Source organism: Metopolophium dirhodum, chromosome 1, assembly GCF_019925205.1.
Source record: "Metopolophium dirhodum isolate CAU chromosome 1, ASM1992520v1, whole genome shotgun sequence".
NCBI classification, from domain to species: Eukaryota; Metazoa; Arthropoda; class Insecta; order Hemiptera; family Aphididae; genus Metopolophium; species Metopolophium dirhodum.
Genome location: NC_083560.1, coordinates 23,103,619 through 23,247,797, shown reverse-complemented (window position 1 = coordinate 23,247,797; position 144,179 = coordinate 23,103,619). Strand labels below are relative to the sequence as shown.

The window sequence follows — 144,179 nt, the reverse complement described above, 5'->3', positions numbered from 1 at the left end:
CTGACCAGCCATCGGAATGTATTATAGACCCAGCAATAACCTCTCTTTGTATGATTTCGTGTAAAGTCGTTTTGTCCCTTTTTTGGACAACAAAATACCTTCCTTCTTTATTGTCACACAAGCCGAATACCCATGTCCATTAAGCCGTTTTCCGTAGTTTCTTGCTCCGTGTTCTAAAGGATTAACATTTTCCGAGTCGTCGTCGTCGTCGACGTTAAGATTTTCGGCTGGTAAATCTGCAAGTCGAAGTCGACCTTTATTATTTTTCCTCGATCCTCTTAATAAGCATTCGTCAACTTGGATCACTATTCCGAGTCCTCCCAACTTAGAACGATTTTCGAACATTCTGACAGGTACATCACGGCACAAGTTCATCCAGTCACACACTGTATTATGTGATCTACCAGTTAAACTTATAATTGTAGTCTGTTTAATATTTTGACACCAATAATAGACCAGTTCAAGTTGTGCACCGATGCTCAATCCACTATTGTTTCGGCCATTTTTGTCAATGTACGTCCAAAAACTATTATTTTTTCTATGTAATATATAGGTAATTAATGAACAATATTATACCTGAAATATTAAATAACACCTATGTTTCTTACCTTATGCTTTGAGTGGTTTGACACCATTTCCTTTTACACCTCAACAATTTTCTTTCATTGCCGCGCTCTTTTTTTATGTAATATTTAATTTCACTATCACATTTATTGCATAATATATTTTCTAGATTTACTAATAGATTTTTCGCAATTAAAAAATTAGTAACAGTTTCTTCATTTTGTATGATTTTGTAAAATTCTATTGCTAACATTTTGAACGTAACGTGATGAAAGTATAAAACCGTGTATGAACTCAAGTATTGTCACCCAACGACTAATATTACCTATACGATCAAAAAATATGATATGATGTAGAAAAAGAGAGTTCTAATCTTTATTACCATTCAACAATAAAGATATAAATTTTATAGTAGAGCGCATACAACAATCGTCCGATAATCGCAGGTAGACCGCAATCTGGGGTAGAGCGCATACAGGAAGATAGCCTTATTAAAATGTTAGCTTGAAAAAACGAATAATGATCAATATTTTGGATTTATTTTTTAGATCATTCATGCCCTTAACTTTTAGGCATTAATTTGGAAGCAGGCCAAGAAAATAACAACTAACCATCAAACACATACACTAATTATATTATTGCCACAAATATTACGTTAAAAAAAAATAATCTAATATTTATTTACAAGTGTGGATTTTAAAACATAAGTCACTATTGCATAAATGCCACATTTTTCCATTTAATGAGTCAACAAATTAGACCTATAATACATATAACACTTATTAACATGTTAATCTATTACCCAAGTTCAATATGTTTGCACCTTAAATTAAGTTCTTAGAGTAATCAACCACTTACCCTAACTACTCCATGTAAATACATTAAAAATATGTTTTACAACTTCTAAATTATTTTCTAGATAACCCATTAATACAATAAATAATATTTATATTTCATCAACACTTGTCGCGGAGAAATATTGTTTAATTCTAGTTAGTTTAGTTTTAAAAAGTTTGGTTCAGAATCATTTTGTTTTTGTAATCACTGTTAGTAATATCATTATTTTTTTAATATTGTAATTAATAAAGTGAACACAAAATTGTACACGGTATTTAAATGTTATTTTCAAAAAATTAACTTGCATAACATGGTATTGCAATGTGGATATTATTATACATAAATGCAAATAAATAGTTTGATATTATTTATTTTATTATGGAATAGTTTTAAATGTTTTTATATTTTTAGACTTAAAACTATTGATCAATTTGAGTCGTGTTCAATTCATGTGGGAGACACATATTGGTATACAATTAAATATACCGATAATTTGATGACAATGAAACAGTGGCGATCTAAATGTGCAGAAGCTTTTAATATTGGAACATGTTCAATACACAGTAAAACTAATAAAAAAAAGCACCACAACAAGCTTTTAGGTACCAATCAACCATCAAAGAGTTCACATCCTATTGAGTTGGATCCTATAAATAAAGATGACTTATTATTAAGTATGTATACACGGTTTATTAAATGTATGTAATGACAATGTTTATTTTTTATTTTAATGACAGTTTTTAGTTTACATTTGATAAGATATTTAAGGTTTTTCTTAAGGGGCAAAAATTCAAGCAATTTCTGGTTATATGGAACGGCAGCTGTACATACAAATAATATCAAACCATTGGTGGTCAGACAAAGGAGGGAGGGGAGTACAAATATTAACAAAATAAACAAAAGTCACGAAGATGTTCAAATATTTTGAGTTAATAATACATTTTTACAAGATTGGATATTCACTCGATTTCTCATGTAGCGATTTTGTTATTTTTGTTCAAAAACGAATAACTGTAAATACATGAAAATTTCACTGAATGTTATATTCAGATTATATATTTTTTGACTCTTTTTGAGATGTTTATGACCATTGTCAGTCTTCCATTTTTTTAGTTTTTTTTTTGTGAATACAATATTATTTGCTGCGTAAAAAAGCGTGAAAATTTAATTCAGAAATAAAATTTTAATTCCTGGGTTTTGAACAACTCTTAAAACTGTCAAGTGGTTGAAAATATTATTTTCTTGTTAACATTTCTATTTTTTCAGTTTAAAAATGTTAGAATGCTTAAATGTTGGTGTGTTTAAAATTTAGATGGTATTAAAAAAAATACTAATTAGTTTCTGGGTTGTATTTTATGTAATGCGATTAATAGTATACTGCTATAATGGATCTTTAAATATAATATGTATTTTGTAATAGGTATACAATGGGGTTTGGAACCTAAAAAATACATAACTATTGAAAAATTCTTAAATATTATTAAATAGTCTTTGTATTTGAAAGTATGGTATTTTAAGAACACATAAAATAAACAATCATTGTTTGAATAAATGGTAAAAATAAGGTGTACATGTTCAAAAAAACATTTCTGTGTAATCTATTATACAAATTTATTATATACTATAATATATATACTAAACTATTTTATAAACTTGAAATAAATTGTTAATATTTTCTTTAGGCAATAGTTGTGTACAAACATTAAAATCGAACAGAGTAAAGAGGAACCGTATGAGGAAATCATTGATTAAAAAAAGTAAACAATTCAATATACCTAAAGTAAAAACCAAACCAAATTCCAAAGTTGTAGTCGAGATTTGCTACACAAAATCTATGGTAGATGTTACATGGCAGGTATGTATTTGAATACATTTTTATACTCTAAAATCTAAATAAGAATATACCAACGACTTGGAGATTCCCAACCATAATTAATACCAGATCATTAGTGACTTATCACAAAAGCATAGAATATAATGTAAAAAGTGGGATTCTGCGTGGAGCACAACATACGGAAAACAAACTGCAGAACATTACTAAAGGCCATAAAGGAGGAATTAGGATCATTTAAAATGCTTAGTTTATTTAATATTTATATAATATAATATTCAGTATCTTTTAGTTTATATCAAAGCTATTTGTTTTATAGGATGGTACTAAAGAAACTGGAGTTTCTTCCACTGATCTCTACCCAGTAAAAACTCTTGGTGACCTTGAGTTTTTTCCTGGCAATTTTGTTACCGAAAAAAGTCCTGCAACTGACATTTATGGTGTTGTAGAATCTGTGGACCATGCAGAACGCACTGCTCATGTACAATGGTTTAAAGTTTATCCTGAATATCCATCATTGTATGAATTAACTGTGTTAATATTTCTTAAAACCATTACTGAATCTAATATAACTGATTTTTAGGCCATATCCTATTAAAAAGACTTATTTTAGTGTATATGACTTAAGGCATCATCCGAATGTCCAATTTAAATCTGGTTATCTCGTTATACATATTAATCCTGATACAAACCCAGATTTAAACACCTTAACTGCTGGACAAGTATTAAGTGCAGGGCCTGATGGCAAGGTAAGTTTTTATACAATTCATTAAATAATAATATATCTGTGTAAATTGTCAACATTATAATTTGTTTTAATTGTTTAGATCTTAGTGATGTGGGTTAATGGTGAAAAAACCATATGTTGGCCACAAGAATTATATGTTGTCAAAGTAAATGGTGGTGGCTTTATTTTTGAAGATTTAGAATATGGCTTATCTGAAGATTTGATGTCTATGACCAGTCCTGGACCATCCAAGTAAGTTTAACTTATATTTAGCTAAGTTATAATGACCTAATAAGCATTACAATCTAATTGCATTAAAAAATTTAAACACAGAATTTCACTGTAAGTGTCTTATTCAAAATATATATTGTTAATGCTATACTTTTCCAAGTAATTTTTTTTTATTATTATTTATTTAAGCCTCGGCATCTAGAGCCATTGGATATAACAGATTTATAATGGTTACATTATATCTTTAGTTGAATTACATAAATATTAATATACAAGTTATAAATTATATGCTACAGGAGCTTGATTAACTTAGAATTGATTAAAATTGAGATGGTGTTTTGTATGTTGTCTGGCTGTAGGGTATCTCCTGCTTCCCGTTTTTCTGTCTCAAATTGGAGGCATTCTGTTATGATGTGCTTATTTGTGAGATGTGTGCCGCAGCTGGTACAAATAGGGGTCCCCCCGTCTTCCCTCTTCATCAGATGTTGATGGGTGAACGATGTATGTCCGATTCGCATTGTATTGATTGCAGTATCTATTTTTCTTAAGATGTTCGGTGGCGAGGGTGATGCTAGGATGGTGTGTTTAATTTCGTTAAGTTTTGAAGAACCTAGTATCTACGCCCGAAGCCATATGTTGTTTGTGATTATTTTTTATAAATATTTAGCGTCGTGTAGAGTAAAGCCATTACGTTTAATAGCGTCCGAGGATGTTATTGCTTGGCGAGCTTTTTCATTAGCTCTCTCGTTTCCCGTGATTTGACTGTGACTGGGAATCCATATCAAGATGATGGAGTATTCGGAATTTGTGAGGTTATGCAGTTGGTTCTGAATTCTTCTGGCGATCTCATTAGGAGTGAAGGATTTTTGGATACTCCTTAAGGAACTTAACGAGTCGCTTAGTATAGCTGCTTTGAGTATGTGTCTTGTTTTTATGAGGTCTAGGCCAGTCTAGGGCGTATGAAATTGCCGTTGCCTCTGCTGAGTATATTGAGCAAAAATTCGGGAGTCTCAGCTTGGACATGTGGTCTTTGAGTACTATCGCAGCTCCAACTCCATTTTCCATTTTGGAGCCGTCAGTGTATATTTCAGTGTAGTCGCGGAGATTGGAAGTGACTGAATGTAGGTACTGGTTAAAGATTATGGGTAGGGTTTCATTCTTAGCAAGTTTGCTAAGTTCACTGTTGACGTAGTTGTTGAATAACCAATGGGCCATCTGTGAAATTTCATTTTTAATAACAACTAGATGCGGTAAAGGCATGTCTTCTAGGGTGTCTGCGATTATTTCGTTACCTTGAGATTATTTTGGGTGCGTCTAATAGCAAGTAACATGTTGCTGTGTACCCTCCTGATATCGAGTGGCCCAACTCCAGCGTGTTGAGGACACTGGGAAACGGGCCGGAGCGATAGGATCCGGAGACCAGTCTTAGGCCCCTGTTGTGTACGATATCTATCATTTTGAGTGAAGATGCCTAAACGTTTATGAACAGAAAAGAATTGTATTTTAGCTTAGATAAGATGAGTGCTTTGTATATTTGTAATAGGGTGGAATGTTGTACACGAGAATATGGTATCAAACTAAATGGCGAAGGCATCAGTTTTCAAGATGTAGAATATGACATATACACAGATTGGATGTCTTTAACCGGTCCTGGATCATCTAAGTAAGTTAAACTTATATTTTGCTAAGTTATAATGACCTAAATAACCATGAAAACATTACAATCTTATTGCATAAAATAATTTAAACACAGAATTTAATTTAAGTGTCTTATTCAAAATATATATTCTTAATGCTATATTTTTCCAAGTAATTGTTTTAATATTTTATTTGTATATGTTATATAGTAAAAGCAGTGAACAACTACACGATGAGCAGGAATATGCAAGACTATTAGGCCAATTACTAGAGCAATCTGTTACGACTATAAAATTATTTCTAGATGCTGTTAAACAAAATTGTGACATGGATAAAGTGCTTAAATTAAAAAAAGCTTTAGAACAATATAGGTAATTTGTCGATTAAATTAAAATGATTTTGAGTTTATTTTAAGTATAAAAATGGTATACTGATACATAGGTTAGGATTTAACCTTAGTTCGTTGTGGCCAACTTCAGAATGTAAAGAAAAAGAAAAAGAAATAGAAACATGTTATAAGGATCTCATGGATAATATCTCAAAATTAATAAACAAAATAATCTCAAGAATAGGTATTATATTTTATTGTTTTTAATTTTATAGATCATATTATGATATTATAGTCCATGCCAAACGGACTGGCAGTAATGACTCTGCCCCCATCCGACATTAGCAATCAAAAGGGTATATATTCAGTGTAACTTTCACACACAAAAACTGCATTCTTATGGGTGTGTATAGCGCGCCAAATAAATTTGTAATACCAGCTGTAGAACACCTCGCGTTGGATGGTGTCACCAACTGCTAGTTTGTTTAGCGTGGACTCTATATAGATGCAGCCATAATTATAAGAACATAACTAGATTAATAGCACTATTACTGTACATGTGTGCACAAGTAATTTTGTCATAGAGTTAATTTATTTCAAAGTTATTAATAGATAGTTTCCGTATTGTATATACCTAACTGTTCTGTAATGATAAATCAGATGGTTAAAAGTTGCATATTTACATAACATGATCAATAATGTCTCCGTTCTTGATAATGATCTATGTTAAGTTTATTTTATAATCAAATGTATATTTTTACAGATATTAAAGACAAAGAAGAAAGAGAATTAGTTGAAGAAGGAGAACTGCCATATGAGATTTTCATTAAAGTAAATAATTGAAATAGCATTTAAGTTCATACTATTTAGTATATTATATTGCATTGATTTAAGCCGAGTTTAGTGAAAAATCACTAAACATTTAATAGTCCATGAATAGTCTAGCTATTCTTAAACACGATTTAGTGGTCTATAGTTGGTCCATTGAATTTCATTAAAGCATTAAATTAAACAATTTTCAAGCAACCCAGCACTAATTACTTATTTATTTATAGGACAGTGAAACTAAATTAAAACAGTTTGTGTCAGATTTCATAATGAAAGTTTATCTTGTTCTCAAAGAATCATATTGTTCTAAGTATGGAATAATAACAGATTGTGATACAAAAGATGAAAGCGATGACCTTAGACCAGAAATAATGGATGTTACTGAGCCAGCATCTGTACTTCCAGTAATTAAACCACATCCTGCTGAATGTCGATTTATTACATTGGATACAGAGCCAGTATACGAAGTAACCAAACCAGAATATAACCAAAGTATAACCAAACCTGAAGAAGCTGGAGGTTTGTACAGACTATAAATCCCTACATTTTTATGTACTACATATAAATTAAAATTAAAAATTAAAATCTTAAAACATTTTTTTATTTTTCATAAAAAATTGCTAATGTTGTGAATCTAAGAGGAAAATCACTTCTAAATTTACATTACGCCATAATTTGTATGTTCAATTTTATAAATCGATTCGTTGTTGGATACATAAAAACAATTATAAGTTTAAGAGGATGTCACACCCGCATGTGTTGTCTCCGTTTTACAAATGTACAACATAGCAAAAACTGCTTTGCGCTGGACAACTTTTCTCACTCCATATTTGTTGTAGAACTACCAGATTTTCACAACACGTAGAGAAGAACTTTATGTGTGCAACAGCGTGCTTTTTTTTTTAATAGTACTATCCAATCATTTTTATAGGCAAATGAAATGAAAACCAAATTTTTAGAAGCAAATAACTTTTATTGTATTTATGTTATCTACAATATGGACATGCTCAGAAATTTTGTAGCCACTACTACAAACAAGGAATGATAAGAGTTGTCCCGCGCAAAACGGTTTTTGCTATGTTGTACATTTGTTAGACGGACACAACACTTGCGGGTGTGACATGTGAGATCGAATATTTCTATGGCTAATATTTGATTTATAATATTATTAATAATTTCTTAATCTGGTAGTTTGAACTATTTTTTTCCAAATAAATTGAATATAAATTTAAGTATGGAATAATAACAGATTGTGATACAAAAGATGAAAGCGATGACCTTAGACCAGAAATAATGGATGTTACTGAGCCAGCATCTGTACTTCCAGTAATTAAACCACATCCTGCTGAATGTCGATTTATTACATTGGATACAGAGCCAGTATACGAAGTAACCAAACCAGAATATAATCAAAGTATAACCAAACCTGAAGAAGCTGGAGGTTTGTACAGACTATAAATCCCTACATTTTTATGTACTACATATAAATTAAAATTAAAAATTAAAATCTTAAAACATTTTTTTATTTTTCATAAAAAATTGCTAATGTTGTGAATCTAAGAGGAAAATCACTTCTAAATTTACATTACGCCATAATTTGTATGTTCAATTTTATAAATCGATTCGTTGTTGGATACATAAAAACAATTATAAGTTTAAGAGGATGTCACACCCGCATGTGTTGTCTCCGTTTTACAAATGTACAACATAGCAAAAACTGCTTTGCGCTGGACAACTTTTCTCACTCCATATTTGTTGTAGAACTACCAGATTTTCACAACACGTAGAGAAGAACTTTATGTGTGCAACAGCGTGCTTTTTTTTTTAATAGTACTATCCAATCATTTTTATAGGCAAATGAAATGAAAACCAAATTTTTAGAAGCAAATAACTTTTATTGTATTTATGTTATTTACAATATGGACATGCTCAGAAATTTTGGAGCCACTACTACAAACACAGAATGATAAAAGTTGTCCCGCGCAAAACGGTTTTTGCTATGTTGTACATTTGTTAGACGGACACAACACTTGCGGGTGTGACATGTGAGATCGAATATTTCTATGGCTAATATTTGATTTATAATATTATTAATAATTTCTTAATCTGATAGTTTGAACTATTTTTTTCCAAATAAATTGAATATAAATTTAACTGCTGAATTATATGAAACTATATTCATGGTATGAATAGTTTATAATAGTATAAATATTTTGAACATTTCATTGTGTATAGAAAATTATAAAAAATATAAGCAATAGCGGTAAGTTTTAGTCCCTACAGTTAATATTTTTTTAAGTAGAATAAAATAGTATAGCAGAAACAGTTAATGCGTGTTTGACGTCTTATTAAGCATATATCACACAGCCATGTATTATACCTGCGCGTTTCAGTTTATATGCACCACCCCAATGATGTTGCGTTTCCCATTTAGTGGTGCTTATTAACTTATTTACAATATTTACCAAAAGTTATGAATTTCAAACTCACACATATGATGCGCGTCTATGTGAAAAGGACCGTACGCATTTTATGAAAGTTTTTATATTGAAATCTGAAGTCAAAAAAATGAAATGGTTTTTAATTTTATCTATTTTATTTTACAGTTTTTGATGTGGTAGAAACACTTATGGATAATTCACACAAATACATCAATGACACAGATAATTTAAATCTATCATTACCAAAAGTTATTGCCAAAGACATCCAAATACTTCAAAAAAGTTTACCGGCAGGAATTTGGGTGAAAACTTTTGAAAATCGTGTGGTAATTAATAATATACTAGTTTTATGAATATAAAATTAAATTAGTTTATTAATTTAGCAATATTAATATATTATTATTATTTGAATAATAGTTAGAAGAAGTTGACAAAATAATAAATATTTCTCTATTTGTACCTTAATTATTTATTATTTTAGGATTTGTTTTCAATTATGATTAGAGGACCAGAAAAAACGCCATATGCTGGTGGTTTGTTTCTATTTGATGTCAAAATTCCACCCACATATCCAAACCAACCTCCACTCTGTCATTATTATAGTTATTGTGTAGACCGGTTGAATCCAAATCTATACGAAGATGGAAAAGTATGCCTTAGTCTTTTGGGTACTTGGTCTGGTCAAGGTGTTGAATTATGGTCACCTAATAATTCAAATTTATTACAGCTTCTATTATCAATACAAGGTGGTGAAAATTTATTTTTATACTTACTCTAATATTAATATTTTATAATTATTGTTTCAGGACTGATATTGGTGAGTGAACCATATTATAATGAACCTGGATTTGATTCCCAGCGAGGTCAAAAGCTTGCAAAAGAAAACTCTCGTGTTTACAACGAAATGGCTCTGATCAAAGTAGTGCAGTCAATGACAAATATGTTAAACATGAATTTGTAAGTTAAAACAAAACAGAGTTGTTAAGCCTTTGACTACTGCATTAAAATATGACTATAACTGGCTGTACTGCATTAAATTAATTTTATTGGAAATAGTTTTTTTGATTGGAGATTTCCATTCTATTTTCTGTAAATAATTAGAAATTGATTACTCAATTACAGAATTTCAGTGATATTAGTGCTGTCGTGTATACGCACAGCAATTGTCAAAGGGTTAAATATTTTTTTTTAAATTAATATTTAGTTAATGTAGAGGTTATATTAAAGTTAAAAAAAAATATTGGTTAATTTATAGCTAATTTTTCAGGGTTATTCAAGTTGTGTAATATGAACTAATTTTATTAGATTTATGCATGCTTTTAAAGTATATACCTGGGGTCATTAAATGGCAGCCCGCACACAATTTTTATCCAGCCCGTAGATGAGAAAATAAGTAAAAACCGTTAATACACGTTCGAGTGTTGTAATTTATCACAACATCTGCAATTTTGATAGTCCACAAACAATTTCCAGATTCCTTATGTGGCCCTACAAAAATATCATTTGGTAACATTCAGAAATTTCAATTATAATTTTTCGCAGCGTTCTCAGAATTTTTTTAACAAGGTGATAAAAAAAATTGATAACAAATATTCTTAATTTTAAGCAATATTATTTTGACTGTCCCATATTTAAAAAACTGTCATTTATAAAAATAGATTTATCAATTTCCTTGACATTAAACACAAATGCCAACACAATTTTGACCTATAAAGACGTTTCTACAAATTTTTTTAAACTAGGAAAATTAAAAAGTGTATATATGTAAATTATATTATATAGGTCATTTATATAAGTCAATTTACTCCATATTACACGAAATGTTCTCTTACGAGCCAAAATAGATGCTGATTTGTTGAACAATAATTTAAATAATATATATGTATTGGGAGATATTGAATGAACCTAATATTATAACATAAAGGCTGCTTTAGGAAATTTATAATTCCTTCAGTTTTGCGTGCAATATTCTTAGTTTAGCAATAACAGTGTGAAAGTCTGAGACAATGTTGAATATAATGTGTTTTTCAAATGGTTGACACTTAGAAAAAAAATAATAAATTAAAAATGATTTACCAATTACCATTTACCACTATAAAAGAAGTGCATGGGTTTCAAACACTCCAATATTAAATTTACTTGTTACTTAAAATTTTAAAAAAGCCCTTCCATTTTGAGAATACCCATTATTTCTACAACATTATAATAAAGATTATTAATTTTAATATTTTTTATTTTTTCATGTAGAGGCGTTAAAACTGCAGGGTATTTTGAAGAAGAAATACTGGAACACTTAAAAACACATGGTCCAAAGTATGTTTTTTGTACATTTTAACTACGTAATAGAATATTTCAATTGCAGTATGACATATTTATCAATATTTTTAGGTTAATCAGTACAATTGAAAATTGGATTAAAATGTCTGAAAAAGAATTAACTGAAGGTAATTACTATTAATTCAACAATTATTAGTTCATTATATATTATAATTGATACAGTTTACACCAAATAATAGTATTTATTATTTAGTACATATCAGTTATAATACTATTATTTTTTTTGTCATATTTAATTTTTAGATGAAAAACTTGTTCCTGGATATCCATTATTACCACTTTCCAAGGGTTTTTGCTTATCAATCATCAAAGCACTAAAAGATTACAAAGAAGTATTGATTTCCATGAATATAATATTCAAATAATCATAAATAACTTTTAACTGTCTTATCCTGTTCAAAGGAAAACATATGCAAACATACGTTTTTCATATATAAGTCATTGTTTCTTTAAACCATTTTTAAATTTATTTATTCTTTATGTTCAACTTATCTAGCTTTTAACGTATTAAGTATAATTAATTAAGTTATATTATCTGATTTTTACCAACTACTTGTGTGAATGGAAAAATTAATATACATTTGTAAACTATGAATAAATTACAAAACAAAATTAATTGAAAATGTAACTCAAATTATAGCAAATTCACAATAAATATTAAATCAATTTCTGCATTTTTTCTGTTTTTTTCTGGTAATTTATCTTCAATCTCACTATCAACATTTGCATGAACTATTATTTTGTTTGTATTAATTTCTTCATTCAATTTAAACAAATTAAATAAGGTCTGGTCAATCAGCTGAACCGAAATCTAAAATCTTAAACACCAATTATAGGTAATCTAAACAATTTTTCACACTCAACCGTTATGATATTACAAAATATTTATAATTTATATTTATACCTACTGATTTTATTATAAATAAATAATAACAACAAATTAAAGTAAATAGTAAATAGTAAAATAGTTTAATACATTAATAATATTATGATAGTCATTTAAAATAAAATAATACACAAATCACAATAAAATAATAATAAGTAACCTATTTTTCAACAATAATATAAAGAAATTAAATTTCATCTTACACGGATAATGATCATCAGATGAATGGACAATCAAAACACCACTTGTACTGGTTAGTAAGGATTTCTTTATTATATTAACGTTTTAAATGGCGATAATATTATATGTATTAAACTATTTTCATTTAAATTCTATATTATTGGTAAAAAATAATGTGTTATTATTTTTATTATGAATTGTGTATTATTAAATTTTAAATTTTAAATGGCGATCATATTATTTTATAAATTAAACTATTTTACTTTTAATTGTACTAATAAATAATACTCTTATGTTTAACAAAATTAGGAAATTATTACAAAGAAAGTAATTGCAAAAAGGGTCAATATAGGCAATTTTATATACGGTTCTACACAACGCTTCCCTGCAACCATCCATTGGTGTTTAGGGGGTTTATTATATGACTAATAGAATCTAAGGAACATTTCATAGGCAACTTCTTATGTATTCGGCCGTCGACTATGTCGTTATGTTGCTTATAAATAATCATTGGTATGAGAATAGGCGTAACTAGACCAATCTTTTTTGACAAATCGTAAAGAATTTCCAGACCGCCAAAACTTTAACACAATATAATATATATTATATCCGATCAAAAACATATATGTAAAATGAGAGCCAAGTCCAGTATTATAATATGTTCCTTGGTTGTGAACTTCAACGACAAAAGAAATGAGATCTAAATTGGTGCCAATTTCTATAATGGCCATCCTAAAATGTATTAAAACTAAATACAAACTTACAAATGTCAATTAGTATTATTAGTTAGGTACAGGACTGCGAAGTGCGAAGTAAAGCAACGTATATCAGGGGCTCTACATAGGCAACCTCCATTGAAACTTAGGGCAACGAGTTTTAACCATATGGACAGTTCTTAAGAGAAAGTGCTTAAGTCATTTTTGGGCATTTTCAGTTTATGTGAAATTTCAAGCCGTGCTGAATGGTACCACTTTAGATGCAATGTGAGATTTGGTTTACGAGATAAAATAGAATGCGTATGGTAATTAATCATTATAGAGAATTTTTTTATTGGAAAATGCATAAGTCACTAACTATAACTTATTTTAATGACAAAGGGCATAAGTCTTATGAAATTATATGTAATAGGTCTTAAGTCATGATGCGAAAGGGCTTAAGTCAAACAGGTATAATATGCAATAGGTTATAAGTCATTATAATTTGAAGAAAATAAATAAATACTAAAATATATTTTATAGTAAAATAATTAAACACTTATATATAATATTATATATATATATATATATATCCAGCGCGACAGTAGTGGCGCGAAGCTAAGTAAAAAAAGCGAAGCGGTCACTACCGTAGTATATTACACGAGCCAGAGTTTGCCCATTGAATGTGTGTACATTTGCCCGTTTTCTTTAGCCAGGGCTACAGACCTAATGAATGAACGGATTGGTCTGTTTGTGGTATCAATAGATCGGGCATGATTTGTAGATTATAACTTTGTCATTTTCGAAAAAAATTGGTTGAATAATAACGAATATATTAACAAAAAAGTCGAGTATTTTTTAAGCAAAATTATTATTGTGCTCGACCGTTTTTAGTTATTACGTTTCACGCAGCAGCGCACGTATGCAACTGGGCAGCGGTTGCGACTTGCGGTTCCCGCCGTTGCTCGCGTCTTCGCTTATCGTATTCGTTATTTCTTATATCGACATTCATGTTTGATGTTTCTGGTGACGTTCGGTGTATATAGATGTGTTTATTCGCCGCCGCCGCGCAAACCACATTTTATTAGTTGTCTCGTTTGTTACAGTGTTGTAGTAGGCCGTACTATATTATTTATTCATATTATAATTTGTGATTCTTTATTTCTAAAATGGTTTCTAAGACATACAAATAGAAGTTACGAAAAAGGAGAAATTATTTTTAAAAAAAAACCACTAGTGTGGCTGTGAGCCCAGTGTCTATGGATGAACGTTTAATAAAAAATTCGATCACCAAAACCACAAAAAAAATTTCTATGAAATCAAAAAAAATATTTCCATTTTATGGAAGCGTAGAAAAGTGGACTAATAAACGTATGCATAAATTAAATATGCCACTGTATAAGTCTAGAATTGTTATTGATAGGATTTTGAAATGGGTTTTTAAATTCAGAAAGCAAAACGTTGTTATTTATCAAAAGACAAAACAAATAAATAAACTAAAAAAAGTAATAAATAAGAACATTAACTATACAGCTAGTATTCCAGATATTAATGATGAACTAAACTACAATTTTCTTAAATTTTATCTTAGGGCAATCTTATCATTCCAAGACTCCAAGTATACAGAACCATTTTACTCAGATACAGTTTACAAGCCATAGAGTTCTATGAATAAAATTAAACTTGAAATAAATGAAAATGGTAAAATAATGAATTTATTTCAGCCATTTAACATAGAACTTCCAGTACTATCTTGGTATTGTAATGAGATGTTATGTAACTTAAATTATACATATGCTATTCCAAGAGTTATTAAAATAGTTAAGCATCTATTAAGTACACCAATAACTGATTTTCCCAACATAATTAAAAATATTGACTTATGTACTAGCCAGGCACGACAGAGCTATAAACTTAGGCACACTTTGTCTTGTTACATTGATTTCAAACTGTTCTTCAATTTTATTATTTTTAAATAGTTTAGGACCTCATTATCCAAGTATAAGGAAAATTGTTTCATGTATATACAAAATGCAAAGTGCACAAAAAAATATTTTAAAAATTAATAATGCTATTTATAGTTTAAACATAAATATTTTAACTGAAATGGAAAAAAAATCAAAGAAAATGTTATTATTTAGGTACTTTTGAATTTAGTAGTGAAGATGAGATACTTGAAACGTATTCTCAGTCATTCGATTGTTATAATAAAAGAATATTAGATTTACCTATAAATATTTGTATATCATTTCACAAAATGTGTTACTGTCTGTATGTAACATGTCTTAATAAAATTAAAAAAATTCCTATTAATGACTATTGGAATAATCTTGTTGAATATGTTCAAGTAAATAATTTGCCAAATGAATATGTGTGTAACTACTGTTTGAAAATATTTCGAACAAATTGTTTACCTCCGACTTGTATACTTAATAGTTAACATTCTCGAGATACACCCCATGTACTTTCTAATTTAAATGACTATGAAACAATTTTAATACAACGAGCTAAAGTGTTTCAAGTTGTTATGAAAATGGCTCCTGTATCTGGTAGAAAACAGCCTAAAAACTCAATGATAGAGAAATCTGTAGGAAGGGCTTTTCACTTACCTTTACTTATCGAAGAAACACTTAAAAAGTTGAAAGTATATTAAATAAAAAACATAATAATAAAATAAATGAATAAAAACATAAAACATTACATATTAGATGCCAGTACATAAAAATATGTTATAAAAAACTACTGATATCCCAACAAAAACACTTTGTCGAACTCCGTGTAAAAAATAGCTAAATAAAAAAAAACTAGTCATCTATAAGACTTCAGCATTATAAAGATGTGATATCATTAATAAATGCTGAGTTAACTTAAATTTAATAAAACTAGTAATTTATAAGACTTAAACATTATAAAGATGTGATATCAAGAATAAATGCTAAGTAAATTAAATTTTAAATTAATTGATTCTATCTCAATCATTTATTTACTTTGCTAGAATTTATATATTTCGACAAATAAACATGTCTGTTCATAACTGGACTATTTAACGAATTTCCATGACAAATGTTACTAAATTTGTTTTAGAAAAAAGTCTTAGTTATTAATTTATAAAGAAAATAAATTCTAGCAAAGTAAATAAATGATTGAGATAGAATTAATTAATTTAAAACTTGAAAAAAAATTATATAACTGAGCATTTATTCAAATACTTTTTAAAATTATTCTTTACAACACTGGACTTGTTTGTAATTTTAAATACAAATAATAATTACCATCATATTTTGTTGTTTTGCTTTTTACAAATCCATAACCTAATATATTAATTTGTTTAAAAAAAAGCTCAAAATTATTTGTCTCTCCAATTGTTTTTGCATTGCAGATCTCTGCATTAATTAGTGTTGATTTAAAATTATTAAAAAAGTCACTTTCACTCATGATGAATATAAGGCAATGGTTAAATAGGTTACTCTAAAAGGTTCACTCATATAAGTAAACCATACTAAAGTGAATTGAAGAAAGATTTTCAATTTATGAGGAGAATATAAAAAAAACCAGTCTTGCAATAATTCTTTATTTATATTTTTGTATTCGGATATTTTTCATATTTCTATGGAAGTAGAATACTATACTGTAATAAAGTACCTACTATATTTAACAGTTTTATATATTATGTCATGTCATAAATTCTTTGATCTTGTCTTAATAGCATCAATGACCACAATAGACCTAATTGCACCTACGATCTACATTGTATAAAGTTAAATATCCAATTAATTGGGTTTCAGCCATTAAAAATCAAAATACGAATTGCCGTGCATATTTTAGATAACAGATTTTTGCTTGATAACAACAAACTGATAACGACTGCATAATGATAACATTATTTATAACGACCCGTCTTCCGGCCCGCTTGTCAGTGTATACTCTATAGTAATTATCAATCTGGTTTATTATCCATATCTGTTTCAGATGCGGAGTATTTGTCTTCTCAGTTTTAACTATTATTATTCTTCTAAGTTCTAACTCTTATTATTCTTATTTATACTTTTCGCTGTCGTCGTCCATTGTAATTTACGGAATTAGTGAATTGCCCCTCAGGCCTTTCTATGTATACAAATACACAAACATATTTTTTTCATCGAAATTGATACAACTACACGCATTATAGCTGTATAAACTGTACATCGATGTTGTAATAAAAAATGTAAACAATTAAACTCTACAGCAGTAAGTACTACCTATTTGTGCTGTCCTCAAAGGTCACACCGCACACTAGGTGAGCCGTGTGTCGCCATTGCAATCTGATTTGTTGGGCAAAGTACAATATTTTTTTACATCGAGAGTCGAAATTCAAGAAAACGCTGTGCCACTTTGCAAGTAAGTTTACACACACACAGTAATTGTATTTTATTGTTAAGAGAACGTTACACCGACATTGGTTGTCTTCGTCTTACAAGTGCGTTACATACTAAATTGTACTATCAGCAAAACATGTATAACTCCGTTAGATTAAAAATTAATAATATGTTGATCTCTTAAAAAATGTAATTGTAAGATTATTATCAAGTCAAATTACATTTTTATGAGGGTTTGAAGTTCATATTTTTACAACATTGGATATTCAATTGATTTTCAGGATGCCGATTTCTCTTATATAGCGATTTTTTTATTTTGTTGTAATTCAAAAACGAATAATTGTAGATACCTACATGACAATTTAATTGAATGTTTATATTTTCGTTTTCTATTCACCACAAATTTTTCAAAATATTTCGACTCATTTTCAGCTATTAACAAAAATTTTTTAATTTAATTTTTTTTTTTTTTTTCTAAAAATGTCAATAAAATTTTATTTGCTGGGCCAAAAAACTTGAACATTTAATACAAGGCTCCTGATATACTATTACAAGAACAGTTGAAAAATATTAAAAATACATATGCACAATTTTTTTTATAAGCATTTAAAGTTCGAATTTTGACAAAATTTATCAAATTTAAACTTATAAATTATATTGTAGTTAAAAATGTATAATATGTTCAACTTTTATAGCTAAGGATTGAACATTTAAAACAAGGTTTCACGTAAATCGGTCATATACCCACTGTAATATTTATTAAAGTTTTAATCAATAATTAAATTTAAAAGTAAAAAAAAAATAATATATTTTATTAATGTTCAAACTACAGTTGGTATAAGTTTTTAATTGTTAATTAATCACTATAAAACATTTTTTGAACCAATTTCAATTATTTATTATAAGTTTAAAAACAAAGGTTGCTTAACATTTGTGAACCAATGGTTGTTTCAACGTTTAAATAAATAATGTAATCAATATTGTATTGATATTTTCTAATAGTTAATTAAAATTAAACGGACACCATCAATAAAACACCTCGAACACGAGGAAAAGCCTGTATGGCCTTTCGTTTTTAGAATAAAACTTTTTGCGGGAACATCACAACAAATGCAATTCACAACAACATACTTTTTACCATAAGGTGTAGATATACCTATGTGTGACAATTCTTTTAACTCATTTACTAAATCGCTCAAATATAAGTTACTATCCGGGGGCTTGTTCAATCCCCAGTAAAGTCCAATTAAAAAAACATATGTAGATGATGATACATTTTCAATACTACCGAGAATTGGACAAAATGTGCTCCCTGAACTTTTGCTGATAGGTAAACCGTCAATTCCTATATTGATATATATTGAGTCTTCGCGGATATTTAAAAAGTTAATTATTTTCTTTAGTTTCATTTTATTTTCATTAGAAATACCAAAATGATAATACTCTCCGGGTGTAACTGATTTAATATCCATAGAATGATTATTTATACTGGTTTTTAAAACTAAAAAGCATCAATTGAAAATTTATTGAAACATTTGTGAGATTTCAGACTTTTTAATAATGCAGATAAGGAAACATTTGTAATATTATTGCCGACTGCCCACTGTGCTAAAACTTTTAATATTGATTCAGCATCATTATTACATAAATTAAAACCAGAATTCTGTACATCATATAAAAGTTCATCGGTAGGACCATCAATATCACTATCAGATGGACTATCCAGTAATTCATTTTCATCAGAATTGTTTGTATTATATAAATCATCAGTATCACTACAATAACTAGGTTTAAGTATAATTGACTGTGCAGTATATTCATTTTCATGTGATGTATTATTTATGTGAGATGAGGTAGATGCTATAGGTATAACTTCTGAAAGTTGTATTAAACGTTCTCAGGAATTTTCTCTAAGAAAATCAACTACATCAACCTCTTCAATAAATCATCTACGTTTTGTAGACTTACTAAAATGTTGTCTATGAGCCATATTTAAAACAATTTATTCAATATTAACTTGATTTTTTTGAATACAATAATAAATGTAGATGTACACCTATATAAAATGTTAATTATATATAGGTAAAGATAAGAATATATTATATTAAAATCATTGATCTAATAGACTATTATTGCTTGAAAATAAATTAATGAATAATAATGATTTATAAAAGAGGTAGGTAGTGTTTATAGATAGATATCATAATTCATAACCATATAGGTACTTACCTTTACTTACCTGTGTACATCGTAGTAACTAAATACCACAACTACATATTTTTTTATACTTATCTATGCCGTTTACGTATGATTTTTGAATTTTACAGTTGGTATAAAGACTGATTTTTCATACAAGTAACCGCGTGTCTTTACACTACTCAGTATAGCAATTATAACTTGTAACACGTTACCTACACGAATACCTGTCAAAGTTATACAGAAAACGAGAAACTCATGACGAAAACCGGTTTTTTGAAAACTTACGAGCACAACAATGGAGAACACTAGTATACGACGGTTTGGGCGCATTTACAATGGTTACACGCGTATAATATAGTCTAATGCGTATGCTATGGTTGTATGGCCCTCTCACAGCTCTGAGAGTAATAAGTCTTTGTGTAACTTGAACGCGCGAACGATAAGGAATAATAGTACCTAAATAACCAGACTGACGACTGAAATACTGCAACAGTATGTAAGAGACTATAGCCAGGGACTATAGATCTATAATAGGAATTATGTGTTATTATGCCTTATGCGTGTATTTTGTTATGGTTATTAGTGTTGGTGTTTATCATTATAACTGCCAGGGAAACCCATACATTGCAGTCATCAACTCTGCACGCAAACGTCCATTAATATCTGCTTATCCACATTCACAATATTCCATATTGTTACACAGTAAAATGTTATATTATATCGTGCTCAGTACGCGGTATTATAGCTGTGTACCTATATCTATACTATCTATACTAATATTATAAAGAGGAAAGATTTGGATGTTTGTAAGAAATAAACTCAAAAACGACTGGACTGATTTCAAAAATTCTTTTGCCATCAGAATGCTACAATTACATTATCCCTGAGTAACATAGACTATAATTTTAAAAGAGTAAATTAGAGGTCCAACCCAGGGAAGTGCTCTAACAGTGATTTTGAGATTTACGATAGAAATATTTGTTTGCAAATGGTTGCTATTGGTTTTAATAATAATAATAATTATCAAATTAGACCTCTGTTGGCACAGTGGCTATTTTAGTATAAAATCTATGATTATCTAATCGTGCACCGTGTAGAAAAACACGATAGGTATGTAATATACAACTTACAATATAATTAAATTGGAAAACACTAAAGACATATTATAGTAGGTAGGTATCTATCAACTATCATATTATATCAGACATGTCTAGAAATTAATAAACTATAATTATTATAGCAGGTATATTATTTAAATTTTATTAATCTTTTTACTATAATAATTATTATTCTATAAATTATTTATATAGCTATGGAAACAGCGGACTCTTTGGATAAATATATATTTAGATTATAAGAATCTTCCATACATAAATACATTATGTAATATATTATGTATTTATAATATATATATTTAAATTTAATTTTCAATGAGCACAAAATTAAAATTAAACGATTAATGTAAAGATAAAGTTAATGTTTGATTTTCAAACTTTAATAATTATTAATCCTAGTAAGTTAAATAAATGTTAAAAATTAAGACTTATACAATCTAAAATTTGTATTAACATTTTAATATTTTTCTTTAAAATTGAATAATTCTTATTTAATATTTCAATTATAACATAAAAAAAGCTCCGCTTGGAATCTAAAATTAAATAACTATTTAATGTTGGCTAAATTTTTAATTTTTAATTCCAACCAAAGTTAAACATAAATACAATCATTATGATTGACATATGCTTTGTGGGATATAAATTACTCTATTCACAATAATATAATCAAATATTAAGTTAGTAAGTAATAACAAAAGCTGAATGTCTTCGCTCAGAATTGTTTTTCTTATATAATAATATTATATCATTGAATTCAAATTTAATACAATCCATTACAGTGACCCACTTGTAACCTACTGTATAACAGTGTGACACTCACTTGCCTTTACCTTTTTTAAATCTATAATTATTTATAGTAACAATTTTCTTTTTCTTTTTGCTGTTATACCCAATACGATCTTTGGTAAATTAGATATTTCCCACATCTATGTCATAGTATTTTAATTAACCCTTTGAGGAGCAGCCTTAGTATACGTAAATACAATTCAGGGAGCAGCTTAAAAATGAAAAATTGGTAAAAAAATTATGAGCGAAGTCGTATATGCTTGTCCTATTTTTAATGCATTGATAAATGAAAATAAAATCTATGCTCTTTACAGTATATTTAAAAAACGTAAATATTCGTCCATGCTTCTCGAAGGGTTAAAATGAAAAATTAATTTTGGTTATTATACAACACTTAAGTGTAAATTAGTAGTAAATTGTTTATTAATTTTTTTTTAATTTGTTATTACCTTATTTTTCATCATAAATCTATATTATTAAATATTATTAAATGTTTACTCTATTAATTTGAAATCATAAAAACACCAAAAAATTAATTTTTTAGAATAAGCAAATTAGTATAATAACATTTCTTGATGTTAAAATTATTCAAGCCATAATATTATATTAATATTACAAGCTAAGAAATCATAAGAGTAATAATACTCAATATTTTATCAAAACGTGGGGATAAGTAAAAACAAAATAATATCACTGAACTTGTTTGTAATCAAACACAAATCATTATAAGACCACTTATTTATAGTTTATATTTATGGTCAAATAAAATAAGTCCTACAACTGAAATATTTTAACTTCACTCATATAATATGTTAAGACTTAATATAACATAATATAAGAAGTTTATACATTTTGGAAGACAAATCTAATTTATGGTAAGTTTGGACACATGATAAGTGTGTATTAAATTAACTTAAGAAGTACAAAAAGTGAACAAACAAATTAATCATTTTGTTGGATTTCGTCATTGGCAAAGTATTAAATTATATAATATAGGTATTTCAAGCAATTAATTTTAATACATACATTTTTTTAAAACTTATAATACCTCTATTCAATTAGGTACTTAAATTAACAGTATAAGTTATGTTACTTTTATTTTCTAGTTAAAAGTTAATAAAATAAGAAAAGTAACTTTTAACTTTAAACTTAACTTAAATTTTCTATATTAACTTAACGTAGTGAGTTAAAAAAGAAGTTAACAAGCCTAGCCTTGCTTATAAGCGTGTGTATTTAATTTATGTTGTATTAAGATAGTCTACAAAATTATAAACTTAGTTTTAATCAATGCCTACATTTTTGTTCAGATGAATGAGGTACCCACCTAATTTGGGTTAAATTATAAAATTTATTTTAATTTAATCAACATGTTTTTGTTATTTGTCCTAAAATAGTGAGCATCCCTTGCGTGTACTGAACTAGCTACTTGAAATATTATATTTTTCATAATTATTAATAAAGGCTACTACAATATTATGACTTACATTAAAATGTATCCAAGAAGACAAAATTAAAATACCAAATAATGTTTAAATATAATTTTAATGATTTTTTTTTTGTTTACAGATAAATTCCCTTCTTTAAGTAATTTAAATATTTTTTAAAAACGAAAAAAAGGTTCAATAATAAAAAATGGAAAATAAGCTTATTAGTAATACAACTGAGTCCAGCCCAAAAGAGATATTAAATAATTGTTCTCAGACAAATGTATCCCATGCAAAAACAAATACTGATTCTACTGAAAAAACTTTTAATTTTTTTGTAAATAAATTCAAAACAAAAAATGATTCACTGTCACTTGATGAATCAAGAGATTCAGAAGATTCTGCCAGCATATCTTGTAAGTCTATTGATAATAATAATAAAAAACAACAGCAAGATGAAATGTGTGAGGCCTCTACATCTTATGAAAAATATGTCAATGTTTCTGAATCTAATTCGGAGGTAACTACCCTAATCTATTTCATTTTATTTAAATATATAACATTATTTTTTAATTAATTCTATTTGTTATACAAACCTATATCACAATTTGAACACTATACTATAGACTGATTTTTTTTTACATAGGAACTTACAGATGCAAAATTAGTTGATGGTAAGTGTAATTTATAAATTATAACATTTTTCTATTCTTTTACAAGCATTTTAGTCTCTTAGAATCTTCTATAAAAATTCTCTACCCATCTCTGTATTAGGAGTCCTCCAATTTTTCCGATTCATCAATAACTCTTAATATCCTGCCTTATGTCAGCCACACTTGTCTGACACGCTCCAGCCATTTGGCATTTAAGAAAACATTATTTGTTGTCTCAATCACATGCATAATAAAAAATTTGCATTTAATATTTCTCATTTTGTTATATACAACCTAACCTTATCTTTTATTTAATTTGTTAATACTGACATAACGCCTGATAGCGACGATACATAATTTTTTTCTGTTGTGTATGGGTTGAGTCCGAAGTACCAGCCAACTGTGGGAAAAAAACATCTTGAGTGATTTAGCAGGATGATTTTATTGTATTCACTGTACTGCTTGCGGTTTTTATTTTTATGAGCGGAGCATCCTTTCTAATTTGCGACAATTGCTTCACCACAGTTTGCACATTTTACCTTTGATTTCTTTTAAGGATATTTAGCGAAATGTGCTATCATTAATTTTCACACATTTTGGTATATTGAAACGGGGTTTGAGTGTGACCAAAACTTTGGCAATTTTAGCATCACAGCACTTATTTGCTTTTTGTGACGACACAAATTTTTAAGATCATAAATGTGTTGTTTGTTTGTGGATCCTGGTCCACAAAGAATAGTGATAGCCTCACATAGTCCCATTACTAGCCTTATTGTTAGGGTTGACTTTTTTTAATTTGTATGTTCATAATGTCATGTATAATGATGTTGGATAATTCTTTTATTGTGTAATCGACGTATTACCACCCATAACTTTTCTAATTAAAGTTTATTTTTGTGATACTAGGACTTTTTGTCCTTTTAATACTTTAATAATTCTTCTAAATAGATGTTTTTTCACCTGTTAGCATCTCAATTTTGCCATTAGGCCAAAGTTTTCATTTGTTTGTTTCCTATTCCCGGCAGCTTCTTCGAGTTTTAGATAAATCTTTACACCACAATATACTGTGAATGGTTTGTAGATTTTCATAGAAACTTCTTTTGTCACTTTTATTGTTTTTTTTTTAGGATTCAAAATTTCTTTAGAGCTCCCCCTGTTCAGTATGCAACATTTAACTCATATAATAGAACGCCAAAATATTTTAAGTGGTATAGACAAATATTTTTTGTCATAAAATAACTAAAATTGTTATTTGTTGTTTGAATATTTGGGATAATATAAATACAACAAAAACTGAGCTTTGAATTTTCAATATCTCGAATATATCTAAGATCTTGGTGAATTACAAATTAGATCCAAATTAGTACCAGAACATCTTGAAGACCTGAATATTTAAAACTAAATAATTTTTTTTAGTCAAAATAGTATTGATAACAAAAAAATATATGTCTTCGTAAAATGTCTATAAGTCTTCCTTGCTTCGCACAGAAATTAAAATGCTAGTAAATACTATATTATAATAAAGATTATTATTTGTATTTATATTATTTTTTATGCCAGTTTATACATGAGTATTTTTATTTTTATCTAGGTAAAATTGTAAGTATGCATACAAGTTCTCCGTCTACTGCATTGCCAATAATGTGAGTACTTTTAAATTTAATTGTTGACTTATAATTAATGTGTTGGAAGTTACAGATTAAAATTGCAAAATAACAACTATGATTGTGATAATCTGTTGATTCCTAAAATAGTATGTTTTTTTGATATTTTCAGGAAAATATTATCACGAAAATCAGGACCACATACTTGCCTTGAATGCTGTTTTAGGTGTAAAAACGCTTTTCGTTTACTTGATACTCCTTTACATATATGTCGAATACGAAGTATTGAAAAGCAAAATGAAATTTTAAAAAGTAAGCTTTTAGAGTCTTTTAAATTAAGTATACATAATAATATGTACCATCATATTTTTCAATTTTTTCTCCAAAATCAGTATTCCTCAACACATACATTGTCTGTTGTCTGTTTACTTTCATTTTGTACTATAGAGTTTTCTTAATAGTTATGATACAATTATATTATATATTCATCGTAATTACAGACAATAACTGTTCGTAGGTGTAATTAATGGATGGTGGTGGGGAGGTGCTATTGGTTATTTTCATAATATTTTCTATTAATAGTATAAATGTTTGTTGACAAATAGACAGATGCAATTCCAAACATGCTAAAGAAACATTAAATGCATTTCCATAACTCAATATTTAACTATATGTTTCATATAACTAATTATATCACTTATTAAGTTCAAAATTTCATCTGTTATTATATTTTAGTTTATTAGTGTATGCATATTTAAGTATTTTTAAGTCCTTAATCATTAAAATTTTAAATGATTAATGCCGGTTTGCATGAAAAATGTGGTAATTTAATGATTCAAAAAAAATGTAATGCCTCTAAACATGTTCAAGGAACCATTAACTCACTATATTTGTTAAATGTTTTCTGATTGTTCATGCAACCCACAGATATAGAAAAATACTAGATGGTCGACTGCTATAGTCCATACGCATAAAATGTCTCCAACAAAATAGCCGCCAATCGTTATCTAAGAGGTGACTGTTTATCACGGTCTTAGAAGATAAGGTCGGGACACTTCCCTATTTAACAACGTTAATCAATCCGGTCGCTTAGAGAGGACATTTGAGTTAAGTTTTTTGCCGCTATTATATTAGGCAGATAAAACAGAACTTTATTAAGGTAATATATACAATTTAAAAATGTCATAATAATTATTATTTAACATCAATTTATTTATTTATTTATTTATTTATTTATTTATTTATTTATTTATTTATTTATTTGTTAACTCAAGTTTAGACGTTTAAGTTACCTAATTAATAATTGATAACCAATTTTAATTTTTTCGATTCACTTTGCCACCTTGCGTCTGTGCCACTAGGTTACCTGGTTACTGCTATTGCCTATCGATGCCCGATGGTAAGTTGGTAAATAGTACAGAACACAGAAAGTTGGAACGGAAGCGCTATCAAAATATCAGATTAAATAAGTCTAAAATGTCCTCCTATTGTAGACATAATTATAATCAAAAAGTCCCGACGTTATCTTCTAAGACCATGATGTTTACAAATTAAACTGACACGGTAGGTGATAAAATACTATTTTGTATATATCATGATTAAATATATATATATGTATTCATTTTTCAAAATGTCAATATTAGAAAACCAATTATTTGGTAAATTAACAGAAGATATGTTATGAAATATTTCTTGGAATACTGATTTGTTATCATTAATGAGTTCAATCTGGAGAAAAATTTAGTACATACCTTATTTTATTTTAAAATTATCTTTTATTAAATTTAAATTTGGCTCGTTTTATATTATTTTTACTATGCTTGAACCTGACCTACCTTTTGTCTCTTTGGCAATGTATTGGCAAATCACTATCATATGGATCATCCTATATTATATAAACAATACACCAAACATGCTAAATTATATAATACAACATAGGTACTAATATTAGTTATTACATTACAAAGTAACAAACCTCTACTTTATCACTTTCCATTATTTTTTAAAGGATGTAGAAATGGTAATGCCCCTTTTTTTAGTTGCCATCGCTTTAAGCAAACCTAAGAATAAGACAGTAATATTAACGATATCAATGTTTTATTGTTTTATTTTTAAAATAAACTTTGATTATATTATAGGCCAAATATATTCTATATGACTATATTGATATTTTAATAGGTATTTAAATTGGATAGTCATTATAGTACCTCTGCTGGGAGGCCTCTACAGTCTGTTTAATCTGTTTTTTTTTTTTTATTTATTTTAACCTATAATTACTTTTTTTTTGTAACATAGAATAAAAATTTATGAACCAAAAAAAAAAAAATTTAAATTAGACATAATAGCTTACTGTAAATGGGTTTGTTCCTTCACCTGACGTCCATGTATTATTGAAGTCTTCTTTATAAAAATGATTTGAACAAACCCGATTTGATTTTTTAAATAATACGCCTAAAGTTACTTTCCATTTTTTTTTCTTCTTTGTCTTTAGGTATTCCAAATGTTAATTTTGAAATTTCATGTGGTCTTTTTATACAACAAGTCATTTTGTTGTTTATAGACTTATAGTGTCTTAAAGTAGACAAGTACTACTGTGTTAATCAAAATTAACGATATATCTTTAATTGTGGTTTTAAATTTTTATTGTATAAAAGTAAATAGTAATTATAGTACTAAGGTATTTAGGTACTTTAATTATAGTAGATACTTAGTTTTCATAATTTATAAATTTATGTGGTTTAAATAAGTTGAGAAGACCACTAGATAGTGCTATAGTACATTTTCAATCGCGCTTTTCAAGTCGTGTTATACACTCTCGATGTGTAACCAGTATATCTTTAATCGTGATGATGACTAAATTTTCAATATTATATAATATTTTAATGACCAAATTTGTACTGTGTCTGATTAAGAATGTGTCTGACTCTTCCCCTAAAATAGTTTGGATACATAAATTAGTGGAAAATATATTAAAATTATACATTTATAATTTTAAATATTTGATAATTGAATGATTTTAGTTGAGCCCTCATTATGTGCTGATTCATGCCTTTGTGATTTTTGCTGGATAGCCCTGGAAAATACTTACAAATACAATAAATCTATGAATAAAAAAGAAGAATCATATTCAGAAAAGAAGTATAGATTGTTAGAACGTTACGTGAAAAAAAATGTACCAAAAAAAAAAAATCAGGCAAGGATATGTTCAATACATTTATGCTCTCGACCTTATTGTCATAAAATGTCTGTAAATGAGTTTGAAAATATTGAAGAATTATTTTTAACATTTGAGTCTTATCCTGTAAGTAAATAATATTAATGTTTTGTACAATAAATTAAAAAGACTAATAATTATTTATTTTTATTTTAGTTAGTTTTTGTAGAATCTATAAAACAAACTACAGACTTCTTGAAATTTCCCTTTTGTCTTTGTAAAATTCATCATGCTTTGGTAAATTTAATTAAAACATTTTACTAACTACTTAATAAATATTATTCTTGGACGTATAATTGTTTTTTCATTAGATCATGGTAATGTCAAACTGTCAAATCTGTGGTGACAAACTCAATGCACCATTTAACACTGATGACTGGTTGATGTACAAAATGTGGAATTGTGTATTGATTGAAAATAAACTTCCTTTATTACTGAAACCAGGTATGTTCATATGTGCAACATGTAAAGGGCACATTTCTAAAACAAATCCTGGTTTCCAAAATATTGACTTGACATTTTTACGGGGATATATCTTTATGACGTAAGACTTACTTTATTGAAATGTATTAATTTTTATTATTATATTAATCTAAATTCAATTTCAGCTCTACAACTCGTTTAGAATTATATGGAGAATCACAGAATAACTTGTTCAATATATGTCAAGGATCAACAGATTTGGCATCTCCCATTGTTGTTCCTAAGATTAAAGGAGAAAAAAAATGTGTTCGTTCAACAAAAGTTAAGTTTACTGATCCTTTAATAACTTCAATTTATAATTTTGAAAATGATACAGAATCAATAACAAGCATTGCGTCATCAAATGCAGCTGAACAAGATCTATGTACAACTGAATTACAACCAGAAGATGAAGGACTTGAATTTTTACCAGTAGAACTATCTAATGCGATTGTTAATCCTGTTTCAATAAAGAGAACACAAAGCAATGTTATATGCAGTACAGTTTCTAATAAAGATGTGAAGAAACAAAGACTGAATGAAAAACACAGTTCCAATAAAAATAATTCTACGGATGATAATACTACCAAATCCTACAAAAATAAAAATATTGCTCATCCAAAATAAAGTAAATACACCAAGTACTTTAAATATTCTTTAAATAGACTTCCAATTTAAAAATAAATATGACCCAAATCCTGATATATTAGATTATCATTATTTTCTTTCTTTTTTAATGTTGACAGCTATGTTCAAAAAGCTAAATAAGTGGTCACTGTAATGTATGTGTTAAATTGAAATTGAATGATAACGTGTCAGTAACGTGGCTGTATTACTAGGTATTTAAATAATTTAAATAATTTAATGATAGTATTGCTATAGAAGTAATTTATTTTACTTTTGTCATTATTTCTGCTTGGAAAAATAATATTTTTTATTTTTATGAGCGTCTGAAATTTATATTTTTACAACATTTGATATTTACTCGATTTCTCATGTAACAATTTTCTTATTTTATTGTAATTAAAAAACGAATGACTGTAGATACTTGAAAATTTCACTGAATGTTTATATTAGCATTTTCTATACACCATTAAATGTTGAAAATATTTTGACTCTTTTTGAGCTGTTTACGGACATTGTCAGTTATCAATTTTTTTAGTTTTTTTTTCTATAAATATCAATACATTTTTATTTGTTGGTTAAAAAAGCGTGAAAATTTAATATAAGGCTCCTGATATATCGTTCTAATAGCAGTTGAAAAATATTAAAAAAAAATTAGCACAATTTTTTTTTATAAGCATTTAAAGTTCAAATTTTGACAACATTTATCAAATTTATAATTTATTAATTATTTTGTGGTTAAAAATGTATAAAATGTTTAACTTTTATGGCTAAGGATTGAAAATTTAAAACAAGGCTCCACGTAAATAGGTTATATATAAATTACTTTATTCACAATAATATCATCAAATATACTTGGTAATATCATAGGCTGACTGACCGTTTTCGCTCAGAATCGTTTTTCTTATACAATGATATTATATCATTGAATTCAAATTTTACACCATCCATTACAGTGACCCACTTGTAACCTACTGTACAGCAGAGCGACATCCACTTATCCACCTTTTTAATGGTCATTCTGTTTGGATGCATATTGGAAACATATTAGAAAAACACAATTCTTCAAACATTTATAAACTGTTACTTTAAAAATATAAATCGTGGATCTATTAAATGCAACTAAAGACATGGGAGCATTATTCTTACAGCTAGAAGAAGTGTACAGACTAATTTTAGGTATTCCAATTTCAAATGCTACAGCTGAAAGGAGTTTTTCTACAATGAGGAGAATTAAAACAAACAACAGATCAATCATGGAAATCGTTTACATAACCTAGCTCTACTATCAATTGAAAGAGAACAAAGTGAAGAGTTAATACAAAATCCAGACGAAATTTCAAATGAATTTGTACGTGATAAGTTAAGGAGATTAATTTTTACACGTAACTGTATTTCAATATTTATTTATTTTTTTACTTTTATTAGTACTGGGACTATTTATTGAAATATTTATAACTAAATGAAAATTATTCTTAATTAAATCATAATTTTACTGTATTATCTTTTGTGGTTAAATTTACGAGCCCGCCAAAAAAATATTCCTGAATCCGCGTCTGATAGTGGGTAGTCAAGTGTTGTATATTGACGAAAAGCTGAGAAAATTCTCTAGAAATTGGGGTCCACTAATTTCCGAGAGTTTTGACGATGCCATACCGACCGACCGAATGTGCTCCACTATAACTTTTATAATATGTTATAATTATGTATAAATGTATAACGTTATATATTATTATACAAAATATATTATATTTATAATAAATATAAAATACTATTATTATATCATATTTAATATATTATTATACAACGCCATTTATGTGGCGTTTACTTGGTATTAAGTCTTATACGAGTTTTGAATTACTTTTGGGCCTTGCATAGGCAACCTATTGTACACATTGTTATCAAAGACTACTGGCAAAGATAATTATTAAGCTCTACACTGGTGTAATATCTAAGTCTTCTAAGATCGTGTCCATGAAAACTAGAGATAATGAGTACAAACTCTGCTGGCCGCCTGCACAAAAATTGGTTCTATAAAACATCGCACACTAATTTCTTAACCAGTCTACGTGGCGGTAAATTTCGAGGCTGGCTCGCTGTATATTAACCCGTATTAGATAGAGACATACTCGACTTTATTACCTTTAAAAAATTATAATTAAAAAATAAAAATCATATTTAAATTATAATTACACCATTATAATTACACCATCGTATTCAGCGCAAATGTATCTTTAAGAATAAATTACAAAACTAATATTAATGTTCTATATTCACGCAATAAATGTATATATAAATAGTGAAAATAGGTAAACTCTTACGTTTACATAACTATTACTATTATTTACTAAAAAATAAAAATCATATTTAAATTATAATTACACCATCGTATTCAGCGAAAATTTATCTTTAAAAATGTTTTAAATTATGTAAAAAATGTACATACAAATAGAAAAAAAATAAAAATAGGTAAACTGTTACGTTTACATAATTATTTTACATAATTATTATTATTATTATTATTTACATAATTATTATTATTATTTACAGTTTAGATACTTTCCTGTTTTTTTTTGTTTTTTCCTTACTAGTCATAGTACCTTTATAATTGGCTCTTTTTACAATAAAACACATGCACATTATTAAAAAAAATCGGACAATGGCTTTAGAAAATTCTTCTTTATGATCTACTCAACTGACCAATTGGATTGAATCACCTGGTTCAATCATTGACGTAATAGTATCCAAATTAAGTTCTTCATTTTTCAATGTTTCTAGTGTCGATTTTTCTAAAGTAGAAATTAAACTAAATAGATTATTAGATGAATGTATTAAGTGGCCCTTTGATCGCATGTCTATAAGTTTGTCTCTAGATGAAGAGGAACAATCGTTTCTTAAGCTAGAAAGACATTTAAGTTCATATTTAGTGAATCGGTTTGTCTTTCTAGCTATATAACCAGCTAAATATGATAATAATCAATACTTTAATAATATTGAAGTACTAGTTTACCTATAAACATGGTCGTGCATTAATGCTATAACGTCAAGAAGTTCTTCAAATTGACCTTTGTCTATAATTGAATCTAACTCTCCTTCTAGTCTATCTTTTAGATTCTGAGCAGAGCGAGGAAACTAGTGGTTTTACTATGGTGTTTATTATTATTTTTTTTTATCTCGTATACAAAATTTCTACCAGAAGGAGTGCGCTTCGATTTCAACATAAAATAGTACCTTATCTTTTAGAAAATTATATGGTACTTTAGAGAGGTCATTTTTCGATTTTCTCAATAATTATTTAATGCCACGAGAAAACCCACCGATAAATTACGAAAAACCGCTAAAAATGTGATTTTAATTTCTCATACTTTGGTTATCACCATAGAAACGAATAAAAAATAATAATATTATAATATTAATTCAACTTACTGGATATAATAAATAATAGCGATATAAAATATCCAGACTGACAAACCATCTCCGCTCAGAATCATTTTTCTTATACAATGATAGTATCAGTGGTAGATACAGGGCTCAATTTTGGAGGAGGCATGTGTGTGTGTGGGAGGTGAGGGGGGGCAAAAGTACAAAAAGTTCCGAAATCGGCTACAAAATGGGCTAAACACAGTGTAAGACAAAGGAAAACTACAGTGATTGGGGGAAGGGGTAAATGCCCTCTTTGCCACCCCCTTGGATCTACCACCGGTTATTATATTATCATCGAATTCAAGTTTAATACAATCCATTTTATATTGACCCACTTGTAACCTACTGTACAACAGAACGACATCCACTTAACCACTTTTTGTTACATTCACATTTGATAAATCTTGAATATTTATTAATGTTTCAATCATTTCTCCTCCAGTTACATTACTATTTTTTGTTGGTTTAATTAGTGAGTATGTGCTGATGACTCAAAATATTTGAATAGACAAGACAGAACCCGGATGATCATTTGAACCACAAGCCTTCTCATCATACCAAACAATCTCTAAAAACACAAAATAAACTGTACAGTAGACAGCATTTAAACTTTTAAGAAGAAAAGAATAAAATATTAAATTATTAGGTACATCAAGAACATCTTGGTTCAAGCCAGAAGTCATAAGATATGTGTACCCACATTCATTGACCAAAAACTAATAATTCCAATGACGCTTTCAAAGAAACTTTAAGTCCCTAACATGTATTATCAGTAATAAATTCATAATTTAAACTTTTGGCTCTAGTTTCCCAATCAAGATCTCGTCAAGTAGATATAGAAATCCATAATGCTCTAAAATATTGAAAAATATTGATTTTTCCCAATTATTTAATAGAAGATCACAATTAATACAATATATCTAATTATTTTACCTTTTCTTCTATTGAAATTATTTTTAGTACTTGTCTGGGAGTGCGAGAGTACATTGCTTCGATTAATGTGTTTACTTGATTTATTAAAACTATGCTATTATTATAGTTTTTTAGATTTACATTTGTTGCACTATATTATAGTTCCATATCTATAGCTGTATCATTAATGAAAACCTAAAGAATATTTAGATTGAAATACTATTGTACTTATAAATACTTTTTATTGCTATTGTGTAATCTAAACTTACTACGCGAAATATACGACCAACATTCATTTTTTGATAAAATGTTGGATGTATGTCTTCGTGTTGTAATTTTGACACTTTTAGTGAATAATCTTCATCAAATAACGCTTCCAAATGTTTGATTTTAATACTTCCTTCTGGCGTCTAATATTATATAAGATTATTTATATTATTTATTAGTCTATACCTACTTAATATCAAATAGTCTTATTTATAAATTATTATCAATGATTTATCAGATGATATCTTTCTAAGATTAATGTTCCCATAATAAAATAATAAGAACTAACATTTTACAAATTATAATGGAACTTTACATTTAAAATAAAGATTATAAAATATATAGATTGGTAGGTACCTACAACTTAAGTAAAACACAATTTGTAGTTATCTCTTTTATCTTCAGGTTTCATGTGGAAAGATTTTTCTTTTAGAGAAGCAAAAGTGCTAGACTGAAATCCTTCAAAGTGTACCTTCTTCCATTAGCTTTAGAAACTTTTGATGCATCTAAACATGCTGTTACATTTTCTGGTTGATTATTTGGTAATAGTTTTTTTTTATTGCTTCCATTATTGGTTCAAGATTTTTAGTTGCGCATTCTTTTTTCAAATTTCATTTGGTTTACCTGAAAAAGTACACAAAAAATCATAAGACACAAACATTTAATAAGTCAACCTAATCTAGCCTAACCAGGGGCATTTTCGATTCATTTGTATCTATTTTTATCTAAAACTTCATTTAATTTAATTTAAAAACACAAAGAACATAACACTTAAAAATATCGAAAACTTTAAGTGCTTAAAGTTACTTTAAGCTTAAAATAACGTTAAACTTTTTATCAATATTTTCTCAATTTGGTGTACTCAATCGGTATCGTAATTATGAATCCACCACTAGAAAATAATATGCACCAGTATAAATGTAACATTTCTTGTCTTTATATATAATTAAAATACTTAATTTAAAAATTAAATTTATAACGTAAGTACAGAATATTTATATTGTTTTTGTAATTTATTCTTAAAGATAAATTTGCGCTGAATAAAATGGTGTAATTATAATTTAAATATGATTTTTATTTTTTAATTATAATTTTTTAAAGGTAATAAAGTCGAGTATGTCCCTATCTAATACGGCCGGTTAATATACCTACAGCGAGCCAGCCTCGAAATTAACCACCACGCAGACTGGTTGAGAAATTAGTGTGCGATGTTTTATAGAACCAATTTTTGTACAGGCCGCCAGCAAAGATTGTCCTCATTAACTCTAGTCTTCATGATCGTGTCATACAAAAATGTAAGCAAACAGCCTGAAAATATTATCAGTTCAGGACTTAATTTACGTTCTCTTTGGTCGCATTATCAATTTAATCTATCCTCCGCCTGGTGGCAATATCAACAAGTATGAAGCTACTGTCGGAAAAAAAAACGAATATCTTATTTCGACTTTATCTGTACGGACTACTGAAACAAAATGTCGATCTTCGAAAACTAGTTGTGTTCCTCTTTTCTATTTTATTATTGTCCTGCCTTAAACAATTTATTGAATCATGACGTCTCAGGAAACCGTTCAGTTTCTCATTGACATGGGTTTCCAGAAAGAAAAAGCGTACGTTTCTACACATGTTAAACTCTCAAAAGTTGTATTTATCTGATTGAAAACGTTTCTAATTTTTTTGTTACAGTGAAAAGAGTATTTCAATGACAGGAAATCAAGGTGTTGAAGCTGCAATGGAGTGGTAAGAATTAGGAATTTGTGTAGAATGTACCGGCAGTATAATAAAATATTAAACACGCGATTGTTTTTCTAATAAATTGCTATTCGGCAGCATTCCTGCTTAGATTAATAACAGATTTCCATAAATATTGTATTCTTAATTATTATTGTTTTTTCTATAATTAATAGATTAAAATACTGTCTAATAATTTTAAAAGACTTCTTTTATACACATTATAGTAACATATATATAATTTATCTAAAAGGTTATTGGCACACAATGATGATACAATGGAACCGTCAACTGCTCAAGAAGGATCTACTGCAAATACTAATTCAGAAACTAATACCTCATCTGCAACAGTAGCTAAATCATATAAATGTGAAGAGTAAGATAATTTATTTAATTAATTAAAATTTTTTCAGATTTATAGTTTTAAACATAATTTGAGATACATCTTAGTTCGTAGTTTGTAATTTATAATGTTAAATCAATTAGGTCCCAGTAGTGAATCTAAATCGTTTTACTAGAGGGATATTACCATTTTTATAGACATATTCATATTATACATGTTGTATTGTGTACAGAATTTGATCTCCTGGTGGGAGGGTGATATGACCCCCTAAATACGCCACTGGTTCCTAATGTATTTCAATTATTTTTATTAAAAGGTGATTTGTGATTACAACCAATATTGAAAATTATGTTTCTAGCTGTAACAAATTATTTGGTGATACTACTGCACTTGAATATCATGCCATGAAATCAGGTCATAGTAATTTAACAGAATCAACAGAAGAAATTAAACCTTTAACTGAAGATGAAAAAAAAGAACAAAAGAAAAAATTGGAAGAACGTTTAAAGGAAAAGCGTAAGGAACACGAAGCTAAAGAAAAAGGAGAAGAACTAGAAAGAAAAAAAATTAGAATTCACTCTGAAAAAGAGAAGGCTGCTGCTAAAAAAAAGTAAAATGATATGTGTAATAAAAATTTTGTTCTATTCATTAAAAATTATTTTATTTGTTTAGGCTTGAAGATGTCGACATAAAAACAATCATGAATGAAAGAAAACGTGAAAAACAAGAAGATAAAGTTGCTCATGATAAAGTAATAGCTCAAATAGAAGCAGATAAATTAGCTAGGAAAAAAATGTATGGTCAAACTTCTGCAGAAGAACAACCAAAACAAGTTTTACCAGTAGCTCCTCAAAAACAAACAAAGAAGTATACAGAAACAAAATTACAGGTTAACATGCTTAATACACATATTGAATTTTACATTTTATTTATCACTTATTACATTCAATTAACAATCCAATTCAGGGCTTGGAACCGAAATAAAAAATACCGGTATTTTAACCAAAACCTATTGAAAATATCATTTCAATATAATCGGTTCTAGTTTTATTTAATTATTTAATATATTTAGGTAGGTAATACATATTAAATAATAATAGTTGATTCATAAAATTTGGTTGTAAATGTATACTGATCGGTCATCTTGTTTTTTAAATACAGAATATATTTGTTCATAAAGTTATTTTAATTTTTTATTACAATGAATTTTACATAAAAAATAAACTATACATTTTGTCTTCTAAACCACCAAAAATACTATATTTTAATGTCTTGTCTAGATTAAAATTTAAAAGTAAAATTAATTATACTACAGTAGGTATCGTATTATATTATATATCATTGTCTCATATTAAATTAGACCGAAAATTATCAAAAATGAATTCAAATTTTAAAACTTAAAAGTTGAAATAAGATAGAGTAAGTTAGTCTAAGGATCTAAGGGCTGTATAAATCGGAATCTATTGAGCAATGATCATTCATTTCTATATCCTTTTCAATAGAAAACTATTTATCTTGTACAAATTACCTGTATCTTAACAAAAATTTACAAGAACCTATAATTTAAGATAATATTTTGAGGCAGAGTTCCGTTTTCAAGTGGTGAGTAAGTTAATATGTGATAGAAACAACTATAAAGTTGGTCACTTGGTCACATGTAGATCATACAAAATTCTAGGCTATTATTTAAATAAAACCACTTTTTATAGAGACCATTGAGTGTTTGTTTGTATCAAATTATACGATACACTGGCTTCCACTTCTTACAACATGAGTCAACCCTATTTTTTAAAACAACATTATAGTAAACTTACCAAGTCCTTTAACCCAATTAGGCTACTATAATTTGATTTTATAATTTAAGATAATATATGTATGAAGTTTATACTTGGTTTTTTTTACTTTTTGAAAAAAAAATATACCTCTAAATACCCGTATTTACCGATACCAGAACAGAAACCTTAATTCTGTAATTTGAAGAACCGGAACCTAATTTTTTTGAAGAACTGAAAAAATCTTAAAAGTTCCAAGCCCTGCAATCCATTAGTTGTTCTATAATAAAAAATATTGATTAGTATATAATAAATTATGTTTTTGAGCTTTACATTGAGTAACAAATCACGTCATATTCATTAAATTGATTTAATTTCTATTAAACATCAATATTATTACTGGGACTCATTATTAATATGCTTGTTGACTGGAAAGACCAGTAATTTTCATACCATCACTGAATAAATAGGTATGATCGTAACTTGTGATATGCATACCACACTTGCCACGTCTATCGAATAGTTATCCGCTTCTAGAATATCTTATTGAAATTGTCGACAAAGAAATACAGAGAACTTAGAGCTATGGTTTTGTGTGTAGAATAGTGGAGAGATGCGCAAGCCAGGCAAAACCTGGTTTTTTGTAATAATACCTATTTATTCCGTCATGGGCAATACCATATACAGACTTTCTTACAACCGCCCTTAATTATACAAAGTAATATCTTACATAATTATATTATTAATTGGGTTTTTATTATACTTTATCTAATTATTACAGGTTTAATTTTAATTAATATTTATTTGTGTTTAGATTCGTCTTACAAATGGTCAAACAATTGTTCAAACATTTAATGTTAAAGAAACTATGGCTGCTGTAAGAGTTTATATTGAACTAAACCGTTCTGATGGTGAAGCTCCCTTCTCTCTCATTACAAGCTTTCCAAGAAAAGTTTTTACTAGTGATGATTATGAAAAACCACTTGATCAATTAGGTAATATCAAAATTAAATCATATTTTATCATTCCAAATCTCAATTCTTATGATATAACAACTTTTAAATTAAATTATGCTTTCAATAAAATTATAATTAAAAATTTTTTTATTATTATTATTATTGTTTTTTGTTGTTGTTGTAAGATAGGTACGATAGGGAAGAAACGATTAAGAAAAAAAATCAGCTAAAATACACTTTACTACCCTCACTAAACCAAAAAAATAAATATTGTTCTTTATAAGTAACTTTTGGTGCAGAAAACGATTTTGAAGTCGCTTGGACTTAGTTTCATAATTTTCCTCGACCGAAGCTACTAAGTTTAATAACCAACTACTTGTTATATTTTAACTGCAAGGTTATGTATCTCGCATGGGTACAAATATGAAAATTCATAACAATTTAACTCTGAAACTAATTTTAAGCTATAAATTCTGATCGCACCATTGTCCTTAACTCGTTATTTTAAGTTCCAAAAAAAAAAATATTGAGGTGGTAAAGTATATTTGATTCTAAAACTAGAAAATAAAAATTATTTTCATGCATACAAATTTGTTAACTAATTTTTCATTGTTTATCTTTTTTAGGTTTGGTACCAAGTGCTGTTTTAATATTGACTAAGCCACAACAATAAAATGAAAATTGATGAAAAAGTAAATAGATTGTTTATTATATGCGCATTTACAGTTTACACTACAAAAATTAATTTGTACGCATTGTCAATCTATATATTTATCAATATATCTTTATCTATATACTTTGGGCATTTTTATCTATTATCTTTATCTAGATAATATTTTAGGTATCTTTTCCCAACATAGCCCCAGGATCACTATCCAGGTTCGTAACTGTCATCTGCAGTTGTAGTACTTGTCTAATCAAATTTATCGTCTGTACTTTTCTAATCATATTTGAAATATCAAAAAACAAATATATATAATAATATAATGTATTTATATATTTTGTAGTAATATTGCATCGTTATAGTGGTTTTAATTATGGTCGTCGGAAAAAATCACAGCACACCACGTTAGTCAATTGAATATCATTAATGAACAATTTAAATAAGAGCGGTTATATACGAGTGACACATGAAGTCACAAAAACTTCCTGAAAAAATGTCTTTATATTGCTTTCTATTTGATATGAAATAATCATCATCACCAAATATCTATCTTACCAACCTATCAAAATTTGCATTTTGAGTAAGGATATTTATTTTTCAATTACCCTTATTAATTTCAAATCGTTATATTTTCATAAAACACCGTGTGATTCAACGATCCCGATCTTGCGCTTGCCTAGCACTCGTTGCCTCATGCCAGGGCCGTCCCAAGGTTTTTCGGGGCCAGGGGCCAATTAATTTGGGGGCCCTTCGACCATAATAATAAGATATGATAAACAAAATACTCACTGAGAATAACAAAATGTTTATAAACGTTTTTTTTCCAAACCTTAACCAATCAAGCTCAATTAAATTCATGTACCTACTGCATTACATACTTACATAATAGAATTGAATATTATTCATATTATTTATATCAATATTATTCAATACATTATTAGCAATGTATTACCATGTATACAAAAAACTACAATTTATTCCTAGATGGTTATAAATATTCAAGGAAAATATTAACTTGGATGTTTATAGGATTAAATAAATAGATAAGGTAGATTAAGAAAATTAAAAAAAATGTACGTATATTATTTTATTATTTTAAATAAAATATTAAAATGTATATCAGAAAACCTTTTTCCTAGCTTTTTTTTCAGCAAAGCTGTCTATAACATCATCATAATCTAGAGTCTTTGCCAACTTGTGTTCGATGGAGAGAAGTATTAAATGGTTTAAGCGGTTTTCTTCTGTAGTTGAACGTAAATAACTTTTTATTAATTTCAGTTTACTGAAAGATCTTTCTCCCGTTGATACAGACGTGGGAATGGTAGAAAGTATTTGAAGACAAATACATATTTGAGGTAGTATATTTTGAAGTCCTTTCTTATATATTTGATTAAGAATAGAAATCGATGCAATTTCGCTATCATTAAAAATAATTGTTGATACTTTGTGTATTTTTAAATAAATTTGTAGTTCCTCTTTTAATACATTAGCACACACGTCATTAGGATATACACTTGAAATTATATCAGCTTGAGCTTTGAAATATTCAGCACTTGGTTCTTCTGTATCTGGTGGACTGATTATTGAAGAAAATGTGTTTGTTATTTTCTCCATACTTGCTTGAATACCATAAATATCTGATAAAAGCCTATCTAATGCGGTTACAAACACTTCAACTTTAAATTTGATATTAATATCATGGGAAGGCTGTTCATCTGAAATATCATCGTGAAAATGTTTTTTTCTTCGAACTCTAAAAGTTATTCTAAATTCTGTTGTTAAATTCAAAGTGGAAGCTACTGATTTAGACTCCAGTAATAAATCATTCCAAGAGTCTTTTATCTGTTGAATTTCTGTAGCTAATTGTTGAAAATGCATCGAACTTTCATCTATGGAGGATTTTTTGCTCTGAATAATTTTATTACGATCATCAATACACTGAAGAACCTTGTACCAGATAGTTGTTAACAATATAAATTGAAAGGAATGTAACCATGAAATTAGACCAACTGCTTCTGCATGATTATCTGCAGGTAGATTAATTTCATTTTTAACACGAACAAGTGAATTTAGAATACCGGAATAATTTTTAGATAATGGATGAACAGCATCAATTCTGGCACTCCATCTAGTAGCTGATATTGAATGTAGTGAAAGACCAGCAGTTTCTTGAAGTATCTTCCATCTTGATGGACTACAAGAAAAAAAGTTGTATAGCTTTTGAATGTTTCCAAAAAATGATTTTACTTCTAGGCTGGTTTCCATTGCATGTACTCCACATAGATTTAAAGAGTGAGCACTACATGGTGAGAACAAAGCTTGAGGATACTTCTCTATTATTTTACTTTTCACGCCGTTGTATTTGCCAGACATATTTGCTGCATTATCATAACCTTGACCCCTGCATAGTGCTAAATCTAAATTGCATTCAACTAAAATTTCTTCTATTTTGTTTGCAATATCAGCTCCTGTTTTTTTTTCATAGCCAACCATTGTTAGAAATCGTTCTTGTATATCCCAAGTTCCAGCATTTTCAAAAACATATCTTATAACGAATACCAATTGTTCCTTGTGTGACACGTCTGGAGTACCGTCTACAATAATTGAATAATATTGACATATTTTTATTTCTTCAATAATTTTTTGTTGAACTTTTTTGGCACACATTTCCAAAAACTCATTTTGACTTCGTGGAGATAGATAATGAGCAGACATTTTTTTACCACTGTCTTTATATTCCTTAATAGTGTCCAAATAATTTTTCATTGTTTCGCTGTAATGACTAACTAATTTTGCAGTTGAAATAAAAAGCCCACAGTCATCATGATCGATCGTTGAGTGTATGCCTCTAAATGGCAAATTATTTTCTGCTAAAAACAATGTAATATCTACTAATACCCGAAGGAGTTTTCTCCATTTTTTTTTCTCTGTGTTAATAGAAACTTGCAAATCTTTGTCGATCCCTTTCCTACCATTTATTGCTTCTACCAAGTCCTTCCATAATAAATATCTTTCTATGTGTTTTGTATTCCCTTCGTGGTTATCGATCTTTTCATAAAGTTTTCTCCAATTATTTCCAATACCATTTCTACATAAACCCGACGGCTCAAATTCATCATCTCTTAAAAAAAGACAACACGGAAAGCAAAATAAAGCATTTTTTAGTGTACTCCATACAAGCCAGTCGCGTTTTAGTTTTTCTTTATTTGGTAAGGTTTTTTGTAAAAGTGAGATGGGAAAAGAGCGATTCTCATGTTTATTATGGGGAAACTTTGATGGCATAGTAGGTGGACCAACTGCAGCTAAATAGTCGCGATCTGACGAACTAAGTTTTTTCCAAGTTGCTGGATCGTTACTTAATTTAAACATTTCGTCAGATTGTTTGTTAGAATTGGCTTCAATAATGCCTTTGAAACAAAATATATTACTGTCAATAACATTTTTATCTAATTCCTTCACACTTTCATTCTCGTTCATTTGTACACATTCAACTACCTCATTATTTTGTGTGTTAATAACGTTTTCATTGATTTATTTTGGATATGGAACAACTGTATCATCAATTTTATTTTTTTTGTGACTCTCCTACTTGAATATTTAGGGCTTTTTCATTTTCTAATACTTCGGGGTCATCAATATCACATTGTTGCTCATTTATATCATTTTGAGCCAAGTTCCTACTTGACGTACACCAACCTAAATCATGTAAATTACGTTTTCCTTTTTCTTCTTTAAGTTTTTTTTCATTTTTTGCCTTCCTCTTCGCAGCACCCAATAAATACACACGCTTCATTATTATTTTTATTATTAACAACTCTAAAGTCATAAAAAATAAGTAGTGTAAGTAAATTATATTAATTTAATTAATTGTTTTAAATAAATTATTAGAAATTAAATTAAGTAATCGAGTATGGTAAATGGAAAAAAGTCTCCCGTTTAAATAATATTATAGGATATATTTTATTCAATTTTAAATTAGTTTACGAGAGGTAAACCACAAATATAAATGAATACATTTTTATATTTTTTAAACAATATTATTATAATATATATTATATTCAATTTTTAATTAATTTACGAGGGGTAAACCACTATGATAATCATAGAATACAATTGTATAGACATGTAAACAATAAATAAAGAAAAAAATTGGAATGTCCGTAAACAACTCAAAAGAAGTCAAAATATGTTGAAGAGTTTATGGTGTGTAGAAAAGCCAGGGGCGGACTGGACGACCGGGATACCGGGTAATTTCCCATTGGGCCGCTGCTCGTATAAAATATAATATATTTATTAATATTATTATTGTGAAATTATAAATTAAATTATTATATAATATATAATATTTTAATTAAATTATAAATAATAATCAGAAAAATAAAATTGTCAAAGCATAGATAATTTAGTAACAAATTCAAATCTGCTTTCGAAATTAATATCAGAACGTATTAGGCGTATAGTGATTGAAGTCGTGAACTATGCTTTCGACCAAAAATGAATCACGCTCCAGCCCCCTTAAAATCAAATTGATTGTAGTTTAAATTATATACACAACAATTACTTGTGATATACTCTAACTAACAAATTTACACTAGTTATTCTATTTTGTTAAATAATTAAAATATTTAAAAATGTAAAAGGTAAATTGTGTTTACAAAAAAAAGTATATATTATATAAAGGGCCGTTAGTATACTGAGGTCTGAAGGCCTCTAAAATTATGATTATCCCGGGCTGTTTTTTCTCCCTGTCCGCCACTGGAAAATGCTATAAAATATTTAGATAACAAGTAAAAAAAAAATTTTAAAACATTTATAAACCCAGACTACTCATTAACTAGTGTAGGTACTGTGAGTACCATCTAGTTTAAACAAATTGAGGAATTCGTTTTCCTACAATACCTATTATCTACAACATTAGTATGTGAGGTGGAATTGTGAAAATATCCACCAGTGTGATTATCAAAAATTGTACAACATTTAGTACATTTAAGACACTTTTTATACTTGAATTAAATATTTATTGACATGGACAATCTGTTAACTGGGTGACGTGGAAGCATTTTTATTCCCAAAAGCACATATTATTGTATAAAATAAGTTTCACATCCACAAGTTTATTGTTACCTATTGTGCAAATTTTGCCTATACAATACGCCGGAGTGCCGGACATCACATCATTATGTTTGCGCGAAGTATGCAGTACAATTTTTTTATATTATAATTATCATCAGTAATTACGACTATTTTCTGCGTACCTAATCAATAACATAGATGGGTTACCACTATGGGGAATATTACTAGGGCAGTGGACTTGTAGCATTTGCATGTTTGTTTTGCTAAGTCATAAAAATAGAGAGTACGAAACAAATACGTTTCATTCTTTTACAAATGTAATTTTTAAATTTTATTTTGCATATAAATGCATATTTTGAGTCTTTTAGATTCTGAGCGGAGCGATGAATGTATTGATTATACAATGATGTGTGGTTTTTTATTTTATTTTTATTTGAATTTTTTATTTTTATGTCTGTCGTCACCTTTTAGGACAGTAAAAATACTTAGATTTTCTTCAACAGTATCTTTTCTGATAGAAAAGTAAATCTAGTTGGTACTTTGGGAGAGTCAAAAGTAAAAATTTCCCAGTAGTTTTCAAAAGCGCCGTGACAAAAAAAGATAAATTAAGGAAAAACGAAAATTTTCATGCAAAATCTGTTTTTGAAAAAATCGATTTTGGTTTTTGGTGTAACTCTCAAAGCTCCTAGTATATTGTTTCAAAAGCAGATGAAAAAAATTAAAAATCCATAGGCACAATTTTTTTTTATAGGCATTTAAAGTCAAATATTGACAAAAGTTATCTGTGTACACGATTAGTAGTCGAAATAATGCTTCGATTTTCAACTTCAGTATCTTGTTCGATGAGAAAGAAAAAATGTCTACAAGAAAGTCAAATTAAATTTTTATGAGCGTTTGAAATTCATATTATTATAACACTCGATTTCTCGTGTAACGATTTTCTTATTTTATTGTAATTAAAAAACGAATGACTGTAGATACTTGAAAATTTCACTGAATATTTATATTATTAGATTTTTCTATAAACCATACAATTTTGAAAATAATTTGACCCTTTTTGAGCTGTTAACGGACATGGTCAGTTTTCAATTTTTTTAGTTTTTTTTTCTATAAATATCAATACATTTTTATTTGTTGGTTAAAAAAGCGTGAAAATTTAATATAAGGCTCCTGATATATCGTTCTAATAGCAGTTGAAAAATATTAAAAATACATTGCCACAATTTTTTTTTATAAACATTTAAAGTTCAAATTTTGACAAAAATTATAACATTTAAAATATAATAATTATTTTGTAGTTAAAAATTTATAAAATGTTCAACTTTTATAGTTAAGGATTGAAAATTTAAAACAAGGTTCCACGTAAACAGGTTATATAATATAAATTACTTTATTCACAATAATATCATCAAATATACTTGGTAAAATCATAGGCTGACTGACCGTTTTCGCTAAGAATCATTTTTCTTATACAATGATATTATGTCAATGAATTCAAATTTAACACCATCCATTACAGTGTCCCACTTGTAACCTACTGTACAGCAGAGCGAAATCCACTAATCCACCTTTTTTGTATCTGTCATCACTGTGGAGCAGTAAAACTGCTCTGTTTTTCTTCAACAGTATCTTGTTCGATAGGAAAGTGAATCTAGTTGGTGCATTCGGAAAGTATTAATTATATATAATTTGCACATTTTTTTGTTGGACTTGCAATTACTTGCTAATTATAAGGAATCGATTGATATCAATTTCGAACTTGTGGGTGAAAAAAGATGGGCAACGTGAAGTTGGCCCACCTTTCTTATTTTTGTCCAGTACTTAAAAATAGTGACTTGCAAATTTTAAAACCTTACTTGTTAATTCTTGCTAATTATTTGCTAAATGTTGATATAGGTCAGATTGGTTTGACAGAAATTGGGTGGGCCATCTTCACGACCATCTTCAATTTGCATTTAAACTAATAGTTGTTTTAATCCTATTCGAATAAAAGCCCGCAATCCGTATGGTGCGCACACGGTTCACTGTGGTGGTGATGTCGTATGGTGTACGTCACCATAGATCGTTAACTATTGTCTATCGATTAATACAATGTATTACATTAAATTGTATTATTGGCTTATCGCCTTCGGTGATCCTCAAGCGCTTGTAGGAAAAATGTGTCAATTATTATATGACAAACATTTTTTAAATTTTTATTCTAACATTTTGACCGTTGTTTAAAATACATTTTTGGTGTGGTAAAAATGATTTAAGTTAAATAAGTCTCAAAAACTAAAAAATTGCGTATAAAAGTGTAAAATATACCCTAAAACAAAAAAAACTCAAAATATGCATTTATATGCAAAATTAAATTTCAAAACTAGCTTTGTGAAAGCATAAAACGTATTTGTTTCGTACTCTGCTATTTTTGCGACTTAGCAAAACAAATCCGCAAATGCTACAAGTCCTCTGCCCCTATATAAGTATATTATTATGATATTTTATGCGGCTTGGCACGAATTGCGTTCAAAATAAAAACATCGATAAGTGATATACGAATTGCGTCCGGCCTTATCCAAAGTATAAGTAAACGATAACCGTACAATTTGAAAATTATACTGGTGATATAATAGTTTATAATTATATTTTTTCCAGTTATACAGAAGGCAGGAAGTCACAATTACGCTTTATGTATGTATTTATTATAAAATCGGAAAATTGCTGTACTTTTCACCCTCGGGCAAAATTGATACAATATCGTCAGTAAACCAATCCTCTTGATCTGGTTTCAAAAATGGGAGACCAAAAAAATACTTTAAGAAAATACTTATTTCACAATTTTTTTTTGTATTCTTATATTCACTTAAACGAAGCGTTTGAATTTTCCTCCACCAACTTTAGCCTAAATGAAAGCGACAGTATTTCATTTGAGGTGATGGCCACACGATTAACAATAATGACTAATTAGAGAATTGCTTTTTCAAAGTCAGCAAATATTATTTCTGGTGAAAAAACTATATTATTTTTTATAAATTCATATTTTAGGTGTGTAAATGATTTTTTAAAAGTCTGTATATCTTTACTAGGGAGTAAACAAAATACCAGTGGTATATCATTTTTTTTTTTTTTAATCCATTGAGTGAAAAAAACTATAAAAACAAGTTCCGTTTTAAAAGTTCCGTCAGCAAATATTGATATATTGAATCAAATTACAGTACCTACTACACCTAAAAATTTTTAATTAATAATAGTTAAAAAAAATTACTTTGTTATTTTTATATTCATTCACTAATATAAAATATTCATCATGGTTAATTTGTATATACATATTTTTGTTTCAATAAAATATTATATAATTTGTGTAAATTGTTTGGCAGTTTTGGATTTTTAGATGACCTGCAGGCGTGATGTATATAATTACGGATTAAGGTTTAATCACCAAGTTGTCATTGTTGGAATTTTTTTTGATAAAGCTCTATAAATAAGATTGGATGGTTTATTGTAAAGTTCTTCTATAGCCTTTCGCTTCAAATTATTCAATATTTTATAGTAAACATTTGAAACCATCTATATCAAATAAATTTTTATTTTTTTAACTTAAAATCACTTATGCCATTTTATGTTAATACAATTGTTTAATGAAATTATAAAAGAACACACAAATGTTTACGCCAATAATATGATCCAAACTAAACTAAAGTAATTATCTGATTTAAAGTTAACTTAACATATTGAAATGGATATGGTCAATGTATTCACCAATATAGGTACTCCAAGTTTAGTAGTATGTTTTACTAAGCACACACTAATATATTTAAATTTATTGATGTTTTGAAAAATGAACAAAAAGAAACATATACCTATTAAACAAAGTAGTATTCATATAATTAAAAACAGATAGATGGTATGTGAAAAAGAAGATTTATGACAAAAATATGAACACACAAAAATATGAAAATGGCCGACTAACCTGGTCTTGATTATATTAATAAGGTATCGTTCAAGTTGTCACCAGTCATTTAATTTTTAATTTTTCTACCTATTTACATTTTTTTTTATAAACTTTCTTACATATTTAATAAATTTGACTTATTGGATAATAACCACAAAAATCATTATTTTTAACCTAGCTAATTTGGTATTGACAGTCCTAATTCTGTATAAAATGGAAAGGAAAATAATGTCTTTACGTTGGGACACAATTCGTGTGGTGGTTAAATGTCATAGGGATGCATGTGGAAAAGTGATTTCTGGTTGCAATTCGTGTGCACCGTTTTATACGCACAATAGTATTTTCATATACTATCATGTAATGTTTTCTGGTTAAAAATAAGTCAACCTACTGTACTGTATTACTAATAGGTAGTAAAATAAATTATTTTAATAGCAACACTATCATGAAATATTTAATATAGGTACTTATAATATATATATTATGCTCTGTCTTAGTCGGCCAACCGATTTTACCTTCATATTTTCGGTGTTTTTATCTTTTAAATTTAAATTTTTTTTTATTTGGATGTTTGACCATATATGTCTAATGTCTATATTATAAATTTGACATCTGCGTGTTCAACAAATCATTTGCAAAATTACCCTTATCAGTTTAATTTTTTTCATACGTTTAACCAGTGCTTTCCATTTCCGCACAAAATGCATAACCCGATACCGTACACAAAAATAGTAAAATACCGCACGGATTTATAAAAATATGTAGCCTAATTCCGCACATAAATATAGTAAAATATCGCAATAAAAAATTAATGAAAAACGGATTTTTTACGAAAAACCAGTTTTTGACAAAATCAGTTTAGTTTATTTAGTCTAAAATTATTGTCGACAAAAATTGTTCACTCGGTCACAAATTTCTATTTATATCAAAAATTCGAAAATTGATTTCAAGATGCTTCATAATTCATAAGTTTAATACCTAAAAAAAAAAAGGTGTGTAAGTGGATATCGCTCTGCTATACATTAGGTTACAAGTGGGTCATTGTAATGCAGTGTTTCCCAACCGGTGGTCCGTGGGCCAGTCATAGGTGGTCCATGGTACCTTTCTTCGTTTTCTATTAAAAATTATTTTTTTTTTTTTTTAAACAGCGAAAAATATTTTATTTCACCGTAATATACGGTTATCTTATCGTTGTTTCTGCCGACGACCGATAATTATTTTCCACTTTTATAAGTGTGTAGGTATTAGAGTAAGTGTTATTTTTTTGAAACCTAGTCGGACTTAGTCAAGAATATGTCAAGAAAGAGGAAATATGATGATAGTTATATTAAATATGGATTCACTGAAATTGAAGTAAATCGAGAAATAAGACCTCAATGTGTGATATGTACTATTGTGCTTAGTAACGATGCTTTGAAACCAGCAAAGCTACAGCGGCATTTGCATACGATGCATCCTACGCTCAAAGACCGACCACCCGAATTTTTTGAAAGAAAATGTAAAAGCTTAAAGAAAATGAAACTAGGACCAAGTGGGGTGAATGTCGCATTATTACAGCAAGTGCTAACTGCATCATTTGAAATCTCCCAACTAATCAGTAAGTCAAAAAAAGCACACAGTATCGGCGAAACATTAATTAAGCCTAGCTTGCTAATAGCTGCGAACATTTTCGGTGAAGATGCCAAGAAAAAGATTCAAAATATGCCACTGTCCAATAATACAATAAAGGCACGAATTGGAAAAATGTCATGCGATATCGAAGAGCAACTACTAGGTAAAATTAAAAGTTCCCTTTACTTCGCTCTTCAATGTGATGAAACTACTGACATTGAGCAATGTTGCCAGTTATTAGTTTTTGTGCGGTTTTTAGACTTTGGGGATAAGACCATAAAAGAAGAGTTATTGCTGTCAAGTGTACTTGAGACAACGTCAAAAGGGATTGATGTAATGCAAATCAAAAAAAATAATTTGAAACCCTTTTTGTGCAAAAGTTGAAGAAGCCCCATAATATCTTCAAGAAGCTTTTATCGAACTGCAAAATGACTTTGACTGCAAAAATATGTTTGATTCTGGTAAGAACCTTGAGGAATTTTGGTGCAGAAGGGCAACATTACATATTCAACTACGGGAAATTGCCTTACGTTATTTACTAGTATTTTCAACTACGTATTTATGTGAACAAGGATTTTCCAGTCTACTTGTGATCAAAAATAAACAGAGGAATCGCTTGGACGTAAGTGACGACATGCGTTTAGCCATTAGCAACATTCATCCGAGAATTGAAAAACTTGTCAAAGAAATGCAGCCACAAAAATCACACTAAGTAAATTATTAGTAAAGTTTATTAATTATATATAATAGTACAGACATTTAGTGACATATAGTAGTGACATTTTTCGATAAATTTTGTGTATTCTTGTTAATGAGCAAAAAAAAAAAAGGTCTTAGTTTGCGTAAAATTGAGGTGGTCCGCGACCTATAAAATATTGTTGAAGTGGTCCGTGGTGGTAAAAAGGCTGGGAAACACTGCTGTAATGGATAATTGTCCTCCACCGATCCTGCAGACCTCTCGTTAGATCTCTTTTTTATTTTTAAACTAGAAGTTAATTGTACAGAATTACTTTTAAACTTAGGCTTCCTTGGTCCCTAATCGGAGGGACGTGACCACGTCATCCAAAGGCGTGAAGGAGCCGCCCTCGCGATAGATGTAAGGTGTGAGGTGTAAAAACCCCAGAGGGAATGGTCTTATACTCCCCGTCACACAGTGGTAAGTAATGCTGTAATGGATGGTGTTAAATTTGAATTCAATGATATAAAATCATTGTATAAGAAAAACGATTCTGATCGAAAACGGTTAGTCAGCCTATGATCTTACTTAGTATATTTGATGATATTATTATTGTGAATAAAGTAATTTAAATATTTACGGGGAACCTAGTTTTAAATTTTCAATCCATAACTATAAAAGTAGAATAATTTATAAATTTTTATATATAAAATAATTATTAAATTTTAAATTTGATAAATTTTGATGAAATTCGAACTTTAAATGCTTAAAAAAGAAAATTGTGTCTATGCATTTTTAATATTTTTCAACTGATATTGTAACAATATATCAGGAGCTTTGCATTAAATTTTCACGCTTTTTTACCCGAAAATAACATTTTATTGATATTTATAGAAAAAAAAAATAAAAAAATTGAAAGCTGACAATGTCCATAAACAGCTCAAAAAGAGGCTAATTATTTTCAAAAATGTATCGTGTATAAAAAATGATAATATAAACATTCAGTGAAATTTTCAAGTATCTACAGTCATACGTTTTTTAATTAAAACAAAATAAGAAAATCGTTACATGAGAAATCGAGTGAATATTAAATTTTGTAAAAATATGAATTTCAAACGCTCATAAAAATTTAATTTGACTTACTTGTAGACATTTTTTTTTTTTGATGAAAGTAGACAATCCTGTGGATAATATTGTATTATATTTTTAAATCTTAGATTTATAAAGAAAAATTTTTATGAATTCTCTACTCAAAATAATTTTCTAATTTTCGTGATTTAACCGTATTTTGTCAACATTTGAACTTTTAATGCTTATAAATTAAAACTGTGACTAAGGATACTTAGTATTTTTTCAAATGTCATTGTAAAAATATCGTAAGAGCCTTGTATTAAATTTTCAAGTTTATTTACCCAACAAATTATACTGTTAAATGTTCAACCTTTTTTGCACAACAAATAAAGTTTTATTGACATCCATAGAAAAAAAAGGTGGGTAAGTGGTTGTCGCTCTGCTGTACAGTAGGTTACAAGTGGACTGTATTGGACGGTGTTAAATTTGAATTCAATGATATAATATCATTGTATGATAAAAACTATTCTGAGCGAAAACCGTCAGAAAGCCTATGATATTACTAAGTATATTTGATGATATTATTGTGAATAAAATAAATTATATATTATAACCTATTTACATGGAACCTTGTTTAAATTTTCAATCCTTAGCTCTAAAAGTTGAACATTTTATATATTTTTAACTAAATTTTAAATTTGATTTATTTTGTTTAAATTTGAAATTTAAATGCTTATAAAAGAAAATTGTGCCTCTGCAATTTTTAATATTCTTAAACTGATATTGTAACAATATATCAGGAGCTTTGCATTAAATTTTCAAGCTTTTTTACCCGACAAATAAAGTTTTATTGATATTTATAGAAAAAAATACTAAAAAATTGAAAACTGACAATGTCCGTAAACAGCTCAAAAAGAGTCTACTTATTTGGAAATTGTGATGGAATATATAAAATGCTAATATAAACTTTCAGAGAACTTATCAAGTATACATAGTCATTTGTTTTTTAATTACAACAAAATAAGAAAATCATTACATGAGGGATCGAGTGAATATCAAATATTGTAAAAATATAAATTTATCTAACCATTGTATAAGAAAAACGATTCTAAGCGAAAACGGTCAGTCAGCCTATGATATTACCAAGTATATTTGATGATATTATTGTGAATAAAGTAATTTATATATAACCTACTTACGTGGAGCCTAAGAGCCTTGTGTTCAATTTAAAATCTTGAGCTATAAAAGTTGAACATTTTATAAATTTTTAACTACAAAATAATTATTAAATTATAAATTTGATAAATGTTGTCAAAATTTGATCTTTAAATGCTTATAAAAAAAAAATTGTGCCTATGTATTTTAAATATTTTTCAACTGATATTGTATTAATATATCAGGAGCCTTGTATTAAATTTTTACACTTTTTGGCCCAACAGATAAAACTTTATTGATATTTATTGAATAAAAAACTAAAAAAATTGAAAACTGAAAATGTCCGTAAACAGCTCAAAAAGATTCAAAATATTTTCAAAATTGTATGGTGTATAGAAAATGCTAATATAAACATTCAGTGAAATTTTCAAGTATCTAAATTCGTTCGTTTTTGAATTACAAAAAAATAAGGAAATCGCCACATGAGAAATCGAGTGAATATCGATTTGAGAAATTTCAAACGCTCATAAAAATTTAATTTGACTTTCTTATAGAGATTTTTTTTTTTTTGATAAAGGTGAAAAACTTATGAGGAATCTTATATTACATTTTAAAACCTTAGATTTGAATAGAAAAATTTTTACGAATTTTTAACTCAAAATAATTTGCTAATTTTCATGATTTTTCCATATTTTGTCAATTTATGAACTTTGAATGCTTAAAAAAAAAACTGTGACTAAGGATTTTTAATATTTTTCATCTGCCTTTGAAACAATATACTAGGAGCCTTCTATTAAATTTTCAAGCTTTTTAGCCAACAAATAAAATTTTATTAATATCTTTAGAAAAAAAACTAAAAAAAAATGGAAAATGAAAATGTCCCTAAACAGTTCAAAATAAATCAAAATATTTTGAAAATGTTATAGTGTATAGAAAATGCAAATATAAACAACCAGTGAACATTTCAAGTATCTACGGTCATTTGTTTTAAAGTTACACCAAAAACCAAATTCAATTTTGTGAAAAATCAATTTTATGTAAAATACCCGTTTTTCCTTAATTTTTCTTTTGTTTATCTTGTCTTTTGTGAAAACTATTGGGAACTTTTTACTTTTGACCCCCCAAAGTACCAACTAGATCCACTTTCCTATCAGAAAAGGTACTGTTGAAGAAAATCGAAACATTTTTACTGCTATAAAAGGTGTCCTCAGACACAAAAATTAAAAAAATTAAAAAAAAAAAAAAAAAAAAACACACATCATTGTAAAATCAATATATTCATCGCTCCGCTCGGAATATAAAATACTAATTATAATTGTTGTGGTGCATAGAAAAGATAAACATTCAATCAAAATTTCATATACCTACGGCAATTTGTATAAAAGTTGCACCAAAAATCAATTTTGATTTCCTCAAAAACAGATTTTGCGAAAGAATTCCCGTTTTTCCTTAATTTTTCTTTTGTTTTTTACGGTGATTTTGAAAAATACTGAGAAATTTTACTTTTAGTCCCTTAAGTACTAACTAGATTCACTTATCAGGAAAGATACAGTTGAAGAAAATATAAGCATTTTTTCTGTCCTAAAAAGTGTGATAGACACAAAAATGAAAAAATAAAAAAAAAACATCATTGTAAAGTCAATACATTCATCGTTCCACTCAGAATCTAAAAGCTTTACCGGAAAATTAAGTAAATTTGTAATTATAAATTTAAGTAATAGACATAGATATTCAACACTTAACTAACAAATTCTTATAGAACGATTTTTAGATTCTGAGTGGAACGATGAATGTATTGATTTTATAATGATGTGTGTGTTGTTTTTTTATTTTTTGTGTTGGTCATCAACTTTTAGTACAGTAAAAATTTTTAGAAAAGTGAATATGGTTTGAGGGGGTCAAAAGTAAAAATTTCCCAGTAGTTTTTAAAAAAGCTGTAAAAAACAAAAGAAAAATTAAGCAAAAACGGGAATTTTTACGCAAAATCTGTTTTTGAGAAAATCGATTTTGGTATTTGATGTAACTCTTAAACAAATGACCGTACATGAAATTTTTACTGAATGTTTATATTAGCATATTCTATATCCCATAATATTTTCCAAATATTTTGACTTATTTTGAGATGTTTACGGACATTTTCAGTTTCCATTTTTAAAATTTTTTGTTTTATAAATATCAATAAAATTTTATTTGTTGGTTGAGAAAGCTTGAAAATATAATAGAAGGCTCCTAGTATATTTTTTCAAAGCAGATGGAAAAAATTTAAAATCCATGGTCACAATTTTTTTATAAGCATTTAAAGTTCAAATGTTTACAAAATGTAATATGAGATTACCCAAAAGTTTTTCTACCTTTATCAAAAAAAAATATCCTAGAAGAAAATCAAATCAAATTTTTATAAGGGTTTGAAATTTATATTTTTACAATATTTGATATTCACTCGATCCCTCATGTAATGATTTTCTTATTTTGTTGTAATTAAAAAACAAATGACTATGTATACTTGATAAGTTCTCTGAAAGTTTATATTAGCATTTTATATATTCCATCACAATTTCCAAATAAGTAGACTCTTTTTGAGCTGTTTACGGACATTGTCAGTTTTCAATTTTTTAGTATTTTTTTCTATAAATATCAATAAAACTTTATTTGTCGGGTAAAAAAGCTTGAAAATTTAATGCAAAGCTCCTGATATATTGTTACAATATCAGTTTAAGAATATTAAAAATTGCAGAGGCACAATTTTCTTTTATAAGCATTTAAATTTCAAGTTTAAACAAAATAAATCAAATTTAAAATTTAGTTAAAAATATATAAAATGTTCAACTTTTAGAGCTAAGGATTGAAAATTTAAACAAGGTTCCATGTAAATAGGTTATAATATATAATTTATTTTATTCACAATAATATCATCAAATATACTTAGTAATATCATAGGCTTTCTAACCGTTTTTGCTCAGAATTGTTTTTCGTATACATTGATATTATATCATTGAATTCAAATTTAACACCATCCATTACAGTGACCCACTTGTAACCTTCTGTACAGCAAAGCGACACCCACTTGCCCACCTTTCCTATTTTGTTGTTATTCAAAAATAGTAATAGGTACTTAACATTTTCTATACATGATAATTGATAAAACTTTTAAAGTATATTAAAACATTTTCAATTTTTAGTTTTTTAGTTTTTATAAATGTCGATACAAGTGTTTTTTGGGTTAAAATGCTTGAAATGTAGTGTAGGTAATACAAAAAGTTGTTAGTGGAAATTAAAAAAAAAAGTCAAATGTAAATCCACAGTAATTTTGTATAAATGTCTGAGATTAGAATTTTATCATAATTCGTCTATAGACATTACACACAATGGTATTTTCAAATGCAATTTTTCGGTAAATATTAATTCATAATATACTGTATATCTATTTGTGTCATTATGGTTACTAACGCAATGCAAAATGTATCATAGGCAGGGTTGCACAGTATCAAAGATACAATTGTATCTTGTATCTTGTATCGTGATACATAATTTTCAAGTATCAAGTATCATGTATCATAATATATTTTATTTATCTTTTTGTCCCAAAAGATACAAGATACTATTATTATAAACATTTGTACTGAATAATAGTATTAAGAAAATTGAATTTGATTTGCAAGACACTCAAAACTAAAAAAAGGTGGATAAGTGGATGTCGCTCTGCTGTACGGTAGGTTACAAGTGGGTCACTGTAATGGATGGTGTTAAATTTGAATTCAATGATATAATATCATTGTATAAGAAAAACGATTCTGAGCGAAAACGGTCAGTCAGCCTATGATTTTACCAAGTATATTTGATGATATTATTGTGAATAAAGTAATTTATATATAACCTATTTACGTGGAGCCTTGTTTTAAATTTTCAATCCTTAGCCATAAAAGTTAAAAATTTATAAATTTATAAATTTTTAACTACAAAATAATTAATAAATTATAAATTTGATAAATGTTGTCAAAATTTGAACTTTAAATGCTTATAAAAAAAAATTTATACTGTACTTGTAACTACCGACGTCGTTCGGTAACGAAATACAAACATGAAGTAAATGATTCTACGACAATTGCCTTGTTTACAAAGCAAAAATTCAAATATATTAAATAGAGCTATACCTTTAGAAATAGTTTATTGAAGAATGATGTGCAACGTCAATTTCTTGCAATGTTTCGACAGTTTCGAGAATAATTGATTTTTATCTTATACGGGTATTTTATAAAGTGGTATAATATAGGTACCTACCTGGTACATACAATACAAGAAAAAGTATAGGTACACGCGGCGTCGGGTTTTTTGAGCGTTCGACAGCGTCCATTAACTAATTTTAAACTTTATTTTCATATAAATATTTTGTTCATGGGGAAAAATCATTTCCACGAAAGCCTACATAAATCGGGGTCAGAAAGTATGTAAGAATTATTAGTTTTTTTTCATTGGGAGAGGTTCTGGTTAGGTTCCAGTTCCCCTGGACCCCCCCGTAAATACGCCACTATGTGTGCATGTAGGTCGTGTAAATGTGTGCTTAGTAAGTAACTACTCATGTAAATGTGAATTTTTGTGAAACACTGAAACATAGTTTCGTATTTCCAATAATACCTTTACTTGAGTGAAATTTCAAATAACTTAATTTAGAGAAAAAAACAATAATTTGAATTAGTTTAGTGGAGTATAAAGTATTTATTCGTATCTATTTTCTCTTAGGTATTGTTTTTATTGAGTAATTTAAAATGTATTAAAGTATTTATAAAGCTATTTGCGCGTTTATAAATGTAGGTAGGTAAAGAAAAATAACATTAAAAAAATGAAGCATAATACATGTTTTAAGGAGCAAAGGTCCTCATAAAATCGTTTTTACCATAGCCCGGTTTTGACCATAGCCCGGGCCCTTGATGTCCCTTAATGTCCCAGTTCGTCACTGGTATTATATAAAATAGGTATATTTTTAATAATAATAAAACTTAAACAGTTATACCGATACATAGATCCAAATAAATTTGAATGATTTCAAGAATGCGTAAAAGTAGTCGAGACTCAATATGGACGAGGATATTACTGTGTGTCCGTGTGCAGCTATTCCAGTAATAACATTCAACAATATTAACTATAAAAAGTTATCCTTAATGATATCTACGATAGGTATTGGTGTATCGCATTATTCTGAGTTTATGAAAATACTTAGATAATCTTAGATACGACGCCACAGTGTATGAAACGTAAATTTTGGTACACGGCAAAAACTCTACATTTTAATTTTAACTTTTTTCTTGTTTTTTAATTACGATGTTTAATTATGCATCACAAGGAACCTTAATAAAAAGTTCTAAGCTCATATATACAAGTTAACGTGACTTACAGGGTTTTCCGTATAATATATTGTTTTTATAGTAAAATCGTTTTTTTATTGAAATATTTACATTTTTTCTTGGACATTTTTCTTACAAGAATATTTTTATTCTTTACTTTTACTACAATTAATTTGAAGTTTAAATACTTTAAAATAATTAACAAATATAGATACAATTTTTTTATTTTTTTCACGCACCTAAAAGAAAAGTTTCAATTTTTTTTATGTTTTTTTCACTTTGACAGACTGTTTTTAAAAATTACTCAATATTACCATATATTCAATGCGTAAAGAAAGTTCCCAGCTATTCAAAAATATAATTTTGGTTTGCATCTGGATATGAATATAGTTTAGAGAAATTAGTTACCTACTTCAAACAAAACTTGGTTATCATATTATAGTAATTTATTAATTTACAGCAGAATTCAGTTTATTTCTTAGTCCCTATTATAATTCTATATTTGAAAATTATTGGTTTATATTATAATCTTTGGAGGGCTGAGGTAATACCAATAGAGCACGCATTTATCAATTGCCAGTAGTAGTGAATTATTAATTTATTTTTAAAAAATGTTTACAAAATATAACATTATATTATTATAGTGCTCAGTAGTTAGTAGACAGTTGGTTGTAATTTTGTCGCACTACAAATTACATATTTACTATTTACATCATCATCACTAAGGCTAGAGGGACAAGATGACTTGTAGCATTTGCATATTTGTTTTGCACAGTCACAAAAATAGCAGAATACAAAACAAATACGTTTCATGCTTTAACAAAGTTAATTTTGAAATTTTATTTTGCATATAAATGCATATTTTGGGTCTTTTTTTATTTTTAGGGTATATTTTACACTTGTTACGCAATTTTATACTTTTTGTGACATATTTAACTTAAATCAATTTTTTCCTCACCGACATTTTTATTTGAAACAATACAGTCAAAATGTTTGGTAAAAATTAAAAAAAATGTTTGTCGTATAATATTATTGACTGTCCGTGGGTACACGTTTTTCCTGCAAGTGCTTGAGGATTGCCGATAAGCCAATAATATAATTTGCTGTAATTAATTATATTAATAGATGGATAATTGTTAACGATTTAACGTCGTATACCTATGGCATCACCACTACAGTGGAGCCGTGTGCGCACCATACGGTTGGCGGGCTTTTCTTCGATTAGTATAAAAAAAATGGACAAACAATTTTAAATGTATATTTTAAGTGCATAAGTGCTTGCATATTTAGTGCTTTTTTAGAGCTACAAGTCTGCTGCGGCTCTGCCCTATACTTATAAATGCTATATTATTACCTATGTGATGTTTAATATAATTATAAAAGTATAGAGTAATATATTATAATACATAAAAATATTATTACTTTTTATTTACAATTTACTATATTTCTTATAACCAAAATAGGCACAGTCGTAGAGTGATGAATTTATATGGGGGGAGGGAGCTATACCCTATAATAATGATTCGGGTACACAAGTGATTATATGAACGTATAAAATATTATATTTTTACACAGTGGGACTAAACAGAATTAAGGGGGGGGGGGGGGCTGCTTATTGTTCTTTAGGGCCGGTTAAAAATGTGTGCTGCACCCGATACAAAATCCTACTCACGCCTATGATGAAATTATAGTATGAACATAATATTTTACTATACAAATTTTGAAGAGAAAAGCTTTATCGTGTATCATATTTTATTTAAATATTTAGCTATAATAGGTACTTGTGATATTTTACATTTTGAATTTTAATAATTTATTGTGTTTAGTAATATTAAAATAATTATTAAAATTATAACATTTCCTTTTACACAGGCACAGATTATCTTCTCTTCTACAATATTGATAGTATGTATTTTACTATCAAACCACTCAATAATCCATATTATTGCAAATAAAAAAAAATAATTTTCATAGTCCTTTATAATATGTATTATATGTATTTATCTGTATTATTATATTATTGTTATATCTATTAAATTTAAACTTAATCTGTTAGGAGTAGTAGTGTTCACACAGATCCTCCTCTGCTGTCGGTTCAAACAGAAAAAAAAAAAAAACTTAATCTGTTAATTTAAAATTGCCGTTTGGCGTTTATATATTATAAATAAAAATAAATAAATATGTACCTACAAATGATATCTGAGGTACCCTTTAATATTTCTTAAATTTTCATAATCAATAAATTGGTTATTTTTTGATTTTTAAAAATTATTTTTTTTTTTGGCAACCTATGTATTAAAACGATTTAAGAACGTTAATGCAAAAATGAACTACCGGAAATCGTTAGTTATAGAGTTATAGCATATACAAAAGTTCATGATTATCGGTGTTTTACGCATTTGTACAACGCAATATTTTACCGCACGTTTGGAACTTTACTGTTTTACTGAATGGCCTTTTTTCAATTTTTTTTTGTTTTAATTACTATGAAGTCAGAATTTGGCGATCAGGCTTATCTTAAAGTCATAGTTAATTAAAATTGTTGGTATTTTCATATAGGTATACCCGGCCACCCTCGCTCGGACAATTGAAATCGAAAACATCACTCGACTTGTTATGTAAAACCACCTTGGTTGGGCGTGAGAATTATTTTTGAATTTTATTTTTAAAAACCTTGGTATCAAAATAAAAAAAAATTTTAAATTCTTTATAAGCGCGGTAAACGATAAGCGTTGTGCGTGTGCGTAAAACACCGAAAATCGTGAACTTCCTAAGGCTATACCGTAAAAACTAATGATTCCCGGCAATTTATTTTTGCTCCATCGTTCATAACAGGTTGTAATGCAAATTCGGTTTCCGAAAACTAAATTTCAAACATTAGATTGGGCGCTAAACTTGATTTATACCGCTGAATTGAACAAACATTTTATTTGAAACAAAATGTCAAACCAACCCGGCAACCCCTCCCCCCACCACCATCCACAATTTCTGAACACGCCTCTGAGTACACATTACACAGCTGCGGATCAAAAGTGGGCGCTGACTAAACAGACCATCCCCACACCACCACTTCGGCAAACCCTCATCGACAAGGTAACCACCCTCGCCGCCGCTGTACGTATCGTCACGACCCAGTATTTCATTACTATTATTGTTGTTGTTATTGTTATTAGCGTGATTACTATCGCGGTCGGTGTCCCTGTCCCTGTTGTTGTTGTTGTTGTCGATGTGGTTGCTGCCGTTGTTCCGCAATAGTACCCCCGAAAAGATATTAGGTTAATAGGGGCTCATGCCCAGGATGTCATTATTGTGGACTGGTGGGTTCGATCGTTGTTAGCGCCACTCTCACCGCCGAGAAACCTCATCACCTCCGACTACACCCCTGGTACCCGGATTCGAGTAAACCTGCTGAATGCTGACCCGTCTGACCCCGGCAAATATTGTTTACAGTTTACCTACGCCATTAAATATAATAAAACAATTAAATTAAATAACATTACATTTTAATATTATAATATTACTATCATAATATAATTTACCAATACCATTTTTGTACAGAGCCTTTTCTTACCGTCTACTCAAACCGAACAATGCCGAAACGCACCATATGGCGATACCACATATTATTATTACTATTATTATTATTATTATTATTATTATTATTATTATTAATTATCGTGACGGCGTATGGCTATTTTAGCAGCGTTTTTAAATTTCAACATATAAAAAAATGCTATTAGCTTAATTTCTTTCTCAAGTCAAATATAAAATTTCATAATCATAAGTTTATTTTTAACTTGTTTATAACTATATCTACGTCTTATTCGTTTTTCCCGTTATTTTTAATGAAATTAATTATTTTTTTTTATGAGGAAAATACAATGTTTTAGATTCTGAGCGAAGCGATGAATGTATTGATTTTACATTAATGTGTGTTTTTTTTTTTATTTTTTTTTTAATTTTTAATTTTTTCATTTTTGTGTCTGTCATCACCTCTTAGGACAGTAAAAGTGCTTGGATTTTCTTCAAAAGTAACTTTTCTGATAGGAAAGTGAATCTAGTTGGTACTTTGGGGGATCAAAAGTAAAAATTTCCCATTAGTTTTCAAAAGCGATGTGAAAAACAAAAGAAAAATTAAAGAAAAAAGGGAATTTTTACGCAAAATCTGTTTTCAAGAAAATCGATTTTGGTTTTTGGTGTAACTCTAAAACAAATGACCGTAGGAACATGAAATTTTGACTGAATGATTATATTAGCATTTTCTATACACCATACAATTTTCCAAATAATTTGACTCTTTTTGAGCTGTTTACGGACATTGTCAGTTTTCAATTTTTTTAGTTTTTTTTTCTATAAATATCAATAAAATGTTATCTGTTGAGTAAAAAAGCTTAAAAATTTAATAGAAGGCTCCTAGGTTATTGTTTTAAAGGCAGATGAAAAAAATTAAAAATCCTTAGTCACAGTTTTTATTTATAAGCATTTAAAGTTCAAATTTTGACAAAATACGGAAAAATCACGAAAATTAGCAAATTATTTTGAGTTGAGAATTCATAAAAAATTTTTCTTTTTAAATCTAAGATTTTAAAATGTAATATAAGATTCCTCATAAGTTTGTCTATTTTTATCAAAAACAAAATGTCTACAAGAAACTTAAATTAAATTTTTATGAGTGTCTGAAATTTATATTTTTACAACAATTGATATTCACTTGATTTCTCATGTAACAATTTTCTTAAAAACGTAATTGAAAAACAAATGACTGTAGTTATTTGAAAATTTCACTGAATGTTTATATTAGCATTTTCTATACACCATAAAATTATGAAAATATTTTGACTCTTTTTAAGCGGTTTACGGACATTGTCAGTTTTCAATTTTTTTAGTTTTTTTTTCTTTAAATATCAATTAATTTTTATTTGTTGTGTAAAAAAGCGTGAAAATTTAATATAAGGCTCCTGATATATTGTTCTAATAGCAGTTGAAAAATATTAAAAATACATATGCACGATTTTTTTTTATAAGCATTTAAAGTTCAAATGTTGACAACATTTATCAAATTTATAATTTATTAATTATTTTGTAGTTAAAAATGTATAAAATGTTTAACTTTTACGGCTAATGATTGAAAATTTAAAACAAGGCTCCACGTAAATAGGTTATATATAAATTACTTTATTCACAATAATATCATCAAAATAATACTTGATAATATCATAGGCTGACTGACCGTTTTCGCTTAGAATCGTTTTTCTTATACAATGATATTTTATCATTGAATTCAAATTTAACACCATCCATTACAGTGACCCACTTGTAACCTACTGTACAGCAGAGCAACATCCACTTATCCACCTTTTATTAAATTTTTTTTTGTTTTATTATTTTATTTGTTTTTATTTACGTCCACAGAGAGTTGTGTATAGAAATTATTTCTGTAAGGTTGATCGCAACAAAACATGCATTTAGTTATTCCTTATTTTTATTGTCGATAATCATTATTTAATTATTTAAAAATATTCAGGTATTTATATATAAGCATATAGATGGATACATTTTAATTGTATATTTAGATATTATATTATATTCATAAACATATTGTCTTAATACAATTAAAAATAAGTTCTCGATTTAAATAATACTACTCTATTGTATTGTTTCTCAATGGCCTATGTCACCAAGGGAAATTTAAAAAAAAAAAAAAAAAATTATGTTCAAGTTTGTGTTTCATGTGTTGTAATGTAAATACATGTATTGTTGCAATAAACTTTACATAAATCATTTCTGTACGCAAAAATTCCTTATGGACGCATAAAATAATAACATTTTAAAAATCCTGGAAACATTCTTTATTTTATGTACACAAAAGAATTTGGGTAAAATGGATTAATTTCCAATGGCACGCTAAAAACAAAATAATCTTAAACGTTTAAATATTTTTGAATAATTTTACATGGTTAAAAAAAAAAATTATAATACAAATATTATTATCCTCCTAATATCATTAATTGTAATATAATAATAATAAAACAAAAATTCAAAAAACCTTGTATTTCCCTCATAAAAAAAATAGTTTCATTAAAAATAACGGAAAAAAAACATCATAAGATTTACAATTTCCCCATTTTATATAGTTATAAGCATGCTAAAAATTAATGTATGATTATGAACTTTATTATATTTGACTTAGCTAATAGAGTAAGTCGAGTAAGTCGAAGGTACTTTTGCAAAATCAAAATTTTCATTCTTATTTTTCAGATTTAAGAAGACTGATTGTATTAATTAATAGTACTGTAATTTTGTTTTAAAAACGTTTGATTTCGACCTTATTTTTTATCTGAACACCTAAAACTGGAAATAATTTATTAGGTAGGTAGGTGATTGGTATAAATACTAGGTATATGGATGGAAATATAAATCCATGGATGTTGCAACGATTTAAATAATAATAACCTAATCCTGCATTATATTCAGAGAAAGCTGAATTATATGTCATACTTTTATACCTGTAGTTAGGTAGGTAACTAAGATAAATATATTTTAGACGAAAGATCACAATACTAATCAATTACTACTATTGTAGTATTGTAACAATATAATATGAGGAGCCTTGTATTAAATTGTTACGCTTGTTTACCCAACAAATACAATTTGAAATTGTAAACTAACAATGTCCGTAAACAGTTCTCAAAATGTTTTTACAATTTTATGGTGTATAGAAAATAAAAATATAAACATTCAGTAAAATTGTCATGTATTTACAGTTGTTCGTTTTTGAATAACAAAACTGCTACCTGAGAAATCGAGTGAATATCTTATATTGTACAAATATGAACTTCAAACGCTCATACAAATTTAATTGGTTTGCTTGTAGACATTTTTTTTTTTTTTGATAAAGCTAGACAAACTTATGAATAATCTTATATAACATTTTCAACACTTAGATTTAAAACGAAACATTTTTATGAATTCTCAACTCAATATAATTTCCTAATTTTCGCGATTTTTCCGTATTTTGTCAAGATTTGAACTTTAAATGCTTATAAATAAAAACTGTGACTAAGGATTTTTAATATTTTTAAAATGTCATTGTAACAATATATTAGGGGCATTATATTACATTTTAAACTTTTTTACCCAACAAATAAAGTTTTATTGACATTCATAGAAAAAACTAATAAAATTGGATACTGAAAATGTCCGCAAACTACTAAAAACAAGCCAAAATATTTTGAAAATTGTATCGTGTCTAGAAAATACTAATACAATTTTCAGTGAAACTTTCATGTATCTACGGTTATTTGTTTTAGAGTTAAGCCAAAAACCAAAATTGTTTTACCTTAATTTTTTTAGATTCTGAGGGAATCGATGCATGTATTGGTTTCACAATGATGTGTTTTTATTCAACTTCGGTATCTTGTTCGATGGGAAAATTAATAAGATTACACTACTAGATCACAATATTATTGTTGGTGCATTAAGGGGAGGTCAAAATTTAAAATTCCCAGTAATTTTCAAAAGCGCCTAACTAGAAAAACAAAAAAGAATTAAGGACAATCGGGAATTTTTACGCAAAATCGATTTTTGACAAGGTCAATTTTGGTTTTTGGTATACCTAACTCTGAAACAAATAACCGTAGATATATGATCAAAACATTTTGATTTGTTTTGACTTGTTGACGGACATTTTCAGTTTCAATTTTTTTTAGTTTTTATTCCTATGAATGTCAATAAAATTTAATTGTTTGGTTAAAAAATCTTGAAAATGCAAGGCTCCTAATATAAATTATTATTTTTACGATGAAATTTGAAAAATATTAAAAATCCATATTTACAATTTTTTTTTATAAGCATTTAAAGTTCAAATATTGACAAAATACGTAAAAATGACGATAATGTGCAAATTATTTTGAGCTAGTAATTCATAAAAATTTACATTTTAAATCTAAGATTTGATAATCTAATATAAAATCCTTATATTTGTCTACCGTTTTCAAAAAAAAAAAAATGTTTACAAGAAAGTAAAATTAAATTTTTATGAGCGTTTGAAGTTGTTATTTTTTCATTATTACGTATTCACTCGATTTCTCATGTAGCGGTATTCTTATTTTGTTGCAATTCAATAACGAATAACTGTGGATACATGAAGATTTCATTGAATGTTTATATTTTCATTTTCTATACACTATAAAAATATGTTGACTCTTTTTGAGCTGTTTACTTACTAGATAAACATTTTTCGGAGGTAAAATAATTTTTGGTCTTATCAATTTTTTTATCAACTATTATTATGGAGGTACATAGTTATCAATTGCATTCGCTTCTTCATAATATAATCAATTTAATACATCAACAACTTATAAAATAATAGTTTAGTTATAATTATTTTGTAATAATTATTCGTCAATGAAACCTTGAAATTTTGTTTCCATTCGCGCATCAGTTTCTATTCAACCACATTTACGGTATGTTATATTATCATGACATTTGATATTATAAGTTATAATATTTTGAACTGTGAACTAAAATTATGTTATACAATTTATAGACATTCTAACTATTAAATCTAATATAAAGCCGTTATTATAACTATTTATAGCGTTCTCAACATTTTTTTTTTTCATTTTAAATGTTTGAGTTAACTTTGTTGAGATATATTATTTAGTTTTACATAAGGTAGGCCTTAACACTGTCAGAGTTTCCTTATAGGTACTCATTACAGGTAAGAAAATAAAACTAGTGAAGCTTACATTATACTTTTTTATTACCTTTTTATATAACTGGTATTCTGGTGTAGCTTATAATCACCCATATACAGGTACATAGGAGCAATAATGAGGGGAAGAGGTGCTTGGTAAACCACCAATTGTGAAATAGGCACAACCATAATATATTTTATGTCTTTTACGGTTAACCCTTTTAGTGTAAATTTGTTATATTATTACGCACTTAATATAAGAGAGATACGACACTTATTATCGTAATTATTTACATTTTGATATATCCTCATTTAGGTTAGACCGAAAATATAATTTAAATATATGCATTTACTAACAAACAATTACTACATACGATGCGTGGGGTTATCTCGCAACTAGTAATAGGTTCACCTAATATAATATCTTGCTTATTTTGAATATTTACACAAAAATATTGTGTCCTTTTTTTATCAACCTAACAATAATATTAACTGTGTTTTGTGGATGCTACACAATAGACCTACTAAGAAATGGACCCATAGGTTTGACGATCTGAACACTGAGTAAGAGAGACAAACTATAACTTAGCCTGAATGTGTAATGCATAGGTAAAATTACCATAGAGCAATTTCACTTTAATATATTCTGTCTGTACATACTACTGAATTGTTTATGTTATTCCTAAAAGTGAAGAACTGAGTAATTTGTGGCTCAGCGCTATTAGGAAAGTCGATATTGACTTTAAAAACTCAAAGTATTCAAAAGTGTATTTTACATTATGGGTAAAACGACTATACTTTGAGCCTAGTAAACAACACTAAGGTTCTGAAAAAAAGCTGTGCCTAGTATTTTTACATTCACAAGTAATAAATTTGTAGTAGTGTTTAGGTATTTCAATTAAAATTGATTATTGTTTATATAATATTTATATTATCAATGTAGTTGAGTACATTGCTGGATTTATGGTAAGGAAGGTCGAAAGAATAATTGTATGTGATACTTGCTTAGATATTTTGGAACAAAATCATAGTAATTTAGGATCATTAATAGCTATTAAGAATAAAGGTGGTGTCTTAAACAACCGTCTGCTGATTTAGTTAAATTATGCAAAATTACTGAAAAAATATTCAAACATTATGAATCAGATATATCTAAAATACCAAGTTTAATCAATTATTTAATACTTAAAGCTACATCCGTCATAGACTTCAATACTATTTTTATATATCTATTTGATCATATTTTAAATCAAGCCCCAATCATTTGTTACAATTAATAAATTTAATTTTTAAAACATATTTCACGATTTGTATACATCATTACGCAATACTCAAGTCAACCAAAAGAAAGAATTAGATCTTATTTAACAAAAACAATACATTTTAAAAACCAATTAAATAGTATTTTAATCATAACATAATATAACGATGACTACCTATATTTTAACTATTTATCAGTCTGAATACATAAATGGAAATACCTACTCGATTTATTCATTATTTTTTTTTAATATTTCAATTGTATGTAACTATATTTTAATAGCGATACTAGTCATAATATATGGTTAGTCATACTACTTATTATATTATTTATCTATTTCTATTGTTTATAATGAGAAACATGGAATTGTAAATTGTAATTTATTTTAATCATTGTATAATAATATCATGCATTGAATTAATTTATTACTTCTTACTGCACTTTTAACTTGTTATTAAATTATGACTTTTATTTTATAGAACAACAGATATTTTTTTTGATAATATTTACTGTCGTAAAACCTTGAATCGAGTGATAAAAGTAGTGGAAACAATAAATACTTAACTAAAAACAAAAAAAAAAAATGACTATGCATATTTTATACAAATATTTTAAAATAGTAAAAAATTTAAAGTTTGTTATTATTTTGAATTATAATACCTATATCACGATTAGAAAATTCCCTTGGAAAAAATAATTAAACTTTTTCTTCCATATTCATGGTAAGTTATAGTCTATCTTTCTTTTCGATGGTCAAACTGGTTTTCTTTCTCAATGCGCAGTCCATTTCTTAATAGGTCTATGTGCAGATGTGCTACACCCATATTGATGTCTCCGTCATTCAAGTACGTATAAGTTTAGTTTCTTTAGTTTATGAATTAGAGTGAATCAACCTGTTATGAAACTTAATGGTAAGAACATTATCTGTGTTTGTATGTTGGTTTTTTTACGAAAATTCAATTTTTAGCGATTTTTACGAGTATAAAATACAGCAAAAATGCTCATAACTCGCTTACAAATATAACATATCAACGTACGAACACAGATAATGTTTTTGTTATAAGTTTCAGTTAGTTTAGTAAGTTTGGAAGTGTTCATGTGTTATCGTCGGCATAAGTCACAAAGCACAAGTCTCCATTTTTTTCGATTTCGGGATTAAAAATAAAAAAAAACGCATCGTATAATAAACTCGTAACTAAAATTGTATCATTTTGTCCTCCATGAAACAGATAGTTAGAAATTGTCGTACCTATCTCCGATGTAATGATTTTAAGAATAGTAATATCATTGTATTAATAAATGATGGAGATATGCCCTTTATGACTTACGCCGACGTTATAATATCATTGTGACATTGTTGTCATTTTAATTTTAAAAAATGTGTAAATTTTATACATATACCTTTTTTAGTAAGAAATAGTCGCTGTCTGAAAATAAATAACATTCAAATAATAAATAATTCAAACAATTATTATAATTATTTAGTTTAGCAAAAAAAAAAATAATTAATCAATAAATGAATGTTTGTGTGTAGATTAGACCTCTAGGAAGAAGATAAGCTAATTTAAAAATGGTTAAATTTGGTTTTTTTTATTTATCGGGTTTTAGTACGGTTAGGTTAGGTTAGAATTTTGTATTAATTGATTATATTAATTCACCATAGGTGGAATACGACTAACTTGGTATAACTTTGATACTTTAGAGTTAAATCATACACTTGCGTACAAACATCACGAGATCCGCGATCTACCGCAGGTATCTGTTAATATAGTGCTGCGAATCAGAATTTTTATTCCGAGAAACGGAAAAGTTAAGATAAATTTTGAACACCATACACCGAATATTAAATAACGAATTGAACAAAGTTTGAGTCGTATAGAGTTGGTATATTTAACGGATAACGAAGTTCACGGGATCAGCTATTATATTATAATATTTTTCAGAAATTACATTTTAGTAAAACTATTGCTAAAATATTATAACGATTAATATAATGTTAATGGTCCCATAAGAATATTATATATTTTATTATATTGTTTGTTCTTTGTACACACCATTGTTGTTTCGTTAAAATACTAATCACTTGTAAAAAAAACCTTTATCGCTAGATAATATTGTCCATGAGTCAACACTGCCACCACCACGGACATCATGACCTAGCAATTTTCAGTTTGGTTCAGTCCATCTTTGAAATCAATTAGGACACGTCTAAGAAATCAGCTTCCTATCGTCTTTTATATTTTGTAAGTACACACATTTAAAATAATTTAAATTGCTTGTAAAAAATTAACTTAGATTCTGAATTATATAACATAGGTATAATATTATTTTAAGCATATTTACTTGTGGTACTTATTAATATACTTAACTATTTTTCAAATTATGTTGCTTCAGAACGTTTTATCTCATTTTTGCAAAATATATTATTTTACCGTTATTACATTTTACATCTGCGCGTAGTTAGTGCGTGTAGGTAATCAATAGATATAGTATTGTCGTAGATTCCTTACATTAATTACATTACCGTGTAAAACGACGTTGTCTTGAATTTTTCGTTATCCCAAACTCAAATTTGAAATACCATTACGACTCGAAATCTCGAACATTTTCTGTACCTCTCGAGTTTCAACATAATGAGAGTTCACTTGCATATTACGTACATGTTTATAATAATTTAAAAAATAAAAAATGTATAGCTGTAATAGCGCAGGTACCTAATTTTTTTTGCAGTGTAATTTAAAAGAATCATCTTGAAATTGGCATTACATTTTTCTAATCTGTAGATTTATTAATTGCCAATAGACAACTATTAGGATTTTTCCAATTTAATAAAATTTTACTTTATTAATTGATATTATCAAAATTGGCACAAGTTGCAATAACATATTTAGATATGCTACAAGTAAAATTAAATTTATTCCTGGCACCTAAAATCTAGTTTTTGGTCTAATTCCACGATAACCATCCAAACACTTTTTTAATTATTAATGCATACTTATACTACATATATTAATGAAGTATGTATTAGGTATGTAGTTATGTAGTAGGTACTCCATATTTACTTTATGTAACTTATGTTATTTTTACAGAATAATTAACCTACTTTTTATTTTACAATTATTTAATTTGTCGATAATCTTATAATCTTAACTTAACATTGTAGTGGAATTGTTATCGAGGGTGAAGTATTGGTATCAATTATCAATCGTTGATAATGGACATTCTTAATAACGAACCTATTGGGCGGCCTTCCACACCAGATCCACAATGTTCAATTTGTTTGAATGAATTAACCAATAAATGTTATACCAATGCATGTGTGCATTTATTTTGTTTTGATTGTTTACAATGGTGGTCAAATACGTGCTTACAACGATGTTCACGAGTAAGTTTAGTTAAGCCTTAATAATTAGTTGTTAAAATTATATATATATATTGTATAAAAATGTCTTGAATTGACTTGAAATTGACTATTTTATACGGTTTTCGAATACATACTATTTTATTCTCATTATAAATATGAAAGTTAGATAAATTTTATTTATTATGATAATTTACTTTAATTATTACTACCATAATATTGAATGTACATTGAATGTTTTCTCAGTAATTTAAAATTAATTTCCAATAATAGTTTAAAAAGTTAGGAGACTGAACTTAAATTGAACATCAGAAAAATGTCATATATGTATTCTGAAGTTTTTGTTTAGTACAATCGAAAAATTCTAACTTATTCATTAATTAGTTTAATTAATGCAGATAATATCATAATTGATTCAATTAATTAAGAACTTGTTGAAAAGTTCCATACTTATAACATGTTTTAATCACATCAATCATACAATCATATTTTTGTATATTTATTATTTAGTCAGAACCAACTTGTCCATTATGTAAGCAAACTTTCAGATACATTTATCATTCATTTGATGATCTAGGCGCCTTTGAAACATATACTGTTCCTATACAACCGAGGTAAGAAACACATTATTTTATAACATTGATATATGATTTTTAAATTTAAATTATAACAATATTTGTTTTTCTAGTCCAAGCCTAGCAAATGAACAGGAATTTAGGCGAATATCATATATAAACAGGTAAGGTACTAGTACTTATTAATTATTAGATAAAGACTATTTAACATATCTTTACTATAATTTTATATTAAATTTTAGATGTAAAGTATCAACAATTAATCTTATTTATTTAACATTCATTTAAAAATATATCAATGTACTTATTATAAGAATACCAATACTCTTTCAGAATAAGAGTCCCCACACCAGGTGTTAGACGATAACACACGTCGAGTTTGCACATGAACCCCACATACCCACATACCTCCCCACCACATCGTTTATGCATTCGCGAACTGGTGTAATTTTATTCTGAATAGAGTATAGAATCAAATTATATTGTATATATATATCTATTAAATGAAAATGTAATCAATGAATTGACAAATATCAATTTTTCTTGACTATTGGGAACAAAAAATCATTTTATTATTGTTATTACCTAGTTATTATTTATAGTTTTCTTAAAATGGATTTATCACACCTGAATATCTCTAAAGTAACCGCTATATTACAACATAGTAAAATAGAAAATAACACACAATGCAATGCTATATTATATAAAAATACTTATAATATTATATTTGTCAAAAAGTTGTATTAGACAAGCAAGAATATTACATTTACAAATAACTGTGTACAAGTACATGTCAGGTGAAATTTGGATTATATTATAATAGGTATCATAATATTTTTATTGTATATTGAAAGTTTGAGACAAAGTATGTGAAATATTATTTCTAATGTGGTATTTTAAAACAATATTATATATTTAGCATTTTTGATGGTAGCTTGAAAAACAATCCCCAGGAAAAAAATCCCTGGTAGCATTATACCAGGGATCGACTAAATATAAATGATGTATAAGAATTGTTTTATAAATAATATATTAGAAATAAAATTAATATTGTACCAATATTATGTTAAAAATTGTTATTTTATAAAAAATGTATGCCCCAATACCGATACTCATAATAATAATAATTGTATATAAATTAATGTATAAAAAAATAATAACAATAATTGTCTTTTGCCCTATATTATATATATATATATATATAAAGTGCATACCATGATACCGAAGTTTATAATAATAACTGTATATAAATTAAAATGTAAATAATATAATACGTGATGGTAGTATATATTTTGTGATTATATTACGTAGTCAGCCATGATACCAAGGATTATAAATGTATAATAATAATAATAATAAAATAATAACAATAATTAAATATAAATTATTCATAAGAATTATTTTAAAAATTATATAATAGATATAAAATTAATATTATATATTATTTTATATAAAATTGTCTTTTACCTTATATTATATATATATAAAAAAATGCATGCATGTACTATTATGTGATTATATTACCGAGTCAGCCACAAACTTATAATAATCATAATAATTAAATATAAATTTAAATGTAAAGTGATTATAATATCACTTAATCATTACAGCGTTTTCTGATGTTAGGAGCGAGTGTTTTTAGGAAGTCTTCAATATTTATTTCATAATTTTGGATTCTTGTACATAGTTCTTTCATTCTTCTTTCTATATCTTGAGTCAATCCTAGTTTTTTATTTTGTTGAATGGCTCACCTACATCATTTAAAGCCAACTTTTCAAGATCTGCAGCTACTTCATTTTTAATTTTTTATTATTATTGGTCAGTTGAAATTACATCTTGATCGAGTTTCTTTTGAGTATACTGTTAAAAATGCTGAAAAACACCATTGTGGCATACATTTTACATACACATATGTATATGTAGTAATATTGTATTTTTAGGATATTAGAAAATTTTTATAAAATGTCAATTCTTAACATAATATACAAAATTTATTTTATTTCTAATATATAATTTATAAAATAATATTATTCTTATAAATTACTTATATTTAATCAATCCCAACTGGGGATTTTTTCCGTAATTCTTTTTGATAATACTAGTGTAATTCACAAATGATTCCATGTCTGTTGAACGAGAGGTAGAATGCACTGAAAAAATATTGCTGATATATGTTTCAGCAATATTTTAAAATTATTTGCTCAAATACATTACCTATCTTAAATTGCCCAAACGCCAACAGCCCCCATACTAATTTATATAGTTGAATGTTGTATTGTATATTAAAATATTTATTTCTAGAAGTATCCTACTATATTTAAAAAGAACCAAATTATTAATGAAATTTTTTGTTTTGTCTAGAATGATTGTGCAAAGTATTTTAAGTATGGAACATGAAAACCGCACAAGAATGAGAGCCTTATGGAGGAGAACTGTGGACGAAAATTATCATCAATTAAATCATCACCCATCAAACTATGCATTCAGAAATCCCATTTTATCAATCAATGGTATTTATTATAATTTTGTAAAGTGAACAGCACTCCTATGTTTGACTCCGTCCTACAAATCTACATCATAGCAAAATGAACGTTTTCAATAATCCATTTTAATCTATTTTTTTTAAAAATTAGAATCAACTGACATATTATAAAATTTAAAAGTAAGATTATTGTCTAGTCTCTAGGGTATATCGGATGCTTTTAATGATATTTAATTTTAAAGCCAATTATAATAATTTTAAAATCTTCAAAAAAATGATAGTTTTTAAAAGCTCAAAACTTGCTTTTTAATTAAAATGTCAATAAAGCCTCTGAGCTTTATATTTTAAATTGAGTCAATTTGACTCTAAATTTAAAAATAAAATAGTAAAATAGATTAATGTGAACGTAAAATTTGATATTTTGATATATTGTTTATTTGTAAGGTGGATACAAAACACACATTTGTGGCATCCTCTTAGCTTATACATTATTTTAATATATCCCTTAACTTTCAGGTCAAAGTGTAAGAATACAAGTGTATATTGATAATGTGTGGGCTGTACCATTACCTAATACAGATGGCCGTTTTAGACATGGTACCACAGCTTTCTATCGGTAAAATTAAAAAAAATTAATTTTCTATTTTAATTTAAAATTTTAATATTAATTAATATTATATAATTTTTTTATCTTTGTTTTATATGTCTTATTATTGTTATTATTATTTCATATTCTTCAGATGTTATTTAAAGTAAAATAAGTAGGCACAAGTAGTATATACAAAATAGTTCATAAGGACTAAGTTAAGTGACTTATAGTACTGTCATTTGATGTTGGGTTTTTGCCCCTGTATAATTTTAATAGTCACCTAGTAGGCTGGTTGTTGGTGAAAAATCTTAATTTTTTTATAATTTTAAAGAAATATAATTATATTGTGTAGATACTATGAAATCATTTTCACAATAAAAACTAATATTAATAGTTTTTAGGTGGAATATACAGGGTGTATCTTACGTAATTGTACGCGGGTGTTTTTAACAACTATGGATCAATGACATAGAATTATGTTAAAATGAAAAAATACGTTTCTTTATTTTTAACAGGAAATTTTTTTTATAACAATTTCAAAATTCTGAAACACAGGTGTACAAATAGCAAAATCAACTTAATTTTTTCAAATGGTAACTACTATATTTTTTAATGGATTCTGGTAAAGCTTTTTTTTTTGAAATTGTTGATAGTCAAATCATCAATTTTGGTTCACTAGTTTATTAACTATGGTCCTCTAAAGTTTAGTAAAATATGCATTAATCCTTTTAATTTATTGAAATAATTAATATAGGTTTAATTTACAAAAGTAAAATAATTTTTTTTATAACTAACTTTTATAACTTGAAATTTGAACCATAAGTTCCCTCTATTGGTAAGTATCGCGTGCAAAGTATGAATTTAGTTGAAATTCTTTAAGAATTATTTAATAATCATGATTTAAAATAAACTATTTGCAAGATATTTAGACAAATAGTCAATCACAGTATAGGTTTGTATCTAACTATAAGGCATACTTTCAATCTGAGTTAATTACTGATTTCCAATATTATTATGACAAGAATCAAATACCATTAGGTATTACCTTAGTCCTTAGCCACCAAATAAAGAATCCAAATTAATGCTATTGTAAGAAAAGTATGATAGGAATTTATAATAGGAAAAGTACGAAATAAAATGTAAATGTCCAAAACTAAAAAATAAGAAGGGTTATGAATTTCAACTCCTAAATTCATACTTTGCATGCAATACCTACCAATATAGGGAACCTTTATGATTCAAATTTCAAGTTTATCCCACTACAAGAAGAGCACCACAAAACATTGCACTTTTTTCATTACACAATTTTTTTTAACCCTCATACATACCAAAGACATTATTGTCAACAATAAAATACCGTTTACAAATTTAACATTATTACTTTAGCCACCTAATAAAGAATCCAAATTTATGATATTGTAAGAAAAGTAACTGTGAAGTAATTAATTACGATTACATATAATAACAAATTAAAATAATAATACTGATTTTGATGATTGTATGTTAAAATAAAAATAATGAACTATGTTTGCCAACAATTTTGTTTGGTTTTTTTTTTTTTTAAGAGTGTTATTAGATTACTGATTATACTACATGAGTGTTTAAAAAGGTAGTTATAAGAAAAAATTATTTAGCTCTTGTAAATTAAACCTATATCAATTATTTCAATTAAAAGGATTAATGCATATTTTACTAAACTTTAGAGGACCATAGTTAATAAACTTGATCAAAATTGATGATTTGACCATCAAAATGTTCAGAAAAAAAAGCTTTACCAGAATCCATTAAAATTATAGTAGTTACCATTTGAAAAATAAAGTTGATTTTGCTATTGGTACACCTGCGTGTTTAAAAATTTTGAAATTGTTATAAAAAAATTGCCTGTTAAAAATAATGAAACACGTATTTTTTCATTTTAACAAAATTCTATGTCATTGATCCATAATCGTTAAAAAGCCTCGCGTACAATGACATAAGATACACCCTGTAAAGATACGTAGACAAGTATATAAATGGTGTGTGTGTTTGTTGTGTAATTAGGAGCATATTGTAGATTTTTTTCAAGTGTAAGCTATCGTTTGTTCTTCTTCTGTTGAAAGGAAATAATCGGATATTATATAAGTTCACATTTACAAAAATATACAATCACAAAAATATTTAAATCTCCTATTATTGTTTCTAAACTCACTTTATTTCAATCCAATTCTAGTATTTATTAACTGAAAATATAATTTTTAAAACAAACCAACCACATGTATCCATGATTTCTAAAAAATCTCTTATAGTATTTAATATTTTAAATTTTTTCAGCTGTATTTAGCGGTTGGGTTTTGTATTTGTATTATAAAATACGTGTAGTATAAAGTAACTTATAGTCAGTAATAGTTACTATATATATTTAGCTCCTCATATTATTTTCGTATTTTATTATATAAGATTATTTGTATTTATGATAGTACATGTACATTTATGTAAGATGGGAATTGTTTTAAGGAAAAAATATAAGTAGAAATAAGCATGTTAGCAGTTTTTCAGTTATATTTAATGTTCAACTTTTTGCCTCAATTTTTATAAAAAAAGTTTAATTCAAAAAATTAGTTTTAATATTTTTATAATTTATGATTGTATTAATGCATATTTTATTCTTTCAGAATTAATCCAACACAAATGCAAAGATTGCGTACATTCATTACACGAGATATTGTGGCTATAAGGGAATCTGTAAGATTAGAGGGTCAGCCCATGCCTTTCCCTGACAACTCTGATTTTAATGCGACAAATTTGATAATGCAATCACTTACAATTTGTGAAATAAGACAGTTACATTTACTTCACAACTTAAGGCAATTTTTGAGTGTGCATGCAGTACATTTTTGCCATGAACTATATAATTTTGCTCATAGTTCATTTGAAATTAGTGACTATGATAACAATGTTCAATATAGTCATCCGCCGCATGATAGTGAATTGACTGTAAAATAAACAAAATATTATAAATTATGAGTTATTGTTAATATAAATGTATGTATATTTGTAGACTTTATTTTATCAAGTACAACTACCACCAATCCATATTGTACTGGATTCAAATAATGAAGAACTTCAAAGACCAAATATAATAGATGATAATTCTAGCACCAATAACTCTGATGTTGAAGTTCTAAGTGACTCCTTCAGTTCTACCGATCCACATAATTCGGCCTCTATTAACCAACCATCTACATCTACTGGAATTCGAGATTCATTAGATAGACCAAACACAAACAATAGGTAAGACAATTATTGTTTCAACTATTGTTTATATTATATTTTATATACAAATAAAGCTGTAAAATTTTAGTATAAAAATTGTATTTTTTTATTTAATTGAATTGATTTAATTTATTTGAGGAGACAAATAATATTTTCACTAACTATAAATGATTCTTCTAGTTTTCAAACCGTAAATGATGGTTTATCTCAAGTGTCATATTCATCTCAAGTAAAAAGAGGCAGGCCCAATAGAGAGTCATCATCAGATGATGAAGAATCAATAATTGCTACTCAAGGTTCCCAAACTGCTAATTTAAAAACTCGAGATGTTAATAACAAAAAGAAAAAGAAAGACCAATGATTCATGGTCTGAAATCAGTAATCAAAGTACCAACCGAAATCGTTTATATCCAGGATCATCTTCATCTTCGGAAGAAACAGATATAAGACCTATTAACAGTTGTATTCTACCGATAAAGTAACTAGTATTAATTTATCAAAAGAAAGAATGTAAAATATATATTACGTTATCACAGCAGAAATTAAAATTGTCAATCTAAGTAAACAGGAATAGACAATTTATGTATATGATTTTATTTTATTTTTTCTAATTAAATAATTTATCTTTAAATATGTATATTTGATGCCTTAACATAAAAACAAATGTATGATAATCTAATGAGTATATATATATATAAAATATATTTAATCAAGTATTTCTTAAGATAATAAAACTATTTTTTTTTGGAAAAAATGGTATTTTTTGGTTTTTCTATTCAAATATATTTTATTCTTATTTGCTTTTTAAACCTTTTAAGAATAATACAAAAAATAATCAGTATAAAACCATATTCATTTTATACAAGCATTAGAATTTAAATTTTGTAAATACAAAGCTTGAAAGAATCGTTTTTCATTGTATGCAATAGTTTATTATTTTATGCTAATTTAATAAAATTGGTGCATAACAATGACTATACATGCTCAACACCTACTATATAGCAGAGCGCCTATCCCTGCTTTTTGTGATTTGTGTTGATAAATTGATCAGCCAAGTCAAGAACCTTGAAAATGTATTAGATACAAGGCTATTCATACACTTTTCTTATAAGAAATATGAGTATTTATTATTCGGCCAAATTTGGGCCATATCTACATTAGGGCTATTCGTCAATAGGTACATCTAATCTCGTCGCCGCCGGCCTTGGGCCACTTGTAATGCCCCTCTAAAGTCGGCCAATTGCATTTCCAATTTTCAGTTGATATTTTTAGGAAATCTCAAGACAATTTTTATTATTTAAGTTTTCCCTTGAAGTAACGTTAGGTCGTCGTAAATCATAATGGTCCATTTGAGTCGACGGACATATACTATGACTATCAGACTATTTATCTAGGTATGGTCAATATACATAATATTATAATATTATAATTTATAATATACATAAATAGTTAATACACAGAAACCAGAAATATTCATTAGTTATCCCATTGGGATAAAATATAAAATCGATGAATGAAGATTTAGCTATATGTACAACCATTAATCATTACCGTTGAACCATGAAAATTTATTTAATTTCATGAAAAATTCATGAAATATTTCAAGAAAATAAATTTCATGAAATTTTAAAACCCTACTTATACAAATTCATAAAAAATTTGTTTTAAATAAAAGTTATGACCTCAGTTGATTGAGGTACTCTAGGCGCTACTGTAGACACACTTATGGATGAGGGTTCTCTTCATTTTTATATTATTATATTTATTTGATATTGTTTTCCTCAAAAAACAATTTCTAAACATTGTAATAGGTGTACAGACTTCTCAATGGTTTTTGAGATTCAAAGGATATTAATAATCGTAGAAACTTGAAATAATACACTTTTAGAACATTTGGTTTTATTTTAAGTTAAGTATTTATAAACATTAAGACATTAGGAAATGGTAAAGATAACATGAGAAGTTATTCCTAATAATCAATAATAAAATAGGTAATAAACGGAACATTTGTAAGGCTCATTAAAACTATATGATCGTGATTGGAAAGGTACCTATGTAACAAATAGCCGTGGAACAAGTATTAAAAGTAGGAATATGACAGCATACCTTTAGAAGTATTTTAGGACAATTTATTTTGTTGTTTAATAATTTATGAATTATTGATGTAGCATTGCAGCATTTTACGCAGTCTTGTAAAGTAATTGAGTAAAAGTATTCAAATACTTTTTAAGTACTCAAATTAGTATTCTAAATCCATTTGAAAAAAGTACTTGGGCACAGTATTTGAATACTTTTTGAAAGTATATGTATTTAAAATCAAATTCAATTTTTAAATACTTTTTTCGTCTTATTTTATTTACAGGGACGTCAAATTTAAATAAAATAATAAAAATTTGAAATCGTACATTTTTTTAAGGACTGTTGAACACAAATTATTATATTTTGTTATGTTGAACATTTGTAAGGTTTGCAACGACAACACAAGCGAGTGTGTGTCCTATAAATAATATTATAATTTATAACAAAACATTTGTAGATTCGTGAGTAAAGATTACTTTATTTTATCTATCCATTCTATTTAAGATTTTTCCAATTTTTGGTTTTTGGTGCAACTCTAAAACAAACGACCGTAGGTACATGACATTTTGACTGAATATTTATATTAATATTTTCTATACACCATAACATTTTCCAAATATTTTGACTTATTTTGAGCTGTTTACGGACATTTTCAGTTTCCATTTTTTTAGTTCTTTTTCTATAAATATCAATAACATATTATTTGTATGGTAAAAAAGGTTGAAAATTTAATACAAGGCTCCTACTATATTTTTACAATGACATTTGAAAAATATTAAAAATCCTTAGTCACAGTTTTTATTTATAAGCATTTAAAGTTCAAATATTGACAAAATACGGAAAAATCACGAAAATCAGCAAATTATTTTGAGTTGAGAATTCATAAAAATTTTATTTTTAAATCTAAGATTTGAAAATGTAATACAAGATTATCCATAAGGTTGTCTACCTTTATCAAAAAAAAAATGTCTACAAGAAAGTCAAATTAAATTTTTATGAGCGTTTGAAATTCATATTTTTACAACATTTGATATTCACTCGATTTCTCGTGTAACGATTTTCTTATTTTGTTGTAATTAAAAAACGTATGACTGTAGATACTTGAAAATTTCACTGAATGTTTATATTAGCATTTTCTATACACGATAACATTTTGAAAATAATTTGACACTTTTTGAGCTGTTTACGGATATTGTCTGTTTATTTCTATAAATATCATTGAAATTTTATTTGTTGGGTAGAAAAGCGTGAAAATTTAATACAAGGCTCCTGATATATTGTTACAATAGCAGTTGAAAAATATTGAAAATATATAGGCACAATTTTTTTTTATAAGCATTTAAAGTTCAAATTTTGACAAAATTTATCAAATTCAAAATTTAATTATTATTTTGTAGCTAAAAATTTATAAAATGTTTAACTTTTATAGCTAAGGATTGAACATTTAAAATAAGGTTCCACGTAAATAGGTAAATATATAAATTACTTTATTCAGAATAATATCATAAAATATACCTGGTAATATTATAGGCTGACTGACCGTTTGCGCTCAGAATCGTTTTTATTATACAATGATATCATTATATCACTGAATTCAAATTTAACACCATCCATTACAGTGACCCACTTGTAACCTACTGTACAGCAGAGCGACATCAACTTACCCACCTTTTTCGTATTGATTTTACAATGATCAATGATGTGTTTTTTTTTCTGCCCGTCATCAACATTTAGGATATCAAAATATCTCCTTTATGTCCAGTCACGGTAAAGGCATTGCGCTCTACTGAGATGTGTGATCAGTCGCAAGAAGGCGAACGGTGAAAGTACGCCAACGCCGGAGCACGGTGTACCAAACAGCTATCTCTACGGCTATATAAAGTATTTGACTGTTTGGCTCTAACTTGTTACTACATGGTTCAATTACTATGTATATATACAATCAAACTGTGTTTTATTCAATGTGAGGCGCTCGTAGTAGCCGACGTCAAATCAGCCGTACGGCAGATTCTAGATTAGCTAGATTAGTGTTACAGTTTCACTTATTAGATGATTGTCTTATACTACTCCTATGATATAACTATAATACATTACTCCACCGTGCACGAAGTGGTCGTTTACCGGCCGCGCACCGTAGTAGTCTTAACGTTCAGCTAACCACAAATCCACCTCACACAATTTTTTTTTTTTATTTTCGGCATATTTTTATTTATTATGTTTAGATTTTGTAGCTAAATGTTTATGAAATGTTCAATTTGTATTGCTTAAGATTGAACATTTAAAACAAAGGCAACGCAATCATATTCCATAACCAAAAGATCTGACAAATATAAAATGTTAAAATGTAATTACTTCACTGGTAACAAAGCGAAGAAAATATTATGGGAGTTAAAGGATCCAATATTCTTAAACATGATTGAATGAACCTACTTAAAATATTGTAAAAATCTGGTAGTACCCGAGTCCTTTCAATTATTTTAACACCCCCCCCCCCCAACCCTCGAAAAAAAAAATCCCGGCTATGTCACAGGAACATAGTGAACAATATTTAAGATCTAATTTTAAGATTTAATGAATTATGATTTATAATCTATAAGACTTGTACTTACTTTTATGGTATGTAGGAACCTACATGTAATACAATATGTCTTTTTTTCGATAAAACTTTTATAGATTATATTGATTAAGACAAAAACCGTTGCGATAATACGCAATTTATATACTAAATAGCTGTGTATATCGTATAATATGTTAGATAAATTTGCACAAAGTTCAATTTATATGTTCTTTGTTCATGTAATATCCTACTTAAACTTATTTTGTTACAAGTGAACTGCAAATTACAGTAAGTTATAGTGTGAAGGTACTTACTAATGAAATAAAACATATTTTATATCGATTTACCCGAACCCATGAAGAGGGAACACAAGCTTTCATGATAACACAACCTTGTTAAATTAATTTTTCAAATAATTTTGATATATTCAATCAGCAACAATTTCCCTTACATTTTATACAGACTTAGAACCTTAACTATTTGGCAGGACGTAGAAGTATACTTAAATAAATACAATTAAGTAAATACTATAATATTTTCCGTCATTAATAATGTATAAACAATATTTTGACTAAGTATTTAATATTACAATTGATCTTATTTGTCATCATAGGTATTTGTAATATTATAAAATGGCATTTTACTTAGTTTCCATATTATATCACGTCTTTTAAAGATTAAATCATTACTACAATTTTTTTTTTTTAATTAGTTTTTTTTTACACGGAGTGTTTTTGGTGTGATATAATTTTCAAGTACACAATCAAAAAATGCATCAAGTTTTTCATGTGCTAGTTTTATAGCTATCAACTCAACATAAAAATTGTGTATTATATCGGGTGGCAAATGGCAATAATAAAGGTACCTAACCCAAAAAAGAACTTCAATATTTACCCAATATCTGAATCTTTATTTTTAAAGCCATCTGAGAGTCCATCTAGACTTTTTTCCTCTACGCCTGTTCTAAGTTTAATCTACATCCTTTTAATTTTGAATGTATGGGAATGATGTGGCAAAACTACCTATACTTCCACGTGAATAGCCTTTTAAAAAATCAGCATTAATAATCTCAGGCCTCGTATGATTTTCTATAAATTGAAGTGCTTGTGTACAAGTAGAACCTAGGTTCGGTATTATTGGACAGTAGAAAAAAAATTAAGGAAAATAATTGTTATATTTTACACCGTGAATCACGCTGATAAAATAATTTAGGGCAACTTTTAAAAGTTTCATCAACAAACATGGTTTTCATTTTGTCGAGTATTTCTAAATTATGTAAACGAGTAATTTTTCAATATTTTTTTAGCAATAATTTAACGATTTGTTATTACATCATAATTATTTAATGCTTCATGTTGTTCTTACTTGATAGGTACAGTGAATATTTTGATCTAGAATATTATGAGCTGTAAGCTGTTTTATATCACCATTGACTAATAACTCTTGCAAAATTAATGTTGTAGTGTTCAAGATTTTCTTGAGCTTTTCTTTTTAAGTTTTTTTTTAATGCTTGCCTGTCTATACGTTTTTACTATCTTTGTCATGATTGTGTTCGGTGATACTTTCCTCAATATTATTTAAAGTATTTATTTTTAAAAATGATTTGCAATTTACTTTTGCACAAATCCATTGTATGATATTTTCCGATAGATAATTTATGGAATTTGTAGTTAAAACCAATAATCACGAAAAGTTTTTCTTTTCTCAAATAAGAGTGTGCATTAGTGAAAGTGGTACAACGCTCCAGAGATGGCTGGACGTAACCACGCCCATTGCCTCAGTGACGAATCCTGCATTTTTACATCGTATTGAAATCGTCCAATATCGTATGATAAACTACCAAGTTCATTTTACTTTTTATCGATTAATTATTTAACTAATTAATAAAAATATTGAAAATCGGGTTTCTTACATTTGCTAAAAAAATTCTCCTCTACAATTTTTATAAAAGGTATTTTTACTATAAACTTTAACACATCTTTTTTAAACTTATTTTTTATCTATTTTTATGTTGTTTTTGACGCTTATTTTCAATTATGGAGTTTCATCTAAAACAAATTAGTACAATTTTTTTGGATGCCATCGTTAAAAAAAAAGTATGCCACAGTGTAGAAAAAAATCTATAGATTATTTTAATTTAAGATGTACTAAAAATATTGTTTTGAACACACGTTTTTTTTATTGAATGGCCACCGTGAAATTGTCCTGTACCGTCATTACGCGAACACCGCGGATGTGATGTAAATGAAGTTGCCCCCCCCCCCCACACTTTGTCCAATCGACTTCAAAATACCGCCGATTAATTGCAAACTAATTGCAACTAATTGAAAATTGGGTTTCACTAATTGCAAATCATTTTTATATTTTTTACGAAATTTATAAAATTTTTCTTCATAAATAGAATTTTGATTCGTCTAACTATTTCCTAACTACTGGTGCTTGTTCAGGAACGATCGGATAAAGTGGGTGTGTTACCTGAGCTTAGCCCACCTAAATAAAAAAAATTATGTCTTCTACAAAAAAAATTTTGCGAACTTTTGATATTGGTTTGGATCGTATCATGTAAAATGGGTGGGATAATTTCATAACGTTATTTATTATTAAAAATAATCTAAAATTATTCCTAAAAATATATATAAGGCATTTATAATTTATTGGATGCTTACATAAAAATTAATTAATATAACAAGTTAACATAAATAAACTGAAATGCCCAGCTATCGATGACGAACAATTGCACAACAATTGAATCGAAACAGTGGCAGACTGGGAGAAAAAAACAGTCCGGGAAAATCATAATTTTAGAGGCCCTCAGTATACTAACGGCCTTTTTTATAATATGTATATATTTTTTTTTGTAAACACAATTAAGCTTTTAAATTTTAATAAATATTTTAATTAATTGATATAAGACAAAATAAAATAACTATAATTGTAAATTTGTTAGTTATAGTATATCTCAAGTAATTGTTATGACGTATGTAATTTAAACTACAATCAATTTGATTTTAATAAGAAAGTTTATCATTTAATAAATCACTTTAAGTTTTAACATATTTAATATCACCATTATCAATACTAAATAAAAACATTTTTTTCGACTGCCATGCCATCATTATAAATGCGTCCAAATTTTCTTCACCCATTGAATTTCTCAGACGAGTTTTAATTATTTTTAATATAGAGAAAATGATCTTTCGCATGCTACCTATATTAATAATTTCAATAGAAATTCTGGTTAGATCTTTAAAATAAAATACATACAAATTATTGGAACATTCTAACTGTGTACTTACTTGAGTACATGGTAATGTCATTAAGTATTGATACGGTCAAGCAATTATATGCATTACCTACCATATAAATTATATTTTAAAAGAACATTTGTGTTTTTATGTTTAATATTACATACTTGTTACTTATTAGATTTAGATAATATTTTAATTTATAATTTCACAATAATAATATTAATAAATATATTATATTTTATACGAGCAGCGGCCCCCTGGGAAATTTCCCGGTATCCCGGTCGTCCAGTCCGCCACTGAATCGAAATAATATTCGAATTTTATTGATAAAAATAGTACCAATTGGTGAAGACGATCCGATATAGCTTTGACGTCTGGGAAACGACCTCCACCCATCCCCTGATCTGCAACAAGGCGACGACAAACAACACATAGATGAAAAAAAAGCCACAGCTAATAGCTGTATATACCGGAGTTATATTATACACTTAAAAGTAGCCAATTACCTATGACGCTAATATATAATACTGTAAGGGGCCAAACCAAAAACTACATTTATCCCGAAAATGGATAGAGGTTGTTATTTTATTAAAAAATTATACACATTATTATTTATATTCTTATTTTATTATATCGGCAGACACAGTGTTCGATCGCCGCGACGCGTATCTTACAGCCGAGTACAAAAGTAATAATATTCGCCCGAGTGTCCGACCGTTTGGCGTACACGCACACAAAACTACGTATTGTTATAATATAGGTGAGCTGGCCGGAGCCGCTCTAACTGGCTCAAAATTATTCGCAAAAATTAAATTCAGTCGACAGTTGTTCATTTTCGACTTAAACGTCAACATTTGTTCATCATCGACTTTAACTTCCACATTTCACATTCAGTTTTTTTGTACTCAGTTACCAATAAGTTTTATTAAAAATGGTCAATAACGAACTTGTAAAAAGACGCACAGTCATCGCAGTTGCCATATTCATAATTTTGAAGTCACTTATCAAAAAAAAAACAACAAAAAAGACGTTGGTGGATCACTCAATTGTTTAAGAACAGAGATGAACATGGTGGACTAAATTTAATCAATGATTTGCTGTTTCAAGAGAGTGGACAGTTTGAAAATTTCGTTCGCATGGCTTATTCTGACTTCAAGTACTTAGTTTCATTGATTCGTCCGCAAGTAGAAAAACAAACCACGCATTGGAGGAAACCTATAAGTGTAGAGGAAAGATTAGCCGTGACTTTACGTTTTCTGGCCACCGGGGATTCGTATACTAGTCTACAATACACATTTAAAATCTCAAAGTCTACAATATCTAGTATCATACCAGAAGTATGCAGTGCATTAACAAGCGTATTGTCAGACATGATCAAGGTAAGAATAAAATGTAGGTAATTATACTTAGTCTTAAATATCTATAGGACAAAGGACAAAAACTCTAAAAAAATCCCTAAAGATGCACTAAATGATTATTTATTATAATGATGTTTTTTTTAAAACTAAAAATAAAATAAAAAAATGTCTTAACACAAAATATAATGAACGAATATTGTTTGCAATTTATTAATTTTCCTAATCATACTACTAACTAATTATATATTATAGAAAAAGTGTAATAGTCCGTCCTTGTGATATTTCGTCGCGCCCGAATATTATTATTATTAAAACATTTAAAACCCTAACGAACGGCGTACTCGTCATCTGAGTTGACTGACGTCCGTCCCCCGAAAACATAATTTTATGCATTAAAAATTAATGACCTTGTGAACACGATAACATTGTGCGTGTCCTGCAGGTTGTGTGCGGCAATGATAATAATGTGGATAGTTAGGAAAACGAGGGGATTGTCACTTGTCGTTATGTCGTGTGTAAAAGGGATTATATAGGTATGCGATTAAGTCACATATATGCATATAGACACCAAAATAAATAATTTTTTTTAAAAACAATTTATTTATTGATTTTACAATGATATATGTTTTTTTTCTGTCTGAGAAGAACGATTTTTTTTCATAATCATTAAAAGTTCAACTTTTGACCACAATTATCAAATTTAAAATATAAAAATGGTTTTTTAGTTAAAAAGGTGGATAAGTGGATGTCGCTCTGCTGTACAGTAGGTTACAAGTGGGTCACTGTAATGGATGGTGTTAAATTTGAATTCAGTGATATAATGATATCATTGTATAAGAAAAACGATTCTGATCGAAAACGGTCAGTCAGCCTATAATATTACAGGTATATTTTATGATATTATTCTGAATAAAGTAATTTATATATTTACCTATTTACGTGGAACCTTATTTTAAATGTTCAATCCTTAGCTATAAAAGTTAAACATTTTATAAATTTTTAGCTACAAAATAATAATTAAATTTTGAATTTGATAAATTTTGTCAAAATTTGAACTTTAAATGCTTATAAAAAAAAATTGTGCCTATATATTTTCAATATTTTTCAACTGCTATTGTAACAATATATCAGGAGCCTTGCATTAAATTCTCACGCTTTTCTACCCAACAAATAAAATTTTAATGATATTTATAGAAATAAACAGACAATATCCGTAAACAGCTCAAAAAGTGTCAAATTATTTTCAAAATGTTATCGTGTATAGAAAATGCTAATATAAACATTCAGTGAAATTTTCAAGTATCTACAGTCATTCGTTTTTAATTATAATAAAATAAGAAAATTGTTACATGAGAAATCGAGTGAATATCAAATGTTGTAAAAATATAAATTTCAGACGCTCATAAAAATTTAATTTTTGTTTCTTCTAGACATTTTTTTTTTGATAAAGGTAGACAAACTTCTGAGTAATCTTATATTACATTTTCAAATCTTAGATTTAAAAAGAAAAATTTTTATGAATTCTCAACTCAAAATAATTTGCTAATTTTCGTGATTTTTCCGTATTTTGTCAAAATTTGAACTTTAAAGGCTTATAAATAAAAACTGTGACTAAGGATTTTTAATTTTTTTCATCTGCCTTTGAAACAATAACCTAGGAGCCTTCTATTAAATTTCCTAGCTTTTTTACTCGACAGGTAAAATTTTATTGATATTTATAGAAAAAAAAACTAAAAAAAATGGAAATTGACAATGTCCGTAAACAGCTCAAAATAAGTCAAATCATTTGGAAAATGTTATGGTGTATAGGAAATACAATTATAGACATACAGTCAAAATTTCATGTCCCTATGGTCATTTGTTTTAGAGTTACACCAAAAACCAAAATCGATTTTCTCAAAAACAGATTTTGCGTTACTTTTTTCGCGTTACTTTTGAAAACTACTGGGAAATTTTTACTTTTGACCCCCCAAAGTAAAGCTTCGCTCAGAATCTAAAATGTACAAAATGTTCAACTTTTATAGCTAAGGATTGAAAACCTACAACAAGGTTCTACGTAAGTAGGTTATTCAGTATTCTGTAACCAAAAGTTCTCAAAAAATTTAAAAACAATTTCTTTTTTATAGTTGTTTTATGTTCAAATTTGGAGGATATTACATATTAAATAACCAATAATAACGATTTTAGTTATTTTGTTGTAATTTTATAATTTAAATTCAACTTACCGGCTACCGTATTAATAATAAGTAATAACAATATAAATATAATATAAAATAGCCACACTGACAAAATTTCACCACTCAGAATCGTTTTTCGTATAAAATGATATTATATCATATAATAAAAATGTAGTACCATCCATTATACATTACCAATTTAATTACAACCAAGTAGATAATTCAACGGTTTTTCATTTTTAACATTCTCAAAACAAATTATTTTTTTTCCTAGAAAAATCACAACTTGAGAAATTAATAAAATATAACAATAATTGAATATATTCTAAAACATGACAAATAGGCTAAATATTCTATGTCTAAAATATGGTAAAGTATGCAAAATAATTTGTTTCCTACGAACTCTATAATGAATAAATCGTCCACATTTTTCATCCTCGTAAAGCTGCCTAAAGCCAATAAAAATATGTAAAAACCTAAAGATCCGCGCTCTAATTATAATATTTTTATACCTACGAGCTAACAGCTCAAATAGCTGCGTCAATAAATATATTATTCTTTTCGGTCATAAAGGCCGTGCATGTATATAATATATTTTATTACTATTTTTATACTTATACGAGCTTACAGCTCGAACAGCTGCCTATATGATACTATTATAATTTATAACATAATATATTTTATGTTGTTTGGTCTCATTTATTATTATTATCATTTATACATTTGTGTTGCTATGATTTTGTTCTATATTTTTACCAGTAATTATTATTGAAATCCTGTATTATACAGCAACTCACCTCTCACCAGAAACCGTGTTACCATTTTTCATTATTAGTTTAATAAATTGTATACACACCCACACACATTCACACATTTATACACAAATACATAATTTTATAATTGCACAACACGCACGACATAGCCGACAGTAATTGCCCGGAAATCCCAACCATTATACTGTTTCCACAGCTGTGGAAAGATATGCGCGGCTGTGTTTTATTATTTTATATGATTGTGTTATTGTCACAGCTGTAGATTACTATTATTATGCTTCAATATGCGGAATAGATAATAATGTATCTTTTGTAAGTATAGACGTCTATATTGTTATTATAAGTCGTTTTATTGAAGTAAATACTTATTATGCGACTCCGGGCCTATTTAACGCTTAACGTTAAACACCCTCACTCACACCTTCTTCCAACGCACCACTCTTCTTATGTTCCCCACTTCTCTTTACACGTTGAGCACTTTTGAAGTAAAAGTTCGCGGTTTTGGCTACCCCTCCCCCCATTTTCTCATGTGCTGAACAGCGTCCCATACGAACTGTTTGTACCCCGAAGGGACTTGGAAGGTATCTCTTATTTATACCAATTTTATTATAAATATATAATAATAAAAAATTTGAGCAGCGACCCAAAGCAGCGGTAAAATTCCCGATATCCCGCCGGCCCAGTACGCCCCTGTGACAGACCTGGCCAGTGCCACATAATATAATATATAATACACTAGACGCAGGGTACGAGAAGCACTGTGCGCCCCTCAACTTTCGTTTACCTATAGGCACTAGGCAGTCTTGTTAAGAATACTTTTTAAATGTATTCAGAATACGTATTTAAATACTTGGTGTGATTTGTTTTTAAAATACGTATTCAAATACTTTTAAAAGTATTTAAATATAAATGCAAATACCTATTAAAAGTATTCAAAATACTTACACAAATACTTTATTTTAAAATCAATAAACCAATAATTAATAATCAATAATTCAATCAGTTCAATGACTAGTCGACTAAAACCACTACTACGCACGCCATGAAGTACTATTATTGAATAGTTTCTTTAATCAACCAAACCAAGCCCTCTCATGTATCCCTCCATATATTGTGCTTATTGTAAAACAATTTAATACAGATTGTAAAAATTAAAATAAATATGAAAAAAAAGTTCAATAACATTAATACCAATATCTTATAAACAAATTATAAGCTACTACCACAGTACCACCCATTAAATAAGAAGAAAGACTTTTTAAAGATTCAATATAAATGCCAATCCAACCAGTGGTGGTCAGTGTCTTGTATGCCATGGTATAATATGGGAGTGAGGAGCCAACAGGGGGTTTCAGTGTTCAGTGATTCTGTTATCTGTTTGTACGAGTATTTTGGCGAAACCTTATTTATAAATGATCAAAGGTTAGAACCATTATAAAATAATATTTTAGAATCAACATTTAAAATAGTACATTCCGAATTATTAGTAATTGGAATTTGGAGTAGACCACGAGAATGAAAAAAAGTATTTAGTATTCTAGAATAAAAATACAAATAAAAAGTATTTTTTAAGTATTTAAAATACATTGGTCAAAAATTATTTGAAAAGTATTTAAATACAAGTATTCGAATACTTAACAAACAAGGTATATTCCTCGCTACACTAAACGATATTCAAAAACAATTTTTTTTATATAGAGCCAATTGAAGGTAAATATTCACTTAAGTATACACCTAGGCCGTGTTTACTACTGACACACACAGGTGTTTTTTATTTAAAAGACGCTATAGCCGTATAGTCTACCAAACGCATAACATAGCGAATTTATTGAACCTACGTCATAGGTACGTGAATAATCCATTGAACTATTTGAACTCGGTTTTGTTTAATAATAAAGTGAATTAATTTATTATCAAATTAAAAAGTTTTTTTTTTTTTTTATTTTTAAATGAAATCAACAATCTATACCACTTGGCACAATAAGAAGATGTGAACAGATTTTATACAAATTATTAAAAAAAAAATACAAGTATCCTTAATAACATTTATACATTACATAGCGTGACAATTTTGAGAAAAGCAGCCACCCATTAGTAACACTTTCATTTGCTATCAAATTAAAAAGTAAGAAAGTTATCTAGGAAACCTATGAAACTCAATACATTTTTTATATTTTGTTTTTAAACCAAAATACGAGCATTTCAAAAAGTACAAACATTTCTGTCATTATCACGAAAATTTTAAATTTTTTACAGTCAAATATAATTAAACAATTTTAACATTCATACTTAAGACTTTAAAATGTTATAATTTAAAAAAGAGTTTTTATCATATTATGCTTTCATTCAATAACAATAATATTATATTTTACCTTCTATTATAATTTATAATAATTAAATATTAACAATAAAATAAATGCAAAGTTTTCAGAAATAATTATTCCAACTTACAGCATTACCTACTTATCCTAAGATAAATAACTATGATAGCATTATAGTTATATCCTAAAATCTATTAATTAGTAAATAGCTGCATACATAGGCGTGCGCACGGGTACGGCCTATATACAGCCTGTGCCGTAATAATTCCTTAAATCTCAGTTTTCTAACTTTCCCTAAAAAAATTATGTTTTTTTAATAAGAAATTTATTGTTTTGAAAATAATACAATAATATAAAAATAAGACGGACAATACACTTGATATTAATATCGACGATTTAAAAAGTGAAATCAAACTACTGAAAAATTTTTCTAACCCAGAAATGCCTAAAGGTACATTAACAGTAACTATAACACAGTGGCTTCAATGGCTAAATCATTCTGACAGAACAGATATTTTTATTAACTTCAATAAAGCATTACAATTATTTACTACAATCCCTGTCACAAGTTGTTCATGTGAGAGAGCTTTTTCCAAGCTTAACATTGTAAAGTCAAAACTTCGGGCTAGTATGAATCAAGAGCGTCTTGACAGCTTACTTTTTATGAATATTGAACAAGAAGTATGCACAAAAATTGATAATGGGGAAATAATCGAAGAATTCAAGACATTAGTTCCAGGAAATCGACGATTAGTCTTATAACTATGTGTTTGGTGGTTTAGTGTACCTATTATATGTAGTAATGTGTAATTCTGTATAAATATAGTCTTTTTTTATTTTAACCGTAATATTGACATAAAACCATAACATAAACTGAGTACCTACCTACAAGAAAAAAATTGTGCCGCACCTATACAAAATCTCTGCGCACGCCTATGGTTGCATACACAGATAGGCCATCTTCGCTCATAATCGCTTTTTGTTTGAAATGATTTATCATTAAATTCAATATTAGTAAAACACATAGATAACAGTAACTGATACTAAATGATGAAGTATACTCCGATACTAGAAATATTGTACTATACGTCTATACGTCTATTCAACAGATCAGTTACCAACATTTCCTATTTTTTGTTTTGGGTGTTATGCTGTAAAGTGTTTGTGGTATAAGCTACGAAATAATAGTAGGTATACATGACTGACAAACTTTTAACCTATCAGAGACCTATAAATTATATAACAAAGTTTGTAGTGATTCAATTGTGTTATAATTTATATTTTATATGAATACTTAATATTATACACATTACACACATTATTAATGTTAAAATTATTTTTGAAATTTTAGGAAAAATAATGAAATAAATTTGGTATTATTTCATTTGATTCCATAATTATTTGTCCACAATAAAATAATACATTTTGTTAAAGAAGATTAAAAAATTAATTTAAATAGTTATTGAATAATTGTGGTACTTACGTATAATATGGCTTTTAGCTTTTGTGTACAGTACCTATGCCATGAAATCATTATTAAAACCAAAATTAATTCTGAAGTTTGTGTCCTTACTCCTCTAAACTTATCAATTTAAATATATTTTTATTAAAAAAAAAAATATTTTAAAAGGTGGACAGGTGGGTACCACTCTGCTGTACAGTAGTTGTATTGGATGTGTTATATTTGAATACAATGATAAACCATTGTATACGAACAACGATTCTGAGCAGTTAGCGTAGTCCTTATAATATTATTATTTTTTATTCGTTGCTATGGTTTGCTATAGCTTTTTATTAATTTTTTCACTTTTCTTTCAGAAAAGATGCTGATTTCAAAATTCGAAGAATGCTTACTGTACAAAATGTTGCTGACAAACAGTAACAAAAAAAAACCAATACATTCTTTTGCTCTACTTTTAATATATCAGATAATTTATCAGCTTTTTTAAAGCTTCATGAAAAACAGAACACAATTTAAAAATAATAGGGATTCTTACGCAAAATCAGTTTTCGATCAAATCGATTAAGTTTTGCTGGTGCAACTCTAAAACTAATAACCACGTAGATACTTTAAATTATTAGTAAATGTGATATGACAATTTTCATGCATGATAAAATATTTAATATTGTGGTATTACCCGTATTAGACAATATATATTTTACATAATATATATTTTTATTAATATATTTATACTTAACAATAACTACTTAATTTTTGAATAATTTAAGAATTTAAATTAAAATATATTTTTTTTTTTTTTTGAAATAAACTAAATACAATTTTGAAAGACGAACGAAAATTAAACTAATAAAAAAAATTATTCAAATTATTAAAAAACTAATCTAAAATCCTAATATTAATATTTAAATATATTACAAAACGTTGCTCACCTTGGCGTATATGTGTAGACGCACGGTTAGCAAAATTTGTTAGTTAATCGGTATACACGCACACAATTGCGTTCTGGGTTTCTACTGTACCCAAAACTCTTATAACTGTTATTTTAACTTGTAAAGCACTAAAAATTTGCTCCCGGTTACACTACCAGAAATGTACAATTAGTCGCACTTCACTTGTACAAAAAATTATATATTGGTGTACTCACGAGGTACAAGCGTTGCTTTTTCCGTAAGAAAAATTTATCGAACGCGTATGTGTTACTCACTCGGTATACACACGCACAAAATTGCGTTCTGGGTTACTACTGCACCCCAAAACACACACAAAAAGTATATTTTACTTTAACAGGTAAAAACATTAAACTTGCTCCGGGTTTTACTACCCAAAACGTACACAATTGTCGTACTTCACTTGTACAAAAAAAATTGGTGTGCCAAGGGAATTTTTCCCAGACCACACGTAAAAACTGTTGTACTTCTCGTACATAAACACTTCGAAAAATTAAACGTGTCAAGGTTGAGGTACCAGGGCATACGCACAAAAAAAAAATGTCTCCGCCCGTGAATTAGAACCCCGTTGGGCGCCACTCTGTGGTATTACCCGTATTAGACAATACGCGGTAAACCAACTATACGCCTTACCCTCGTATTCTCTAGTTAATGACACTCTCAAAAGTTAATTAGAATGGCACTGTTAACTTGTTGAGGTACGATGGTATGCGCTTGTCAATTCTTAGTTCGTTCCTATCTAGTTGAAATGACTCAAAGATTACATATACCTTGGCACTATTCAGTTTAATAAAACTTCATTGACACATAGTACGTATATCCCGGTGCTGTTTCTATAAAAGGTAAGAACGTAAGAATGACTAAAATAATGTTTAACTCGGGTTTTCAGGTCGGAAACACTTTTATTGTATTAAAACAAACATAAATAAAACACTTAGCAAATTCAAATTGCCTAGCCCGTACTACGATCGGCGTTTCACACGCACGTCGTAGCTATACTTTGAAAATATTATATTCGCCCTTTGTCTCAGAAGATTGTTGCTACTCGTTGACTCGTGAATTTTTGATTATGCTGAAAATACATTCAATTCTTTTGTTTTTTACTTTTGTAACATGTTTTTAATATTTTATTATTTTTCCTTAAATGTAATTTGTTATATTATATCTAATATTACAATAGTTTAGTTAGTATAAAAACTGCTAATGTCTTGCTATTGATTTTACTAATCTGGTGCTAAATTACATATTTGTTCCTAAAAGGGTATTACATATTATACAATTCGGGACAAATATTAAAGGTAGATAGTTAAATTAAATTTGTTCGTTGATTTAAAATCATTATATAATGCATATATATAAACAATATATTATATAACGATAACGTGGGTGACAGCCGGCTTGAGAAGTTGACTTAAAGTGGTAGTGTGTACAGTGGATTGGCTCTTCGGCCATCGGTGGCCCATGGCGGTGTCCTCATCATATAGTCGTACACAACAACCGAAAAGAAATTTCAGTGTCGTGAAAACGGATAAAAGATGATACCGAACACGAGGTTAGTGTGGTTGCGTGAAAAATTTTCGTCGTGGACAGTGTTGCAATTTGCAGGTCCGGGACGTAATGGAGAATGATGGTTGATGATGAATCAGTAGAAATCGAATGAAAGAAAGTTGGCGGCCGGAGCGGTCTGTTGGTCTCCGACGGTGGCTTGTCGAGTGGTAGGTAAAAGGTATTACATGTTATAAAATCTTGAGGAAGGTTAAATTTGTACAGTTATAACATCTTGTGTTTCTTGTTTAAAGTAATATTCAGAAAAATTATTCAAGGGACTTGATAAAATTTATAAGATTTTCGAAACCTTCCCGGATTTCTTTAATTAATTACGGTGGTTGAAATGTCGATTTGTCTGTTTTAAATTTAATTTCACACGGTTCTACTTGTGCACATCCTAAGTCTAAAGGGTCTGAGGTGAATAAACGTTTGAATTTGTTTATTGGTGTTTGTGTCTTTATACGTTGTTCATAGCTAAGTTCGTTAGGTATTTTTATTATTGTACCTTGTTTATCCGTTACTTCTGTTATTTTTGTTACTATTATTTTTTCTTTATTAATAATTTTATTGTCTGAATTAATATTTTTTATTTCGTATTTATCGCGTTTTATCGTATTTAATTCAGTGGCAATTGCTATAACCATGTTTCTTGGTATATTACTATAGGTGTTGGAGAAATTGTATAATATGACTTCGTCATCACTAGGGCTCGGATGTTGTTGCACTAAAAATGTTATAAAATTGATTGCATTATTGCTGTGAAAAAAACCCAAAATTGCACTTAAAAATTGCAATAAAAAAATATTTTGTACCAAAAAAATTAAAAAAATATATTAACAAATTATTTTATGAAATGGATTAAGTCATTTTATAAAGTAATATTATAAAGTTTTATTAGGTAGGTTTTAAACGAGTAGATAATAAAAAAGATTCAAATTCAAGTCAGTTGTCTTTAAAAATCTGGTAAATTGTCCGGTCTTCTTATTTTTTCAGAAACCTACAAATAATTTTATCAAAATTTAAAACTTTTTATTTAAACTATTTTTTATTTTTTTTTTTTAAAAACTTTACCTTACCTTAAAAATTATTGCACTGTACTATAAACGACTTCTTCAGGTTCTCAAACTGTGATGACCGCGATATCTACTATATTAAATGGTTTTTCCAGTTACCGCCGACGACGACGGTCAAATAAGCCGTCACGAGTCACAACCAACAAAGCCCGACATAACCATAGATTAAACCTGTATAATCTAACGAAAAAAAGTGAAAACACAAAAAAATACATAAAATTGTATTGAAAATGACGACAATCAACAAAATTGCAATAAAATTGAAAAAAGGTCAAAAATTGCAAAAAGTTGCAATTAAAATTTTTATATATTAATTGGTACTCGTTTGAAACAAATTTATAACCTACTTAGCAACGAATCCGAACAATAGAAAAAAAGTTGCAAATGCAACAACATCCGAGCCCTAGTCATCACTATTTAATAATGTTGTTTCTAGAGTTATTTTTTTATTATTTTGTAGGCGCTCAGTTGGTTTTATTATATATTGTATTTGCTTGTCTTGCATTTTTGTGAACACTTTTAATTTTGACCTAGTCTTAGGAGCTATGGTAATATTTTCGTTAGATATAATTTTAATTTTATTTTTATTAATGTTGGTTGCACTTGTGATGCTTTCAGTTGTATACATGTTTAAGTTGTGATTTGCATTATGTTCGTACCATATTTCGTCCATTTTTATAGAATTATTGTCGATTTGTATTCATGCATGATAAAATATTTAATATTGTGGTATTACCCGTATTAGACAATACGAGGTAAACCAACTATACGCCTTACCCTCGTATTCTCTAGTTAATGACACTCTCTAAAGTTAATTAGAATGGCACTGTTAACTTGTTGAGGTACGATGGTATGCGCTTGTCAATTCTTAGTTCGTTCCTATCTAGTTGAAATGACTCAAAGATTACATATACCTTGGCACTATTCAGTTTAATAAAACTTCATTGACACATAGTACGTATATCCCGGTGCTGTTTCTATAAAAGGTAAGAACGTAAGAATGACTAAAATAATGTTTAACTCGGGTTTTCAGGTCGGAAACACTTTTATTGTATTAAAACAAACATAAATAAAACACTTAGCAAATTCAGATTGCCTAGCCCGTACTACGATCGATATATTTTGACTATTTTTGATCTATTTAAAGGCATGGTAAATATACAATTTTTATGAGGTATTTTAAAACTATTGTCGATAAACAATTTTTGTTTGGTCGAAAAACTTGAAAGTATAATTATTCAAGATTCCTCATAATTTTTTTATATTTTGATCAAAAAAAAAGTAACCAGAAAGTTTAAGAGGGAAATCTTAATCTGAAAATTACTTTGGTTAATTTATTAAACATGGTGTATAATGGTATATATTATATTTAAAATTGTATGGTTAAAATTACAACCAGAAATTCGGGACATATATGTAATTTAGTACAATGTTTACAAAAAGTATATAACTGGTAAGTTTAGCCTAACCTAACCATGATTGGCACTGGATAAAATAAATTGAAATATTTAACAAAAAAATCAATGATGATGGGGTGTTGTGTCCTTATGATGCATTGATGTTCAGCTATTATAAGAACTACAAACAATAATTAAAACTAAGTTTTCAAAAAATTGTGTTGAAAAAAAAATCATCATTGAAGAACTTAAACCCAACCTTTTTGAACATACGGGCCACATTCAAAATTCATATTTATAGTGGTGACCGAACATAGGTACTACAAGCTTTTTTTGTTCATTCTATTAAATACATTAAATATAATATTATCTGTGTTCACTGAATATTTCAACGCTAGTCGCTAGTTAACAATTTGTTTTCGCCATTAGAAACTACAAAATAATAAGATATTTTATAATTATTAAAAATTTATTAAAATAACATTTTTGTTTTTATTCTAAGGGGAGCAATGAATCAAAATGGCGACCTATTGATTTTACAATAGATGTAAATCTGATGTGTATGTTTTCTTGTGTCTGTCATCACTTTTTAGGACAGTAAAAGAGCTTCGATTTTCTTCAACATTTTCTATAAAAAGAGACATTTTTACGCATAATCGGTTTTGGTTTTTGGTTAGGTTAGGTTTTTGGTGTAGATATATGACAATTTGATTGAATGTTTATATTATTTTTCTATACACAATGACATTTTCAACATATTTTGAGCTGTTTACGGACATTTTTAGTTTCCATTTTTTTTAGTTTTTTATTCTATAAATATCAATAAAATGTTATTTGTTGGTTAAAAATACTTGAGAATGTAAAATAAGGTCACAATTTTTTTTTATAAGCATTTAAAAGCATTTAAAGTTCAAATATTGACAAAATACGTAAAATTCACGAAAATTATTTTGAGTTTGAAATTCGTAAATAATTTTATATTTAAATCTAAGTTTTTAAAATGTAATACAACATTTCTCATAAGTATGTCTACCTTTATCAAAAAAAAAAAAATGTCTACAAGCAAATCAAATTAAATTTTTTATGAACGTTTGAATTTCATATTTTTATAAAATTGGATATTCATTCGATTTCTCATGTAGCAATTTGGTTGTAATTTTAAAACGAATAACTGTTGATACATGAAAAATAACTGAATGTATTTTCATTTTCTATACACCATACAATTTTGAGAATATTTAGAATTTTTTTGAGCTGTTTACGGACGTTTTCAGTATCAAATTTTATTAGTTTTTTTTTCGATGAATGTCAATAAAACTTTATTTGTTGGGTAAAAAAGTTTGAAAATATAATATAATGCTCCTAATATATTGTTACAATGACATTTTAAAAATATTAAAAATCCTTAGTCACAGTTTTTATTTATAAGCATTTAAAGTTCAAATCTTGACAAAATACTGAAAAATCGCGAAAATTAGGAAATTATTTTGAGTTGAGAATTCATAAAAATGTTTCGTTTTAAATCTAAGTGTTGAAAATGTTATATAAGATTATTCATAAGTTTTTCTAGCTTTCTCAAAAAAAAAATGTCTACAAGCAAATCAAATTAAATTTTTATGAGCGTTTGAAGTTCATATTTGTACAATATAAGATATTCACTCGATTTCTCAGGTACCTAGCAGTTTTGTTATTCAAAAACGAACAACTGTAAATACACGAACATTTTACTGAATGTTTATATTTTTATTTTCTATACACCATAAAATTGTAAAACTATTTTGACTCTTTTTGAAATCTGTTTACGGACATTGTTAGTTTTCAATTTCAAATTTTATTTGTTGAGTAAAAATGCTTGAAAATTTACTAAAAGGCGCCTGATATATTGCTACAATAGCAGTGGAAAAATATTAAAAATACATTGGTTTATATTTTTACAAGATCGGATATTCACTCGATTTCTTATGTAGCAATTTTGTTATTTTGTTGTAATTCAAAAACGAATAATTTAAAATACATGAAATTCACTGTTTGTTTATATTCTAATTTTCTATACACCATCAAATTTTAAAAATATTTTGACTCTTTTTGTGCTTTTTACGTGCATTATCAGTTTTCAATATTTTTGGTTTTTTTTCTACAACTGTCAATAAAATATTATTTGTTGAGTAAAAAGTGTGAAAATTTAATGCAAAGCTTCTGATATATTGTTACAATAGCAGTTGAAAATTATTAAAAATGCATAGGCAAAATTTTTTTTTATAAGCATTTAATGTTTGAATTTTGACAAAATTTAATGATTATTTTGTAGTTAAAAATTTATAAAATGTTCACATTTTATCTCTAGAGATTTAAAATTTAAAACAAGGTTCCACGTAAATAGGTTATATATAAATTACTTTATTCACAATAATATCATTATATATACTTAGTAATATCATAGGCTGACTGACCGTTTTCGCTCAGAACCGTTTTTCTTATACAATGATATTATATAATTGAATTCAAATTTAACATCATCCATTACAGTGATCTACTTGTAACCTATTGTACATCAGAGTGACATCCGCTTACCCACCTTTTTTTATATTTGACTGATACCTATTCATAGGATATTTCTACTAACTTAATTTGTTTTGAATTTGTATACATTTTTTATATTATTATAATGGCTTTCGTACACACGATACACGATAATAATTTATTTTACCAAACGAAAGTAAATAAACGATGTAGGGTTTCAACTGGATCAATAAAAATATATTATATTATAATATTGCCCGACCCCCGCCGGCGGTTATTTGTCACGAGTGGTTAAGTAGGGTGTTATATTTGTCGGTACGGCACGGACTCGACAACCCCTCGCTCACCCCAAACACAAAAGCTATCAGCACGACCCTCAAATCGATAGTTAGGGATGATTTCGGCAACGTCGCCACGTTGCACGTGTCATTTTTGTTCGACGATTACTCCGGAGATGAGAACCACAGACGAAAACCTACCCTCCTCCCAAACACTTTTTATACCGGCTTGCTGTGATCGACGATGACGTACCCTTGTACATAATATTATATGATACATCTATGCCGATATAATGATATCCATACATAGTAGCGCTTTTAGGGGAGGTCGAAAGGGGCAAATGCCCCAAGCGCAAAAATAATAGCAATCGCTTCTGATAATGTGTTCATCATTTTTAAAATTTTTTAAAGTTTTTTTCGGTAGTGTTATATTTATTTAAAAAAAACAACCTACAAAACGTTGTGTTTTAAAAAATATTCTTGAGCATCTTATTAGAAATAAAAAAATATATGACATCTATAGGTAATATACAATAATATATAATATTTTCGTTCGATGTTCATAATAATTACCTAGTAACTTTTATCTCTAGGACCTCGAGTTTGACGATCAGACCTAGTATAGGCGTAGTATATACCTATACTATAATATTATGTACTGGTCTTAACTCGTTTAAATACTTAGGATCTTAAAAAAATATATAAAAATTTGTTAAAGGGTAACTTTTGTATGACAACATTTTTTATCAACGCAAGGTATAACATTATTTCATACAGGCGATATACAATTAATGAAAATGTTATTAATTATTACTATTATTATTTTGTTATTTAAGAATATAATTTACTGTTAATTGTAACTAAATATATTATTTTGAATTAGAAATATTACTTGTGACTAGGCACATCATAAGGATTGGTGATATCTTTAAAGTTAAAATATTTATTTACTCTACAGCAATTCTTGTATTATTGTTGTTTTAACCTTTTCTAAAATGAATTAAGACATTTTTAAATGCGTCATTAATAGTGTAACCTGTGTTCAAATGTATTATTGTTGATAATTTAAGATAGGTACTACATGGTTTTATACCTTATAGTAGGCACTTATCATACATGTACCTATAATACAATATGAAAATAAAATAGTCTATAGTATAGGTTGAACCAATATTGTATTATTATAACTTTAATATTAGCGTGAATTAACCTATTGTTAAAAAAAAAAAGTTGAAAACATCATCTGTGTTTTTACTTACCTTGTATAAAATTTTAAATTCTTAGGTAGGTAGAAAAATAAAAATGTTCATGAATTATTAACTAAGCAAATTAAATTTTCTAACTAGTTATTAATAATTTCCACATTTTCATAATTTTCCCAATTTTCGTTTATTTGGTGAAATTTTGTTTTTCCTAGTTATTTAAAAAAATATTGTACAACATGAGAATTATTACTTAGACATTTTAAAAGCACAAACTAGATCTAGTTTGCTACTATAAATCACCCACAAAGTTGAAAATCAAAGCTTCGAAAGGTTATGAGTCATGGTCGACGACAGACAGAAAACCATTTATCATTATATAATTTTATCATATCCATCTATCGTATTTCAAACTTTAATCACATATTATACATTAAAAATACATTATTATTGCATCTAGTTTATAACTTTAAATTCATCTTTGGTAGGTAGGTACTTGGAAAACACGAATTCCATTTATATTAAATATACACGCAACAGTGCCAAAATATATCTAATTTAATGTTGTCTAAAAAATATGGAGATATGTTATTACTTTTTTGGGATTTTAATGAAAATAAGGAGATACACAATTCCACGTATATACACGTATATACATTATCATTCACAGTGGATTCCACACAATACAATGCTCATTGCCAATTGTCTTTAAAAAATAATTTTAGACATAAAAATAGATGATATTAATATTACATGTTAGACCTATTATAACATATTTTGGTTTTACCTCTAATTCTAGCTTTTTTAGATTCTAAGTGTAACGATAAAATATGTATTGATTTTACAATGATGTGTGTTTTTTTTTTATTTTTTTATTTTTGTGTCTGTCATCACCTTTTAGGACAGTAAAAGTGCTTGGATTTTCTTCAATAGTAACTTTTCTGATAGGAAAGTGAATCTAGTTGGTACTTTGGGGGGTCAAAAGTAAAAATTTCCTAGTAGTTTTCAAAAGCGACGCGAAAAAAAAAAAAATTAAGAAAAAAACGGGTATTTTTACGCAAAATCTGTTTTCGAGAAAATGGATTTTGGTTTTTGGTGTAACTCTAAAACAAATCACCGTAGGGACATGAAATTTTGACTGAATGTCTATAATTGCATTTCCTATACACCATAACATTTTCCAAATAATTTGACTCTTTTTGAGCTGTTTACGGACATTGTCAGTTTTCAATTTTTTTAGTTTTTTTTTCTATAAATATCAATAAAATTTTATCTGTTGAGTAAAAAAGCTTGAAAATTTAATAGAAGGCTCCTAGGTTATTGTTTCAAAGACAGATGAAAAAAATTAAAAATCCTTAGTCACAGTTATTATTTATAAGCATTTAAAGTTCAAATTTTGACAAAATACGGAAAAATCACGAAAATTAGCAAATTATTTTGAGTTGAGAATTCATAAAAATTTTTCTTTTTAAATCTAAGATTAGAATGTAATATAAGATTACTCATAAGTTTGTCTACCTTTATCAAAAAAAAAATGTCTAGAAGAAACTTAAATTAAATTTTTATGAGCGTCTGAAATTTATATTTTTACAACATTTGATATTTACTCGATTTCTCATGTAACAATTTTCTTATTTTATTGTAATTAAAAAACGAATGACTGTAGATACTTGAAAATTTCACTGAATGTTTATATTAGCATTTTCTATACGCCATAAAATGTTGAAAATATTTTGACTCTTTTTGAGCTGTTTACGGACATTGTCAGTTTTCAATTTTTTATTAGTTTTTTTTTCTTTAAATATCAATTAATTTTTATTTGTTGGGTAAAAAAGCGTGAAAATTTAATATAAGGCTCCTGATATATCGTTCTAATAGCAGTTGAATAATATTAAAAATACATATGCACAATTTTTTTTTATAAGCATTTAAAGTTCAAATTTTGACAACATTTATCAAATTTATAATTTATTAATTATTTTTGTGGTTAAAATTTATAAATTTTTAACTTTTATGGCTAAGGATTGAAAATTTAAAACAAGGCTCCATGTAAATAGGTTATATATAAATTACTTTATTCACAATAATATCATCAAATATACTTGGTAAAATCATAGGCTGACTGACCGTTTTCGCTCAGAATCGTTTTTCTTATACAATGATATTATATTATTGTATTCAAATTTAACACCATCCATTACAGTGTCCCACTTGTAACCTACTGTACAGCAGAGCGAAATCCACTAATCCACCTTTATTGTATCTGTCAACACTGTGAAGCAGTAAAACTGCTCAGTTTTTCTTCAACAGTATCTTGTTCGATAGGAAAGTGAATCTAGTTGGTGCATTCGGAAAGTCAAAATTTAAAATTCCCAATAGTTTTCAAAAGCTCCGGGAAAAACAACATGAAAATTAATGAAAAACGGGATTTTTTACGCAATATCAGTTTAACACGATATCGTTTTTTGTTTTTGGTGTAACTATAAAACAAATTATCGTATATACATGAAATTCACAATGGTTGTTTATATTTTCGGTGTCTATAAACAATAAAATTTTAAAAATATTTTGATTTATTTTGAATTGTTTAGAAACATTTTCGTTTCCAATTTTATAAGTCTTTTTTTCTATGAATGTCAATAAAACTTTATTTGTTGTGCAAAAAAGGTTGAACATTTAATACAAGGCTCCTACTGTATTGTTACAATGACATTTGGAAAATAAAACAGGGACTTTACCAAAATATATATTTCCAAAGTGAATGTAGTTAGTACTTTGGGGGGTCAAAAGTAAAAATGACCATAGATATATGAAATTTTGCCTGAATGTTTATATTAGAATTTTCTATACACCATAAAATGTATAAAATAATTTGATTCTTTTTGAGCTGTTTACGGATATTTTATTTGTTGGGTAAAAAAATGTAAAAATTTAATGTAAAGCTCCTGATATATTGTTACAATAGCAGTTGAAAAATATTAAAAATGCATAGGCACAATTTTTTTTATAAGCATTTAAAGTTCGAATTTTGACAAAATGTATCAAATTTAAAATTTAATAATTATTTTGTAGTATTATTTTCGACCCTAAAGGTTACCATAGGGTATGGTTACCGCAAAAAACGACTTTAAATCATAAAACGTTAGTATTTGAGAACCTCTTATTGTTTTGGCTATATTTTATCGCTAAGCATTATACAATTAATATTTTGTATTTACTAAATATCATTATAATATGGTTTTCTACACAAGCATAACAAATAAGAGTGTTTTTTTGTAGTAAATAGACAAAATAATATATTTTATGTTTATATCATATAATGTAAATAGTTATAGTTATAGTAACCCTTCAGATCATTTTTAGCGGAAATCGGTGACATCTTATTTTTTAGGTATAATAATAAATTAATACCTGTCGTTAATATCTATTGTATACCAATTAAATAAAATTATATTATATTTAAACTATGAAAATAAAATCTATTGTGTTAGCGTACAAATAAACATATTTAACGCAATGAAAAACATAAAAAAATCAATCAAAATATTTTTATTACGTAATATCGTAAACTTTAAAATTATTATATTTACGCATAATATTAGATAAGCTTATACCTGAATTCTGAATCCATTTTTTGCACAATACTTGGTCTTTTGGGAAACGAAATAATCTTAAACCTTCATGATTTTTAGCACTTTTTCCGCATTTGTAATATGCACAAATGTTTCCACTTTTCCGAGACATTTTGTAAGTTTTAAACAATTTTATTCAATCATATATTAATAACTATTAGAATTATAATGAAAAAAAACTTAAGTTATTGTGGGATGATCTGTTCACTTTAAAATTCACAAACAAACTTAACAAACTGTTAAAGTCAAACCAGTAGTAGATATAATAAACAGAAATTATAAACCTAGTTTCCAACTAAATATACCCAGTTCTATATAATAGCTCAATCCAGCTTATAAAATGTATATTTAATTAATGGTAGGTACTCAGAATAGAAATAGCATCGATTAAGTAAACTAAGTTTACAATCAATGGAAATTGTTATTGCAAATTATTTATATTCAAACCAGTATATTTTTCAAGCGTACGACCATAATATCCCCCCGTTCATAATAGTATTCCCCGTCAATCTAATTTTACGAAAATGTATAATTTCCAATGAACAATGCAACCGCGCTATCTATTGATATTTTTCATAATGTTTACACCAAGTTTCCAAATCGTGGGCTATCTATGTTTACTTAATCAGTGATATTATCATAATAACAAAAATTGTAATTTCTTGTTGTACCTACTTAATAATCTCGAATAATAATATTTACTTACATTTTGCTACGCCGATTCGCTTTTTCGTCTCTGAGATGACACATCAGCTCGCTAGGGTGAGAATTCGCTCAGTATTACGCTTCGGCGTGTGCAGCAGGGTGCGTATGTGAATTCGTTACGTTTAATATAATATTTTATATAATATAATATAATATTTTAGGTTCCACTCTATTTTCGTTACATGTGACGTGTGTAGTGCACGATCGAGAAACGATCAGTCAATGTCGGTCGGTCGTAGAACTTCAGAACGTTTCCTGACGAACGTTTCTTAGATGCGTCGTAGACAATCACCCCGAAACGGCATTAGTAGTTTATGATACGGATCTTAACATAATGTGTATGGTTGTTTTTTGGTTTTTCTGTGTTATTCTTAAAAGGTTGCTACCAATGCGTTTGTTATCCTTGTCTTACCAACGCACAAAATAAAAATTTTGTGTTTACTTGTTTGAAGAGTGAGCTGTTTATTTTGATATTGGAGAGAATTGACCTATTATCAAACTATCTGGTAAGAAAATTGTCTATGCTTAAGCGTTGGCAATGTTTTTTGATATTTTAATTTTCAAGCATGATTTGGGTATGTAAAATATCACAAATTAAAAATGCTAATATCTCGCTTGAAAATTAAAATATTAAATAAAAGTCTAAGCTTAAGCTTAGATAATGTTCTTTCCTGAAAGTTGGATAATAGGTCAATTCCCTCTAATATCAAAACTAACAAGCACACTATTGAATCTAGTGAACAAAAACTTGGTATGTCACATCCATACCCGTGTAGGATGGTGACAACAGATGCATGGGTAGCGTCCTCTTAAGCCTACCATTTAACTATAATGTTGGTTTTATTGTATTTAACTGTGCAATAATTTCTGTGTATAATACCTACTGAAAAGAAATTGTGACAATTAATTGACTGTATAAAACTATTCAAGTTAACTTTTTTTTTTATAAAATTGTAAAATAATATATTTAATAAAGTTACATAAAATTATTTTTTTCAGAGCAAAAAGGATATTGTAAAATTATGCAAAGTGGAATTATCAATTTTTTTTAACAAACAGTGGATCCTATATTTATAATGGTGCGTATCATACTAGTTCACCTGCATTATATAGAAAATAAAATAGTCAAAAAGTGAATTTTCGGAAGTTTAAGCCAAATTTTAAAAATACATTAATTGTAAATATTAATAATTTCATTGAAGTAATTCATCAGTTACTCTTACATAGCGGAGTCGGTTTGTCAGCCTAAAATATTTTATATTATATTTATATTCTTATTATTAATATAGTAGCCGGTAAAGCTTTGGCAGTAGTAAAGCTTTTTGACCTATCAAATAAAACTTTATTGACATTTATGAAAGAAAAAAAAATTGGACACAAGTCAAAATATTTTGAAAATTTTATGGAGTATAGAAAATGCTATTATAAATATTCAGTTAAAATGTCATGTATTTACGGTCATTTGTTTTAGAGTTATTTAGAGAAATTTGGTTGAATGGTTTTGAAGTGCATTGCACATAAACTCGTTGTATGCGTAATTTTTAGATATATATATAATTGAAAGATATGCTCGCGTTACAAGTACATTATAACAATTTTAATTTTTAATTATTTAATACTAATGTATAATTTAATTATATAATATAAATGGAAAAATTCAAAATATTCAATTTGTACCTAAATCTAATTTTTAACAATGCAATAGAAAAATGTTTATTTGTGTCTAGAAGTACATTTTTTAAATTCTTTTAAAATCAAATTTTTTTTTTAGTGTATTAATTTGAAACATAATAACTTTATTCAAAATAATAGTTTTAGGAATTACCTGACATTTTATAGTTCTTAAATTATTTATTATATAATATATAATTTTCATAATATTTTTCATACGTAATATTAGTGCCAATTTTTATTTTTATTTATCAGGTCATTCTAATATTGCACTCTGTATATACCTATACTGGCTATAGTATAAAGGCATATCTATACGTATTAAATTCTAAAGATTAATGAAAATATGTAATTTAATGTTAGTTTTTTTAAAATTTTAATATTAAACTTCAATTGGTTGAACTGGATACACAAAAATTGACTTCCCATAATTAGTATACAATTCTGCTACTAAAGGTACGAAAGGGAATATATCATATAATATTGAAGAAAAAATGATATCTTCCATGTTTATTGGATATTTTTTATTTTTTGGATTACTTTTTACTCTTCATTAAGCTATATGTAAATATTAAATGACTTCATAAACGTTAATTATTGCATTTTATAATTACTAGTTAAATCGTAGTAATATTTGTTGTGAAATTTACAATAAGCTGTCTAAAAGCTGAATGGATATCAAGTTACTGGATATCAACAATGTTCCTATTATATACATCCCAATCGATAGTTAGTGGAAAAAATATAATACACACTTTGAGAATATAAATGGGACAATTTGAATACCAGCAAATGAATTCAATATGTAACTAAATATTATGAAAATTATTATTAGTTAATTAAGAAGGATTAAACTATTTTAAGTCACTTTCCTCACATCATTACCGTATGGCAATTGAGAAAATACTCTAAAAAAAGGTTTGTTGGAGAAACAATAACAAAAATTCAAGATTATAGTCAATATCAACACCAAATCAGTTGGTATTTTTCTATAATTGTATTAATGTATGTATTAACTTATATTATTTTGCAGTGTTTGCTGATGGAGATGTAACAAAAGGGGAAAGAGGAAGATACATTGCTGTTAGTTCTACTTTTGATCCTCTTAACCATACAGTATACATTGGTATAATTCCTGTAAGAACTACTTCAGTATACAGTCGTAGAAATCGAATACTTAAAATATGTTTTGGGTAATTGTATATTTATCATAAATATTTTATGTACTTAAATGTAATGTTTTAAAATTATTTTGTTGTATTCAGACCTTCTATATTATTAACAACTTCTAAATCTGGGTCAACATCAACAGATACTTCTCTTTTGTAGAACATTATTTTAATGCTGTAATTCTGGTGATCGTCTTCTGCCCTAAATCTCGTTCCATCATACAAACATGCTTCCGCTTATGTTTTGCATAGGATTCAACCCTGTCATCCTAATATTGTAAATAATATAACGCTTAATAAAACATTAAAATGTAAGCTTTTGAGATCATCAAACAGTGTTTAATTTGTATGTTAATGTTATAAGTACCATATAGACAACACAATATAACATTAATGAAAACCTCATAACTGATTTCTAATCATTTATTATTTTTAATTATAATTTTTTTAGATTCAAATTATTCTTGGTGTTAATAACAAAACAAAACTTTAAATTTGTTTCTTATTTACTGCTGTTTAACTACTCTTAAATTATAACAACATTAAATAAATGTCCTTTCTTAATAAGTATGCAAATTCAGTCTTGACCCATGATTCAATGATAGTAATGATTAATAAATTCAAATTCCTTTATTATATATTTGGTATATACAATCCCAAGCACTGGACTCCAACCATGCTATTGAGTTGAAAAGGGCAGCGGTGCCCCCATAACAAGCATTGGTCGAATCTACTCCTTCGACATTGTTACAGTTGTCAAATAAACACATTAACATGGATTTGATACTTTTGGACTTGTCTACTGGTGTTTCGGTTCCCACTTCGAGTCGTCCAATATCTGAATAACCTTAGTTGTATTTAAATGTATAATATAAAATCATTAGATACATTATCTGGTATAAAAATATACATACATACTTGTTCTTGTACGCTGCATTAACAAACTTACTGCAGTTAAACACAATGAGACAACATATTCGCAGTCTGAACAAAATGCCATGCGCTCTTGACCCAGACCGATTGTATACTTGCCTTTAGATACACCACCGTGCACCTCGAGGTCAGTCTGGTTTACATATGTAGATGGTACTACTATCTCTAAGGCCAGTATGCCTACGTGATCAGGCCATTTACCTTGGGTGTTATCCATTTTTATACTATGACTTTAAACAAAAATTTACATTTATATACAAAAAATCATTGGTACTTTTTACAGTTATAATGAAAAGTGAAGATGTGATTGATATGATGAAAAAATAAATAACTTACAATATCTTACTTCAAAAATATAAATATTTTACTGGTTTAATAGAGTAACTGTCAGCAAAAATAAGACAACGTTTATATAGTATCTATTGAAATTGTAATTATGTAATTAAAAAAATTAATTATAGTCAATAAACCATGTAATGGGAACTACATTGTGATAATGTGAGTCAAACTTTATAAAAATGATATTAATATGCTAACTTTTTATTGTCTAACTAAATATTAATCGCAGTGTGTGAAAATCGGGCTATTGGCTATTGTAATTTATATATAGTTTATTTACAGTTTGAATTTCCCATTAAATATAATGATCAGTAAATTATATAAAATTACAAATTATATTATTATAATATGTATACTAATCAAAATGAACAAAAATATACGAATAAATTATACAATAAACTTTTATTGCTATATCCATAAACTAACTCAATGATATTGTAAAAATAAAAATTTCGTTTAAATATGCATTTATGGATAAAGTCTTAATATATTGAGACTTCAGTGCGTAATGTGTATATAATGTTTACAATTTTATATCTAACCTGTTATACTAAGACATAAAAACTACAAATTAAGAAATTAAGAATTTCTCACCTTTAGGTTTATACCATACAATTAAATGTAGAGCACTTGAAGCCATCCATACTTGATTAATATTAATAAAATTAGGTAAAAAATAATTAAAAATTCTATTATTTATTTTGATTTCACTTATTATGGTATATTATATAAGACATATTTTATACACTGATTATTTTATTAATAGCTTGAAATACACAGCCTCTCTGTGATAATTGATTCATAATGGTAATAATGTTAACACAATCGTCTATAAATAATAAATAAAAACAATAATAACTTTATTCTCCATAAATGTTTACTTAAAATAAATATTACCAATTCCACTGTGAATATTACCAAATTGTTTTGAATTTGTTGTCTTAAGCATACTTTTTATACCTAACGGATATTGTCCCATTGTCAGAGCAAATAATTATTAAAATAATCACAATAAAAAAAAAAAATTTTTCAATTTATAATTAGTTGAAAATGTTGAAATACCTTTTTAATATTTATCCAAGTACACATGAACTCTGGAATTTTTATTGTTGAAGGAAACAATTTACATTGTTCAATGAACATGTTGCCTATGTCCCAGTTTCCTGAAGTTACGATGATGGATTTTTCTTTTCCCATACTATTAGTGTGATCCTTATGCCAATTACAAAAATTGAAGAAAACATCATCAAATAGTGGGCTATTACTAACCATATCCTAATATTCATAACATAAACAGAATTTTTTTTTTAATAATTAAAAGCTCTATTTTTTAAAATAATAATGTGTAAACTAGTATAATATAGTAAAATTTAATAAATATACTAAGATATTTTTTTTTTATTGTGTCAATTGTATATAAGTAAAATGTATGTTTTATACAATATAATATCATGATGCATTAATCATTATATTTTGTGTATTCTTACGTGGCCGGATTTATACTATCTGATTTCGGGGCAAATCATATTTAGTAGCCTACACCAGTGGCGGCTCTTGGTATGATGCACAAGAGCACATGAACCACCCAAAAAAATTTAAAAAAATATAAAAATAAGTAGATTCATATAGTAACATTAAATTGATTATTATGCAGATGGTCTGTAAAAAAATCTGTTTTTGCAGTTTTTATGTTGAGAAATGTGTCTATAAACGATTAAATAATTTGTGGAGCACAAATTGTTTGTGCTCCAGATGGCCGTGTAAATATTAGCTACATGCCTCGACACGTGGGTTAGTAATATATGATAGTTTGGAGCACATTCAATGTGTGCACCAAACCTATTTTTATCATGTCGCGTCATTCGTACGTTAAACACTGTATATTATCCATTAATTACTAAGATATTGTGTTTATGTTCATAAATCATAAATCAATAATAACCAATTAGTTAGTTTTTCTAATTTATTTATATTTTAATGTGGTAAAAAGCTTAGAAAAATTAATTTAGATAAGTAGGTACATTATTTTGGTATGCACCTATAACAAAATTAATATTTTTACCACCTTACATAGATTATTAGGTATCTTGTACATTTCTTGTGCACCACTGCCACTGGCCTACATTACGAATTGTAAGTTAAAGTCTAATATTTGATACTGTTTCTAAATTTATAATATCAAAAATCTAAAAATCTAAACCTAACTTCCTTATATCAGGGTTGGCAAGAAAATGCCCAAACTAAACCAAAAAAAAAACCAGGGCTGATTTTCATATGTCAGTCATAAACAAAAATATAATATTTTAAATGAAAACAAAATAACTGTACAGTTTATATATCTTATGTCAGGTTGCTAACAGTTTCCTATAATTGATCCATTAAATTTTAGTCAACCAATAATTAAATCAATTTTTTCGTACAAATCAGCATAAATGAACACAAAATTATAGTAATTATGTATGTATGGTTTCAAGAAGTAGTAAACAAATATATAAATTTAGGTATTATACATAACCTTATTTCTCTTTAACATTTATATGTATTATTCTATTTACGACTTATAACAAAAATAACAAAATACAATTACAATATTTTATTATTTTCGGGTTTATGACAAGTTTCCCTAAAACCTTTCGTCATATCCGGCCTTATAATTTTATATAATATAAGTAATAAACTAATACATAAATAGATAATATTAATACAAACATAATATGAAAGATATTATATTATTATATTATATATTTTTCATCAGTCATATTCCATATATTTTATAAAGATATGTCATAAACGGACAAAAATATAGGTATATTATTAATATTTGCATTACTAATGAAAATAAATAGTTGTTTTAAGTATACCTATACTGTTAATAAGTAATTTGGAAAAGTCAATTAGTAATTTATTAATTAGTTTAAATAGTAGTTCTAACAAATTGAATTACAAAGCTTAACAGTAGTAGCATTGTTTTTGAAATACCATACTTGTGTAATACCAGTCAACTGTGTACAATATTCTGTCAGCACTGTATGAATTATTGGTTTGACATATGAATGAAAAATTGATACTACTTCAAAACCGCCTTTGGCCCTATTAAGTTCGACTAGTATACACGGAAATTCAATTATTTCCTAAAACAAATATATTAAAAACTATTAATATGACATTACTTAGTTAAACAGTAAGTAAATTAAAATTTTAATATGATGCCTCAAAACAATTTGTTTATATAACACTCCTTATTTTTTATCAATATGTATTGGATATAACATCATTGTCCTAATATATTGTAAATTATGATTTTATGATTCTGGACATAAAATTAGTAAGTATTAAACTAATTTTAATACATAATTAATATGGTATGGGTATATTTGTTTAACAATTGTATACAGCAGAAACTTAAGAAAATGTAGTGTAACAACTTTATATAGTGCCATACTGGAAATCATACTATCAAAGCGTTTTTTTCAAGTACAGTAATGTCAAAAAACTGAAGTAAACTGAAGAGAAAATGTATGAATTAGTTCTAATCAAAATGTTTAGAAGACTAAATTAGACCATTAGAAAATGGATAAGACAGTTATATAACAATTTGTATTTATTAATAATTATTACATTTAAATATCCCACTTCTAACTTTATCCAAATATAAAACAGGTAAATAAGTTTCTACATTCTTATTAGTTTATTATCTAAATTATATTTCATCTGTAAAATATGTTAAATTGAATATTAAACCTTGTGAAAAATCCAGTTATAATTAAGTGATTATATCCATTTTTTTTTCTTTTAACAAACTAATAATTAAGTTTAATACAATTGTTATACGCTAAAAGTAAAAATGAACCTGAGGGTTTAGTAAATGAGCCCCATTGTCGCAAATAGCTTCAAAATCTAAGACAAAAAACTTAGTATATGGTTGTGACATATTAGGTCTTGTAATTGATTCTGCATTTGGCTGGTCCGTTGACCGGATAAACATTGTTTTATTGAACACCAATTTGTACTTATGAAATATTTGTGGTCGGAATAAGACATTAAACTTCATCATAATTTACAAAATGTTAAATCTATATAAAAAAAGTAAAAAGATCAATCTCCAATCTCAATAGGTCCAGTTGTAGTCCAGAACATCTCCCTCTTATCAGTCATCGTTTTCTGATGAGTTGGTTATCAGTAATCACAATACTGCATAACAATATTATTATTATTATTATGTTTGTAATATTACTTATCTTAAAAACTGCTTCTCTGCTGCAGTTCTAAATTGTTATAAACATTCTTCACATATAAATCAAATTTTAAGATTAAAATATAAATAATAATTATTATTGTGTTTATACTAATTACTATTAATTATAAAATAATTATATTATAAGTTCTGTATAATCGTGTACCTACTTTAAGTTATTAACTACTAAGTAATAAGAATTACTTTATTATACTGTTATAAATTACAACCGTGTAAACATTTTGAATTATGCATTAATGTAATTTCAACACACCTAGTTGTTATTTTTTTTATTATTAAGACATATAGTAGGTACAGTAGTGTTAATATGTTATAACTTATAATATTGTTATTAGCATCTGTAGTATGAATAATTGTAATCGTGTAAAAGAAGAAAATTATTTTTATTTTATTTTACTTAACCATTATTAGAAAAATAAAATGCTCTTAAAATCTGCCGTGATATCACGACGTACCGCGTCGGTAGCGAAACCGCTAGCGCGACAGTGGAACAGTACCGCCGATCAAGAAAGCAGAGTTGATAGTTATCAGGAGCGCCCTGCATGAATATACATTTTATTTATCGTATAATAATATTATGACGAAATAATAAATAAATTGTTATTTCGTCGTGTGTACAATATAATATTTTACACAATTATAATCATGTCATTACGCATTAGGCAGTAACATGGCATTTTATATAGCAGTACCGACGTTACACGAAGATGTTTTTACGTTATCCGGTATCGTCTGCACTTCTGCATGTAACATGTTTGTTGAATATATGTGCAGCATAAGAAGCCCGACCAGTAAGATCGGGCAAATAAAAATTATTTTCTAGACTCCTTTGAGTGCTCCCCTCCACGGAAATCTTTAGTAAAAGGCGAAAGATTTTTACGATTTGAAAGGGAACCGGAGTTGGTTGGACTTGGGCGGTCGGTTCCCTATATACAATTCGTACGGCAGCAACGCTGTGCAGTCGCCGATATTCGCATCACACCATTTTCCTGGATGTGAACGCAAATCGGCTGAGCCGCCGCGAGTTCGTACCACACCAGTGCAAGCTTTAGACGTTGTCACAACGGCCGAGCGTGGACAGCTTTGTTCGCGGTACGCCCAACACGCCCCGGCGACCGCATAAAAACCGCGTCAGCAAACGACCGTACCGGCGAACGCCATCTATCGACCGTCCGCCGATACACGAGAACGCTAGTTGGCCGGCGTCCACAACAATAATACCGAATGAAATCGGAACGAATCACAATTCACAGCTCTCCTCAATCGTAGGATTTTCGGATCCATGTCCATAGCCGAGTACTGTGCGTTCTTAAGAGCATGATTAATTAATTGAATACATGATTAATTGTTTTGACGTGCTTAAGTGGATAACGAATACGGGCGACAATGTATGGTAAATGCCGATCGATCGAATTGATTTTTTGTTGACGCATTCAAACAACGGTTGTTATGATGTTTATAACAATCCGTAAATAGTAATAGAATTGGTATAATCATTTATACCACAATGAATGGTAATAGTGCTTTTAAAAGTGATTGTTGTTATTGTTTCGCTCCAGTAAAATAATTCTAATTTCGACTAAATTTCGAAACATCAGCGTTCTCACTCGGATAAATAATATTGTCTTATTTCTCTCTTTAGCCGATCTATTGGTGCCGGTATAGATGTTCGTGGTTCGGCGTTACACCGCACACCTTTGACCGGGCGCACCACACCAATGCAGTGAAAACAAAAACTTCCTTTTCCCACAGACCACTGACTGTCAGTTTTGTACTGCAATATTTAATGCTTGTAAACGTTATTGTACATGCTTTAGTGTCCGCCCGGCCATAGTATTTCACCTGAAAAATAATAATACGTGGACAGCGATCGGCAGAATTCCGGAATTCCAAAACGATCATTCTTTATGCCGTATTTTAGAGTCTACACACACTGTAAAATGCTATTTGACGTCGCGATGTGTTGACTGTGTCAATTTTATTAACCACCGCCGCATTGTGTGGCGGGCCGGACGTAACCGGACGTAATAATAATATTCATGGGCCGTGGGCCTTGTTCGACCAGCAAAAAAAAAAATACGTGTATGCAATCATATTATATATGATAATTATAATATATATAATAATATGTGAAATACGAAAATATTGGTCACTTTTTAATGAAACGGTCTCTCCAGTTTGACATTGTGAAATTTTTTTAAAAAGTCTTAAAAAAAACAGTCTACCTATCAGATATAATTTTTATTTATTTACTATTAATTGTTCTTCAAAGTATGCTTTTAGGTTCTGTATTATTATTTGTTAATACCATACAAATTTGTATATACTATTATAGGTATCCATTTAAGTTGTATTTATTGAAAGTTCAGTTAAACGTTATACCATGTATTATAATTTATATATACCTAATGGTTATACTTATTGCTTATACATAATATTATGTAGTAGGTACTAGGTTTAATTTAATAATCGATATTTTAATATTTATGAATACCAGAATACATGTCGTATTAAATATACCTACATAAATATAAATTATTTAAATTAAGAAATAATAAATTTTATAAGTATACCTACAGTAATGGCAGTCGGAATAAAAATCCCCAGGAAAAAAATCCCCAGACTACAATATTACTCACAAGTCACAACCATATGCAAATGGTCGAACAATATTTTTTAAACATTAATTAGTATCTATAATTATCATTTACCACATTTAAAAAGATACGATATTAATATTGAACTAAAATATTAATTTAAGATTGTAAGAAAGTGGATTTCAAGTAAATTTCATGACAAGTACAAATATGTTTTCAGAAATTGTATCAGATAACTAACAATTAGGTAATACAATTTGCAAAAAATGTATATTTTTTTACCATAAAACTCAAAATATTCTATAGATATTCGTGTAGCACGTAATTTATTGACTTGCGTGGAGCGCTTTGTTATTTTTTTTACACTACAGTCACACTCACACACTAATGCGATCACAATAGCACCTGTGACTATGAAAAATGAATACATAATTGATAATAGTATAATATATAATATATTATAGTATTTATAATCAATGGTATTTACTATTTATTCAACACGTATTGAAAATATTTATTCCATATCAGGAGCAGCTACAGAAATGTTTCACGTGGGAGCGCAAAATTGTTCTTATACTTATGACTAAACTGTAACAAAATGTCAAAATGCATAAAAACAACAAAAAATATGTGGGTCCCTTGGACTCCAGGAATATATCCAGGCCACTGGCCTACGCGTACTGCTGCAGTGCTGCGTCGTCGTCGACACGGTTTTTGTCATAATGGTACAATTTAATTAGACGGCGGCGGCGCGGCAGCAGTTGTCGAGCAAGATAAAAATCAATATCCCTATACTAGATACTCGTTACTTGGTTTTATATTATTACGATACTAGTGACTTGATACTTACATTTTATACTTATAATTGTATCGGGATACAGCCCAACCCTGTCGGTAGGGGCAGTGGCGGATCTATAATTTTCCAATTTTTACGACACAAATATTTATAAAAATGGACCAATTTAGGGCACCACTGTGTAGGGGGGTGTAAACATGACGTGTGAGTGCAAAAAACGTCAGTTACAACTTCATAATTATATACAATATACATATGAAATCAATTGTGTTAATGTGTTACCATAACCAAAACATTCAAAAATGTATAAAACCAAAATATACCTACAGTTTATTGGTGTTTAATTCTGTAATCAAAACATCAAAACATGTAATATAATATGTACTAATGTTTAGTTAAGTATCTAAATGTAAACTGTACCTAAAATACTAAAACACTCACAGATTTTAATAATTTTAATTAGATGGTAGATAGTTGGTTCACGTATTCATAAATAGTAGTTAATACTTAATAGTTTAATACAGTAATGAAGTCTGAAGTACTGAATTTCGTATGAAAATTAAACAGACATCAAATTTTGTTTGCAAAATATCAATCTATGTTCTACACTGATTAATAAGTAGCCAAAGCCAAGTAGGTAATAATTAATAACTATAATAAGTCATATGTAGACAACTAGTATAATGTTATATACTTATATATCTACTTAAGCCTAAACAAATAATGACTGAAAATGTAAAAGACGTGTATTATAATTTATAGACTATAGCTGTATGCGCCCGTGTACGGTGAGGTACCTACACAATATATAGGTAACATTAAACATTGAATTAGTTATAACTTATAAATATTAAATATTGTATAATAAGAATGATTGTTTTATACATACCATTATCCATTATGTTGATATAATATTATATAGGTTTATCATAAACTATTATAATAACTTTTTTTTCAATTAATTTTGATAATTTAAGTAATATAATTATATTTGTATAATTTTTTTTAATCTTTTCTTAAAGCGTCAAATATTATTATAATAATAAACTAGAACGTACATAGTGACCTTAAATTTTAACCCCTTTTTTTGAACGAATGGTGTTCGACCACTATCTGCTTTTTACCCGAGTGCAGTTCGACCATTTCTTTTTAGGTAATATTATGTGCATTCGACTATCCCGGACTCGGAAGAATTTAAATTCGACTGAATTTAGGTTTTTACATGTAGTAAAAAGTACCGGTGGATTTTACATGAAAAAATGTTTAAAATGGTTGCAATCGGTGGAATTTACATGCACTTTTGTTGCACAAGTAATGACTGAAGTCTGAAAATGTAAAATACGCATATGGACTATAACCCCTGTGCGGTGAGCTCGTGGGCTACATGCCTCCTACAAAACATTAAACTACTTATAAATGTAAAATATTAATTAATTTTGAGTAATAAAGTTAAATTTGTAAACATTATTTTAAAAAGAACAACAATAATTATTATATAGTATTGTAATATTGTTGTTATTTCTCACATTATACGTTATAAAATACTATTAAGAATTATGTAAATACATGGGCCGATAGTATGACAACGAGAGGGCGCTATTGGTACACGATGCCGCCGTATTTTGCCGCACGTCATTATTACACGTCGTAGGTAACATTCCCATCGACCGCGACGGTGGCGGTTATCTGCGGCCGCCGTTGTCGATTTTTCGTATGTAGAAACGTCGTTTGTTATAATTCCATCGCAACGACACTGATCGTATTGTATTCAAACGGTTATTTGCAAACTTGTACGTATTTTACAACTATTAAACATAAGAAAAAACAAAGTTGTGTAGAAATAAACAACGAAATACGTGTTTTTGAAAAAGAATATTTCGCGTATGCGTTCGTTTTTTATTGACGGTAGATAGCGCAATTGAGCTGTATCATTTGTCTGATGGTATATTCGACAATTAATCTATAAAATCATCTATTTCAATGCAATTATCATCGACCTGTGAGGTGCAACACATAAAATTAATGACGTATACGACCAATTTTTAAAATGCAATTTTTCGAAAATCGATATTTTCGCTTTTCCGAACACGCTCAAATTTGAAACTGCAATCGTCTTAGAATTGTGTTTATCTTTAAGATACCTTAGTGATGTTAGCAGTGTATCGCTTCTCGGCCTATCGGCTAAGATCAAAGTGTAGTATCTGTTCTTATCAGCTTAACGCTAAAGCGACCCTGTGAAGAACAGTTCCCGCCTAACATATACTTTGTCTTACCCGATTCGGACGTGATTCGATCGACCCTCTCTGTTGTAATTTGGTCTCTGTTGTTTTGTGTTAAACCTTGGTGATTGTGGTGTGGTTTGTGACGTCTTCTCCGCATTAGGCTTTGGCGTCAAGTGCCGTGCCTCGTGCTGAGTCAACCCCCGGACAGATTCTATATTCTACCCGGGGGTGAAGCGCGGTTTAGACGCCACGACCAGTGTTGCTGGTGGTGGCACACCTTAAAAGCGGAGTCCCTCGCCTGGGATACCTCCTGGAGGCCAGGCCATAGTCCGCCCGCCAACGTGGTGCAATCCACGATAATATCTACCACAATGCCATGATCTTTTTTTTAACACAACCACACTGACCGGCAGAGACGGCCGATCGGGTCATGCATTACACGTTTCGCCCGAGTTTATAGTTTTTATTTTTTGACCCCGGCTGGTGTCCACCTCTTGGCCCAGTCGTTCATGTGAGTTCTTCTTTTTTTTTGTGAGTTCTTTTCTTCGTCGCGTCGTCCAGCTGTACGCCGCCTCTTGGAGCAGCTGGAACCGTTCGTCGTCGTTCGCGTGTGTTTTTTTTTTTTTTTCGTGTCTTCCAGCTGTACGCCACTTATTGGAGCAGCTGGAGCCGTACCTGTCCATGTCGTGAGTTCTTCGACCTGCTGCCGCCGTCTCTTGGATCAGCAGGTCCGGCTGGTGACCACCTTTTGGCCCAGCCGTTTCTTCGTTCGTGATTTCTTCGACCTGCTGCCGCCGTCTCTTGGATCAGTGGGTCCGGCTGGTGACCGCCTCTTGGCCCAGCTGTTCTCCGTTTGTGATTTTTTCGACCTACTGCCGCCGTCTCTTGGATCAGTCAGGTCCGGCTGGTGCCCGCCTCTTGGCCCAGCTGTTTCTCGGTCCGTGGATCGTCCCTGCCGTCCGGCTGCCGCCGCCTTTTGGTCAGCCCGGCCTCCAGTGGACATCCCAACTCCGTGAGTCTTTTCTCATATGGCCGACCACACTGGCAGTAGCCAGGTGGCCGGTCCATCGCTTCGGGCCGACCCGGTGCCGCCACCAGACCGTGACGAGTCGGATAGCGACTCAGTGTCCGACCGTGGTAGCACCGCGGATGGCCCCATCGTGAGCCGCCGGCAGCCCGCGTTAGAGGGCCACACGCTAGTGTTCTGGCTCCCTCTGCCCACTACCGTCGAGTGCCCGCACGCCGACTGCTCGGCCAAATTTCGCGCCAAGGTGTGGACGAGCGCGAAGCAATCCATCACCCGTCACCTCCGTGAGTTACACGCAGAGGCGGAGGATACGTCGGTGCGATGCGTCGGGTGCGGGATCGTTCTCGGCGTCCGGCCCGGGGCACACAAATGCCAGGTCCCGATTGAGGACGCTGCGGACACAGCGGACCGCTTCACGTGCACGGTGGCCGGTTGCCCCGAGTCTTTCCCCAGTAAGCAGGGACTGACCAACCATCTGCGCAACCACCGCCGTATCGACGCACTGGCCGCGGCCGCCGTGCCGCTCCCGGTCCCGGCGACGCGTCAACGGTTGCGCTCGGACCGAAACCCCCGCCCGGCGCGCGGAGGAGACGCTCGCGTTCCGGAGGCAGTGGACGTGCCAAGGACACCGGCTGGTACCAGACCGCCGGCAACAGGCGGTACGTCCCCACTGCCACCCACAACCAGTACTGAACCAAGGATACCGGCTGGTAACATACCGCCGGACACAGGCGGTTCAGTATCGACAGCGGGCGCCGCGTCAGGAGGTGCGCCAAGGACACCGGCTGGTGACAGACCGCCGGACACAGGCGGCGCACCCCTGTCACCGCTTCCCACGCTCCTGCCCGCCAGCACGAGGCGTGCGACACCGGTGAGGCCGCGCGGGGTCGGTGACAGACTGTCACTCCCGCTGCCGTCTCTACCTCCGCCACGTCGCGAATCGCCCAGGAACGAGGGCTACAATGTTGTGATTGCGAGCCCGGAGCTGTGGCGGCCGCGTATTCCTCCACCGACCTCGGATAGCGGCTCTGACTCGAGTGGGCTGGCCCCGGAGGACGATGACCTGTTGGACGTCCCCGTGCCCGAGCTCGACGCGGCCGCCGAGGTCCCCGACGATGGCGATCACATTCTGCAACCCGACGACACCACACCCCTGCACGCGTTCCGCGAACGCTTCGCGGACTTTTCCAGAGGTCCGTGCACGGAGGAGGTGTGGTCGCGGTTCGTCGCCCTCGTCGACGAGATGACCGCCGAGGCCGCGGTCATTGTTAAACTGCCCGTCAGACCGGAGGGCAGGTCATCGGGCAACAGGACTGCGATCGACCCGACAGACGCCAAGGGAATCCAGTCGCTGTATAGGCGTAACAGGCGACGTGCTGTCCGGCTGATCCTGTCGGGTGAGGGGCAGTCGTGCGAGGTCCCCGTTCCGGCCGTTGAGGAACATTTTCAGAGGACCTGGGCACCCTCAGCATGCGACCCCAGCATCTATGCGAGGGTGGACGGCCGTGACCCGGTACCGATGGGCCCGTTCCAGTATGCCGATGTTTCAAAGCGTCTCGGCAAGTTCGAAAACACGGCACCTGGGGACGACGGGCTCACGTACCGGCACTGGAAGCGGCTGGACCCAGAGTGCACGGTCCTCACGGGGATCCTCAACACATGCCTCAGGTTCAAACGAGTGCCCCCAGCGTGGAAGAAAGCCGTCACAATCCTGATCTACAAGAAGGGGGCGAAGGAGGATTTAACCAACTGGCGGCCGATCTCGCTGAGCCGCACGTTGTACAAACTCTACGTGGGATGTGTCGCCGGACGGCTGACGGAGTGGCTGGTGGCCAACAACGTCCTGAGCCCGTGCCAGAAGGGGTTTCTCCCGGCGGATGGCGCATTTGAGCACGTCCACACCCTCAATCGTGTACTCGAGAAGGCCAGGACACACGCGGCGGACAAGTGCGTGGCCTGGCTGGACGTGTCAAATGCGTTCGGGGCGATACCACACCCCGCGCTCGAGGCAGCGATCCAGGCCAGTGGAGCTGGAGAGGATCTCCTTCTGGCAGTGCGGGACATCTACTCCGGGGCCACGTCCTCAGTCAGTGTGGCCGGTGGAATGACGGGCGACATCCCGGTGCGCTCGGGCATTAAGCAGGGGTGCCCGCTTAGTGGCCTACTCTTTATCATGGCCATAGACCCGGTGGTGGCACGCCTGCAAGGCGCGTCGGCCGATCATCGGGTACTGGCGTTCGCGGACGACCTGTGCTTGATCGCCGACAGCCCGGGAGACCTCCAGTCGGCCATCGACGCCGCGCGCGTCGGACTCGGTATGATCGGCCTCAAACTCAATGCCAACAAGTGTGCCTCCCTGCACCTGTCCGGTAAGCGGCCCGTCGGTGTTCGGGACACCCAATTCCGGCTACTCGACTCCCCGCTTCGCCCGCTGGTCGAGGGCGAGGCGGCCACCTTTCTCGGAGCGCAGGTTGGGTTCAACATCGTGCCGCCCCTCTCCACACTCGCCGAGATAACGGAAATCGGCCTCAAAATATCCCGCAGCAAGCTGGCCCCTTGGCAGCGCATTGACGCCCTTAAAACGTTTTTTTACCCGTCCACAGTCCACCTCCAGAGGATGGGGACGTTTCCTAAAGGTGACTGGGCGAGGGTGGACAAGGTGCTCCGCCCGGAGATCAAGGCCACCCTGTACCTGCCGCAGGAAGCTTCAGGGGAGTACATCTACGGATCGACCAGGCGTGGGTGTTGCGGGATCAGGCTCTTGGCAGAGGACGCCGACATCGCCGCCGTGGACAGTGCCTTCAAGCTGGTGTCCTCCCCAGACCTGAGGGTGGCCGAAGATGCTGCGGAGCACGTGGAGGAGGTGACAAGGCGGCGTATTTGCAAGGTGCCGACCATTCATGAAGTTGCCTCCTACCTGTCGGGTGAGGACGAGGGGGTGTTCCGGGAGTCTCGGGGCACGGGGGTCAGCAGTGTGTGGTCGAGAGCGCGTAACGCCTCTAAGCGTCTGGGGGTCAAATGGTCGTTGGATGGGGCCCCGGCGATCACACACGGGGGAGCAGTGATGGGGAGGAAGCAGAGGCGGGCGGTCATGAGGACTGTTCGGGACACTTTGCGGCTCGGCCGAAGTGACGCCTTGATCGCCAAACCTGATCAAGGCAGGGCCGTCGAGTGTGCCGCCGCCCACGCGGCCTCAACGCACTTTTTGAAGGAGGGTGACTTCACGAGGTTCGCCGATTGGCGTTTTGTCCATCGCGCTAGGCTGAACCTCGTACCGCTAAATGGCTCTTCGTCATGGAGGGTCGGTGACCGCAGGTGTCGACGGTGTGGGTATACAAATGAAAGCCTAGCCCACGTCGTCGATCACTGTATGCGTTACACCGGCCTGTACATGGCGAGGCACAATAGCGTTGTCGCCCGAATCAAGAAGGCGGCGTCCACGAGGTTTGAGGTCCTCTCCGAGAACCAAGCCCTGGGTGACCAGGGTTTGAGACCGGATTTAGTTCTGAAGAAGGGCCCAAACCTCTATATCGTGGACGTAACAGTCCCCTTTGATAACCGCCTCGCTGCATTTGAAGTGGCGGCGGCGGAAAAGCGAACAAAATATGAGGAACTTAGGGCTTGGCTCGCGGCGCGACATGGGTGCGAGGCGGTGGTTGTTCCCTTTGTTGTGGGTGCCCTTGGCTCTTGGGACCCGGCCAATGACGTCTTCCTGAGGAAGCTATGTAGTCGGTCGTATGGTACCCTGTTCCGGAAGTTGTGCGTCAGCGACGCCATTGCAGCTTCCAGGGACGTCTATATTGAACACTTGTCCGGGGTCCGACAGGTCAGGGAGTTGCCCTCGTGACTTCTTTTTTATATTTTTTTTTGTATATTCTTGTATTATTGTGTATTTTTGTATTTTTCTTTTCGTTCTCAGCTGATTTTTATGTACCATGTTTTTTACCTCTATTTTTATACTTTTTTTATATATACTTATATTTATTGCTAAAATACTGATGTTCCCTTTATATGTGTCCCCCCTTTTGTTCTCTAATTTTTTGTGGTTTTTTTTTTTTTTTTTTATAGGCCCCCATTTTACTGTTTCACCATAAATATTTTTAAATAAAATCTGTTCTTATCAGCTTAACATCTGATACACCTTTCATTGAGAGGTTCAAATGTTAAACTAATTTTTGAAATCTGGTGGAGATTTTGGGGCTTGCTCCTGCTCCACCGCGGGTTGACCCGGTATTGCAGTACCACCGGGAACGGCCCACACATTAAACAAACGGCCTACACACTGTTTTTTCAACCGTCCAACGATATCCCCAACTTGTCCGGCAGTAAGCAGAGTTGATCTTCATGGCTTGTTGTGGCGCTCCTGCAGGGCGAGTCTGTCGATACGTTCGTCGACGACTTGTGCCTCATTGTTGACAGCCCTGGCGAGCTCCAATCGTCTATCGACGCGGCACACAGTGGCCTGGACATGCTTGGGCTCCGCCTTAAGAGTGTTCAATAGTAAAAGTGTTACGTATGTAGTAACGCTCCAGAGATGGCGTTGTGCGCCGTGTCGCCGCCGTGTCTCCGTGGCGGGACTCACAGGAGAGGCGCATTATTATTGCACATACAATATTGACCATTGCGGAAATTGTCACCCGTGTATTTCTAATGTACGTACACGCCGCGCGCTCGATCCTCGGTAGACTTACTTTTTAATGAAAGCTCCTGTTAACTTAAATACGTGTATCCATACATAAATCACAACAAATTTAACAAGATAGCTTGATTTACATTTGTAATCTAAATACTTTTTAAAATACACATAAAATAATAGATATAGATAATAATAATAAAGATTAAATACATTTTTTAGTAACCATGTTGCGTCTTTTACGTTTTAACTTTAAGTAACCTGAAGTACTTTTCGTACGATAGTTAGTACGATTATTCTCCTATACACGTATTCATTAGTTATGTTTTAAATATGAAGTTGATATTAATAAATCAGTTAATCAAAAATACATTATTGTAAAAACTTGTAGGTATGAGTTCATCAATGCATTTAATAAAGCCATAAATATAATATATAACAAACAATTTTTTATAATGTATGTTGTTCATTTTAATATAGATAATTTATTATTTCTGTTTTTTATTCTTTATATTGTCAAATATATGAGCGGGTTCTTTAATATCGGTAACCAAAAGTCTCTTTCCATACTGCGGGTTTACAATTTCCGGTAGTAAACATTCTTTGTAGAAACTGTAAAAATTTAATGAAATAATAATATTTAAGATTTATGTAGATATAATATAATATAACATAAGATATAATACAAAAAATAATATAATTGTTTTTGGTTAATAATATAATGTACAAACAAACAACAATACAATACACATAGGTGTAACGTGTGTACCTATTGTATATTAATTGTATTTTTATTTATTTGTACATCATATTATTAACCAAAAACATTTATAATATATTTTGTCAAACAGAAACACTGATACTTGATAGTGTTTACAAAATTGTATTATACTTGTTAGCATATTATTATAATTAAAGACCGGATTTAATTGATATTGCAATTTTTTTTGTAGTTAAGATAAATCAAATCTGATCAAATAGGTACACGATTTGTATTAATTACTGTCTTTCTGTTTAATTTTATGTTGCAATTTATTGCAATTTTTAATGTTTTTGCAATTTTTTTCAATTTTGTATATTTCACGTAATCAAATGTACAAATCAATATTTCTTAACTAATTTTATAAATACATTTGTAACTTATTTTGTTTATTTTAGGAAAAAAAGCTTTCCTAAAAGCACCATCGAGAATAAATAAATACAGAAAAGAAATGCCGGGTATACCTTTACCACCCGAACCTATTATTACAAGATGGGGAACATGGTTAAACGCTGCACTTTTCTATGCAAATAATTTTGAAAAGTTTAAAAACGTGATTGAAAGTTTAACAGATGATGCTTTAAGTGTCGAAAAGCTGAAACTGCTTGTACAAGATAATGCAGTCAAATGTGGTTTAGCATTCATAAAATTACACTTAGAGTTATGCACGAATCTCAAAATTTTGGAAGAATCTAATAGTGAACTACTGAAAAGTATGGATATTTTTAGAAAAATTGAAGATATTTTAACGAATATTCCTGGTCCAGAAGGGGAAAAAATTAAGGAAAAATGTATGTATGTAATTGAAAAAAATGAAGGGTATAAAACTTTAAAGTGTTACTATGAAGTCATGTCAGGTAAAGCAAATGTTAATTTAGATATAACGCCTACTTTATTAAAATGTTTTAAATATGCACCAATAACGAGTGTTGACGTAGAACGTACTTTCTCGTTGTACAAACATATTTTAACTAATAGAAGATTTAATTTTAATGAAAATAATTTAGAAATGTATTTAATCATCAATTTTAATTCAAAAATGTAAAATTAATATTAAATGTAATTAATGTAATATTAATTAATGAATATATAAATACGACTTGCATTTTTATAGTGCAATTTATTTTGCAATTTTTATGGGATTTTTGGTGCAATTATACAATTTTACTATGCAATTTTTGAGTGTTTTTAATGCAATTAAATCCGGTCTTTAATTATAATATTATAGTTTTTTACTATTGTTATACAGTATAGGTACACTTGTACTTACACCTCAAGTTTGCTAACCATTTTATTCGACCAAAATGATTCATCGTATTCAATAATTTGAACTTTAGACCAATTTTCGGTGTATACAACAAAATAACAAAATTGTCTTTTTGAGACGTGCATTTGGCCTTGAATCTGATAGTAGTAATTATGCTCTTTTTTCAGTTCTATTTCATTTTCATTTTGAATACGGCAAAATGTTATCTAACAATTTATATTATATTTAAACATTTAGCTCATATACCATATTTTAAATTTTTATAATTAAATTTTACTTTTTTATTCATTACGGCTTCAATAAAACTGGAACTGTCTTTAGCTTTGAATGGGCACTTTATTTCTACGACATAATCAGTTCTCACAAGACCATCTATCGATGAAATATAATACAACTTATTCATAAATATACTTACATATTAATAGTAATTAAATTTAATTATTTTTGATTATTTTACCGGGAGAAGCAGCTAAATAATGCAAATCGTCATCCACTATAAGACCACAAGGTTCAACAGTACAATTAAAACCGTTTTGGAATACGATTATAGCCTTATTTTCCATTGCTTTACCATAATCAGTTGATTTAGAAGTAAATGACCTATACAACATATCGTAAACCGTAGACCTACATAATGTAGTTGGTCGCATTTTACAAATCCGACCAAAATTTGAAGCTGTTATTCGGTTTCTTCTTTCTGTGTGCCAAATTTGTGAATGAGCCTGTTCTCTAGTTTTAATTTCTAATTCTATGCGTTTGTCATGGTCCAAGTAAAGTGACTGAATGAATGCACTTTTCTTTGATTCCAGTTCATTCGAAGGTATATCATCGAGTAACGGTTCAGCCAGGCCATAATGTTGATCCAGACCCGTTTGTTTAGAAAATTTTTTTACCTTTTTTGGAAAAAGGAGTTTTTTACATTTTCTTTTTTCACTTTTCATTTGTTTTGTTTTCAAATATTTTTTCCCGATATCTCCTACAAATGTAAAATATTATATTTATTATTAATTATTAATTATTTTTTAATGAAATATAAATTATGACTATTTTACCTGGACTTATTTCATTAACTACGTTTTTGTGTAATTTTCTAAGAAACTCCCCTGACGTATTTATAAGATACAACAGCAGCTTCAACTCTGGTGTTGTATGATTGCCGTTGAGAAAAATTGATACGTTTACCTAGAGTCATAATGTTTTTATTTATCTCTATAAATTTATTATTTATACTTATATATATATTCAAAACATTTCTATCGGTTTACCTGATAAATGCTTGTTTATTATACTATTAAATTGCTCACAAACATTGTTATCCACATTCATTAGTCAACTGTCAGCATGAGTTACTAATCGATTAGCTAACTGCGTAATTTCGTCTATAACTTTCGATTTTTCTGCGTCATCAACAAAGTTGTGCTCGTTTAATTTGGGCCCATGGCAGAAATACTCTTCACACCGAACATGAGAACCCAAAATATGGTAAAAACTGTTCAAAATATCCTTACGTAAACCTACCCTTGTTAATAAAATAATTAATATTTAATTATATTCATCAATAGTATTATTAGAGATCAAATTGCATGGAAAACGATATAGGTATAAACTAAACAATGGGCCATGAACATTTACTATTTCAAAATTCTAAAAATTTTAAAATTGATAGTTAAAAGTGAATTATTAGTGTATTATTTATATTAATTGAAAATTACATATTGTTTTTTGCCAATAATTTTTTTTTTTAATTTTCAAAATAATAATTTTTTGAAAATGTTTATGCAAGTTAGTCCCTTTATACTATATCCTCCTAATATATAAAGCATTATAGTATAAACTAAAAAAAATACAATATACCTAAACGTTTATCATTGTCAGATTGGTTGATTAATTGGCTGCGATATTCAATTGATTTAACAATTGCCTTTCTGAATCTTATTATATTACTTTGAATATGTTTTCTTAAATTCAGGTAAGGATATCTGATGTTTTTGGCTAGTAATGATAATTTTGTTCCGTAATTTCGTAACATATGTTTACGGCATTCTATTTATTGAATATGAAATTTAGGACCATAAGGCATAATTTCAGAGAGCCTTTTTGTCACACTAGAATCACCATCACCTTTAATAAAATATTAAAAGAAATTATGGTAGGCACTAAAATATCAAACATAAATAAAATATCACTTGTACCTATAATATAATATATATATAAAATTATTATAGTATGTATTATATAATATTATGTATAAATTATTTTTATATATTATATATTTGTATAAATATATACCTATTAGTTTATTGTATTTCAATCCATGTAATTCCATACTTCGCTTAAAACCTTCTGCAATTGAATCGGCTTCCATACTTGTAGCTCCTTTTGACCAGTTTAAAAAACAAGTATGCTCAGTAAACCTTTATTTTTTGCTCTTTGGCAAACGGCACAATACCGGTTGCGAATTCCAATAAACAAAATTTTTTTTGATTTATACCCAATAATAGTTGCCTATAAAAATTACAAATTAAATCAGGTCATAGTTTTATATTATATTATCATGTATAAATATTTTATGAAAAACTTAAGTTTATTATAGAACTTACTACGCCAGACAATGCATCATAATTAGTCTTATAGCTTCTTTTTGACCATTGCCCGTCAGCCACTACAGTGCACATTGGCGTTCCATCCGTATCAATTGAACCAGACTCTAAGGCCAACCGTTTTTCTTCCTCGCCAGCAATTTGCATTTCTCTTTCAGCGATTATATGAATTTGCTGACTAATATCTTCTTGAACCGATAGAAATGTATTGGAAGACATACATGGAATATCCATTGTTGCACACAATTCTGATAATTGACTATAGCCAAGTGCGCGTCGTTGCTCCTGTCGGGTCGACGGCCGCGGGATTGGTAAATTGGGTCCCGGATAAAAAAAAGGTTGTAGGTAAGTAAGTTGAGTCCCGGAAAAAAATATATAAATTAAAATATATGTGGTTTTTATAATATTATGTTTTAAATAAATAATATAATTAATATAATATATATTACCATGTTATGGTATAAATGATTAAAAAATTGTGTACCGGGAAAAAAATGTCAATACGCTAAATAATATTATAGTACGTAAAATTTTACAATATATTATGGTATAAATAATTAAAAAATTGTGTACCGGGAAAAAATGTTAATACGCTAAATGATATAGTACGTCAAATTTTACAAAAAATATTTAAAAATATTATGCTTTAAGTAAAAACTTAAATGATAAACATTTAACAAATTCTAATCGAGTTATTATATTATTAGTATATTTCATCATTTGTTCTCTTAAGTATTTTTCATACCGAGTGTAATTTTCTTTTTAGATTCTGAGCGAAGCGATGAATGTATTGATTTTACAATGATGTGTGTTTTTTTTTATTTTTTTTTTAATTTATAATTTTTTTTTAATTTTAATTTTTGTGTCTGTCATCACCTTTTAGGACAATAAAAGTGCTTGGATTTTTTTTCAACAGTAACTTTTCTGATAGGAAAGTGAATCTAGTTGGTACTTTGGGGGGTCAAAAGTAAAAATTTCCCAGTAGTTTTCAAAAGCAACGTGAAAAACAAAAGAAAAATTAAGGGAAAACGGGAATTTTTACGCAAAATCTGTTTTTGAGAAAATCGATTTTAGTTTTTGGTGTAACTCTAAAAAAAATGACCGTAGGGACATGAAATTTTGACTGAATGTTTATATGAGCATTTTATATACACCATACAATTTTGAAAATATTTGACTCTTTTTGAGCTGTTTACGGACATTGTCAGTTTTCAACTTTTTTAGTTTTTTTTTCTATAAATATCAATAAAATTTTATCTGTTGAGTAAAAAAGCTTGAAAATTTAATAAAAGGCTCCTAAGTTATTGTTTCAAAGGCAGATGAAAAAAATTAAAAATCTTTAGTCACAGTTTTTATTTATAAGTATTTAAAGTTCAAATTTTGACAAAATACGGAAAAATCACGGAAATTAGCAAATTATTTTGAATTGAGAATTCATAAAAATTTTTCTTTTTAAATCTAAGATTTGAAAATGTAATATAAGATTACTCATAAGTTTGTCTACCTTTATCAAAAAAAAAAAAAATGTCTACAAGAAACTTAAATTAAATTTTTATGAGCGTCTGAAATTTATATTTTTACAACATTTGATATTCACTCGATTTCTTATGTAACAATTTTCTTATTTTATTGTTATTAAAAAACGAATGACTGTAGATACTTGAAAATTTCACTGAATGTTTATATTAGCATTTTCTATACACGATAAAATTTTGAAAATAATTTGACACTTTTTGAGCTGTTTACGGACATTGCGAGTTTTCAATTTTTTTAGTTTTTTTTTCTATAAATATCAATAAAAAATTTTTTGTTGGGTAAAAAAGCGTGAAAATTGAATATAAGGCTCCTGATATATCGTTCTAATAGCAGTTGAAAAATATTAAAAATACATAGGCACAATTTTTTTTTATAAGCATTTAAAGTTCAAATGTTGACAACATTTATCAAATTTATAATTTATTAATTATTTTGTAGTTAAAAATTTATAAAATGTTTAACTTTTATGGGTAAGGATTGAAAATTTTAAACAAGGCTCCACGTAAATAGGTTATATATAAATTACTTTATTCACAATAATATCATCAAATTACTTGGTAATATCATAGGCTGACTGACCGTTTTCGCTCAGAATCGTTTTTCTTATACAATGATATTATATCATTGAATTCAAATTTAACACCATCCATTACAGTAACCCACTTGTAACCTACTCTACAGCAGAGCGACATCCACTTATCCACCTTTTTTTGTATTGTACTTCGTAGTTTAATATGTGTCTCAGACTGTATTTGTAATAGTTCGTCCATTGAAAATATTAGGATGGGGACTATAAAATCTTCGGTTTAGTACAGCATGATAGGATTCACAACTATTTGTTGTACGCACTGTGGTGACTGCAAATTCAGACCAAATATCTGGGGGAAATGTAGCATCAGGTGAAATGTAGTTATCTAGTACATAATCGCAAAATGTTTTTATTTGTTTTTTTGTTGTATTGCCATTAAATCTTGTGCAAAACATTCGCCAACTTCTTCGGGTCTTAAAAATGGCAAATCAAAAAAACATTTTAAAAAATCGCTTTTTTCTGTGTTTAATGAGTTGTATGTGTTTACTAAACCAAGCTTGAATCTTTTTTTACCAATTTTGTCCTAAGTGGAAACAACATCCCTTTATATTGATTTTAGGCCAAACAAGCTTTGCAGCTGTATGTATAACAATCTCAAAGTCTATAAATACTACATCAGGAGAAAATATTAATTGATATTGTGCACAACTATTTACAGTATGTTCAAATAAACGTACGTATGTTTCTGTTTCTTTATTAGGTAATAAAAAAAACACAAGTGGAATATATGATTCGCCAACAAGGCCGTGAATGGTAAAAAATTGGTAAAAATATTTTGGACAACTTCTAAAAGTGCCATCGACAAATATTGTACTAATTTCGCATAACACTTCTAAATTACTTTTTGTTGAAAACCCAATTATACCATTATTGCAATCATTAACTAATACAAATGATTCATTTTTATTAGTAACTAATGTCATTTCATTCATAGCAGTATGCGTTTCTGTTATGTTTTTTGGTATTTTGGGATGAACAGATAAACGTGCATTTCTTATATTTCTTTTTATTAAAGAAGTATCATTTAAAGATAAACTATTTATATCAGAGTTTTTTAACTCTCTGCAAATAAGTTTCGATGGCAACACCGATATCTCTTCTACCGCTTTTCTCTTGAGATTATTACTTAATTTTTGCCGGTTGATGTCTTGTTCGCTAGGTTTATTGTGATTGTGATCATAAAAAATCTCAGTATCAACACCATTATAAGTTTTAAAAAAACACTTACATGTACTTTTACAGCAGGTCCATCTCTGTTCTTCATTTTTCAACATTCTGTGAAACCTAAACTTATGACCATATTTTATAATAACAGTTTTGTTTTTTCACTAGTTATTATTTCCATTTTCAAGATTTTTAAAAAAACAATAACTGTAAAATTGTGTAACTGTATATAGCTGTAAGACACGATATAGTCACAAGTTGACGTTCAGCAGGCTACTAAAAATATAATGAAATAGCCCTGATATCGTACGTGTATCTGTACGTAATCATCATCAAAATCGATAATAACTACTAACTGATACGAATAATACTAACACTTGTATACGCTCGTATACTCGTATCTATATCTATTAGGTAGGTTTAATCAAAGTTACAAGTTTACGACATTCCGGTATTTAATTTTTGGAGAAAAGTGGCTACGGCCAGTGTAATAAAATCCACGATAAGAATACCTGTATATACATACATTAACATCATGCGTAGAATTAATTGGTGTCCAGGCGGTGTACCACTGTATGCAATATGACGTATTATTGTAACATAATTATTCAAAAGTAAATTACATAAGTATGAAATATTTAAGTTTTAAGTTTTTAATATTTTAGACCTAATTGCGCCAATGATTTATAGCCGGGACCCAACTTACCTATTACCTTTTTATACCCGGGACTCAACTTACCGCTTTCAAAACGAACCCGCGGACCCAATTTACCTAGCTCCGACGGCCGGTGGGTGTCCGGGATACTCAATTCCTGTTGCAAGGCTCCCCCCCTTCGTCCCCTTGCCGAGGGCGAAGCAACCACCTTCTTCGGAGCCCAGGTTGATTTCAACGCCGTTCCTCCACTGTCCACCCTCGCTGAAATCATAGCCATCGGTCTGCGTATTGCCAGGAGCAAGCTCGCACCTTGGCAGTGGATCGATGCGCTGAAGACTTTTTTCTACCCCTCAACCGTCCATTTACAACGGTTGGGGACGTTCCCCAAGACAGAATGGGCTAGGGTGGACAAGATCCTTCGGCCGGAAATCAAGGCTACACTCTACCTGCCGCAGGAGGCGTTGGGGGAGTACCTGTACAGGTCCACGAAGAGAGGGTGCTGCGGAATCCGTATCCTCGCCGAGAGCTCCGAAATCGCGGCGGTGGACAGCGGGTTCAAGCTGGTTACTTCCCCGGACCTGAGGGTGGCTAGTGATGCGGCGGATCACGTGCGGGAAGTCACCATATATACACTGTCGTTCCACCGCTATGTTATATTTTTTTTGGTAATCACTAATCAGTAAAAACGACCAAAGAAATAAAGAACAGGGAAAAAATGTATAAAATATCTTACTTTGGCACATAATGTTTTTCCAGAACCTTTTCAGAGTGCAATTATCTTGGTCTGAATATTAATATTAATATTGGTCATATTCATGTCATATTGTGTCGTTTGTCTTATTATCGTAAAACATAACCATGTTCAAAATATCAATTGCATTATTATTAAAATTAATTGATGTATTATCAAATTTTTAGGTAAGAATATTATCTAGAATCTCACATAGGTTTATTTTTTTATTGTAAATTTGAATCAAGTTATGAGCATTTAGAGATTTAGAAATCTATTATATTAAAAAAAAGCTTATGTGCCCTAGATGGCTAGATAGTATTTTACCTTTAGATGTTATGATAGACTCACTTCTATATTAAAAATAACATGAGTTAGATAGATTATTGTGAATATAACATATTTTGCTTTGTTGTGCATTAGTCAAATTTAGACAACATAATATGATGGTATATTGTACTGTTAAAATATCTTAATTATCTATCTAAATTTTTTTTAGAACATAATATAGGAACACACTACACATATCAGACTTGAATATTATGTTTTTCCTAACTTATAAATAAGGAAGTAGGTTAAATTTTAAAAATACATTTTTATGAATTTGATTTAATCATGACTGAAATATGTATGTAATATAATCATTAATCGCTAATCAGTATAATATGAAGTATTCGTCATTGGGTCTGGACAAGTTTCTATTTAATAAGGTTTATAGATACCTCGGGAATTATAAAATACATATTGAATAACCTATATTTGTTTTTTCTTAAAGTTTAAGCTTACCTCTTAACATTTAATTAAAAACATTTTTAACATTTCTGCCTTAATAAAAGTTAAGAAAACCTGACTTATAAGATATTATAAAAAAAAATGAACACTGTATGAAGGAATTTTTCAAAACAAGTAAAATTAACATGTCCCAGAGTGACCGTGATAAAGGAAATGTCATTACTCATTACTGTAAGTATTTCATTTTTTATCAATTACGCGGGGTAAATTATCTCCCATGTCCCATTAGTTATCTTTTTTCTACCCCTCAACCGTCCATTTATAACGGTTGGTGACGTTCCCGAAGACGGACTGGGTTAGGATGGACAAGATCCTTCGGCCGGAAATCAAGGCTACACTCTACCTGCCGCAGTAGGCTTCGGGGGAGTACTTGTACGGGTCCACGAAGAGAGGGTGCTGCGGAATCCGTATCCTCGCCGAGGACTCCGACATCGCGGCGGTGGACAGTGGGTTCAAGCTGGTTACTTCCCCGGACCTGAGGGTGGCTAGTGATGCGGCGGATCACGTGCAGGAAGTCACCAGGTGGAGGATCAGCAAGGACCCCTCCATCCAAGAGGTGGCCTCATACCTTTCGGGTGAGGATGAGGGCGTGTTCCGGGTGGTCCGGGGCTCGGGGGTCACTAGTGTGTGGTCAAGGGCGCGGAACGTCTCCAAGCGACTTGGTGTCAAGTGGTCGTTGGATGGTGCTCCCTCCATCGCACACAAAGGCACGGTGTTGGGTGGAAAGCATAGGCGGGCGGTCATGAGAACCGTACGCGACACTCTGCGGCTCAAACGAAGCGACGCCTTGATCGTGAATCCAGATCAAGGTAGGGCCGTAGAGTGCGTGGCCGCTCACTCTGTTTCCTCCCATTTCCTGAGAGATGGCGACTTCACGTGGTCCGCCGACTGGCGCTTTGTCCATCGCACCAGGCTGAACATCGTGCCGTTGAATGGCTCCTCGTCCTGGCAAGCCGGTGACCGTAGGTGTAGACGATGTGAGTACATAAATGAAAGCCTATCCCACGTCGTCGACCACTGTATGCGGTACACCGTGCTCTACATGGCGAGACACAACTCCATAGTTGCCAGGATCAAGAAGGCAGCGTCTACGAGGTTTGAGGTCTTCTCCGAGAATCAGGTCCTGGGCAACCAGGGCTTGAGACCGGATTTTGTTTTGAAGAAGGGCCCTAACATTTTCATCGTGGACGTCACCGTGCCTTTCGACAACGCGGCAGCGGAGAAAAAGGAGAAGTATGTACGTCTTTGGGCCGAGTTGGCACTGCAGCATGGGTGCGAGGCAGTGGTCGTTCCGTTCGTGGTTGGCGCCCTTGGCTCGTGGGATCCCGCCAACGAACCCTTCATGAGTGTTGCGTAGAGTCATATGCACGACGGCGTTACATAACGTAACGCACGTATATCGTCACCGTGATTCTACGCAACGGCAACCAGTCGTCTCACGGACAGTCTTTGTCGCACATCGTCGCGATGTCGTCAATATTATATTCTTTATTCGCGTCACCATACGCATTGTCACCTGTGAAAGTGACTATTGATTAGTACTACACGTCTTGTGTGCATATCCATATACTCTCCGTCAACATTGTCCATCATCATCACTTTCAACATTTAATTTCATCTCCTCAACGATCCACCACTTTAGACCTAGTGCCAGGCCATCGCGCATACGGTTGTCGTGAGTCGGCTATACGCCAAATTATTGTCAATGTAGTTATTTTATTATTGTATTCGCTACTATTTATTTATTATTACTGCATTTTATTATTTGCTCATTGTTATTATTATTATTGTTATATCACTAACACCATATATACGTGGGGTAACTATTCTTGTGTGCCTTTTGAAAATATTATTATTTATTTTATACGAAACGTTAGCGTTATTATTATTATAAGCACCTCTAACAAAACCCCAGTGTGACTCTATAAGGCTCACCATCACCGGTAAAATTATATTCATCGCGTGGCCAACAATCTCGTCTTACTAGCGAGACTTGGTACGCATCAATGAGAGTTCTATGCAGCCGATCGTATGCCGTGCTGATGAGGAAGCTGTGTGTCTTTGGACCTGGTGGTTTTGGCCGATCCTGGTGACTTCTTAGCCGACCAGCTAACGTCTCAGATAACCTGGTCACCTCTCAGCCAGGTGGGTCGTGAAAATTTTTTTGAATTATATAGATTTCAAGAAATGTATGTTAAATTAATATTAAATATACTTATATGATAATAGTAATATAGTACCAAAAATTACGTGGGTAATAAATAATAATTTGTCGTATATTTATTTATTACGACGGTTATTATAATACGCCTCATTATTAAAAGAACATTATTTTGTAAAAATATATTGATTATAAACCTATAAAATAATAAATACCTAATAAAAGTAATAAACAAATTTTGTTTTTAAAACTACTTTTTGAAAAGTTAAACCACGTAGGTCGTGAAAGATTTTCGGGAAAAATTTGGGTCGAAGTACAAAAAAGATTGAGAACTACTGATCTAGAGTAAGTACTTTAAATTACAATCTTGTGACATTATCTTTTACACTTTTTATAAACAACAACATACAATAATAATTTTAATCAGACTACGATATTTATTAAAACTACCCATCATCCATTCCTGTCACTGTCTCCTGTAAGGAGATGTACGCAACAATATTATGATTTTACCTCCGGGCTAGAATGAGAGACAATGATAAAAATAGTCTTTCTCTCTTCCCCATTACGGCATGCTTCCTTCAATATTGTTATTATGGACATTGTCTATTCATTCTTTAATATCTAGACCCATGCCCAGCACACAGACTTTTATACAAACTTAGTCTGTGGCCCAGCATTGGTCCGTGCCGCTGACACAATATTTGTAGCCTTTGTCTGACGACGCGACGATTAAGTTTAGGCACGGCCGTTCTTACCAAAGATAATTATTATATTTATATATTTTTTTAAAGTTTTAAAAATGAATTTTTTTTTAATATTTTTAATTTTTTAATTTTTATATCTTACAAATTATAATTTGTCATGCTTTATATCATACCCCTGCTTTCTCTCTCTAATTGCTGTCCATTAGTTAATAGATCAATGCTAATAACATAATATCGTTACGCAGTGTCTTGCTGAAAGCTTACCGCTACTTGAGAAACAAAAAAAGTTTCTTGTTACCAGGTTAATGAGTAATGACCAATACTTTTTAATTTTATTATTTATTAAAATATATACAAAAGTTAGGTACACATTCTAAGGTCTTTCTACGCCTTGAAGTTTCAAGCTTTAACATTTTCTGTTGAACCGGGTCTTTTGTAGGATGTGTTGTCATTAATGCAATTTAGAGGTATTTTAATTTAATCAAAATAAACAATTAATTAAAATTAATTAACATTACTCTTTTATTCAAGGAGACGCGATGGAAATCAATGAAAAATGAACTATTTTGTGTTTTGATGAGACATATCAAAGAGAATATGTTTTGACAAAAAAAAACTAACAAGTTAAGGGCCTTATAAATCTGTTCAAACTGTGATTGCACGAGGTAAATGAAAAATAAAATGTTGTCTATTATAATGAAAACTGGTTATGTACTAGCACTTGATAATAAATAATAATAATTCAATTTTATTTAAAATAAAAGGATTAATATATAACTGAAAGCAGCCAATATATTACAAATTGATGAGCGGATGATTAAAGAAATAATATTATATACAATAACAGAGAAGTTAAGTGAAGTTGGCTTCAATGAGGTTGCAATAGTCAGTGACGGGGATTCCACAAATGTTGGCTTATGAAATAGTTTAGACATTTTAATTTACAACAATATGCCTTTGAACATCCAAAAATATATTCAAAAATTCATGGTTTTGCTGATGTACCACATTAAAATGAAATTAGCTAGAAACCATTTACTCAATAGGTAAGCACTTCTGACTTCTGTGATAGTCACATTCATTATATGTAAATAATTAATATTTATAATAATTTAAGTGCGTTCATACTCCCAAATGTTAAATTCAACGGAACAAATATAGGTACACCACGAAGTTCTGAATATTATGTTAAAGATTATAAACTTGTTCATAAACTATCTGAGCAACATATTTTTGTAGACGGACCAAGCAGCATACATTTTTGATTAGCAGCAAAAGCATATTCTAATTCGGTATTCAAAGCCATTGGGTTCTGCCGAGAAAAAAAATGATCTGGATTAATATAACTGGAAACAGGTGATAATATAAAAATAAAATAAGTATAGTTATTAATATTTGTTATTTATAAATAATGTAATTTAGTCTTTGGAAATTATACTATTATACTTATTTTACGACTGATTTGATATTTTCAATACCCAACATAAATTTGACAGTGGAATGCAAGCTATGGATTAAATCTAGAAGATCGAGACATTTTAATAGATCAAATGAGTGAATTTATTAATGATATGAGAAAAAAAATCATTACCTATTTCCTTTCTAAAAAGGCTAGTACCTATTAAATAGTTTGCATATTTATAATAATACCTGTATAACAATAAAATGTAAATTAAGTATAATTAAACTAAAATATTGTATTATACTTTTATCTTGCTCTGTAGGTATTTCAATGTCAAATAAATGATTGAAAAATATATTACATGATTTAAAAAACATTTATAGCTTTGAGTATATAATATTTTTTCTTTTAGAAAAGTTTGAAGTAAATAAATCAGATTACATATTAACTTATATATAACTAGGTACTTATTCACATGAAACTATTATAAATGTGTTAACAGCTAAAAACTATTGAACCATTTGATGATTTTGAAGAAGATGTTGAGTATAGGTTAAGTTAGGTGGATATATTGCAATTCGCTTTTTTGTTAAATATTTATATCTTACTAATGTATTGTGTGATTATAAAGTTATTGATAGTAGGACTAAATTAATTTCAAAAGAAAACCTTAAAATACCTTCTGATAATCTTCTACGAGTTATGAAAAAAAAGAAAATAATAGATTTTAAGAAGCTTTACAAAAATTACTTAAATAAAAAATCCAATATTATTAAACAATTAAGTAATAATATTATGAAAAGAATCCAATACTTAATATGCCTTATTAATTGTTTGCTATCAAAATTCAAAAGGCATTTATTTTTTATTAGGTACAGCATATTTTCCTAAATACCTTCATACTTTTTGTATTGACATGTTGAGTAATATTACGCAATATCTACATTTACCTAATTAGTTATTACAATTTGAAAAATACAGCAGTTTCTAAATAAAATATATAAATAGTATATTTTATCATATATTGCCATTAAAGTAATTTATTTAACTATTAGTAATACGGTAGGTTGAATTTATATTTGTCGAAATCATTATTGCATTTTAAAATGTCATTGTCTGTATAAAATATAATAATATACAAACAAATTTGAAAGTTCAAGTACCCACCACAAAATAACTAAAATTGTTACTAATTTTTTAAAAATTTAATTTATTCCAATTTTTTTACTTAATGTAATAAAAAGAACAAAATTAGCACATGTATTTGATTTACATTTTTTGGTTGCAGTATGAACTACTTATGAGAAATCTTGTAGTTCATTTTCAAACTTGTATGATACCGAGCAAACATTTTATTTGTTTTTGAGTTGCAACAAAACAATATTTGCAATCTTATAAAAACTGGTATCCTTTAAAATTTCCTGTTTTTTTTTTTTTTTAAATGTTGTTTCTCTGGATTATTTTAAAAAATACTGATAATTTTTTTATTTTAACCTCTCAAAAGTACCAACTAGATCTAATTTTCCATCAGAAACCACCCCCAAAGCTTAAACTTGAAGAATTTTTCTAATAGATAATGTTTATATTTACACAGAAAAAAAAACACAAATCATTGTAAAATCAATAAATTCATTACTCCTATTCCCCAAATTCCAGAAAACGTCATATTAAAAAAGAGTATTTAAACATTTTTTAGTTAGACAAAAACAGAATATCACGGTATGGAATCCCCAATCTAAAGTCTTACATTTTTTTTTTATAGATCTATTAAAGAATGAATATATATAAATAATGAA

At 29.1% G+C, this 144,179-nt stretch overlaps 11 protein-coding genes, 1 long non-coding RNA gene, 1 other non-coding gene and 2 pseudogenes across 15 annotated transcripts in view; 10 read left to right on the top strand and 5 right to left on the bottom strand.

The window, feature by feature from the left end:
- Positions 1-12,428, top strand: part of LOC132935321 ((E3-independent) E2 ubiquitin-conjugating enzyme UBE2O-like) — a 15,612-nt gene extending 3,184 nt beyond the window's left edge. Inside the window, exons 6-22 of the mRNA XM_061001839.1 lie at positions 1,813-2,075; positions 3,084-3,256; positions 3,552-3,751; positions 3,816-3,981; positions 4,060-4,211; positions 5,734-5,853; positions 6,038-6,199; positions 6,270-6,400; positions 6,920-6,987; positions 7,212-7,503; positions 8,234-8,425; positions 9,591-9,751; positions 9,907-10,171; positions 10,232-10,382; positions 11,673-11,738; positions 11,814-11,869; positions 12,006-12,428. Coding sequence (XP_060857822.1) covers positions 1,813-2,075; positions 3,084-3,256; positions 3,552-3,751; positions 3,816-3,981; positions 4,060-4,211; positions 5,734-5,853; positions 6,038-6,199; positions 6,270-6,400; positions 6,920-6,987; positions 7,212-7,503; positions 8,234-8,425; positions 9,591-9,751; positions 9,907-10,171; positions 10,232-10,382; positions 11,673-11,738; positions 11,814-11,869; positions 12,006-12,127 — 2,740 coding nt within the window. The 3' untranslated portion in view covers positions 12,128-12,428. The remainder of the gene's footprint in view (positions 1-1,812; positions 2,076-3,083; positions 3,257-3,551; positions 3,752-3,815; positions 3,982-4,059; positions 4,212-5,733; positions 5,854-6,037; positions 6,200-6,269; positions 6,401-6,919; positions 6,988-7,211; positions 7,504-8,233; positions 8,426-9,590; positions 9,752-9,906; positions 10,172-10,231; positions 10,383-11,672; positions 11,739-11,813; positions 11,870-12,005) is intronic.
- A 5,088-nt stretch (positions 12,429-17,516) lies between these two features.
- On the top strand, positions 17,517-31,224 carry LOC132935147 (uncharacterized). The gene is made up of 10 exons (XM_061001611.1): positions 17,517-17,900; positions 23,545-23,922; positions 24,049-24,076; positions 25,647-25,698; positions 25,832-25,971; positions 28,680-28,960; positions 29,030-29,110; positions 29,185-29,417; positions 29,482-29,963; positions 31,111-31,224. The coding sequence occupies exons 2-9, from the start codon at positions 23,611-23,613 to the stop codon at positions 29,960-29,962; spliced, it is 1,608 nt and encodes a 535-aa protein (XP_060857594.1). The 5' UTR covers positions 17,517-17,900; positions 23,545-23,610; the 3' UTR covers position 29,963; positions 31,111-31,224.
- On the top strand, positions 31,209-40,114 carry LOC132935148 (UBX domain-containing protein 1-like). Of its 2 annotated transcripts, none has more exons than XM_061001613.1 (7): positions 31,209-31,310; positions 36,245-36,298; positions 36,543-36,665; positions 36,991-37,242; positions 37,305-37,521; positions 39,219-39,399; positions 39,987-40,114. In XM_061001613.1, exons 1-7 carry the CDS (start codon positions 31,303-31,305, stop codon positions 40,031-40,033), a joined length of 882 nt encoding a protein of 293 aa, XP_060857596.1. In that variant the 5' UTR covers positions 31,209-31,302; the 3' UTR covers positions 40,034-40,114. The 2 variants fall into 2 exon arrangements, with proteins under 2 accessions (XP_060857596.1, XP_060857595.1); XM_061001612.1 differs by lacking the exon at positions 31,209-31,310 and adding an exon at positions 35,904-36,168.
- Positions 40,115-41,143: 1,029 nt separating this feature from the next.
- Positions 41,144-43,501, bottom strand: LOC132934466 (zinc finger MYM-type protein 1-like). Its single transcript, XM_061000769.1, has 3 exons — positions 42,748-43,501; positions 41,510-42,618; positions 41,144-41,401 (listed from the first exon to the last, which is right to left on the bottom strand). The coding sequence occupies exons 1-3, from the start codon at positions 43,499-43,501 to the stop codon at positions 41,144-41,146; spliced, it is 2,121 nt and encodes a 706-aa protein (XP_060856752.1).
- A 6,823-nt stretch (positions 43,502-50,324) lies between these two features.
- On the top strand, positions 50,325-51,026 carry LOC132934456 (SCAN domain-containing protein 3-like). Its single transcript, XM_061000760.1, has one exon. It carries the CDS (start codon positions 50,325-50,327, stop codon positions 51,024-51,026), a length of 702 nt encoding a protein of 233 aa, XP_060856743.1.
- A 16,222-nt stretch (positions 51,027-67,248) lies between these two features.
- Positions 67,249-79,774, top strand: LOC132936109 (E3 ubiquitin-protein ligase Topors-like). Its single transcript, XM_061002796.1, is given in 11 exon segments — positions 67,249-67,348; positions 70,951-71,085; positions 72,006-72,227; positions 72,714-72,817; positions 72,892-72,942; positions 75,140-75,288; positions 75,777-75,876; positions 78,501-78,822; positions 78,887-79,119; positions 79,282-79,452; positions 79,454-79,774. Coding segments are annotated over 9 exon segments (1,431 nt in total). The 5' UTR covers positions 67,249-67,348; positions 70,951-71,085; positions 72,006-72,056; the 3' UTR covers positions 79,584-79,774.
- A 28,569-nt stretch (positions 79,775-108,343) lies between these two features.
- Positions 108,344-111,591, top strand: LOC132937307 (uncharacterized). Of its 2 annotated transcripts, none has more exons than XR_009663648.1 (5): positions 108,344-108,477; positions 108,540-108,716; positions 109,378-109,457; positions 111,083-111,242; positions 111,315-111,591. It is a non-coding gene; the product is annotated as an uncharacterized LOC132937307 (long non-coding RNA). The 2 variants fall into 2 exon arrangements; XR_009663649.1 differs by having other exon boundaries at positions 108,344-108,481.
- Positions 111,592-111,838: 247 nt separating this feature from the next.
- LOC132934447 (hydroxymethylglutaryl-CoA synthase 1-like) lies at positions 111,839-112,368 on the bottom strand. Its single transcript, XM_061000749.1, has 2 exons — positions 112,137-112,368; positions 111,839-112,065 (listed from the first exon to the last, which is right to left on the bottom strand). The coding sequence occupies exons 1-2, from the start codon at positions 112,366-112,368 to the stop codon at positions 111,839-111,841; spliced, it is 459 nt and encodes a 152-aa protein (XP_060856732.1).
- An 806-nt stretch (positions 112,369-113,174) lies between these two features.
- LOC132937414 (ERI1 exoribonuclease 3-like) lies at positions 113,175-116,585 on the bottom strand. The gene is made up of 5 exons (XM_061004236.1): positions 116,341-116,585; positions 115,475-115,621; positions 113,555-113,765; positions 113,388-113,486; positions 113,175-113,319 (listed from the first exon to the last, which is right to left on the bottom strand). Exons 1-5 carry the CDS (start codon positions 116,542-116,544, stop codon positions 113,231-113,233), a joined length of 750 nt encoding a protein of 249 aa, XP_060860219.1. The 5' UTR covers positions 116,545-116,585; the 3' UTR covers positions 113,175-113,230.
- Positions 116,586-117,526: 941 nt separating this feature from the next.
- On the bottom strand, positions 117,527-117,648 carry LOC132937656 (U5 spliceosomal RNA). The gene has a single exon (XR_009663758.1). It is a non-coding gene; the product is annotated as a U5 spliceosomal RNA (small nuclear RNA).
- Positions 117,649-122,299: 4,651 nt separating this feature from the next.
- Positions 122,300-122,441, top strand: LOC132937653 (U2 spliceosomal RNA; annotated as a pseudogene).
- A 947-nt stretch (positions 122,442-123,388) lies between these two features.
- On the top strand, positions 123,389-127,234 carry LOC132934438 (uncharacterized). The gene has a single exon (XM_061000740.1). It carries the CDS (start codon positions 123,389-123,391, stop codon positions 127,232-127,234), a length of 3,846 nt encoding a protein of 1,281 aa, XP_060856723.1.
- Positions 127,235-127,477: 243 nt separating this feature from the next.
- On the top strand, positions 127,478-127,651 carry LOC132937639 (U2 spliceosomal RNA; annotated as a pseudogene).
- A 26-nt stretch (positions 127,652-127,677) lies between these two features.
- LOC132934429 (uncharacterized) lies at positions 127,678-132,255 on the bottom strand (the record flags this gene model as incomplete). Its single annotated transcript, XM_061000731.1, has 6 exons — positions 127,678-127,870; positions 128,531-128,632; positions 130,051-130,253; positions 130,325-130,419; positions 130,505-131,023; positions 132,240-132,255. Coding segments are annotated over 6 exons (1,128 nt in total), but the record flags the coding sequence as incomplete, so codon positions are not given.
- A 4,216-nt stretch (positions 132,256-136,471) lies between these two features.
- LOC132934417 (uncharacterized) lies at positions 136,472-139,470 on the top strand. The gene is made up of 3 exons (XM_061000722.1): positions 136,472-136,501; positions 136,627-137,199; positions 138,502-139,470. Exons 1-3 carry the CDS (start codon positions 136,472-136,474, stop codon positions 139,468-139,470), a joined length of 1,572 nt encoding a protein of 523 aa, XP_060856705.1.
- Positions 139,471-144,179: the final 4,709 nt, after the last annotated feature.

Coding starts and splice junctions, on each gene's coding strand:
- LOC132935147 (XM_061001611.1), top strand. CDS start 23,611: ATGGAAAATAAGCTTATTAGTAATACAACTGAGTCCAGCCCAAAAGAG. Junction 25,972..28,679: donor GCAAAATGAAATTTTAAAAA/GTAAGCTTTTAG, acceptor GAATGATTTTAG/TTGAGCCCTCATTATGTGCT. Junction 29,418..29,481: donor CGGGGATATATCTTTATGAC/GTAAGACTTACT, acceptor ATTCAATTTCAG/CTCTACAACTCGTTTAGAAT.
- LOC132935148 (XM_061001612.1), top strand. CDS start 36,110: ATGACGTCTCAGGAAACCGTTCAGTTTCTCATTGACATGGGTTTCCAG. Junction 36,169..36,244: donor GGTTTCCAGAAAGAAAAAGC/GTACGTTTCTAC, acceptor TTTTTGTTACAG/TGAAAAGAGTATTTCAATGA. Junction 36,666..36,990: donor AAATCATATAAATGTGAAGA/GTAAGATAATTT, acceptor TTATGTTTCTAG/CTGTAACAAATTATTTGGTG.
- LOC132934466 (XM_061000769.1), bottom strand. CDS start 43,501: ATGAACGAGAATGAAAGTGTGAAGGAATTAGATAAAAATGTTATTGAC. Junction 42,619..42,747: donor TAAGGAATATAAAGACAGTG/GTAAAAAAATGT, acceptor CAATTATTGTAG/ACGGTACTCCAGACGTGTCA. Junction 41,402..41,509: donor CTAATGACGTGTGTGCTAAT/GTATTAAAAGAG, acceptor CAAATATATAAG/AAAGGACTTCAAAATATACT.
- LOC132934456 (XM_061000760.1), top strand. CDS start 50,325: ATGTCAAGAAAGAGGAAATATGATGATAGTTATATTAAATATGGATTC.
- LOC132934447 (XM_061000749.1), bottom strand. CDS start 112,368: ATGGATAACACCCAAGGTAAATGGCCTGATCACGTAGGCATACTGGCC. Junction 112,066..112,136: donor AATGCAGCGTACAAGAACAA/GTATGTATGTAT, acceptor AATACAACTAAG/GTTATTCAGATATTGGACGA.
- LOC132937414 (XM_061004236.1), bottom strand. CDS start 116,544: ATGATGAAGTTTAATGTCTTATTCCGACCACAAATATTTCATAAGTAC. Junction 115,622..116,340: donor CTCATTTACTAAACCCTCAG/GTTCATTTTTAC, acceptor TATTTGTTTTAG/GAAATAATTGAATTTCCGTG. Junction 113,766..115,474: donor AGTTGACTGGTATTACACAA/GTATGGTATTTC, acceptor TATGAATATTAG/GATATGGTTAGTAATAGCCC.
- LOC132934438 (XM_061000740.1), top strand. CDS start 123,389: ATGGCCGACCACACTGGCAGTAGCCAGGTGGCCGGTCCATCGCTTCGG.
- LOC132934417 (XM_061000722.1), top strand. CDS start 136,472: ATGCGTAGAATTAATTGGTGTCCAGGCGGT. Junction 136,502..136,626: donor TTAATTGGTGTCCAGGCGGT/GTACCACTGTAT, acceptor AATGATTTATAG/CCGGGACCCAACTTACCTAT. Junction 137,200..138,501: donor CTAGTGATGCGGCGGATCAC/GTGCGGGAAGTC, acceptor GGGTCCACGAAG/AGAGGGTGCTGCGGAATCCG.